General features: G+C 45.2%; 3 protein-coding genes and 3 pseudogenes across 4 annotated transcripts; all 6 read left to right on the top strand.

The window, feature by feature from the left end:
• The first annotated feature begins 5,300 nt into the window (after positions 1 to 5,300).
• LOC142256490 (C3a anaphylatoxin chemotactic receptor-like) lies at positions 5,301 to 6,217 on the top strand (annotated as a pseudogene).
• Positions 6,218 to 18,881: 12,664 nt separating this feature from the next.
• Positions 18,882 to 19,725, top strand: LOC142256789 (formyl peptide receptor 2-like; annotated as a pseudogene).
• A 16,227-nt stretch (positions 19,726 to 35,952) lies between these two features.
• Positions 35,953 to 66,299, top strand: LOC142256514 (chemerin-like receptor 1). Of its 2 annotated transcripts, none has more exons than XM_075328241.1 (3): positions 35,953 to 36,052; positions 56,013 to 56,107; positions 62,358 to 66,299. In XM_075328241.1, the coding sequence occupies exons 2-3, from the start codon at positions 56,064 to 56,066 to the stop codon at positions 63,310 to 63,312; spliced, it is 999 nt and encodes a 332-aa protein (XP_075184356.1). In that variant the 5' UTR covers positions 35,953 to 36,052; positions 56,013 to 56,063; the 3' UTR covers positions 63,313 to 66,299. The 2 variants fall into 2 exon arrangements, with proteins under 2 accessions (XP_075184356.1, XP_075184357.1); XM_075328242.1 differs by lacking the exon at positions 35,953 to 36,052 and adding an exon at positions 54,444 to 54,479.
• Positions 42,090 to 42,990, top strand: LOC142255734 (formyl peptide receptor 2-like; annotated as a pseudogene).
• A 9,159-nt stretch (positions 66,300 to 75,458) lies between the features above and the next one.
• LOC142256267 (formyl peptide receptor 2-like) lies at positions 75,459 to 89,438 on the top strand. Its single transcript, XM_075327852.1, has 3 exons — positions 75,459 to 75,528; positions 80,659 to 80,753; positions 82,905 to 89,438. The coding sequence occupies exons 2-3, from the start codon at positions 80,710 to 80,712 to the stop codon at positions 83,950 to 83,952; spliced, it is 1,092 nt and encodes a 363-aa protein (XP_075183967.1). The 5' UTR covers positions 75,459 to 75,528; positions 80,659 to 80,709; the 3' UTR covers positions 83,953 to 89,438.
• A 10,229-nt stretch (positions 89,439 to 99,667) lies between these two features.
• On the top strand, positions 99,668 to 124,385 carry LOC142256123 (chemerin-like receptor 1). Its single transcript, XM_075327663.1, has 2 exons — positions 99,668 to 99,888; positions 121,842 to 124,385. The coding sequence occupies exon 2, from the start codon at positions 121,855 to 121,857 to the stop codon at positions 122,920 to 122,922; it is 1,068 nt and encodes a 355-aa protein (XP_075183778.1). The 5' UTR covers positions 99,668 to 99,888; positions 121,842 to 121,854; the 3' UTR covers positions 122,923 to 124,385.
• The last annotated feature ends 19,794 nt before the right edge of the window (positions 124,386 to 144,179 follow it).

The following is a 144,179-nucleotide window of genomic DNA, read 5'->3' as shown; positions in this document are numbered from 1 at the left end:
CCTCGGCTGGTGGGAGGAGACTTGTGTTTTTGGCGATTGTTCCCCCTTTTCCCAGGACAAGGTGGTCCTATGGTGTCGTTTTATAGATGACGTGTTTGTTCTGTGGAAGGGTACCGAAGACGAAATTGTAAAAACTGTCGCTGCACTTAATGATAACCCTTTTGGCCTCTACTTTACTTGTGAATTTGACAAGTGGAGGCTGCCCTTTTTGGATGTCCTTGTGGAGAGGGATTCTATGGGTAATATTCATACCAGCACATATAGAAAACCAACTGCAACAAACTCACTCCTACGTTGGGAGAGCAGTCATCCGAATAGTTTGAAGAAGGGCATCCCAAAGGGGCAATTTTTCAGGCTTAAACGAAATTGCTCGGAAGAGCAAGTTTTTCGTGAACAGGCCCGTGACTTGAGCCTCAGATTTCATCATAGGGGCTATCCAGATCATGTCATAAACAAGGCTTTTCTAGAGACCCAAAAGAAGACGAGAAATGATCTTCTACACGGACCAGGGAGACCAACACTAAATGAGGATGTTATTCGTTTCATCACTACTTTCAATAACGGATCAGGGGAGGTGAGACGGATCCTCGAGAAGCACTGGTCCATTCTGAGAATGGATGAGGACATTGGAAAATGTCTTTCCAGCACTCCCTCGGTGACGTATAGGAAGGCCCGCTCTATTAAAGATAGACTTGTCCACAGTCATTTTTCCAGCCATACAAAAACATGGCTGGTCAACCCTGTTAAGGGATGCTATAAATGTAGTGGATGCATTGCATGCGGGTCGCTTAATCCAGGGAAATTCTTTTTCTCCTATGTCATGGGTAAACGTTACGAGATACGAAGTTTCATCAATTGTAGAACAAAGGGCGTTATTTATAAGGCCACGTGCGTTTGCCATAAGGAGTACATAGGTAAGACCAAAAGGGAATTTAGAAGGAGGATTGGGGAGCACATCCGGGACATCCGTTTGGGTAATGATACTCCTGTGGCTCGCCATGTTACGGAGTACCACGCAGGGGACCCCGGATCTATCAGCTTTCAGGGCATTGATGTTGTGGCCCCTCCCTCTAGAGGAGGCGATTGGGATAAGAAAATCCTCAGACAGGAAACCAAATGGATCTTTTGGCTGAAGACGTGCAAACCACTGGGCCTTAATGACACTCTTTCCTTCGCACCCTTTGTGGTGGATTAGTTTAGATTAGTGCCAGGAGGGACAGTCGTCGTCCGAGTGGGGGCACCATCCACCGTACTATCTTAGGGTGCCGACCTCCACAAATAGGTAGGACTAGCTTTGGTTAGAATGAGTAATAGTCGTAATGGTTGGTGGAGGTTTCTCCTTTTCCCCTTTTTTCCAATATAGACTATTTTGCATTGTCCCTACCTATTGTGCTTCTCGGATCCGATCTCTTCTCCTGCTTGCCTCTTTTTTATTTTTGGTTATTATTAATATTTTTTCATCTAATATGTTGTTCTCTCTGGGATTGGATCTCTTTTTCTTTATTCGGCCCCCCTTTTGTATGTGTATTTTTATGTCCTGTTGCTATATTTAGAGCCTGCATACCTTACCTGGGTCAACTATGACTTTTGTCTGGTTTTTTTTTGGTCACCCATTCCTTGTGCGAATGGGATTACTTTAACACTAATGGTTCGTTATATCGCTATGATAGCGATTTCACTAGTGGCCATTTTCCTGTAGCCTTTCATGTGTATAACGGCTGCCATAGTTACGCTTTCTTGGTGACGCGCACGGAGTGGTCCCGATCACGTGACCCGGAAGTGAGCACACCATCCTTTCTGCGGATGTGACGTCAGACGCCACTCCAAGCAACCGGCACTTTAAAACTCGGCGGCGCGGCTTGTGGGGCGCGCTCTGCCCAGGAATCTTTTGATCCTGATGGAAGTAAGTTACCCGCTGCGCGCTTGTGATGTGCCGGTGTGCCTTGATGGCGAGGACTCTTTTGTGACGGAGTTTTGTTTGTCATGTTTGTTCTGCAGTATTTCTGTGCTATATTGTGTGGGTCATATGTATGACCGGACATCTCCCCTGATGATATAATCTAAAGAAACGCGTTGGGAGAAGCTTTCACACCGCTGGATATGCGTTTGTTACCTGTGGGGATCCTAGGTCATAGGTCTGAAGACCGGGTATCCTGCTTTTTGGTAAATCAAAACCATCCAGCATCAGGTGTTTACAGTAACCAGGAAATGGGTATACGGCAGATGGGGTAAGACCGTTCCTTTTTCCTCTCGTTATTGCTACTGCTGCTATTAATGCGACTTACATGCAGCATCGTTTATTGACACAATACTCACATCCTCAAACCATAGGGTGTTTTATGTGTTAGCCAGTTGGTCCGTTTGGATCAGGATGAATGGTTCTGGCTATTTTTCTCTATTGTTTGTCTTTTTAAACCAGGTCCTTTTCTGACCTTTTTACTTATTTTGATAATATTAAAAGTTAATTTTTAGGCGTAATTAATTTATTCACTTTGCTAATACAGCAATCACCAGTATAAGGACACATTGTGTGATTCCAACCAATCACAGACGCTGTCTCAGAAGGTTGGGCCTGGTTTAATGGCAGCCAATCAGAGACGCTGGTGGAAGGGTAAAGCAAGTTCACAGAAAAAAAAAACAACTCACCAGAAATAAAGCCCCCAGCCAAAAAAATGGTCAAATAATGGCAAAAGCACATGCAAGATGTATATGGCACCCCATTATAAAGGTTGGAATTGCACAGGTGCAGAATACCTATAAAACAACCACCCACAGCCTAATATGTCAGGAGGGGGTGGTTGCAGGTATTAAAACTGCACACTAATAAGATCTAATATCAGTCACAGTGTCAGTCACACAGATATGTGCAATGCAGTGTCCAGGCAAAGCCTATTGATCACGCCCTTCTATTAGATCAGGCGGGCTGCCCAGCACCTAAAAGGTGCACTACCACAATAGACAGACTGTTACGAATTGGCTCTGCAAGCAGCCTGCTGCGGTTCCTGTTGCGCCCAGGTGCCGGCTGACGTTATTGGCCGTGCCTCGGGTCGTCTAGCTGGATGTTTCCTCCTCCACGTCTAAGTGTGGAGAGGCGGCTAGTGCGCATGCGCGCGCCGATTTACCCCAGCCAGAGCCGAAGTCCAGTATTTCGCCTAGTGAGCATGCTCAGCATGACTGTGCCATTCCTGAGGCTAAGTCCTCGGTTTAGGCTACTGAGCATGCTCCCACACTTAGTGCGAAAAGCCTCTTTGCACAGGTACTTGGACATCGTGCCTTGTCTAAGTCCTGTGTTGGGCCTACTGAGCATGCTCAGGCAGACAGTCTAATTTTTGAGACTGTTGTTCAGGCTACTGAGCATGCTCAGGCACTTAGTGCATCAGAGGCTAGGTCCGGTAAGGAACTCACTGGGCATGTCCGTGAGGTGGTAGGCTCTGATAGGCCGACACACATCAGGTGTCCTGATGATGTGGCCACTCCGGACTGGCTCACGGAGGCCCACCCCTCTGACATGGCACCTCACCATTGGTCGTCAGACGATGACTGGTGAGGTGTTTGGGGCGTAGCAGCCATGAGGTCATCAGTGACATGGCAGTTTCGGATAGGCCACTGGTGATGACATGGCACTCCGCTATTGGACCCTGGAGGTGCCTTTGTGGTCCACCCTGGGTTTGGGGCGGACCCAAGTTATAAAAGGGGCTGGAGACAACATGGAGGTGCGCAGTCTTCTCATTTGCTTGTACTGAATACACCACCATGTATAGTGGCTATTGTGCATAAGCCTTTGTTTGGAAGCGGTAGATAGGGTTAGGCGAACGGTGCCTGTCATGCCAAGATTCATGGCTCAGCACATCAGGGTCAGGCGCTGTGCTTCCCTCCTGCCATTCCAGTCTTGCTGCAGCAGCCCAGTGGCGTTAACTGGGCTGCGGCTGCTGTGCCACCTGTCCGGTTGTACCACTTACGTGCACGGACAGTGTACCCCAGGACCCCTGTGGTGTTAACAGGGAGTTCCTGGGTTGGGTTTGCGGACCCTGTTATCCTCTTCGGCTTCCCAGTCAATGCTACTGATGTGACCACCTGGCCTGACGTGTCCTTCACACACGTGGCCAGTCCAGAGGTGCCCAGAAACGCTAATCGGAGGACCGCTAAGCCTGACATGTCATACACCTGTGGCCGACAGGGTGCTATCGCGGCGGTCTTCTTTTCTACGCTGCCTGGTCACTACCCGGCCTGACGTGTTCCCTGCACAAGTGGTCGGTGTAGCGCCAGGTACACCAAAACGCTACCTGTGTTGTCATCCAGTCTGACGTTTCCCTACACACGTGACCAGTTCCCAGGTTTCCTGGCTTATCTCAGAGCTACCCAGGTCTGTATTCTCCACCTAACCTTCGGGTTGACAGCAGCTTCTTTGTCATTTAGAGCATGGTGGGCCCCGACTGGCGATTGGGATATTTACCACCTTATCCTGATCTGCCAGTCCTCCCGTAACACAGACATCCCAGGGGGATGGCGGCATCCTGATGAAATTGTGCGATATAAAAAGATAAAAATTATGATAATAAATGTGAGAAGGGTAAAGCAGTGAAAATTCACTACTGATAATTGTTGGACCCGGAAATAAAGCTGAATCCGCTGAGACGCGGCAAGTGTGTACTGGTTTAACCCTTTTTGTTTTCTTTCTTTTACAGCCCTCCCTCCTACACAATTTTACAACACATCACTTTTGCCTCCCATTGAATTTGAAGCGTTTGGCTAGAATTGTCGATCTGATCATGATTTCAGGTGGGATCAGCGATCCTTAACCAATCTGATCTTTGGCAGGCTCGCTCAACTCTAGTTTTGATCTGTTTTGCAGCCTTTCAGGGAATTGCTGGCCTGGTCCAATATTGTTTTCTCTTTTTATTGAGAAATCTTTAAATTTCATCTATAGGTATGAGCTCTTATATTTCACTCTGGTTTCACAGATGTACGGTCATAAATTAGTCTTATAACTCTTTCCATATTTTCACACTAGAATTTCAAAGGCTTCTTAGGGGTTTTCTGGGCAAAAAAATCAAAAGCAATAATGAGTCCTCCTGTTCTAGAGTGGGAGGATATGATGGTGTGACCTCTAGTTCCACAGTGGGATCCAACTTTGGTTTCAGAGCCCCCGTTCTCCATGTACCGCTTGTATACAAGGAAGAAATGTATCGAGCTACAAACTCTTCATTTGCTGAACATCAACTCTATCCTGTCTTCTCAGCTCATCTGATGAATATCACAAGATATATTATAATTATATTTATAATTCGATTATACAGAAGATGTCAATTACATTATTCAGCATTGTTTTCGCACTCGGAATAATCGGTAATGGATTAGTCATCTGAATTGCCGGATTCAGGATGAAGAACACAATCAATGCCATGTGGTTCCTCCACCTGGCCATCGCGGACTTCCTGTGCTGTGCTTCTCTTGTTTTGCGTATTGCTGAATGGGCTACACTTAAATCAAACCGCCTAGACATTAAATATTGCACATTGAACATGTTTCTGTTTAATATAAACATGACCACCAGTGTTCTCCTCCTGACGGCCATGAGTATTGACCGCTGGGTGTCCGTCATGTGGCCATTCTGGGCCAAAGTTCATAAAACATCTAAACTGGTGAGAATCTCTGCAGCGATTATTTGGGCGATGAGTTTACTTATAACTGGTTTAGTGTTTTACGTTTATAGATACTGTTTAGATGATCTAAATGAATGGTGTGTATCTCAACATTAAACATATCCTTATAACCAAGAGTTATATCAAATTACTGCACTTATCAGATTAGTTATAATGTTTGTGATCCCTTTTCTCATCATCGTCACCTCTTATGTAACTATTTTCTTGAAGCTAAGAAAAAGTAAGAGATCCCAGAGATCTCAGAGATCCTCCAGGATCATCACCGCTGTTATATTGTGTTTCTTCATCTGCTGGACCCCATATTACATCTGGCAACTAGTATTCTTTATGTTGAAAATGTCATTCTATACTTTATTGCAGAAACTGTTGTTACAATGCTGGTCTTTCTTAACAGTTGTATAAATCCAATCATTTATGTATTTATGGGACAGGATTTCCGACGAGGTTTCCTCAGATCCATCCCCGCCAGGGTAGAAAGGGCCTTAAGTGATCATCCTAATGACCTGTGCAGAGAAGGAGAAGATGCGGGAAATACTAGCTCTACTGATGTGTAATATATATTCCTAGTATCTCCTGTATGTGAAACAACGACACTGGTAGCCAGAATCTGTGCCATAACAGATTGGCAGTCCCCAGTGGAGTAGTTTATACAGTTACATTGTTTTCCATCTCCAGAGTCTCTCTCCTGTAGAGTGTAAGGTCTTATGGTTTGCAGGGTCCTCTCTCTCCTGTAGAGTGTAAGCTCTTAGGCGGGCTTTGCACGTTTTGACATCGCAAGCCGACGCTGCGATGTCGCTTGCGATAGTCCCCGCCCCCGTCGCAGGTACGATATCTTGTGATAGCTGGCGTAGTGAAAATTATCGCTATGCCAGCTTCACATGCACTCACCTGCCCTGCGACTGTCGCTCTGGCCGGCAACCCGCCTCCTTCCTAAGGGGGCGAGTCGTGCGGCGTCATAGCGACGTCACACGGCAGGCGGCCAATAGGAGCGGAGGGGCGGAGATGAGCGGGATGTAAACATCCCGCCCACCTCCTTCCTTCCGCATATCTTACGGAAGCCGCGGTGACGCCGGTAGGAGATGTTCATCGCTTTTGCGACTTCACACACAGCGATGTGTGCTGCCGCAGGAGCGAGGAACAACATCGGACCGTCGCGTCAGTGTAATTATGGATTACGCCGACGCTGCACCGCTGATACGATTACGACGCTTTTGCGCTCGTTAATCGTATCATCTAGGCTTTACACACTACGATGTCGCATGCGATGCCGGATGTGCGTCACTTTCAATTTGACCCCACCGACATCGCACCTGCGATGTCGTAGTATGCAAAGCCCACCTTACTGTCAGCTAGGTTCTCTCTCTCTCTCTCCCCCTCCCTATTTTTCTCTTTCCCTCTTCTGTAGACCGTAAGCTCTTATGGTCAGTGTGCTCCTCTCTCTCGCTCTCTCCTTTAGAGTTTAGACTTTTATGATCAGCAGGGTACTATTTCTTTCTTTTCTCTCTCTCTCTTGCTATCTCTCCTGTAGAGTGTAAGCTCTAATGGTAAGGAGAGCCTTGACTCTCTTGCTCCTGCAGAGTGTAAGCTCTTAAGGTCAGTCGGGTCCACTCTCTCCTGTAGAATGTAAGCTCTTAAGGTCAGCAGGTTCCTCTCTCTCTCTTTTCTCTCTTTCTCCTTTGTAGAGTGTAAGCTCTTATAGTCAGTGGGTTCCTCTTGCTCTCCTGTAGAGTGTAAGCTCTTACTGACAACAGGGTTTTTCTCTCTCGCTCGTTCTCCTGTAGTTTGGAAGCTCTTTTGGTCAGTGGAGTTCTCTCTCTCCCTCTCCTGTAGCATGTAAGTTCTTATGGTCAGTGTTGTCTCTCTCTCTCCTGTACAGTGTAAGTTCTTATGGTTAGTGGGGTCCTCTCTCTCTGCTGTAGAGTGTAAGCTCTTATGGTCAGTGGAGTCCTCCCTCTCTCCTGTAGAGTATAAGCTCTTATGGACATTCTCTCCTGTAGAGTGTAAGCTCTTATGGTCAGTGGGGTCCTCTCTCTCTCTTTTATATAGTGTAAGCTTTTGTGGTCAGTGGGGTCCCCTGGCTCCTATAAATTGTAAACTCTTATGGGCAACAGGGTTATCTCTCTCGCTTTCTCCCTCTCTTTCTCTTTCTATCTCTCCTGTAGAGTGTAAGCTCTTATGGTAAGCAGGGTCTTGACTCTCTTGCTTCTGCAGTGTAATCTCTTATGGTCAGTGTGGTCCACTCTCTCCCATTGAATGTTCGCTCTTATGGTTAGTTGGGTCTTCCCTCTCTCTAGTTTTCTATCTCTCCGGTAGAGTGTCAGCTCTTGTCAGTCAGCGGGGTCCTCTCTCTCTCCTGTAGAGTGGAAGGTGTTATGGTCATCAGGGTTCTCGCTCTCTCTCCAGGAGAGTGTAAGCTCTTGTGTTCAGCAGAGTCCACTCCATCTCTCCTGTAGTGTGTAAGCTCTTATGATCAGTGAGATCCCTTCTCTCTCTGCCTCTCTCTTCCATCACTTTATTTTCAATGTGACAGAACTATTGCTAAGGGATAGGTATATCAGTAAAGCTGCTCATCAGTATATAATATAAGCACATACAGTATCAAAAATGGAAAATATGGCTCCACTCAAACTGCATTGAAATCTCTAATAAATAAAAAGGGCAATTCCCTTGCAGACGACATCAGTGACACTTTTTCTCTTTCCAGTTGAGAATTGAACTATTTCAAAATGAAAGATTTCTCACCAGTTTGCTACGTGCCAAAATGTAATCTTGTTTTTATGCAATACATATATATATATATATATATATATATATATATATATATATGGGTTTTTTTTGTTTTTTTTGTTATTTCACTGTTTTAGTGGCTTAAAAAAATCTTAACTTTTTGTTAAAAAATTTGGATTGTGTTGTTAGTTTTCAAAACCCATAACTTTTATAGTTTTTGAATGGTAAGAGGAACTTATTTTTTACATTCTAAACTTTAATTTTGGGGCACACATGACTTTTTGTTCACTTTACCACATTATTTGTGGGGGGTATTGTGAATAAAATATTGTGATCTTGGTGTTTTGATTGCTTTTATTATGCTTGTTGTACAAGCTAAACCATTTTAGATATTCAGTAAATGGACTTTACCCCCTTTTCAACATTGGACATACTGTGGGTTGCAGATAGATTGTTATGATTGTTAGGATTGGGGACCCAAAATTATGACATTAAAATGAATGACATTTGTAAATTGTATCTTGAGCCATGAAAATAATACTTTAAGTATATTTGTTGTATCTTTGCAACATTGACGTTAAAATATACTACCTCGTATAATCTTAAATGTCTGTCGCCTGAGAAATATTTAGTAAGTGTTAAAACGTTGCATGAGAAAATGGAAGACTTATTTCAATCTTTTCGAAAATTAAAAATGTTATAACACAATAATAAACAAATAACATTTTTAAAAATCTGCTATCACATTGTGTGAATATCGGCTTTTTATCCCAAGAGTGTAAAAGTTTAGCCTTCTCTGTATTGTATCTGTTTATATAATATAATAATCTATTTTCTTTTCCAATTCCTAACAGAACCTAAAAATAACACGATACCTTAAGTTTCATTTTTATATTTTATAAAGTTACCAATATCTTATGTTTCATAGTTTTCTTTTCAAATAACATATTCCATAATATATGGCTAAGGCAAAGTTGCACCCTTGAGTTAGTCGCTCATTGAAATCCTTCAGAGTTTGTCTCTACAAATTTTGAAACATCCAATCCTAATGAGGTTGGCTACCAGTACCCTGGGGATTGTAAGGGCATTGATTACTTTCCATCTGCCCAATACATGTGGTATTTACACTATTATCAACACAGTATATTAAAGGGAATTTGTCACCAGATTTTGGCTTTCTAAACTAAAACTAGCACCTTAAGCAGCACCCTTGCTGCATTCCATGAAGGTACACGTTACCCCCTGACATCCTCTGTAGACCTCAAAAATACCTTTATAAAATCTCCCACTCTGTATGTAAATTGTCTGGTCCGGTCTGATGGGCGTTCTAATCTGCACCTCCTGTCCCTCCTTTCACATTCTTCGTGTGCTAATTGACGGCCTTTGCCTAGGTCGGAAAAATCTCCATCTTGCCAGCTTGCGCAGGCGCACTTCGCTCTGCCCTGTTGCGGGCAGAACCAAAAACATAGGTGCGCCTGTGCAAACTGGCAAGTTCTCTGGGCAGACACCAAATTTTGTCTGGCGATGTGGATGAAGCAGGTCATGTCATCCACATCGGCAGGCAAAATCTCGGGATTGTGCAGAGAACTCGCCAGTTGGTGCAGGTGCGCTTTTGTTTTTGCTCTGCCCGCAACAGGGCAGAGGGAAGTATGCCTCCACGAGTCGGTAGTATGGACATTTTAGATGCCTACGTGAATGGCATCCAAGGCATCATCCACGTCAATCAGCACTGGAAGAGGGCAAAAGGAGGGACAGGAGGTGCAGATTAGGAAACCCATCGGACCGGACTGGAGGAAAGGGCAGGAGATCTAATAAAGGTATTTTTCTGGTCTACAGGGGAGTCAGGGGGTAATGGGCACCGTTATAGCATGCAGCACCGGCGCTGTTTAAGGTGCTACTTTTAGTTTAGAAGGTCAAAATCTGGTGACAGATTCCTTTTAGCCACTGACTATAATTAATTTTTCCAAGTTTCTATTTACCTATTGGATTCTAAAAGACATAATCACCCTACACTACACACATAAAGGTGGGCATATTTGGCTTTTGGGTTATATTTCAGGATGATCCTAAAATGCCCTTTTACCTTTTCAGGTGCACTTAATATGACCTTCTCTAAACTTTTGAATGCACTTGTCCAACTGTTCAATGTTTCACTACTTTTTGCACATTTTGCTGTTCTTCAACAAAGGAGCTTAATTGTGAAGTTCACAAGTGTTTGATCCATGAATTCCCCAATAAATTTTGGGGTTCAGTTAGAATTGACATTAAACAGTCCTCCTCATCATGCTGTTCACATTTTGACATTATGAGACCAAGACAGCACCTAACAATAGATCAAGAGTACCACGTCATTGCAAGGCTTCAAGCAGGATGTTCTCTAACGTAAGTTGAAACTGAGGAAAGAGTGTCACAGACTGTCATCAGCAGATTGCAACAGAGACACAGAGAGACTGGAAGAGGCACAAAAAGACAGAGAAGTGAACGTCCGTTGGCCTCATCACACACTGATGACCGCTTAATTGTCAACAGTGCCCTCTGGAACCGGATGATGTATGCCACACAACTTCAGGCACATTAAGGAGATGTGAGGGGTACCCAAGTGCTCACATTTGAAAATTCAAAGCCATTTACATCCTTGTAGTCCGCAAGTAGATGACCTGCATGGAACATGACAACACTGCTAGGCACAGGCATCATCTATGCTGAACGAGGGACCAGTGGCCCTGAGTGATGTTTATTAATGAAAGTTGATGCATGTGAGCAGAAATGATGACTCATTATCTAAAGAAGAGGACTTGGACTCTAGTGTCACCAGTTGGCATTACCTCTTAGAGCCTAAGGAGAAATGAGCACCTGACTTAAGGCCACTTTACATGCAACGACATTGCTAACGAGATATTAGCGTTAGCGACATTGTTGTGTGATACCTACGAGCGACCGCTAACGATTCGAATACTTACCAAAATCATTGATTGTTGACACGTCGTTCCTTTCCCAAATATCGTTGCTCGTTTGGTATGCAGGTTGTTTGTCATTCCTGAGGCAGCACACATCCCTATGTGTGGCACCCCAGGAACGACGAACAACAGCATTCCTGCGTCCTCCGGCAACTAGGTGGGAGTGACGGTACTGCGGCTGCTCTCTGCCCCTCCACTTCTATTGGTGGGCCACTGTGTGACGTCGTTGTGATGCCGCACAAACCTCCCCCTTAACGAAGAGTTTGTTTGCAGGCCACAGCGACGTTGTTAGGAAGGTAAGTGAGTGTGATACGTACAAGTGAGATTGTTCGCCACGGGCAGTGATTTTCCCATGACGAACGAATGACAGGGGTGGGTGCGATCGTATGCGACATCATAGCTATGTCGTTGCCTGTAAAGCAGCCTTAAATGAAGTGTACAGATGCCCAAAAACCAATCATGAATCAATAATCACCCTTCTTGACTAAAAAGTAAATTTTTATTGGATGTTTAAATTAATGCAAAAAGGGATAAAAACTTTTTTTCATGCAAAGTTACAGTAATGTTATGTACAGATCAAAAATTACAATTGTGAGAACAATCAGAGAAGTAGTAGCCCATGAAACAACACCAACCGGCACACAGAACAAGGTGTGTCCCATATGTATAAACTCAATAGTGATTAGTCCTGAAGCCATGGATATATAGAACTAATACATGAGTAATGCTACCAGAAAGCCACAAGAAGGTGCTGATGAGCTAGAGCATGTCCGAGACTGCTGCAGTCTTAGTAAATTTGGAATAAAATCTGTGTATTCAAGCTGGGACTCAATTGAACACGTGGATTTAAGACTCAGTACAGGGACACTACAGGGAAGCCAATTTCTACCTACAAATTAGGTGGAATTGTGCATTTTGATGAGTTATTGGAGTGAAAAGGGCCCAAGTACTGTTCTTGAACAGGGTGCTCTTCCTTCTGTGTCTGCCCATGTTATAAATCCTTGCTAAGGTGCTTTAGATGTGCTTTGTTTGGAGGTTGTCTGATATGGCTACAAAAAGGGGAGAGACCTGTCAATCACTTTCAGTTGCGCTGGGAGAACTAAAGCTTGAATCCCCATCCCACATCTTTCTTGGCTGCTTTTCAGCCACTAAACATGCAGCGATTGCCTACCAATCATGGTAAAACTGTAACAATGTTGGCTACTGGCATTACTGTAATTGACTGACCGCATCGCGCAATGGAATCTATATAAGACCCATTGATGCTATGCTTGGCCCATTGTACCCCGCAAATAATATGGGTAGAGCTGCTGGAGAAAAGATAGTGATTTTAAGCTTACAGTCCTTAGTAGTGCAAAACAAAAAAATCTATTTTGTTATCTAATAATATCACTCTCATCTGCATTAAGTGTAGGGCAAGCTGCTGGAGAAGGGATAGTGTATTAAAAGCCTGTAGGCTGGGATGTTAGCCTTAGGCTATGTGCGCACGTTGCGTAACTACATGCAGTTACGCTGCGCTACAAAGCATGCGTCCTGCGTCCCCTGCACAATCTATGGAGATTGTGCATGAGCCGTGCGCACGTGGCATATTAGAGCGCAGCGCTTCGGCTGCTGCCCGAAGCGCGCGTTCTAAGAAGTGACATGTCACTTCTTTCGTGCGCTTTGCCTGCAGCCCCTGCTCTGTCTATGGCAGGAGCTGCAGTAAGAGCGCATGGAATCGGCTTTTTTTTTTTCACTACGGACATTTTCTGCAGCGATTTAAAGCGCACGTGTGCTCTTCAGATCGCTGCAGAAATTTCTTCAGGGCCAGTATGCAACGTGCGCACATAGCCTTACAGACTGTACTGAAGCTAAGCCAAAAAAATTATTATATTCTATAATAATACCACTCTTATCTGCATTAAGTGTAAGGCAAGCTGCTGGAGAAAATATAGTGTATTAAAAGCCTGTAGGCTGGGATTTTAGCCTTACAGACTGTACTGAAGCTAAGCCAAAAAATGAATTATATTCTATAATAATACCGCTCTTATCTGCATTACGGGTAGGGCAAGCTGCTGGAGAAGGGATAGTGTAATAGAAGCCTGTACGCTGGGATTTTATCCTTACAGACTGTACTGAAGCTAAGCCAAAAAATGAATTATATTCTATAATAATACCGCTGTTATCTGCATTAAGTGTAGGGCAAGCTGCTGAAGAAGGGATAGTGTATTAAAAGCCTGTAGGCTGGGATTTTAGCCTTACAGACTGTACTGACGCTAAGCCAAAAAATGAATTATATTCTATAATAATACTGCTCTTATCTGCATTAAGTGTAGGGCAAGCTGCTGAAGAAGGGATAGTGTATTAAAAGCCTGTAGGCTGGGATTTTAGCCTTACAGACTGTACTGAAGCTAAGCCAAAAAATTAATTCAATTCTATAATAATACTGCTATCTTCTGCATTAAGTATAGGGCAAGCTGCTGGAGAAGGGATAGTGTATTAGAAGCCTGTAGGTTGGGATTTTAGCCTTACAGACTGTACTGCTGCTAAGCCAAAAATTTAATATTCATTCTTTGTCTATAATAATAACGCTCTTATCTGCATTTAGTATACTGCAAGTTGCTCAAGAAGGGATTGTGTATTAGTGGCCTGCAGACAGGGACTCTAGCCTTAAAGAGCTTGCTGCTATGTAAAAAAACAACCCTATTCTATTCCTAACAATACTGGCTTTAATTCTGCTATAAATAGAGCCTAACAAGTTCATGTGGAGCTCAGATCCTAGAAAAGTCATAAACATCAAAAGGACAGAATACATTCATGACACCTTGCAAGTAACTGTGTGGGTGAGGGCAAGGACGATGTTATGAGACACGTGCTTGTGTAAGGCAGGGACAGACACAGGAAAAAATAGTGATGGCTGGGGACCAAATAACGAAGGCTGCGCTACAAAGCATGCGTCCTGCGTCCCCTGCACAATCTATGGAGATTGTGCATGAGCCGTGCGCACGTGGCGTATTAGAGCGCAGCCCTTCGGCTGCTGCCCGAAGCGCGCGTTCTAAGAAGTGACATGTCACTTCTTTCGTGCGCTTTGCCTGCAGCCCCTGCTCTGTCTATGGCAGGAGCTGCAGTAAGAGCGCATGGAATCGGCTTTTTTTTTTTCACTACGGACATTTTCTGCAGCGATTTAAAGCGCACGTGTGCTCTTCAGATCGCTGCAGAAATTTCTTCAGGGCCAGTACGCAACGTGCGCACATAGCCTTACAGACTGTACTGAAGCTAAGCCAAAAAATTAATTATATTCTATAATAATACCACTCTTATCTGCATTAAGTGTAAGGCAAGCTGCTGGAGAAAATATAGTGTATTAAAAGCCTGTAGGCTGGGATTTTAGCCTTACAGACTGTACTGAAGCTAAGCCAAAAAATGAATTATATTCTATAATAATACCGCTCTTATCTGCATTACGGGTAGGGCAAGCTGCTGGAGAAGGGATAGTGTAATAGAAGCCTGTACGCTGGGATTTTAGCCTTACAGACTGTACTGAAGCTAAGCCAAAAAATGAATTATATTCTATAATAATACCGCTCTTATCTGCATTACGTGTAGGGCAAGCTGCTGGAGAAGGGATAGTGTATTAAAAGCCTGTAGGCTGGGATTTTAGCCTCACAGACTGTTCTGAAGCTAAGCCAAAAAATGAATTATATTCTATAATAATACCGCTCTTATCTGCATTAAGTGTAGGGCAAGCTGCTGAAGAAGGGATAGTGTATTAAAAGCCTGTAGGCTGGGATTTTAGCCTTACAGACTGTACTGACGCTAAGCCAAAAAATGAATTATATTCTATAATAATACCGCTCTTATCTGCATTAAGTGTAGGGCAAGCTGCTGAAGAAGGGATAGTGTATTAAAAGCATGTAGGCTGGGATTTTAGCCTTACAGACTGTACTGAAGCTAAGCCAAAAAATTAATTCAATTCTATAATAATACTGCTATCTTCTGCATTAAGTATAGGGCAAGCTGCTGGAGAAGGGATAGTGTATTAGAAGCCTGTAGGTTGGGATTTTAGCCTTACAGACTGTACTGCTGCTAAGCCAAAAATTTAATATTCATTCTTTGTCTATAATAATAACGCTCTTATGTGCATTTAGTATACTGCAAGTTGCTCAAGAAGGGATTGTGTATTAGTGGCCTGCAGACAGGGACTCTAGCCTTAAAGAGCTTGCTGCTATGTAAAAAAACAACCCTATTCTATTCCTCTGCTATAAATAGAACCTAACAAGTTCATGTGGAGCTCAGATCCTAGAAAAGTCATAAACATCAAAAGGACAGAATACATTCATGACACCTTGCAAGTAACTGTGTGTGTGAGGGCATGGACGATGTTATGAGACACGTGCTTGTGTAAGGCAGGGACAGACACAGGAAAAAATAGTGATGGCTGGGACCAAATAATGAAGGTTTGCCAGCGATATCAGGTCGCGGAGAGACACAGTGTCCACAAGCCCAAAAGGCAACATGTCCAGGGCAAGCAGTCTAGAAATGTGCCTGTTTAGTGTTTGTACATATATGTGGGTGGCTGAGTATTTCTGCTTGCATTCTAGTACCTGGGGTAGAGACAGATGGATACTGCACTGGGACAAAGAAGTGGACCAGTTTGCTTTTGGTGTTTATGAATGTGCAAAGACAGTTTTAGGATCAAAAGCATCCAGACCTGGATACTGAACAGGGAATTGACCAGCACATAGCACACGGAAGGCGGCAGTGGGGTCACCCACAGACAATAATTGTGGATCAGGTGTTCTGCCAACCTAGTCGGGTGTTTGGATGACATGTGCCTGAGCATGTTGGTAGTGGTCAGGCTAGTAGTGGTCTGAATCCCCTACTGAGCTTGGTATGGCACAGGTTAAAAACAACCATTTTCTCATTTTCTGCACTCTCTGTAGAAAAGCACTAAACTGGGAAATACCTAACCCTTGGCCTGGGATCTTGCCATGTGTTGTTGCTCTGGAGTTGTCTGCCTTCTTCCTCTATCTAGCCCCCTCACATTCTCTTGCTGCCTTTTTCAGTGCTGAGGATATCTCCCCCTCTTAGCTGCTGTTCTCACTTTGCATGCTACCTCTCTATCTTGGGAGATTGACTTCATCATCCACCACCTCGTCTTCCACACTCTTTTCATCCTCATGACTTCTAAAGATCACTTAACTTTTTGCCAACTGTGTCGTATCATCAGCCACCTCTTGAGACAGAACTTGTTGTTCATCACATCATCTTCTTCTGACTGTAAGTGCTCAAATATTTGGGTATAACCTCACACATCTCTTTACATGCCTCTTGAAATGTGCACGTTGAGAGGCCATAAGACACCATAAATGGAAAGGTAATGAGCTATCTAGAGAGTCCAAGTGTGAGGTTACTTGTCTCCTTCAACTTACCATGGTGGGAGGAAGGAGGATCAGGCTGAGGATTATGTGGTCCACAGTGTTGACTAGTCAAACTGGATCATGTGGAACACAGGTTAGTGCTGGTAAACAGACTAGAAACATTATCTGGCATTCAGTACACAACCTGCTCGCACTGTTCTGGCTTCAACAGTGGTGTCCTGCAAAGAGAGGGTGGTATTATTAGATGATAGAGTAGATTTTATAGGTATCAACAACATGGTCTGTAAGGCTAGAAACCCTGCCTACAGTCCTGTAATACACTAAGGGGTACTTTGAACGTTGCGACATCGCTACTGCAATATCATCGGGGTCAAATCGAAAGTGACGCACATCCGGCGCCGATAACGACGTTGCAACGTGTAAAGCCTAGATGCACCGATAAACGATCGCAAAAGCGTCATAAATCGGTGATCTGTGTAGCGTCAGTCACTTTCATAATGTTGTTACGATAATGTTCCTCGCTCCTGCGGCAGCACACATCGCTGTGTTTGAAGCCGCAGGAGCGAGGAACATCTCCTTACTTGCCTCCATCGGCAATGCGGAACAAAGGAGGTGGGTGGGATGTTATGTCCCGCTCATCTCCGCCCCTCCACTTCTATTGGCCGCCTGCCAAGTGAAGTCGCTGTGATGCCGCACGACCCGCCCCCTTGGGAAGAAGGCGGGTCGCCGGCCAGAGCAACGTCGCATGGGCAGGTAAGTGTGTGTGAAGCTGCAGTAGCAATAATGAGCGCTACGGCAGCTATCACAAGATATCACATGTGCGATGGCGGCGGGTACTATCACGCTTGGCATTGCTAGCATCGGCTAGCAATGTCGTAGCGTGCAAAGTACCCCTAATTCTTCTCAAGAAGCTCACCCTACACTAAATGCAGAATAAGAGTGGTTTAAGTAGGAAATAGAATAGCTTTAAATTAGCCCTGAGAAGGACTGTTGATTTAGTGTTGACCAGCAGGTACTGTTACCCTATAACACACTGTCCCTTCCACAGTCGAATCTCTCCCTGCACTATCTCAGGGTACAGTGTAGCAACCATGTCATCTCTGGGTCTTAAGGGGGTGTTACACGCAGTAATATCGCTAGCAATATCGCTGGTGAAAGCACCTGCCCCCGTCGTTTGTGCGTTCCGTGGCGCACAATATCATTAGGAGCCGTCACACTATACTTACCTGCCTAGCGACGTCGCTGTTGCCGGCGAACTGCCTCGTTTCTAAGGGGGTGGTTCATGCGGCGTCACAGCGGTGTCACTAAGCGGCCACCCAATAGAAGCGGAGGGGCGAAGATGAGCGGCCGTAACATACCGCCCACCTCCTTGCTTCCGCATTGCCGGCGGCCACAGGTAAGCTGCAGTTCGTCATTCCCGAGGTGTCACACGTAGTGATGTGTGCTGCCTCGGAAATGACGAACAACCTGCATGCTCAACAATCAACGTTTTTTTTAAAAGGAACGACGTGTCAATGATGGACGATAAGGTGAGTATTTTCCATCGTATTTTCCATCGGTAACGGTCGTTCCTTGCTGTCACACGCAACGACGTCACTAACGATGCTGGATGTGTGTCATGGAATCCATGACCCCAGCGATATATCGTTAAATACGTCGTTGCGTGTAACAGGGCCTTTATAAAGACCCGATGATGCAGTGCGGCCAACCAGTCACAGTAATGCAAGTAGTCAAGATTGCTACGGCATTACCATTCCTGCATGTTTACTGGCTGATAAAAAGCCGGGAAACATGTTGGACAGGGACTGGAGCATGGTGTCTGGGCACCAAAATGCTCAGTTGAGTACCAAGCACGTACAGCCTTCACTACTTATAACCCTTCATACATTTTCTCACTAGAATTGTAAAAGGTTCCTAGGATTTTTTCGGCCAAATAAAATCAAAAGAAACAATGAGCCCTGTGACCTCCTGTTCTAGAATGGGAGATTATGATGGTGTAACCTCTAGCTCCACAGTTTGATCCCACTTTGTTGTCAGCCATCGTTTTCCATGTAGTCACCTGTATACAAGGCAGAAATTTATGTAACTATAAATTCTTCATTTCCCTAATGTCTACCTAATCCTGTCTTCTTAAGTCATCTGATGAATATGATAATGATTATAGTATACAGAAGATGTCAATGACACTATTCAGCATTGTTTTTGCTCTCGGGATTATCGGTAATGGATTGGTCATCTGGATTGCCGGATTCAGGATGAAGAAGACAGTCAGTGCCGTGTGGTTCCTCCACCTGGCCATCGCGGACTTTCTGTGCTGCGCGTCTCTGCCTCTGAGAATTGTTGAGTGGACAACATATGGGTCACACGTCCTGCATCCTGCATATTGCATATGGAAAATTTTTCTCTTTAATATAAACATGACCTCCAGTGTTCTCCTCCTGACGGCCATGAGTATTGACCGCTGGGTGTCCGTCATGTGGCCATTCTGGGCAAAAGTCCATAGAACCTGTAATGTGGTGAGAATCTCTGCAGCGATCATCTGGGGGCTGAGCCTCATTGTAACTGGTTTAGTGTTTTACTTATATAAATACCATATATATGAGCTAAATGAATGGTGTGTATCTCGTAACAGGAGAAATTTTGGGAAAAATTTAAAACAGATTCTTCAACTTTTCAGATTAGTGATAATGTGTGTGATCCCTTTCCTCATCCTCGTCACCTCTTATGTCACCATTTTCTACAAGATTAGAAAAAGTAAGAGATCCCAGAGATCTCAGAGATCCTCCAGGATCATCACCGCTGTTATATCGTGTTTCTTCATCTGCTGGTTTCCATATTACATCCTCCCACTGATACCCCAGTATTATGTAGATGACCTTACATTCTATCATTTCCACCCTGGCTTGTCTCAACAGCTGCATGAACCCAATCATTTATGTATTTATGGGACCGGGTTTCCGACAAGGTTTCCTCAGATCCGTCCCCGCCAGGGTAGAAAGAGCCTTAAGTGAACATTAGAGTTGAGCGCGGTTCGTGGTTCGTGGTTCTCCAGTTCTAGGCTCGAGTGATTTTGGGGCATGTTCTAGATCGAACTAGAACTCGAGCTTTTTGCAAAAGCTCGATAGTTCTAGAAACGTTCGAGAACGGTTCTAGCAGCCAAAAAACAGCTAAATCATAGCTGGCTTTCCGCTGTAATAGTGTAAGTCACTCTGTGAATCAAACTATTATCACATTTCAGTGTATAGTGTGCGTGAACAGCGCCTTCAGATCACTGCTGTTACTATAATGGCGATCGCCATTTTTTTTTTTTTTTTTCTTGTCTTCCTTCCCTAAGCGCGCGCGTCTTGTGGGGCGGGCCAGCATGTCAGCCAATCACAGACACACACACAGCTAAGTGGACTTTGAGCCAGAGAAGCAACGGCCTGTGTGATAGGATCTGCATGTCACATGTCCCTGCATTATAAAATAGGACATTTTCTTCACGGACGCCATTATCTGCCTTCTGCGTCTTGGGTGTCAGACATCACTGTCGCAGCTCCGTCATCCTGAGTCCTATAGCCGATACAGCTGTATGCGCTGCATACACAGCGTTAGACAGCATAGGGAGAGCACTTTATAGCAGTCCTTTTAAGGGCTCAAACCGGCAGGGTCAGAGTTAAGGTGACAGGTCCTGAAAACAGCGCCAGCGTCTGTGCAGCCAAGGTCAGGGATTTCCTCCCTGCATTTCACCATTAGGAGGGAATAGAAAGGCAGGCTTCCATTCCTCTACCCAGAGCACCACAATCCTGCCACTGTACCCTCTTGTCCTCTGCACACTCCAACTCATTCTAACTAAGCCATTATACTAGCAAACACTCAGTGTACCTAGTGGCATCCTATACGTGGCTATTGGACTTTGCTATAGTCCCACTAGTGCAAAGACATTAGCAGAGCACATCTGCCTGCATTGCACACTCCAACTAATTATAACGAAGCCATTATACTAGCAAACACTCAGTGTACCTAGTGGCATCCTATACGTGGCTATTGGACTTTGCTATAGTCCCACTAGTGCAAAGACATTAGCAGAGCACATCTGCCTGCATTGCACACTCCAACTAATTATAACGAAGCCATTATACTAGCAAACACTCAGTGTACCTAGTGGCATCCTATCTGTGGCTATTGGACTTTGCTATAGTCCCACTAGTGCCAAGACATTTGCAGAGCGCATCTGCCTGCGTTGCACACTCCAACTCATTATAACTAAGCCATTATACTAGCAAACACTCAGTGTACCTAGTGGCATCCTATACGTGGCTATTGGACTTTGCTTTAGTCCCACTAGTGCCAAGACATTTGCAGAACGCATCTGCCTGCGTTGCACACTCCAACTAATTATAACTAAGCCATTATACTAGCAAACACTTAGTGTACCTAGTGGCATCCTATACGTGGCTATTGGACTTTGCTTTAGTCCCACTAGTGCCAAGACATTTGCAGAACGCATCTGCCTGCGTTGCACACTCCAACTAATTATAACTAAGCCATTATACTAGCACACACTCAGTGTACCTAGTGGCATCCTATACGTGGCCATTGGACTTTGCTATAGTCCCACTAGTGCCAAGACATTTGCAGAGCGCATCTGCCTGCGTTGCACACTCCAACTAATTATAACTAAGCCATTATACTAGCACACACTCAGTGTACCTAGTGGCATCCTATACGTGGCTATTGGACTTTGCTATAGTCCCACTAGTGCCAAGACATTTGCAGAGCGCATCTGCCTGCGTTGCACACTCCAACTAATTATAACTAAGCCATTATACTAGCAAACACTTAGTGTACCTAGTGGCATCCTATACGTGGCTATTGGACTTTGCTATAGTCCCACTAGTGCCAAGACATTTGCAGAGCGAATCTGCCTGCGTTGCACACTCCAACTAATTATAACTAAGCCATTATACTAGCACACACTCAGTGTACCTAGTGGCATCCTATACGTGGCTATTGGACTTTGCTATAGTCCCACTAGTGCCAAGACATTTGCAGCACGTCTGCCTGCGTTGCACACTCCAACTAATTATAACTAAGCCATTATACTAGCACACACTCAGTGTACCTAGTGGCATCCTATACGTGGCTATTGGACTTTGCTATAGTCCCACTAGTGCCAAGACATTTGCAGAGCGCATCTGCCTGCGTTGCACACTCCAACTAATTATAACTAAGCCATTATACTAGCACACACTCAGTGTACCTAGTGGCATCCTATACGTGGCTATTGGACTTTGCTATAGTCCCACTAGTGCCAAGACATTTGCAGCACGTCTGCCTGCGTTGCACACTCCAACTAATTATAACTAAGCCATTATACTAGCACACACTCAGTGTACCTAGTGGCATCCTATACGTGGCTATTGGACTTTGCTATAGTCCCACTAGTGCCAAGACATTTGCAGCACGTCTGCCTGCGTTGCACACTCCAACTAATTATAACTAAGCCATTATACTAGCACACACTCAGTGTACCTAGTGGCATCCTATACGTGGCTATTGGACTTTGCTATAGTCCCATTAGTGCCAAGACATTTGCAGCACGTCTGCCTGCGTTGCACACTCCAACTAATTATAACTAAGCCATTATACTAGCACACACTCAGTGTACCTAGTGGCATCCTATACGTGGCTATTGGACTTTGCTATAGTCCCACTAGTGCCAAGACATTTGCAGCACGTCTGCCTGCGTTGCACACTCCAACTAATTATAACTAAGCCATTATACTAGCACACACTCAGTGAACCTAGTGGCATCCTATACGTGGCTATTGGACTTTGCTATAGTCCCACTAGTGCCAAGACATTTGCAGCACGTCTGCCTGCGTTGCACACTCCAACTAATTATAACTAAGCCATTATACTAGCACACACTCAGTGTACCTAGTGGCATCCTATACGTGGCTATTGGACTTTGCTATAGTCCTACTAGTGCCAAGACATTTGCAGAGCGCATCTGCCTGCGTTGCACACTCCAACTAATTATAACTAAGCCATTATACTAGCACACACTCAGTGAACCTAGTGGCATCCTATACGTGGCTATTGGACTTTGCTATAGTCCCACTAGTGCCAAGACATTTGCAGCACGTCTGCCTGCGTTGCACACTCCAACTAATTATAACTAAGCCATTATACTAGCACAAACTCAGTGTACCTAGTGGCATCCTATACGTGGCTATTGGACTTTGCTATAGTCCCACTAGTGCCAAGACATTTGCAGCACGTCTGCCTGCGTTGCACACTCCAACTAATTATAACTAAGCCATTATACTAGCACACACTCAGTGTACCTAGTGGCATCCTATACGTGGCTATTGGACTTTGCTATAGTCCCACTAGTGCCAAGACATTTGCAGCACGTCTGCCTGCGTTGCACACTCCAACTAATTATAACTAAGCCATTATACTAGCACACACTCAGTGTACCTAGTGGCATCCTATACGTGGCTATTGGACTTTGCTATAGTCCCACTAGTGCCAAGACATTTGCAGCACGTCTGCCTGCGTTGCACACTCCAACTAATTATAACTAAGCCATTATACTAGCACACACTCAGTGTACCTAGTGGCATCCTATACGTGGCTATTGGACTTTGCTATAGTCCCACTAGTGCCAAGACATTTGCAGCACGTCTGCCTGCGTTGCACACTCCAACTAATTATAACTAAGCCATTATACTAGCACACACTCAGTGTACCTAGTGGCATCCTATACGTGGCTATTGGACTTTGCTATAGTCCCACTAGTGCCAAGACATTTGCAGCACGTCTGCCTGCGTTGCACACTCCAACTAATTATAACTAAGCCATTATACTAGCACACACTCAGTGAACCTAGTGGCATCCTATACGTGGCTATTGGACTTTGCTATAGTCCCACTAGTGCCAAGACATTTGCAGCACGTCTGCCTGCGTTGCACACTCCAACTAATTATAACTAAGCCATTATACTAGCACACACTCAGTGTACCTAGTGGCATCCTATACGTGGCTATTGGACTTTGCTATAGTCCCACTAGTGCCAAGACATTTGCAGCACGTCTGCCTGCGTTGCACACTCCAACTAATTATAACTAAGCCATTATACTAGCACACACTCTGTGTACCTAGTGGCATCCTATACGTGGCTATTGGACTTTGCTATAGTCCCACTAGTGCCAAGACATTTGCAGCACGTCTGCCTGCGTTGCACACTCCAACTAATTATAACTAAGCCATTATACTAGCACACACTCAGTGTACCTAGTGGCATCCTATACGTGGCTATTGGACTTTGCTATAGTCCTACTAGTGCCAAGACATTTGCAGAGCGCATCTGCCTGCGTTGCACACTCCAACTAATTATAACTAAGCCATTATACTAGCACACACTCAGTGAACCTAGTGGCATCCTATACGTGGCTATTGGACTTTGCTATAGTCCCATTAGTGCCAAGACATTTGCAGCACGTCTGCCTGCGTTGCACACTCCAACTAATTATAACTAAGCCATTATACTACTAGCACACACTCAGTGTACCTAGTGGCATCCTATACGTGGCTATTGGACTTTGCTATAGTCCCACTAGTGCCCAAGACATTTGCAGCACGTCTGCCTGCGTTGCGCACACTCCAACTAATTATAACTAAGCCATTATACTAGCACACACTCAGTGAACTAGTGGCATCCTATACGTGGCTATTGGACTTTGCTATAGTCCCACTAGTGCCAAGACATTTGCAGCACGTCTGCCTGCGTTGCAACACTCCAACTAATTATAACTAAGCATTATACTAGCACACACTCAGTGTACCTAGTGGCATCCTATACGTGGCTATTGGACTTTGCTATAGTCCTACTAGTGCCAAGACATTTGCAGAGCGCATCTGCCTGCGTTGCACACTCCAACTAATTATAACTAAGCCATTATACTAGCACACACTCAGTGAACCTAGTGGCATCCTATACGTGGCTATTGGACTTTGCTATAGTCCCACTAGTGCCAAGACATTTGCAGCACGTCTGCCTGCGTTGCACACTCCAACTAATTATAACTAAGCCATTATACTAGCACACACTCAGTGTACCTAGTGGCATCCTATACGTGGCTATTGGACTTTGCTATAGTCCCACTAGTGCCAAGACATTTGCAGCACGTCTGCCTGCGTTGCACACTCCAACTAATTATAACTAAGCCATTATACTAGCACACACTCAGTGTACCTAGTGGCATCCTATACGTGGCTATTGGACTTTGCTATAGTCCCACTAGTGCCAAGACATCTTGCAGCACGTCTGCCTGCGTTGCACACTCCAACTAATTATAACTAAGCCCATTATACTAGCACACACTCAGTGTACCTAGTGGCATCCTATACGTGGCTATTGGACTTTGCTATAGTCCCACTAGTGCCAAGACATTTGCAGCACGTCTGCCTGCGTTGCACACTCCAACTAATTATAACTAAGCCATTATACTAGCACACACTCAGTGTACCTAGTGGCATCCTATACGTGGCTATTGGACTTTGCTATAGTCCCACTAGTGCCAAGACATTTGCAGCACGTCTGCCTGCGTTGCACACTCCAAGTAATTATAACTAAGCCATTATACTAGCACACACTCAGTGTACCTAGTGGCATCCTATACGTGGCTATTGGACTTTGCTATAGTCCCACTAGTGCCAAGACATTTGCAGCACGTCTGCCTGCGTTGCACACTCCAACTAATTATAACTAAGCCATTATACTAGCACACACTCAGTGTACCTAGTGGCATCCTATACGTGGCTATTGGACTTTGCTATAGTCCCACTAGTGCCAAGACATTTGCAGCACGTCTGCCTGCGTTGCACACTCCAACTAATTATAACTAAGCCATTATACTAGCACACACTCAGTGAACCTAGTGGCATCCTATACGTGGCTATTGGACTTTGCTATAGTCCCACTAGTGCCAAGACATTTGCAGCACGTCTGCCTGCGTTGCACACTCCAACTAATTATAACTAAGCCATTATACTAGCACACACTCAGTGTACCTAGTGGCATCCTATACGTGGCTATTGGACTTTGCTATAGTCCTACTAGTGCCAAGACATTTGCAGAGCGCATCTGCCTGCGTTGCACACTCCAACTAATTATAACTAAGCCATTATACTAGCACACACTCAGTGAACCTAGTGGCATCCTATACGTGGCTATTGGACTTTGCTATAGTCCCACTAGTGCCAAGACATTTGCAGCACGTCTGCCTGCGTTGCACACTCCAACTAATTATAACTAAGCCATTATACTAGCACACACTCAGTGTACCTAGTGGCATCCTATACGTGGCTATTGGACTTTGCTATAGTCCCACTAGTGCCAAGACATTTGCAGCACGTCTGCCTGCGTTGCACACTCCAACTAATTATAACTAAGCCATTATACTAGCACACACTCTGTGTACCTAGTGGCATCCTATACGTGGCTATTGGACTTTGCTATAGTCCCACTAGTGCCAAGACATTTGCAGCACGTCTGCCTGCGTTGCACACTCCAACTAATTATAACTAAGCCATTATACTAGCACACACTCAGTGAACCTAGTGGCATCCTATACGTGGCTATTGGACTTTGCTATAGTCCCACTAGTGCCAAGACATTTGCAGCACGTCTGCCTGCGTTGCACACTCCAACTAATTATAACTAAGCCATTATACTAGCACACACTCAGTGTACCTAAGTGGCATCCTATACGTGGCGAATGGACTTTGCTATAGTCCCACTAGTGCCAAGACATTTGCAGCACGTCTGCCTGCGTTGCACACTCCAACTAATTATAACTAAGCCATTATACTAGCACACACTCAGTGTACCTAGTGGCATCCTATACGTGGCTATTGGACTTTGCTATAGTCCCACTAGTGCCAAGACATTTGCAGCACGTCTGCCTGCGTTGCACACTCCAACTAATTATAACTAAGCCATTATACTAGCACACACTCAGTGTACCTAGTGGCATCCTATACGTGGCTATTGGACTTTGCTATAGTCCCACTAGTGCCAAGACATTTGCAGCACGTCTGCCTGCGTTGCACACTCCAACTAATTATAACTAAGCCATTATACTAGCACACACTCAGTGTACCTAGTGGCATCCTATACGTGGCTATTGGACTTTGCTATAGTCCTACTAGTGCCAAGACATTTGCAGAGCGCATCTGCCTGCGTTGCACACTCCAACTAATTATAACTAAGCCATTATACTAGCACACACTCAGTGAACCTAGTGGCATCCTATACGTGGCTATTGGACTTTGCTATAGTCCCACTAGTGCCAAGACATTTGCAGCACGTCTGCCTGCGTTGCACACGTCCAACTAATTATAACTAAGCCATTATACTAGCACACACTCAGTGTACCTAGTGGCATCCTATACGTGGCTATTGGACTTTGCTATAGTCCCACTAGTGCCAAGACATTTGCAGCACGTCTGCCTGCGTTGCACACTCCAACTAATTATAACTAAGCCATTATACTAGCACAACTCAGTGTACCTAGTGGCATCCTATACGTGGCTATTGGACTTTGCTATAGTCCTACTAGTGCCAAGACATTTGCAGAGCGCATCTGCCTGCGTTGCACACTCCAACTAATTATAACTAAGCCATTATACTAGCACACACTCAGTGAACCTAGTGGCATCCTATACGTGGCTATTGGACTTTGCTATAGTCCCACTAGTGCCAAGACATTTGCAGCACGTCTGCCTGCGTTGCACACTCCAACTAATTATAACTAAGCCATTATACTAGCACACACTCAGTGTACCTAGTGGCATCCTATACGTGGCTATTGGACTTTGCTATCCTACTAGTGCCAAGACATTTGCAGAGCGCATCTGCCTGCGTTGCACACTCCAACTAATTATAACTAAGCCATTATACTAGCACACACTCAGTGAACCTAGTGGCATCCTATACGTGGCTATTGGACTTTGCTATAGTCCCACTAGTGCCAAGACATTTGCAGCACGTCTGCCTGCGTTGCACACTCCAACGAATTATAACTAAGTTACATTGTCAGGGATATTTATTCTTTATTATTCTGCTGTTAATAAAGCTAGACCACCACTGCAATCTTCACCACCTCTCAATTTTTACTACCACATTTTCAGTCCACAATCTTGTCGCAATCACAACATGAGTGGCAAAATGACAGATGCTGGTGGAAAGGGGAAGAGGCGTGGTGGAAAAGGCAAAAAAAGGTTTTGTCAGTGGGGAAGGTGCCAAAGCTCCATTATCATCTGCTGAAGATAGACCATCTACTAGCAAAAGTAAGATGTCTACTACTTATTGTGGACAATCCGATGTGCTCCCTTTTTTACGGACACGAACAAGAGGAACAAAGGTAGATGATGGGCAAAAAAGGAAAATGCTTGAATAGATCTCAAGTGGTCCAACAAGTGCCCTCCCAGCCACTTCAAGTACCGCATCCAAAAAACACCATTCCTCTGAGTTGTCATCCCAATCACACTTGATTTCTCCCAGCTCTGAAGTCTCCATCAGCCCTGCACAGTATGGTGGAACTGAGATGGCTGAGTCTGCAGAGCTGTTCAGTCACACTATAGCCTGGGAATCAGAGGTCTGCTCCCAAGCTACAGTGAGTACAGAACAGGAAATGGTCTGCAGTGATGCCCAGAACCTTTGTGACTCAGATTCAGGCCGTGAGGACCAAGTTTCTGAGCATAATGTTGACCCTTTGTCACAAACTGTAACACCTGTGGTTATAGACAATGAGGAACATACTGATGAAGATGAGACGCAGATACCCGATTGGGATGACAACTTAAATATTCGGTCAGGGCAAGAAGAGGCTCGGTCTGAGGGGGAGGGGAGTGCGAACACAACAATTGATGATGACGTTCTAGATCCCACCTACTGTCAACCCCCAGTCAGGCACTCGAGGAGGTCAACAGAGGCGGTGGAGGAGGATGCAACCGACGACGAAGTTACCTTGCGCCTTCCTGGACAGAGTCGGAGCACTGGTAGCACGTCTACAACTGCATCCTCAGCCACCACTCTGCCTATGAGCATTATTCGGGGTGGATCAACAGGTCGCATGGCCTCTAAGCCTTGCCTAGCCTGGGCCTTTTTTCACATCGAAAAGATCGCCCAACTCATGTGATATGTAACATTTGTCATGATTCTGTTAGTAGAGGTCAAAACCTCAGCAGTTTGACAACTTCTTCCATGAATCGTCACATGAATAAATATCATAAGTCCCGGTGGGAAGCTCACCGTGCTGCAATGCCGGCTAGCGGAGCGAACCATCCACCGCCCGCCCCTTCCAGTGCATCCGCGCGCTCTTCATCTTCTAGGACTGTGGGGACAGCTGTCACACCTGTTTTTCCACGCAAAACTTCCACCACTGTAACCGCAACAGGCAGTTTGCTTGTAAGGTCGTCAGTTGGTTTGGAAGGGGAAACAAGTGAGTGTGTACAGCTCTCTCAGACATCGATAGCACCAACGTTGGATGAAGGCAACATCATGTCTCCGCCTGCACTTTCCTCACAAACCTGCATTTTTCCAGGGACACCCTACTCAACACCGTCTACACACAGCAGCCAGATCTCTGTCCCTCAGATGTGGTCAAATAAAAGGCCACTTCCTCCGACCCATGACAAAGCTAAGAGGTTGACTCTATCCCTCTGTAAGCTGTTGGCTACCGAAATGCTGCCTTTCCGCCTAGTGGACACACAGGATTTTAGAGACCTTATGTCTGTCGCTGTGCCCCAGTACCAGATGCCTAGTCGCCACTACTTCTCTAAGAAAGGTGTGCCCGCGCTACACCAGCATGTCGCACACAACATCACCGCTTCCTTGAGAAACTCTGTGTGTGAACGGGTGCATTTCACCACCGATACTTGGACCAGTAAGCATGGACAGGGACGTTACATGTCGCTCACTGGGCACTGGGGTAACTATGGTGATAGATGGTGAAGGGTCTGCTGCACAAGTCTTGCCGTCCCCACGACTTGTGTGTCAATCCTCTGTCTGTCCAAGTTCCGCCACAGCTTCTGCATCCTCCACCTCATCTGGGTCCTCCACCTCCGCCCCAAGCCTGCCTGGTCAGGCCACCAGCGTTCTCACTGCGCAGAAGGAATCACGCACGCCTCATTACTATGCTGGCAGCCGAGCGCAACGGCATCAGGCGGTCTTTAGCTTGACATGTCTTGGTAATAAGAGTCACACAGCTGAGGAGTTGTGGTCAGCTCTGCGGTCCGAGTTTAATAAATGGTTGTCTCCACTCAACCTGCAGCCTGGTAAGGCCGTGTGCGACAATGCTGCAAACCTGGGTGCGGCCCTTCGCCTGGGCAAGGTGACACACGTACCTTGTATGGCTCACGTGTTGAACCTTGTCGTGCAGCAATTTTTAACACACTATCCCGGCCTAGATGGCCTTCTGAACAGGGCACGAAAACTGTCTGCTCACTTCCGGCGTTCAAGCTCCGCAGCTGAGCGACTTGCATCGCTACAGAAGTCTTTCGGCCTGCGGTTCATCGCCTGAAATGCGATGTGGCGACACGCTGGAATTCAACTCTCCACATGTTACAGCGACTGTGGCAGCACCGCAGAGCCCTGGTGCAATACGTCATGACGTATAGCCTGGGCCAACGAGATGCAGAGGTAGGGCAGTTCACCCTGATGGAGTGGTCTCAGATCAAGGACCTATGCACCCTTCTGCACAGTTTCGACATGGCGACGAATATGTTTAGCTCTGACAATGCCATTATCAGCATGACGATTCCAGTCATTTACATGCTGGAGCACACGCTAAACACTATTCGGAGTCAGGGGTGGGACAACATGAAGGGGAGGAACTACAGGAGGATTCATATGCGCAAGGGACAACAACATCACAAGGTCCAGACGTTCATCATCACCAACGCAGCAGGCATGGGACCATGGGGAACAGGGATCGACAAGGGCGCATAGTAGCAGGCGAAATGTTGAGCAAGGTGCAGGAGAACATGAAGAAATGGAGGACGAACTGTCCATGGACATGGAAGACTCAGCGGATGAGGGAGACCTTGGTCAAATTTCAGTTGAAAGAGGTTGGGGGGAGATGTCAGAGGAAGAAAGAACGGGTAGCACCTCTATGCCACAAACACAGCGTGGACTTGGTCCGCATGGCTGCGCAAGACACATGAGTGCCTTTTTGTTGCACTACCTCCAACATGACAGTCGTATTGTCAAAATTAGAAGTGATGATGACTACTGGATTGCCACACTATTAGATCCCCGGTACAAGTCCAAATTTTGTGACATAATTCCAGCCATAGAAAGGGACGCACGTATGCAGGAGTATCAGCAGAAGCTGTTACTCGATCTTAGCTCGGCTTTTCCACCAAACAACCGTGCAGGTGCAGGGAGGGAATCTCCCAGTTGTAACTTGACAAACATGGGACGGTCTCGTCATCTTCACCAGTCTACCCGTACCAGTAGGACCGTATCTGGTGCCGGTAACAGCAATTTTATGGAATCTTTTCATAATTTTTTTAGACCCTCTTTTGCAAGGCCACCAGAGACAACAAGTCTGACACATACTCAACGGCTGGAGAGGATGATACAGGAGTATCTCCAAATGAACATCGATGCCATGACTGTGCAACTGGAGCCTTGCTCCTTTTGGGCTTCAAACATAGAAAAATGGCCAGAGCTCTCCAGTTACGCCTTGGAGATTTTGTCGTGTCCAGCTGCCAGCGTTGTCTCTGAACGTGTATTCAGTGCTGCTGGGTGTGTGCTGACAGATAAGCGCACGCGTCTGTCCAGTGACAATGTGGACAGACTGACGTTCATCAAAATGAACAAGTCATGGATCCAGAAGGAATTTACTACCCCTGTGTCATCCTGGGGAGAGTAAATGCTTGTGAATTTGGAATGTGCTTGATGCAAATCAAAACATCCTGTTTGCAACTAGGGCCCAAGTGCTGCCACTGATGGGGTGGGTGTCTGTGTGGCCCAATTTTTGGAAAAAAGGGAGACTCCGCTTGGAGTAACCCTTGCTTACATTGTTTTTAAAAGAAGCCAAGATGAACAAGTCATGGGTCAGCAAAGACTTTGCTACCTACCCCGGTGTCATCCTGGGGACGGTTAATTATGGGGTATTTTTGAATGTGATTGATGCAAATGTAGCTGTGAAGTGTACAACTAGGGCCCAAGTGCTGCCACTGATGGGGTGGGTGTCTGTGTGGCCCAATTTTTGGAAAAAAAGGGAGACTCCGCTTGGAGTAACCCTTGCTTGATGTGTTTTTAAAAGAAGCCAAGATGAACAGAGCTGGGATCAGCAAAGACTTTGCTACCTACCCCGGTGTCATCCTGGGGACGGATAAGAATGGCGTATTTTTGAATGTGCTTGATGCAAATCAAAACATCCTGTTTGCAACTAGGGCCCAAGTGCTGCCACTGATGGGGTGGGTGTCTGTGTGGCCCAATTTTTGGAAAAAAGGGAGACTCCGCTTGGAGTAACCCTTGCTTGATGGGTTTTTAAAAGAAGCCAAGATGAACAGAGCTGGGATCAGGAAAGACTTTGCTACCTACCCCGGTGTCATCCTGGGGACGGATAAGAATGGCGTATTTTTGAATGTGCTTGATGCAAATCAAAACATCCTGTTTGCAACTAGGGCCCAAGTGCTGCCACTGATGGGGTGGTTGTCTGTGTGGCCCAATTTTTGGAAAAAAGGGAGACTCCGCTTGGAGTAACCCTTGCTTGATGTGTTTTAAAAGAAGCCAAGATGAACAGAGCTGGGATCAGCAAAGACTTTGCTACCTACCCCGGTGTCATCCTGGGGACGGATAAGAATGGCGTATTTTTGAATGTGCTTGATGCAAATCAAAACATCCTGTTTGCAACTAGGGCCCAAGTGCTGCCACTGATGGGGTGGGTGTCTGTGTGGCCCAATTTTTGGAAAAAAGGGAGACTCCGCTTGGAGTAACCCTTGCTTGATGGGTTTTTAAAAGAAGCCAAGATGAACAGAGCTGGGATCAGGAAAGACTTTGCTACCTACCCCGGTGTCATCCTGGGGACGGATAAGAATGGCGTATTTTTGAATGTGCTTGATGCAAATCAAAACATCCTGTTTGCAACTAGGGCCCAAGTGCTGCCACTGATGGGGTGGGTGTCTGTGTGGCCCAATTTTTGGAAAAAAAGGGAGACTCCGCTTGGAGTAACCCTTGCTTGATGTGTTTTTAAAAGAAGCCAAGATGAACAGAGCTGGGATCAGGAAATACTTTGCTACCTACCCCGGTGTCATCCTGGGGACGGATAAGAATGGCGTATTTTTGAATGTGCTTGATGCAAATCAAAACATCCTGTTTGCAACTAGGGCCCAAGTGCTGCCACTGATGGGGTGGGTGTCTGTGTGGCCCAATTTTTGGAAAAAAAGGGAGACTCCGCTTGGAGTAACCCTTGCTTGATGTGTTTTTAAAAGAAGCCAAGATGAACAGAGCTGGGATCAGCAAAGACTTTGCTACCTACCCCGGTGTCATCCTGGGGACGGATAAGAATGGCGTATTTTTGAATGTGCTTGATGCAAATCAAAACATCCTGTTTGCAACTAGGGCCCATGTGCTGCCACTGATGGGGTGGGTGTCTGTGTGGCCCAATTTTTGGAAAAAAAGGGAGACTCCGCTTGGAGTAACCCTTGCTTGATGTGTTTTTAAAAGAAGCCAAGATGAACAGAGCTGGGATCAGCAAAGACTTTGCTACCTACCCCGGTGTCATCCTGGGGACGGATAAGAATGGCGTATTTTTGAATGTGCTTGATGCAAATCAAAACATCCTGTTTGCAACTAGGGCCCAAGTGCTGCCACTGATGGGGTGGGTGTCTGTGTGGCCCAATTTTTGGAAAAAAGGGAGAATCCGCTTGGAGTAACCCTTGCTTGATGTGTTTTTAAAAGAAGCCAAGATGAACAGAGCTGGGATCAGCAAAGACTTTGCTACCTACCCCGGTGTCATCCTGGGGACGGATAAGAATGGCGTATTTTTGAATGTGCTTGATGCAAATCAAAACATCCTGTTTGCAACTAGGGCCCAAGTGCTGCCACTGATGGGGTGGGTGTCTGTGTGGCCCAATTTTTGGAAAAAAGGGAGAATCCGCTTGGAGTAACCCTTGCTTGATGTGTTTTTAAAAGAAGCCAAGATGAACAGAGCTGGGATCAGCAAAGACTTTGCTACCTACCCCGGTGTCATCCTGGGGACGGATAAGAATGGCGTATTTTTGAATGTGCTTGATGCAAATCAAAACATCCTGTTTGCAACTAGGGCCCAAGTGCTGCCACTGATGGGGTGGGTGTCTGTGTGGCCCAATTTTTGGAAAAAAAGGGAGACTCCGCTTGGAGTAACCCTTGCTTGATGTGTTTTTAAAAGAAGCCAAGATGAACAGAGCTGGGATCAGGAAATACTTTGCTACCTACCCCGGTGTCATCCTGGGGACGGATAAGAATGGCGTATTTTTGAATGTGCTTGATGCAAATCAAAACATCCTGTTTGCAACTAGGGCCCAAGTGCTGCCACTGATGGGGTGGGTGTCTGTGTGGCCCAATTTTTGGAAAAAAGGGAGACTCCGCTTGGAGTAACCCTTGCTTGCTGTGTTTTTAAAAGAAGCCAAGATGAACAGAGCTGGGATCAGGAAAGACTTTGCTACCTACCCCGGTGTCATCCTGGGGACGGATAAGAATGGCGTATTTTTGAATGTGCTTGATGCATATGTAGCTGTGAAGTGTACAACTAGGGCACAACTGCTGCCACTGAAGGGGTGGGTGTGTGTGGGGCCCAATTTTTGGAAAAAAGGGAGACTCCGCTTGGAGTCACCTTGCGGTGTTTTACATGATTTTAGAAGGGCGTGCCATGCCTATATCTGTGTGTCCTCCTCTTTTTCCTTGTCCAGCTGTTTTGTTTTCACATGAGTATATGTCCTTGTCACTTTCCCATGTGTTTGTGTTGTGTTTGAGTTGTTTGTCACCTTTAGGACACCTTTGAGGGTGTTTTCTAGGTGTTTTTCTGTGTTTGTGATTGCCTGCCATTGTTTCCTATGCAGTTCGAGTTCGGTTCGTCGAACGTTCGACGAACCGAACTCGAACGGGAGGTCCGTTCGGCGAACCAACCTCGAGCCGAACCGCGACCGGTTCGCTCATCTCTAGTCATCAGCACATGATATTCAATACGGCTCCAAATGGCTGAGTTTCCGGCTCTGGGCTATCTTTCCATACATGTTCTTCAGTCACTGTGACCCCTTGGCTCTGACAGAGCTTTGGGATAGCTTGATGTGGTCCTTCATGGCCATATATATGACAGTGGTTTTTTTTTTTGGTTTTTTTTTCTACATGGGCTCTGGTATCATGTCCCCTTCCACCCCACACCCCCCCTCCCCACACGTGTGTGTGTGTGTATATATAAATATATATGTATATATATATATATGCCAGCCTACATTTACCATGCTTTATGGGCCCTTATTTAGGTGGGACCCCGCAATTGTGGGCATGTATACGTATATACATATTTATTTATATACATGACATGCGGTTATCACACGCATGTTACTTTCTATGGTCAAACCCCCCCCCCCTTCCCCCTCCTCCCCCTCTCCCTCCCCCCCCCCCACGCCAGTGTTTAGCCTGTGCGCACTCCATGGTATATGTGGGGTTATATATTTCAGATATGTGCACAGGTGGCCTTTGATACTCCAGGTCCGTACAAATATGTAATATTAAAATTCATGCATTATATTTCTGTGCTCTGTATTTCATTTTTTTTTCATGCTGGGCTTTTGGATTTATTACTCTGCCCTTCTTTCCTTACTCTCCATTTCTTACACAAGCATTGCAGTTGTTTCTAATTACAGCTGGAGCCCTGTCATCTTCTAGCTTTAATCACTGCCACCACTTATATGTTTATAGGTTTATATCGCTGCTTGTGCAGGTTGCTCTGTGCCCTGATATCGCCCCTGCAATGCCTTGCTATTTTTTCAGTTGTTTCTAATTACAGCTGGAGTCCTGTTATCTTCTGGCTCTAATCACTGCCACTACTTATATGTATATATGTTTATATCGCCGTTTGTGCAGGCGGCACTGTGCTCTGACATGGCCCCTGCAATGCTTGATTATTTTGAGCTCTCCGCCCTCCCGTACTTGCTCTGGTGCCTGCGTCTTTGATGTTTTGGATGTTGCTATGACTCCCACTTCCGGTTTTGACACACTGCGCCTGCGTACATGCCTGCGTCCTCTCTCACACACATGGTCCGGACCGCGCGCTAGCAACAAACACAGCTGATCGTGAGTAACCCTCACTTTTCTTCTTATATATACACCTGTGCTGCAGTGCACTTCACTTTCCCTGACGAAGCCGCAGCGGCGGCGATACGCGTGTTAGTGCACTGCTAATAAAGGTTGTTTTCACATTGTATTATGGGTTGTGCGTTATATGCAATGTCTTTTTTTCTTTTTTAATTCTTCATGTACTCCATTGCATTATCAGCACCCCTTTGTTTTGATTATTTGGCTATTGTGGTGCATCCTCCTCTCCTTGCTGCAGATTGCAACAGAGACACAGAGAGACAGGAAGAGGCACAAAAATACAGAGATGTGAACGTCCGTTGGCCACATCACACACTGATGACCGCTTAATTGTCAACAGTGCCCTCTGGAACCGAATGATGTATGCCACACAACTTCAGGCAAATTAAGGGGATGTGAGGGGTACCCAAGTGCTCACGTTAGATCATTCAAAGCCATTTACATCCTTGTAGTCTGCAAGTAGATGGCATGCATGGGAACCTGACAACACTGCTAGGCACAGGCATCATCTATGCTGAACGAAGGACCAGTGGACCTGAGTGATGTTCATTAATGAAAGTTGATTCATGCTGAGCAGAAATAATGGCTCATCATCATCTCTAAAGAAGAGGACTTGGACTTTCGTGCCACCAGTTGGCATTACCTCTTAGACCCTAAGGAGAAAAAAGTACCTGACTTAAGGCCACTTTACATGCAACGACATCGTTAACGAGATATCGCTGGGATCATGGAATTCGTGGCGCACATCCGGCCTCGTTAGAAACGTCATTGCGTGTAATACCTACGAGCGACCGCTAATGATTCGAATACTTACCAAAATCGTTGATTGTTGACACGTCGTTCCTTTCCCAAATATCGTTGCTCGTTTGGTATGCAGGTTGGTCGTCATTCCTGAGGCAGCACACATCGCTACGTGTGACACCCCAGGAACGACGAACAACAGCATTCCTGCCCCTCCGCCTCTATTGGTGGGCCACTGTGTGATGTCGCTGTGACGCCGCACAAACCTCCCCCTTAAAGAAGAGTTTATTTGCTGGTCACAGCGATGTCGTTAGGAAGGTAAGAGCGTGTGACGCATATGAGTGAGATTGTTCGCCACGGGCAGCGATTTGCCCGTGACGCACGAACGACGGAGGCGGGTGCGATTGCTAGCGATGTCACTGCGTGTAAAGCAGCCTTAAATGAAGTGTACAGATGCCCAAAAACCAATCAAGAATCAATAGTCACTCTTTTTGACTAAAAAGTAAATTTTTATTGGATGTTTAAATTAATGCAAAAAGGGATAAAAAAAAATTTCATGCAAAGTTAAAGTAATGTTATGTACAGATCAAAAATTAAAATTGTGAGAACAATCACAGAAGTAGTAGCCCATGGAACAACACCAACCGGCACACAGAACAAGGTGTGTCCCATATGTATAAACTCAATAGTGATTAGTCCTGAAGCCATGGATATATAGAACTAATACATGAGTAATGCTACCAGAAAGCCACAAGAAGGTGCTGATGAGCTAGATCATGTCCGAGACTTCTGCAGTATTAGTAAATTTGGAATAAAATCTGTGTAAGAATATTCCAGTCTTTAACAATGGGACTCAATTGAACACGTGGGTTTATGACTCAGTACAGGGACACTACAGGGAAGCCAATTTCTACCTACAAATTAGGTGGAATTGTGCATTTTGATGTGTTATTGGAGTGAAAAGGGCCCAGGTACTGTTCTTGCACAGGGCCCTCTTTTTTCTGTGTCTGCCCTTGTAATAAATCCTTGCTAAGGTGCTTTAGATGTGCTTTGTTTGGAGGTTGTCTGATATGGCTACAAAAAGGGGAGAGACCTGTCAATCACCTTCAGCTTAGCTGGGAGAACTAAAGCTTGAGTCTCCATCCCACATCTTTCTTGGCTGCTTTTCAGCCACTAAACATGCAGCGATTGCCTACCAATCATGGTAATACTGTAACCATGTTGGCTACTGGCATTACTGTAATTGACTGATCGCATCGCGGAATGGAATCTATATAAGACCCATTGATGCTATGCTTTGCCCATTGTACCCCGCAAATAATATGGGTAAAGCTGCTGGGGGAAAGATAGTGATTCTAAGATTACAGTCCTTAGTAGTGCAAAACCAAAACTCTATTTTGTTATCTAATAATATCACTCTCATCTGCATTAAGTGTAGGGCAAGCTGCTGGAGAAGGGATAGTGTATTAGAAACCTGTAGGCTGGAATTTTAGCCTTACAGACTGTACTAAAGCTAAGCCAAAAATTAATTATATTCTATAACAATACTGCTCTTATCTGCATTAAGTGTAGGGCAAGCTGCTGGAGAAGGGATAGTGTATTAGAAACCTGTAGGCTGGAATTTTAGCCTTACAGACTGTACTGAAGCTAAGCCAAAAATTAATTATATTCAATAATAATACTGCTCTTATCTGCATTAAGTGTAGGGCAAGCTGCTGGAGAAGGGATAGTGTATTAGAAGCCTGTAGGCTGGGATTTTAGCCTTACAGACTGTACTGCTGCTAACCCAAAAAAATAATTATTTTCTATAAAAATACCGCTCTTATCTGCATTTAGTATACGGCAAGTTTCTGGAGAAGGCATAGTGTATTAGTGGCCTGCAGGCAGGGACTCTAACCTTACAGAGCTTGCTGCTACGTAAAAAATAACCCTTTCTATTCCTAACAATACTGGCTTTAAGTCTGCTATAAATAGAGCCTCACAAGTTCATGTAGAGCTCAGATCCTAGAAAAGTCCCAAATATCAAAAGGACAGAATACATTTGTGACACCTTGCCAGTAACTCTGTGGGTGAGGGCATGGATGACGTTACGGGACATTTGCTTGTGTAATGCGGGGACAGACACAGGAAAAAATAGGGATGGCTGGGGACCAAATACCGAAGGTTTGCCAACGGCATCAGGTTGCAGAGAGACTCAGTGTCCACAAGCCCAAAAGGCAACATGTCCAGGGCAAGCAGTCTAGAAATGTGCCTGTTTAGTGTTTGTACATATATGTGGGTGGCTGAGTATTTCTGCTTGCATTCTAGTGCCTGGGGTAGAGACAGATGAATACTGCACTGGGACAAAGAAGTGGACCAGTTTGCTTTTGGTGTTTATGAATGTGCAAAGACAGTTTTAGGATCAAAAGCATCCAGACCTGCATACTGAACAGGGAATTGACCAGCACATAGCACACGGAAGGCGGCAGTGGGGTCACCCACAGACAATAATTGTGGATCAGGTGTTCTGCCAACCTAGTCGGGTGTTTGGATGACATGTGCCTGAGCATGTTGGTAGTGGTCAGGCTAGTAGTGGTCTGAATCCCCTACTGAGCTTGGTATGGCACAGGTTAAAAACAACCATTTTCTCATTTTCTGCACTCTCTGTAGAAAAGCACTAAACTGGGAAATACCTAACCCTTGGCCTGGGATCTTGCCATGTGTTGTTGCTCTGGAGTTGTCTGCCTTCTTCCTCTATCTAGCCCCCTCACATTCTCTTGCTGCCTTTTTCAGTGCTGAGGATATCTCCCCCTCTTAGCTGCTGTTCTCACTTTGCATGCTACCTCTCTATCTTGGGAGATTGACTTCATCATCCACCACCTCGTCTTCCACACTCTTTTCATCCTCATGACTTCTAAAGATCACTTAACTTTTTGCCAACTGTGTCGTATCATCAGCCACCTCTTGAGACAGAACTTGTTGTTCATCACATCATCTTCTTCTGACTGTAAGTGCTCAAATATTTGGGTATAACCTCACACATCTCTTTACATGCCTCTTGAAATGTGCACGTTGAGAGGCCATAAGACACCATAAATGGAAAGGTAATGAGCTATCTAGAGAGTCCAAGTGTGAGGTTACTTGTCTCCTTCAACTTACCATGGTGGGAGGAAGGAGGATCAGGCTGAGGATTATGTGGTCCACAGTGTTGACTAGTCAAACTGGATCATGTGGAACACAGGTTAGTGCTGGTAAACAGACTAGAAACATTATCTGGCATTCAGTCCACAACCTGCTCGCACTGTTCTGGCTTCAACAGTGGTGTCCTGCAAAGAGAGGGTGGTATTATTAGATGATAGCGTAGATTTTATAGGTATCAACAACATGGTCTGTAAGGCTAGAAACCCTGCCTACAGTCCTGTAATACACTAAGGGGTACTTTGAACGTTGCAACATCGCTACTGCAATATCATCGGGGTCAAATCGAAAGTGACGCACATCCGGCGCCGATAACGACGTTGCAACGTGTAAAGCCTAGATGCACCGATAAACGATCGCAAAAGCGTCATAAATCGGTGATCTGTGTAGCGTCAGTCACTTTCATAATGTTGTTACGATGTTGTTCCTCGCTCCTGCGGCAGTACACATCGCTGTGTTTGAAGCCGCAGGAGCGAGGAACATCTCCTTACTTGCCTCCACCGGCAATGCGGAACGAAGGAGGTGGGTGGGAAGTTATGTCCCGCTCATCTCCGTCCCTCCACTTCTATTGGCCGCCTGCCAAGTGAAGTCGCTGCGACGCCGCACGACCCACCCCCTTGGGAAGAAGGCAGGTCGCCGGCCAGAGCAACGTCGCAGGGCAGGTAAGTGTGTGTGAAGCTGCCGTAGCAATAATGTGCGCTACGGCAGCTATCACAAGATATCACATGTGCGATGGGGGCGGGTACTATCACGCTCGGCATTGCTAGCATCGGCTAGCGATGTCGTAGGGCGCAAAGTACCCCTAATTCTTCTCAAGAAGCTCATCCTACACTAAATGCAGAATAAGAGTGGTTTAATTAGGAAATAGAATAGCTTTAAATTAGCCCTGAGAAGGACTGTTGATTTAGTGTTGACCAGCAGGTACTGTTACCCTATAACACACTGTCCCTTCCACAGTCGAATCTCTCCCTGCACTATCTCAGGGTACAGTGTAGCAACCATGTCATCTCTGGGTCTTAAGGGGGTGTTACACGCAGTAATATCGCTAGCGATATCGCTGGTGAAGGCACCCGCCCCCGTCGTTTGTGCGTTACGGGCAAATCGCTGCCCGTGGCGCACAATATCATTAGGAGCCGTTACATAGACTTACCTGCCTAGCGACGTCGCTGTTGCCGGCGAACTGCCTCATTTCTAAGGGGGTGGTTCATGCGGCGTCACAGCGGTGTCACTAAGCGGCCACCCAATAGAAGCGGAGGGGCGAAGATGAGCAGCCGTAACATACCGCCCACCTCCTTGCTTCCGCATTGCCGGCGGCCACAGGTAAGCTGCAGTTCGTCATTCCCGAGGTGTCACACGTAGTGATGTGTGCTGCCTCGGAAATGACGAACAACCTGCATGCTCAACAATCAACGTTTTTTTTAAAAGGAACGACGTGTCAATGATGGACGATAAGGTGAGTATTTTCCATCGTATTTTCCATCGGTAACGGTCGTTCCTTGCTGTCACACGCAACGACGTCACTAACGATGCTGGATGTGTGTCATGGAATCCATGACCCCAGCGATATATCGTTAAATACGTCGTTGCGTGTAACAGGGCCTTTATAAAGACCCGATGATGCAGTGCGGCCAACCAGTCACAGTAATGCAAGTAGTCAAGATTGCTACGGCATTACCATTCCTGCATGTTTACTGGCTGATAAAAAGCCGGGAAACATGTAGGACAGGGACTGGAGCATGGTGTCTGGGCACCAAAATGTTCAGTTGAGTACCAAGCACGTACAGCCTTCACTACTTATAACCCTTCATACATTTTCTCACTAGAATTGTAAAAGGTTCCTAGGATTTTTTCGGCCAAATAAAATCAAAAGAAACAATGAGCCCTGTGACCTCCTGTTCTAGAATGGGAGATTATGATGGTGTAACCTCTAGCTCCACAGTTTGATCCCACTTTGTTGTCAGCCATCGTTTTCCATGTAGTCACCTGTATACAAGGCAGAAATTTATGTAACTATAAATTCTTCATTTCCCTAATGTCTACCTAATCCTGTCTTCTCAAGTCATCTGATGAATATGATAATGATTATAGTATACAGAAGATGTCAATGACACTATTCAGCATTGTTTTTGCTCTCGGGATTATCGGTAATGGATTGGTCATCTGGATTGCCGGATTCAGGATGAAGAAGACAGTCAGTGCCGTGTGGTTCCTCCACCTGGCCATCGCGGACTTTCTGTGCTGCGCGTCTCTGCCTCTGAGAATTGTTGAGTGGACAACATATGGGTCACACGTCCTGCATCCTGCATATTGCATATGGAAAATTTTTCTCTTTAATATAAACATGACCTCCAGTGTTCTCCTCCTGACGGCCATGAGTATTGACCGCTGGGTGTCCGTCATGTGGCCATTCTGGGCAAAAGTCCATAGAACCTGTAATGTGGTGAGAATCTCTGCAGCGATCATCTGGGGGCTGAGCCTCATTGTAACTGGTTTAGTGTTTTACTTATATAAATACCATATATATGAGCTAAATGAATGGTGTGTATCTCGTAACAGGAGAAATTTTGGGAAAAATTTAAAACAGATTCTTCAACTTTTCAGATTAGTGATAATGTGTGTGATCCCTTTCCTCATCCTCGTCACCTCTTATGTCACCATTTTCTACAAGATTAGAAAAAGTAAGAGATCCCAGAGATCTCAGAGATCCTCCAGGATCATCACCGCTGTTATATCGTGTTTCTTCATCTGCTGGTTTCCATATTACATCCTCCCACTGATACCCCAGTATTATGTAGATGACCTTACATTCTATCATTTCCACCCTGGCTTGTCTCAACAGCTGCATGAACCCAATCATTTATGTGTTTATGGGACCGGATTTCCGACAAGGTTTCTTCAGATCCGTCCCCGCCAGGGTAGAAAGAGCCTTAAGTGAACATCCTAATGACCTGTGCAGAGAAGGAGAAAATGCAGGAAATACTCGCTCTACTGATGTGTAATATTCAAGTGCATGTCAATATATTAGAATGTCATCAAAAAGTTCATTTATTTCAGTAATTCAATACAAAAAGGGAAACACATATATTATATAGAGTCATTACACACAGAGGGATCTATTTCATGTGTTTATTATATATTATATAGAGTCATTACATACAGAGGGATCTATGTCATGTGTTTATTATATATTATATAGAGTCATTACACACAGAGGGATCTATGTCATGTGTTTATTATATATTATATAGAGTCATTACACACAGAGGGATCTATTTCATGTGTTTATTATATATTGTATAGAGTCATTACACACAGAGGGATCTATTTCACATGTTTATTATATACTATATATTATATAGAGTCATTACACACAGAGGGATCTATTCCTACATATTATATAGAGTCATTACACACAGAGGGATCTATTTCACATGTTTATTATTTTTTATAAAGAGTCATTACACACAGAGGGATCTATTTCATGTGTTTATTATATATTATATAGAGTCATTACATACAGAGGGATCTATTCCTAAATATTATATAGAGTCATTACACACAGAGGGATCTATTTCATGTGTTTATTATATATCATATAGAGTCATTACATACAGAGGGATCTATGTCATGTGTTTATTATATATTATATAGAGTCATTACACACAGAGGGATCTATTTCATGTGTTTATTATATATTATATAGTCATTACACACAGAGGGATCTATTTCACATGTTTATTATATACTATATATTATATAGAGTCATTACACACAGAGGGATCTATTCCTACATATTATATAGAGTCATTACCCACAGAGGGATCTATTTCACGTGTTTATTATTTTTTATAAAGAGTCATTACACACAGAGGGATCTATTTCATGTGTTTATTATATATTATATAGAGTCATTACGTACAGAGGGATCTATTCCTAAATATTATATAGAGTCATTACACACAGAGGGATCTATTTCATGTGTTTATTATATATTATATAGAGTCATTACGTACAGAGGGATCTATTCCTAAATATTATATAGAGTCATTACACACAGAGGGATCTATTTCATGTGTTTATTATATATTATATAGAGTCATTACACACAGAGGGATCTATGTCATGTGTTTATTATATATTATATAGAGTCATTACACACAGAGGGATCTATTTCATGTGTTTATTATATATTATATAGAGTCATTACACACAGAGGGATCTATTTCACATGTTTATTATATACTATATATTATATAGAGTCATTACACACAGAGGGATCTATTCCTACATATTATATAGAGTCATTACACACAGAAGGATCTATTTCACATGTTTATTTTTTTTTATAAAGAGTCATTACACACAGAGGGATCTATTTCATGTGTTTATTATATATTATATAGAGTCATTACGTACAGAGGGATCTATTCCTAAATATTATATAGAGTCATTACACACAGAGGGATCTATTTCATGTGTTTATTATATATTATATAGAGTCATTACGTACAGAGGGATCTATTCCTAAATATTATATAGAGTCATTACACACAGAGGGATCTATGTCATGTGTTTATTATATATTATATAGAGTCATTACACACAGAGGGATCTATTTCATGTGTTTATTATATATTAAATAGAGTAATTACACACAGAGGGATCTATTTCACATGTTTATTATATACTATATATTATGTAGAGTCATTACACACAGAGGGATCTATTCCTACATATTATATAGAGTCATTACACACAGAGGGATCTATTTTACGTGTTTATTATTTTTTATAAAGAGTCATTACACACAGAGGGATCTATGTCATGTGTTTATTATATATTATATAGAGTCATTACATACAGAGGGATCTATTCCTAAATATTATATAGAGTCATTACACACAGAGGGATCTATTTCATGTGTTTATTCTATATTATATAGAGTCATTACACACAGAGGGATCTATTTCACATGTTTATTATATATTATATAGAGTCATTACACACAGAGGGATCTATTCCTATATATTATATAGACTCATTACACACAGAGGGATCTATTTCACGTGTTTATTATTTTTTATATAGAGTCATTACACACAGAGGGATCCATTTCACATGTTTATTATATATTATATAGTCATTACACACAGGGGGATCTATTTCATGTTTTTATTATATATTATATAGAGTCATTACACACAGAGGGATCTATTCTTATATATTATATAGAGTAATTACACACAGAGGGATCTTTTTCACGTGTTTATTTATGTTAATGTGGATGATTATGGCTTACAGCCCATGAAAACCTAAAAGTTATTAGGTTGGGCTACTGAAAAGTCTGTACAGTAAATGCCTCAATACTTGGTCGCGGCCCCTTTTGCATGAATTCCTACATCAATGCGGCAATGTGGCATGGAGGCGATCAGCCTGTGGCACTGCTGAGGTGTTATGGAAGCCCAGGTTGCTTTGATTGCAGCCTTCAGCTCGTCTTCATTATTGGCTCTGGTGTCTCTCATAGAATTCTCTATGGGGTTTAGGTCAGGTGAGTTTGCTGGTCAATCAAGCCCAGTGATACTGTGGTTAGTAAACCAGGTATTGGTGCTTTTGGAAGTGTGGACAGGGGCCAAGTCCTGCTGGCAAATTAAATTTCAATCTACAAAAAGCTTGTGGGCAGAGGGAAGCATGACGTGCTGTAAAATGTCCTGGTAGACGGCTGTGCTGACTTTGGTCTTGATAACACACAGTGGAGCTACACCAGCAGATGACATGACTCCCCAAACCATCACTGATTGTGGACATTTCACACTAGACCTCAGCAGCTTGGATTGTGGTCTCCACTCTTCCTCCAGACTCTGGGACCGCGATTTCCAAATGAAATGCAAAATTTACTTTCATCTGAAAACAACACCTTGGACACTGAGAACAGTCCTGATCTTTTTCTCCTCGGCCCAGGTAAGACGCTTCTGGCGTTGTCTATTGGTCATGAGTGCCTTGACAGAAGGAATGTGACACTTGTAGCCCATGTCCTGGATACGTTTGTGTGTGGTGGCTCTTGAAGCACTGACTCCAGCAGCGTCCACTCCTTGTGAATTTCCCCCAAATTTTTGAATGGCCTTTTCTTAACAATCCTATAAAGACTGTGGTTATTTCGGTTGCTTGTGCACCTTTTTCTACCACCCTTTTTCCTTCCACTCAACTTTCCATTAATATGCGTGGATACAGCATTCTGTTCTGTGAACAGCCAGCCTCTTTAGCAATGACCTTTTGTGGCTTACCCTCCTTGTGGAGTGTGTCAGTGACTGCCTTCTGGACATCTGTCAAGTCTTCCCCATGATTGTGAAGCCTACTGAACAAAATAAGGGACCATTTTAAATGCTTAGGAAGCCTTTACAGGTGATTTGTGGCAATTATTCTAATTTTCTGAGATAATAACTTTTCAGTTTTCATTGGCTGTAAGCCATAATCTTCAACATTAACTAAAATAAACATTTGAAATAGATTCCTTTGTGTGTAATGACTCTATACAATATATAGGAATAGATCCCTCTGTGTGTAATGACTCTATATAATATATAGGAATAGATCCCTCTGTGTGTAATGACTCTATATAATATATAGGAATAGATCCCTCTGTGTGTAATGACTCTATATAATATATAGGAATAGATCCCTCTGTGTGTAATGACTATATAATATATAATAAACACGTGAAATAGATCCCTCTGTGTGTAATGACTCTATATAATATATAATAAACACGGGAAATAGATCACTATATGTGTAATGACTCTATATAATATAAAATATACAAGTGAAATAGATCCCTCTGTGCGTACTGACTTTATTTAGTATATAATAAACATGTGAAATAGATCCCTCTTTGTGTAATGACTATAATATATAATAAACATGTGAAATAGATCCCTCTGTGTGTAATGACTCTATATAATATATAATAAACACGTGAAATAGATCCCTCTGTGTGTAATGACTCTATATAATATATAATAAACACGTGAAATAGATCCCTCTGTGTGTAATGACTCCATATAATATATAATAAACACGTGAAATAGATCCCTCTGTATGTAATGACTCTATGTAATATATAATAAACACTTGAAATGGATCCCTCTGTGTGTAATGACTCCATATAATATATAATAAACACGTGAAATAGATCCCTCTATGTTTAATGACTCTATATAATATATAATAATCACGTGAAGTAGATCCCTCTGTGTGTAATGACTCTATATAATATATAACATACATGTGAAATGGATCCCTCTTTGTGTAATGACTCTTTATAATATATAATATTCACGTGAAATAGATCCCTCTGTGTGTAATGACTCTATATAATATATAATAAACACGTGAAATAGATCCCTCTGTGTGTAATTACTCTACAGTATATAATAAACATGTGAAATAGATCCCTCTGTGTGTAAGGACTCTATATAATATATAATATACACGTGAAATGGATCCCTCTGTGTGTAATGACTTTATATAATATATAATAAACATGTGAAAAAAGATAACTGTGTATAATTAATCTATAAAATAAACACGTGAAATAGATCCCTCTGTGTGTAGTGACTCTATATAATATAAGGGTCTCCCTTTTTTGTATTGAATTACTGAAATAAATTAACTTTTTGATGATATTCCAGTTTATTGAGATGCACTTGTAGTTAATATACGGTAAACTGTTACATCCTGACAATATATAAAATATATTGAATAATAAAATAAATATAAATATGTTCTTCATCTTTAATAGATATGATCAATACATTCATTTAACCCATAGGGTACCAAGTTTGTTAATTTAAATATCCAAAAAGGCTCCCTATTAATCAGTCTCTAGAATCTAGCCTTTCTAGGAATTCATTTTTAAATACATGGGAAGGATCCCAAAAATTTGGAAATGACTATAATTAAACACATTCTTCCCAATTGTACAATATAATCAGTATTTAGTGAAGACAGATTATCCTATTATTATCCTATTCTAGAGGATGACAGTTGGTGCCCATGAAATTCGATGCAGAGGGGAGGAACTAGAGGCAGGCACAGACATTGCACTGAAATGACAGTTACAGGTCTCCATTCAACTTTATGAGCACCGACTGTCATCTTCTGTCTAAGTAATGGGAATTTTTGTGTTCACTGAAGAAGCATCTTAAAGAGGTTGTCCACTACTAGGACAACCCCTTTTAATTCCACATGTTTACCACAGGTAAAAAAAAAAATTAGCTTATACTCACCTCCTGTACCGGCGATGTTCCAGTAGGGCTGTGGCTCATAGTGCCTGGTCTCACGTGGGGTTATGATGTCACGTGAACCCCTCATCCAATCAGCACCAGCTTCATTCTCCCCGCCTTCGGACCAAACAAATTATCAACAGGAAGTGAGCTTAGCTACTGAACTCACTTCCTGTTGATGAACTTGTTTGGTCCGAAAGGGGAAGAAGGAAGCTGGCGCTGATTGGACGTGGGGATCACATGAAATCATAACCCTACATGAGCCGCGGTTCCCTTGAGGTAATTATAGGTTTTATTATTTTTTCTGGGGTTACCGTGGAATAAAAAGAGGTTGTCCTGGTGGTGAAAATACCCTTTAACTAAGAACTGAGAATAAATGATCCCTCCTGGAAGGTTCCTCTCTTCCTGATTTCGGACCAAAAGAGCAATCAACAGGAAATGAGCTTAGCTACTGCACTCACTTCCTGTTGATTAACTTGTTTGGTCCAAAGGTTAAGAGAAGGAAACCAGCACTGATTGGACACTGGGCTCGTGTGGCATCACAATCCCACTTGAGCCCAGCCACTTCGGAGGTGATTATAGACTTTGTTTTTCCTAAGGGAAAACAAGTGCAATCAGAAGGGGTTGTCCTAGTAGTGGACATCCCCTTTAACTAAGAATTGAGAATAAATGATCAGTTCCAGTGGTGAAAAAAGAAAATGTATCTGATATCACATATTATAAATTTTCGTAATTTACTTATACTATCGATTTATGAAAAAAATGAATAAATAAGTGACTTTTAATCTTTAACAGTTAACCATTGCAATTGATGGAGAAGAGGACAATTTACCAAGGGATAGGGGCACATTTCTGTACATTTAGGGCTTTAATTGTTTTAGTATCTGATCATCTAATCACACAATAAGTCACGCTGACTCGGATACCGATGTACCGCCATATCATACACTCCCATCACAGACTGATAACCCAGCAAACAATATTATCCTGCAGTATTGTCAGTAACACTGTGACAGCTTCAGCCATGGAGGAGACAAGGACGTTCTACAAAACCATCTCTGCAAAAGCAGCCGGTAAGAGATCACTGTACATCTAACCTGGACAATTAAAGGGGATGTCCAGAAGCATGACTGATTCCTTCCAGATACAGCTCATCTGTCCATGGGTTGTGTCTGGCAGTGTAGCACAAAATTATCAATGTAGAGGTGCAATACCACAAACAACCTGTGGACGGATGGGGCGCTGTTTTGGGAAGAGAGTAGATTTTGGTTATGTACAAACTTTTAAAAGATTAGAAATTTGGGTTAAGCTAAATCTGTGGAGCTACTGTCAATGTAATTCTTGGAAATATCATCGTGATATGGAACATTATTTTCTATGTATTTCTTTGTGCATTCAACCACATAAAAGTCCTTACTTACATGCACAATATCCTGAAACATGAAGACTAAAGGCCGCTTTACACGCTGCGATATCGTGACCGATATCGCTAGCGTGGGTTCCCGCCCCCATCGGTTGTGCGACACGGAAAAATCGCTGCCCGTGGCGCACAACATCGCACGGACCCGTCAAACTACTTACCTGCCCTGCAACGTCGCTGTGACCGGTGAACCGCCTCCTTTCTAAGGGGGCGGTTCGTTAAGCGTCACAGCGATGTCACAGCAGCGTCATTGAACCGCCACCCAATAGAAGCGGAGGAGCGGAGATGAGCGGGACGAACATCCCGCCCATTTCCTTCCTTCCGCATTGCGGGAGGGATGCAGGTAAGGAGAGGTTCCTCGTTCCTGCGGAGTCACACGGAGCGATGTGTGCTGCCGCAGGAACGAGGAACTACATCGTTACTGCAGCAGCAACGATATTCGAGAATGGACCCCCATGTCACCGATGAGCGATTTTGCACGTTTTTGCGACGATGCAAAATCGCTCATAGATGTCACACGCAACGGCATCGCTAAAGTGACCGGATGTGCATCACAAATTCTGTGACCCCAACGAGATCGCTTAAGCGATGTCGCAGCATGTAAAGCGGCCTTTAAAGCCCCTTGGCTAAATATATGTAAATCAATTCTAAACTAATTGATTTCACACAATTTTCCCTAAAAATTCAGATAATACTGACTCCAAATTTTGATTCTTGATTGATTTGATACTTGATTCCTTTGGATGTCTTGATGAAGGAGATGGATATTTCTCTGAAACGCGTAGACCTGTGAACAAATAAAAAACAATTTATTAACCCTTGGGTCATGTGGTTCCAGCGTGGCTTAACCCATACTTTCCCTTCCTATATTGAATCCAAATTTTGGGAGATTTGATACGCATTGATCCAGTAAAAATTATGTGGAATTCTGAGGGCCAAGAAGGAATTTAAAAAAAAAAATTAAATAAATTTGTATTCTTGTATACTCACCTTTGTCCTGTCAAAACCTGTTAAGCTGCCACTGCTCCCCAACTGTCTTCCAATAAGCTCCTCTTCAATCCTCTCCTCTTTGCAGAATTTCTGGAGAGCGCTGCAGCTGATTAAGCCCCACATGGTCATGTGGAGCACAACACACATCTCGTGTGACCATGTATCATGGTGCCTATTATTAATGTCAAAGATGTGTATCTTGCTTCACGTAGCTACATGGAGAGAAGAGAAAAGAATAGTGGAGACCAGGCAACGAGTGGCAGTAGCAGGACAGGTGTGAGGAGGGTCTAGTGTAAGAGGGAGCCAGGTGATGTCCGACAGTGCTCCTGTGGCGCCCCTGAGGCTTCCGTCGCCACATGAACATTGCACCCCATCCAGCGGTGTGATGTCCCATCCTGGGTAAGGAAAGGAGTGAACGCCGGTCCACAGGCAAATCTGCACTACACCCATTGTTAGGTACACACAGGGACCAGCGACAGTGGCAGCTACCCCCCCAAGCTGCATGCTGGGAGGGGCCGTAAGACCCATCCCTGCTCCCATAGGGTAGGGCTTAGCAACTGGGTGGGTGGGATGAGCCAGCCGAGTGTAGAGTAGACAAGGAAGGTCAAGTTTAGTCAGTCTGCCAGGAGGAGCAGAGGAGTGAGGAGTTAGAGGAGTAGTGAGAAGCAGTTGAAGTTAGAGAGAGACGAAGTGGAAGTGAAGGAGAAGGAAGGAGTTCTGTGGGAGGCAGAAGAGAGAGAAGAGTAGTGCTCTAGTCAGTCAGGAGCAAGAGAAGAAATTGACGCTTCCTGGTGAAGACCCTGGGACTCAGAGGGTCCAGGTGACACCAAGTAGAGAAAAGAAGGGATTCCAGGGCCACAGATAGCTTCCAGGCTCGTGGCCTGTTCCACAATAAGAAGATTCGATGGAGGGATCAAGCTGCACACAGGGGACGATCCCTAGAAACTGGAGGAGGAAAAGTCATCTCCAAAAGTAAAAACCGAGGCCTAGGGAAAGCTGCAAGCTCTCCGGGCCACAGCCCACTGCAGAACCTCTAGAAAGGGGGTAAATTACCGACAGGCAAGCCCCTGGCCCGGAGGCTGTAGTGGAGGCCGAGCCAGGTTCAGCCAACAAGGGCTAGGCTTAAGGAGACAGCTGAAGAAAGGAACACATAGAGGGGTATACCGGCTTTTACCCCCAGATCTACCCAGGATCGGTGGAGGTCCCTGACAGTGGGTCCCAGCAGTCCAGAGGCACCAGTGTGCACCTACCAGGAACTGTGAGTAAACCCCTTGAAATTGCACCCTCTGGAGTGGCCTCAGTTATTCCGCCGGAACTACATCGACACTTACAAGCACCAATTGTGCCCCGGGGCACCGCTCCACCTGTGGGGAGCAGGACCATCCAAGCTGCCATTCCACCAGCCCCGGAGGCCCCATACAGCAGCGGCGGCTTAATAGCCGCAAACCACAGGTGGCGGCATAACAAATACAAACTTTAATCACCCCAAAGTCACCAGCCATATTAATTGACCCCACCAGGGTACGGAGTTGGGCCCAGCCACCACTGACGTCCCCCGGACTAGTCCGGCCCGGCATCGAGTGTCCCATAGCCCTGGGGTGGGTGAGTCAACTTTGGCGTCATGAACAGGATTTCGTGCTCGGACCCACCGGGTACTGTGCGCCTGAAAGAACTGTGTATGTGAATTGTGCCAAACAGACTGTTTTACTGTGAGAACCGCCGCCATTACAGCTTGCAAAGCGCGGGAAGAAGGGGGGCGTGCCAGAAGAAAGGGCGCGAAGAGAAGCCCCACTCCCTTGGTCTTGCAAAAGAGCGTGAAGCAGTGCCCGCTATGGAGAGCGGAAGAAGAAGACATGGCGCCTAGAAAAGCAGGCTGGCTGGCAGAAAGAGTCTAAATGCCAGACCAGCAGATAAAGAAAATGTACCTGATCGCAAGCGGAGCGGTGCCGGTTGTGATGGGCTGGGCGCCAGTCTGGTGCCAGGCGCTGGTGCAGCCTCCGGCCCCGCCTCCAGGAAAAAGGGTGCAGTCGAGTGGCATGGTCGAGCACCCGAGCAGAGCAGCAGTGAGCGTTCCCCAGGCCAGTAGCATGGCAGAGAAGCCGCAGAAGAGTGCACCGGGAACCAGAGAAATGGACCCTGAGCTGAACTTGATCCGGGAGGAGATGAGAATCCTTGCCCGGAGGCTGAACAGACTGCAGGTGGAGGTGGACCGGCAGAGTGAAAACCGGACGGCACCCGAGGACGTGGGCCACAGGATGGAGGCCGCCGAGCAGCACCCGGGTGAGCAATATACATCCCCGACCGGACCCACGGCCCTACCAAGTGCCACCGCCCAGTCCCTCCGCAGTCCCGCCAGACTCCCCCGCCAGCCCCGCTGACGCTCTGTGGAGCACTGGAGGCCTGCCGGAAGCCCCCGAAGATGACGCCTGGTGCGGTATGGACCCCGAACAGTTAGTGGGCCCTCTCCCGAGTCCCTCTGTCAGTCTCCTGGGAGCCACATCACCGGGAGTGAACTGGGACGCCGTGCCCATCAACAGTGGGAAACTGCAGCAGCTGCTGCGCCCCAAAGAGACCCCGATGGCTACCGAACTGGCCTGCCAGAAAATGCTGGAAGAGTACCAGCAGGAGCGGGAGAGTCGGGAGGAGTGGCGCCGTGCCAAGGAGGCGTCCAACTTAGCTGCTAAGGCCCGGATCCGGAGAAGCCGAAAGGGGTGCCAGGGCCCAGTGATGAGGGGCCAAGTGATTGAGTTCAAGTTGGAGGAAGGATGGGGCTTCATCCGGGAGCCCGGCCTCGGCAAGGACGTCTTTGTCACACGCCGCGATATAGAGGAGCACCTCACCAGGGGCCACCCAGGGCGTGATGTGAAGCTGGGTGATGTGGTGGAGTACACGCGGCTGATGGGAAGCCGAGGATGGTATGCTTTGAGCGTGCACATCGTGCGGGAGGAAGCAGCCCTAGAGGAACCGGAGTGGCGCCGCACTATGCCAGCGAGCAGTACCGCCCCCGGCAGCAGCACAGCACAAGCAAGCAGCCCAGTCCCAACCCAGGCCGCAGCCCCTTGCAGCAAGTCAACCACCAGCACCCAGGAGACCCAAACCCGGATCTCCATGGCCTACCTGCTACCCAGGGCCCTGCCGAAGCAGGACCCCAGCCACTGAAGTAAGAATGAAAAGAAAGAAAAGAAGGTGAACTGTAAATAGCCCCTGTCTGCCCCTCATCCTTTGTGAAGATGTCCCCTTTGTTTTGCCCTCACGTTCTTTTTGAAGATGACACCTTTTCCTGCCTTACTGCCTCTTGTGCTTTTTGAAGAAGTCACCCTCCCCCTTTGTTTGTATGCTACCAGACCACTGGACTGGAATGTGGCCCCCTGTTTATTATGTGTTATGTGTCCTGTTTTACCAGGCCACTGGACTTAGTGGCTGGTATGTTGCCCTGTCTAGTTTAAAAAAGTTGAACAGACTACCAGGCTACTAAACTTGTTGTAGCCAAAAATGTACATAGTTGCACCTGTTGTGCCCCCTACCAGAATTCTGGTGAGAAGGCACCAAAGACTCTAAAGTTTTATTATTTTATGTTTTGCAACGTTCAAGAAAAATGTGCGTCCCATAAAAGGAAGAAAAGTTTTATTGTTTATGCATGCATAACAAAAATTTTCCAATTTCTTTCCACTGTTCTTGTTGTTTTCTTTTCCAGCCCGAGGACGTGCTGGGATTCGCTGTGGGGGAGTGTGGTGCCCCTGAGGCTTCCGTCGCCACATGAACATTGCACCCTATCCAACGGTGTGATGTCCCAACCTGGGTAAGGAAAGGAGTGAACGCCGGTCCACAGGCAAATCTGCACTACACCCATTGTTAGGTACACACAGGGACCAGCGACAGTGGCAGCAACCCTCCCATGCTGCATGCTGGGAGGGGCCGTAAGACCCATCCCTGCTCCCATAGGGTAGGGCTTAGCAACTGGGTGGGTGGGAGGAGCCAGCCGAGTGTAGAGGAGACAAGGAAGGTCAAGTTTAGTCAGTCTGCCAGGAGGAGCAGAGGAGTGAGGAGTTAGAGGAGTAGTGAGAAGCAGTTGAAGTTAGAGAGAGAGAGACAAAGTGGAAGTGAAGGAGAAGGAAGGGGTTCTGCGGGAGGCAGAAGAGAGAGAAGAGTAGTGCTCTAGTCAGTCAGGAGCAAGAGAAGAAAGTGACGCTTCCTGGTGAAGACCCTGGGACTCAGAGGGTCCAGGTGACACCAAGTAGAGAAAAGAAGGGATTCCAGGGCCACAGATAGCTTCCAGGCTCGTGGCCTGTTCCACAATAAGAAGATTCGGTGGAGGGATCAAGCTGCACACAGGGGACGGTCCCTAGAAACTGGAGGAGGAAAGGTCATCTCCAAAAGTAAAAACCGAGGCCCAGGGAAAGCTGCAAGCTCCCCGGGCCACAGCCCACTGCAGAACCTCTAGAAAGGGGGTAAATTACCGACAGGCAAGCCCCTGGCCCGGAGGCTGTAGTGGAGGCCGAGCCAGGTTCAGCCAACAAGGGCTAGGCTTAAGGAGACAGCTGAAGAAAGGAACACATAGAGGGGTATACCGGCTTTTACCCCCAGATCTACCCAGGATCGGCGGAGGTCCCTGACAGTGGGTCCCAGCAGTCCAGAGGCACCAGTGTGCACCTACCAGGAACTGTGAGTAAACCCCTTGAAATTGCACCCTCTGGAGTGGCCTCAGTTATTCCGCCGGCACTACATCGACACTTACAAGCACCAACTGTGCCCCGGGGCACCACTCCACCTGTGGGGAGCAGGACCATCCAAGCTGCCATTCCACCAGCCCGGAGGCCCCATACAGCTGCGGCAGCTTAATAGCCGCAAACCACAGGTGGCGTCATGACAAATACAAACTTTAATCACCCCCAAGTCACCAGCCATATTAATTGACCCCACCAGGGTACGGAGTCGGGCCCAGCCACCACTGACATCCCCCGGACTAGTCCGGCCCGGCATCGGGTGTCCTATAGCTCTGGGGTGGGCTAGTCACTCCTCTCCCATATATTAGTTTGAACTGATGCATGTGTTCCGCCCCGGCTGGGGGTTGTGACACTTGCTTGAGTCTTCAGGGGTACGTCCGCCAGCCGAGTACTAGTCACCGTCAAAGACGTAGCAAGAGTATACATCCCACCAAGAGATTCCTTGCAACACAACAAACACTTTATTTTACGTGCAATCCTCTGTAAAAATAAAAATTACCCGATCTTGTTCACTGACTGTTCTGGCTCATATAAATTATCTGCAAAATCCATAAAATAAATATGTACTTGCCAGAAATCACTTAACACATTTCAATCTTTATTTTTAGGTTTCCCTGCAAGTAAAGTCATTTACTTTAGAAAGACGGAGACAAGATAACATGGAGCCACAAAGCAACACAGAATATGATGATTACGTCTACAAGTAATAACTTTATTATTTTAATGTAACATCCATCAGATTATCAATTAGCCCTGAAAAGGACTTTCAAAAGCTTTAACTTAGCATGAATAGAACTGTTGGTTACTGTTGAACCAGCAGGTACTGTCTCTCTATAACACACTGTCCCTTCTACAGCCGAATCTCTCCCTACACTATTTCAGGGGACAGTGTTGCAAGCATGGCGTCTCTGAGTCTTAGGGCCGTTTTACACTTGCGTTGTTTTGACGGAAACAGAATCCGTCACATATGCCGTACAGTTCATTTATTTCCAGTTGAAGCGCGACACCATGCGGGTTGTGTGTTTCATGCAGTACCCGCATGTGTCCACATGATGTCGCGCTTCCACTGTAAATAAATGAACTGTACTGTATGTGTGACGGAACCCGTTTCCGTCAAAACAACGCAAGTGTGAAACGGCCCTTATATAGACCCGATGACGCCATGCAGCCAACCAATCACGGTAATACTGTAATACACAGTAATATGCCCCTGAGGCTTCAGTCACCACAGAGGTACTGCACCTCAGCCAGAGGTGTGGTATTCTATTCTGGGTAGAGAGGAGGTCACAACCAGTTCACACAAAGCTCAACACTGTCACTCAGCAACACCTCATCAGACATGGGCATGATTATACGAGAAGCCAGGCTGGGGGGGTGGCGTCTTCAGGGTGGGAACATTCAGACAGAGGGGAGAGTGGAGAAAGTCAGTTAGGGAGTTGGAAGGAGCAGTGGTTTGGAGCTGGCGCTGCCAGACCCAGGCACAAGCAGAAGGAGTCATAGAGACCACGGGAGGTGCAACATCCTCCCGTGGCCTTGTCCCACTACAATCCTCGGGTGGAAGTACTAGGTTGCAACACAGAGACTGGTCCCTAGGCAAGAGGAAAAGAACATACGGGCTCCGCTGGCAAACCCAGTGGCTGAGGTGAGTCCAAGCACTGCAGTCACACACTGAACATGAATTTGCTGGAAGGTGACCCAAAAGGACCAAGGGATAGAGCTTCACATCACCCAACAGGGTCCACAGACACTGGCACAGGGTTCAGTGAGCAAGGGCGCAAGGCAGGAGGGCAAAGCAAGCGCAGAGACGACCAGGAAAGGGACACTTTGGAAATATGCACCGGACTCGACCTCTGAACTACCCGGGATTGGCTGGAACCCATCACAGTAAAGCCCTAGCACTCCGGAGGCAGTCACTGGCATATCGTGTTACCTGGGAACCTGCCACGTTGAGTAAAAACCTTGATACTGCATCCCTGTGTTGCACCGTTATTCGCCTGCACCCACCATCACAATACTATAATAATAATAATAATAATAATAAATAATAATAATAATAATAATAAAATACTACCAACCCCATCTGCCCCGGGGGCCTAGCTCTATCAGTGGAGAGCTGCAACATCTAAGCTGTGTCACCTTCTGCCCCAGGGAGCCCCATCCTGCAGCGGCTGTCCCCAAACTTGACGCATACCACAGGTGGCATCACAAACTACCATCCCCATCATTTATACTTTAATTGACACCGCTGGGGTTATAGAACTGGGCCCCACCACCGCGGCGCCCCAAGAGCAGAACAGCTGCCCAGTAACAAGTCACTCCAGGCCCCGGTGCGGTTGTGTCCGTACAAGTAGACAAGATTGCTATGGCATTACCATGCCTGTTAGGCAATCCCTGCATGTTTACTGGCTTATGAAAAGCTGGGAAACATCTAGGGCAGGGACTGGAGCAGCAAAGTGCTCGATTGAGTACCATGCATGCTAATGCTCCATCAACTGAGCACGTTGGCCCATCATTATATATAACACTTCATACACTTTCTCAATGAAATTATAAAAGGTTCCAAGGGTTTTCCAGGCAAATAGAGTCAAAAGAAATAATGAGCACTGTCAACTCCTGTTCTTGAATGGGAGAATATAATGGTGTGACCTCTAGCTCCACAGTGTGATCCTACTTTGTTGCTCTCCATGTAGACACCTGTGGGTGCTGGGTCTCTGGGTACCTCTGCCTCTCTGAGGGGAGCTCGTACGGGTCTCGTCCCTTGCAGCACTGCCTGGTGATCCGTGACCTGCCTCCTGGCACCAATTGTAGATTCTCCGTAGTGGCTCGGTAGTTTTTAAACTTGCCGGGTCCCACTCCCCAGTGTGGCTAAGTGAGCGAGCCTGCTCTCAGAGCTCACGCTTGGGATTTCAGTGGGCTGATGGAAAGCCCTATTCCCCTCATTGTGCTAGTGCCCCGATTCTAGAGCTGGTGGGAACAGTCCATAAAGGCCCTATTCTCCACAGGTTAATTGTCGGGTTGCCTGAAGCTTCTCGCTGACCTAGGATCCGTGTACCCCGCCGTGCCTTCGGTCCCGGACCGGTGAGTGGACCAGGTTGCCGACCATTCTCCTTGAAAGGTACCAGGCACCTAGCCTCAATCCCCTGCGACCGGGGGTCCGACTCCTCTAGGTCCAGACCATTGTCTGCAACTTAGTCAGCTTCCCCTGGGGGCCACTGCTCCCAGCTTCCTCAGAGCTCTTCACTGCTCGAGGGTCACTTTTTGACTTTCTCTACTTGACTCCTCTAACACCTTCCATCTCCCCTGCCTGACCCCTAGGTGGGCAGCCCTATTCCACTTAAGCCGTCCACTGGTGTGGTGTGGTGTGTGGTGTGGTGCCTGCTGGGTGTGGTGCAGTGTGTATCAATTATTTGATTTGCTGATGGAGGCAGTACTGCAAGATGGGGACCCAGAACCATGAGGAATTTGAAAACTGCATGGAGAGGGCAGTTTGTGCAGTACCCTGTGACGACCTGAATAGTCCAGGGGCATCACATTCCCCTTTGGTTAAACGTAGCTCGTCCACGAGCTACAGGACATCCAGACATTTATTTATTTTTTTTAACTGAAAAGCAAAAAGAAAATAACATTTTTATTATAGGTTCACATCCCTCACAGGGGAGGCACATCACTTAAACGTTGCATTAACTTTAGAGTTCATCTTTAAAAAACAACGATGGAACGCGACCGGTTGCAATGGTAGCGGAGGCTCAACCTTATCTGTTGCAGCCTCTTCCTGCGACAGTCCAGTCCCAACGTCCCGGATCCCATTAACCCACCACCCAAACCTACTTGGTTCTGTGACAAGTTAAAGTCCCAGATTTAAAAAGGACGACTCTGGTAACAGTACTGAGCAACCTGGTAGCCGTTGCCCTTTTGTGCCAATCCCCACCGGGGTCTCCTGGTGCTGTCTACCAGCACCGCACCATCTAAATCTCTGATGGTCTTTTCCCTACAACAAAGGGTGGAAAAAGGTTCAACAAGGATGGCACAGTCTATTTGTAGCGTAACGTTCCTGTCACCTTTCATCAGGGACCCTTCAGCCGATCCCCAACAGCCTCCTCCATTTGAAACACTGGAGAATGTTCAACAATGGTGACAGTCCACACAAAACTTTTTAGAAACTTGCAGGTTTCCGGTCTCTTTAACGTCGGGCACCTCCTAGACACACTCTAGCAAAGTGCCCTGGTAGACCACAGTGACGGCATACAGGCACCACCACATGCATGGTAGTAACCGAGGTTTCATCATCTGAGGTGGACTCCTCTATCACTTCCAGTATCTCTAACTCCTGAATAGCCCGTGACGATAGGGACATCCGATAGCCATTTCCTCCAAAGCGTGGCACCCAGGCAGCCTCCGGAGTGCTGGAACCTGGATCTCCTTCTTCCATTTCTGAGTCTATGATCACCGGGACAATCTGATCAGGAGTTGCGGTCTCATCGTCGTCAGCGAGAGTTGAGGAATCCACTGCTGGTGTTGCGGGCAGCATCTCGGGGTCAGCTGTGGCTGGGGGCGAAGGTGACAGGGCGATCGCGGTGGCCGGGGGCAGACCGGACTCCGTTTCCGGGTTGGCTGGCTCAACCGGAGCTGGGATTCTGCTTACCCGCTCAATGCGCATGGGTTCCCCCTCATGGGACCGCACCGCCACTGCCGCACTCCGCATCTCGTTCCAGGCAGCTGTATCGGGAGCAGTATCCTCAGCTGAACAGTCACGCTTCTCTGACACCTTGCCTCTGCGGTGCCCAGGAACATTATGGCAGAGTCCTGGCGTCCCTGCTTCTCTTCCATTGTTACATGTCGTCAAGCCCCCTCGGTTTTCACCAGCCCCTCACTGCTGCACTGGGGCCCTCTGGGCACTTCCAGTTCCAGGCAAACTCTCAGGACGAAGGGCGAGGCTTCTGCTTCACGCGCTTTTGGTCTGGAAGATGGCGTTTTGGCGCCAAAGATGGCGGAAAATGGCAGGAACAGCGGGATATGGCGGGAACGGGACCTTGACACGCAGTGTTCGAATTCTAAGGCGCACGTCACCTAGATGAGTGGGTCCTGTCCATATCCTGTTCGGGAACGCTAAAGTTTTGGGGATGTACCGCCCCACCAGTGGTTGAACCGTTCGGATCCGGACATCACTGCTCGTGGCTCGAGGGTCTCCGGACCCGGGGGCTAAAGATCACAGCCAAAATGAAGAAGGGGCTATTTACAGGGGAGTTATAGTTCGTGATGCCACCCGTAGTGTATGGTAATGTAGGGGATACAGCCACTGTTGTTGTGAGTACCTGGGGTGATGGAGAGGGGCAGCAAGGTGTTGTTGCCTTCAACAGGTAGGAGAAGGCCACGGGACTCTGAATAGAGTGAGGAGGGGGTGCCATGCAGGGGTGACTCAGGTACTCACTCAACCAATAATCAGACGCTGACAACCGGTTAAACCAAGTCTCTGGGTTCCTAAGCCTCTCTGAGGGGAGCTCCTCTGGGTCCCGTATCCTGCAGCACTGCCTGGTGATCCGTGACCTGTCTCCTGGCACCAATTGTAGATTCTCCGTAGTGGCCCAGTAGTTTGAAACTTGCCGGTCCCCGCTCTCCACTGTGGCTAAGTGAGGGAGCCTGCTCTCAGAGCTCACGCTTGGGATTTCAGTGTGCCGCTTGTGGAAAGCTCTATCCCCCTTATTGCACTAGTGCCCCGATTATAGAGCTGGTGGGAACAGTCCATAAAGGCCCTATTCTCCGCAGGTTAATTGCCGGGTTTCCTGAAGCTTCTCCCCGACCTAGGGTCCGTGTACCCCGCCGTGCCTTCGGTGCCGGACCGGTGAGTGGACAAGGTTGCCGACTGTCCTCCTTGACAGGTCCCAGGCACCTAGCCTCAATCCCCTGCGACCGGGGCTCCGACACCTCTAGGCCCAGACCACCGTCTGCAACCTAGTCAACTTCCCCTGGGAGCCACTACTCCCAGATTCCTCAGAGCTCCTCACTACTCAAGGGTCACTACTCGACTCTCTCTACTCGACTCCTCTAACACCTTCCACCTTCCCTGCCTGATCCTAGGTGGGTGGCCCTATTCCACTTAAGCCATGTGCCTGTTGGGTGTGGTGCAGGGTGTATCTAGGATTTGATTTGCTGTTGGAGGCAGTACTGCAAAATGGGGAGCCAGAACCATGAGGGATTTGAATACTGCACGGGGAAGGCAGTTTGTGCAGTACTCTGTGACGACCTGGATAGTACAGGGGTCTCACATATACACTAGCATGGATAAAGAGATCTTTAGTAAAAGTGTTTTTAAAGATCTTTTACTGTATGCTAAATGAGCGAGGGCCTAGTCCCAAGGGTGTTTGTTCCCTGGCCAGTCGAGCCTCATTAGCATGTAAGTACATCCCTGTGGGCGTGCTATCATGCTAATGAATACGCAGCGTCACAGGATGATCTCACTCACCTCTCCACCGCCAGCACTGGATTTCGGCTCAGTGCGCATGAACCCGGAGTTTGAGTCACGCGCACTACTTCAGTTTGAAGCCAGGACACGTACACCTGGCTTCATAGTGCGCATGACTCAAACTCCGGGGTCATGCACACTGAGCCGAAATCCCCCGTCAGACGTGATGGCGGCGGAGAGGTGAGAGATCATCCTGTGACGCTGCATATTCATTAGCATGTTCGCACACCCACAAGGACGTACTAATATGCTAATGGCGGCGACTGGCCGGGGAAATAACTCCCAGGGGCTAGTGCCCTCACTCATTAGCATACGGTAAAAGATCCTTAGAAATACTTTTTCTAAAGATCTCTTTATCTATGCTAGTGTATACAGGGACGGTTAGGCAGGGATTAGCAATATGTACCCAGAACTGCTCATGGTTCTGGGCACATATGGGACCTGACAGGTTCCCTTTAATTTCCCTAATGTCTACCTAATCCTGTCTTCTCAGGTCATCTCATCAATATGATCATTACATTGCACAGAAGATGTTAATTACAATATACAGCATTGTTTTTGCTCTCGGGATTATCGGTAATGGATTAGTCATCTTGATTGCCGGATTCAGGATGAAGAACACAATCAATGCCGTGTGGTTCCTCCACCTGGCCATCGCGGACTTCCTGTGCTGTGCGTCTCTGCCTCTGAGAATACATGAGTGGACTACATATGGGTCACACATCCAAGATTTTGCATATTGCATAGTGAACATTTTTCTCTTTAATCTAAACATGACCACCAGTGTTCTCCTTCTGACGGCCATGAGTATTGACCGCTGGGTGTCCGTCATGTGGCCATTCTGGGCCAAAGTCCATAGAACCTGTAATGTGGTGAGAATCTCTGCAGCGATCATCTGGGGGCTGAGCCTCACTGTAACTGGTTTAGTGCTTTACTTATATATATACCATATATATGAGCTAAATGAATGGTGTGTATCTCGTAACGTGATTGCTTTAAGCTCAAATTTGAAACAGACTGTTCAACTTTTCAGATTACTTGTAATGTGTGTGATCCCTTTTCTCATCATCGTCACCTCTTATGTCACCATTTTTTTCAAGCTTAGAAAATATAAGAAATCTCAGAGATCTCAGAGATCCTCCAGGATCATCACCGCTGTTATATCGTGTTTCTTCATCTGCTGGTTTCCATATTACATCTGGCTAATAATAGATGGGTATTATTATGTACCTTTCCCTCTATACTTTATTCTACACTTGATTGTTACCAGCCTGGCTTGTCTTAACAGCTGCATGAATCCAATCATTTATGTATTTATGGGACCGGGTTTCCGACAAGGTTTCTTCAGATCCATCCCCACCAGGGTAGAAAGAGCCTTAAGAGAACATCCTAATGACCTGTGCAGAGAAGGAGAAGATGCGGGAAATACTGACTCTACTGATGTGTAATATATATTCCTGTTATCTCCTGTAGGGGACACCTCTCGGAGATTTTTCCACTTTTCATTTTTAACTTGTCTTCTCTCATTCCAAGAACAAAAACATTTTATTTTCCCATCAACACAACCTAATGAGGGATTGCTTTTACAGGATGAGTTTTGGTTTTGAAAGACGCCCTTCGTTTTATCACATAATGTGTTCAAAAATGGGTGAAAAAGAAATCCCAAGTGAAGTGAAATGTTTCCAAAAGAATTGTAATTCCGGCACATTTTTTTACACTTTCCTTTTACTATTATTATTATTATTATTATCATTATTATTATTATTATTATTATTATTATTATAGCACCATTTATTCCATGGTGCTTTAAAAAATGAACATGATATACATAAAAATTAGTACAACAATCATTAACAGTACAAAACAGACTGGTACAGGAGGAGAGAGGACCCTGCCTGTGAGGGATCACAGTCTACAGCAGCAGGAGAGAGGATCCTGCCCGTGAGGGCTCATAGGCTACAGGAGGAGAGAGGACCCTGCCCATGAGGGATCACAGTCTACAGCAGCAGGAGAGAGGATCCTGCCCGTGAGGGATCACAGTCTACAGCAGCAGGAGAGAGGACCCTGCCCGTGAGGGATCACAGTCTACAGCAGCAGGAGAGAGGACCCTGTCCGTGAGGGCTCATAGGCTACAGGAGGAGAGAGGACCCTGCCCTTGAGGGATCACAGTCTACAGCAGGAGGAGAGAGAACCCTGCCCACGAGGGCTCACAGCCTACAGGAGGAGAGAAGACCCTGCCTGTGAGGGCTCACAATCTACAGGAGGAGAGAGGACCCTGCCTGTGAGGGATCACAGTCTACATCATGAGGAGAGAGAACCCTGCCCGCGAGGGCTCACAGCCTACAGGAGGAGAGAGGACCCTGCCAACGAGGGCTCACAGTCTACAGTAGGAGAGGGGACGCTGCCCACAAGGGCTCACAGTCTACAGCAAGAGGAGAGAGGACCCTGCCCACGAGGACTCACAGTCTACAGCAGGAGGATAGAGGACCCTGCCCACGAGGACTCACAGTCTACAGCAGGAGGAGAGAGGACTCTGCCCGTGAGGGCTCACAGTCTACAGCAGGAGGAGAGAGGACCCTGCATGCGAGGGCTCACAGTCTACAGGAGGAGAGAGGACCCTGCCCATGAGGGCTCACAGTCTACAGCAGGAGGAGAGGACCCTGCCCGTGAGGGCTCACAGTTTACAGGGGATGGGTGAGGTTACAGTAGGTGAGGGTAGAGCTGGTTGCGCAGTGGTGTACTGGACTGAGGGTTATTGTAGATTGTGGGCTTGTCGTAACAGGTGGGTCTTCAGGTTCCTCTTGAAGCTTTCCATGGTAGCTGAGAGTCTGATATGTTGGGGTAGAGCATTCCAGAGTATGGGGGAGGCACGAGAGAAATCTTGTATGCGATTGTGGGAAGAGGAGATAAGTGGAGTAGAGAAGGAGATCTTGTGAGGATCTGAGGTTGCGTTCAGGTAGGTACCACGAGACTAGGTCACAGATGTATGGAGGAGATAGGTTGTGGATGGCTTTGTATGTTATGGTTACTGTTTTGAACAGGAGTCTTTGGGCGATAGGAAGACAGTGAAGGGATTCGCAGGGTGGCGAGGCCAGGGAATAGCAAGGAGATAGGTGGATTAAGCGGACTATAGATTTTAGGATAGATTGGAGGGGTGCAAGAGTGTTGGAAGGCAGGCCAGAGAGAAGGAGGTTGCAGTAGTTGAGGCGGGAGATGATGAGGGCATGTACTAATGTTTTTGCTGATTCATTACGACATTTATTGAAGAATAATTTTGACTCAGCAGCATGATTCCCCAGGTCAGTATAATTTTGTTGATTAGAGATTACGTGATTGCATTGGGGTGGATCGAGTTCAAGTCAAATTTCCTGCGTTACTGCTGCCAAATTCTAAAGGGTGCTTTACAAGCTGCAACATCGCTAGCGATTGCTAGCGATATCGAGCATGATAGCACCCGCCCCCGTCGTTCCTACGACATTTGGTGCTCACTGCCTTAGCGAACATTATCACTATGGCAGCGTCACACAAACATACCTTGTCAGCGATGTCGCTGTGAATGCCGAACAATCCCTCCCTCAAGGGGGAGGTGCGTTCGGCATCATAGCGACGTCACTGTGGCATCACTAAGCGGCCGCCCAATAGAAGCGGAGGGGCGGAGATGAGCAGGACGTAACATCCCGCCCACCTACTTTCTTCCGCAGGTGGACGCAGGTGAGGAGATGTTCCTCATTCCTGCGGTGTCACACATAGCGATGTGTGCTGCCGCAGGAACAGCGAACAATATCGTACCTGTGGCAGCAGTGATATTAAGGAAAGGAGCAACGTGTCAACGATCACCGGTTTTGAACGATTTTGTGATCATTGATCGTCGCTCCTTGGTGTCACACACTGCGATGTCGCTACCGGCGCCGGATGTGCATCACTAACGACGTTACCCCGATGATATATCGGTAGCGATGTCACAGCGTGTAAAGCACCCTTAAGACCTGAACTCCCTGAAGGAGTGCAACAATGCGAAACACTTCCTGATCTCATATCATTCCACCCAGTTCTAATTGGCAACCATTAATAATAATACTGACCTGTCAAAATTGTGATGTAATGCCTCCCAGGTCCCAACGCACGTTTCACCTCTTCATCAGAGGACATATGTGGATATTGGTACCGCTTATGCACATGAGTTGGTTGAGGGATACTTAACACTGGGTATTTAAGTTACCCTCTATGTAATGTGCACTATATCTTAAAAAAATTAGTTATTTTATTGTTACCATATCCTCCCTTTCACCCTTATGTTACCTTGTCAATAATTTGGCATCATTATATATATGAATATCATTATACTATAATTACATTGTGGTGAAGTCATCCTTATATATGGACTTCTTGCTTTTTTAATAATTTTAATATTGTTATTATATATTCTAAATAAAATTTGCACTTAATTAATTGGGTTTCAGCACCGTTCTTCTCTGGCTGAGATGTTGCAATGTTTTGATTGCCTGTTATTGCATTTTATTGCAATATTATGGCAACCAAAAAAACGTAACTGTGGCGTTTTTATTTTGTACTCCTTACGCTCTTTACGGATCAAACTAATTTATTTTATATTTTGATCGATCGGGTGTTTCTAATACAAAATATGTGTTTTGTTTTTAATTGTTATTTTCAATGGGGCAAAAGGGGGTGATTTGAACTTTTCTGTTGTTTTTTCATTTTTTCATATTTCGGAAAATGTTTTTTACTCTTTTTCATTGTTTTTATTTGTCTCCTTAGGGGACTTGAAGCTGATACACTCCAATCACTTTTGCTATTGAGAACGAAGCTTCAGCCTCAGCGCCAGCACGGCTCTATACCACAGAAATACTGACTTCCTAAGGATGGCGGCACTCTGGTGGCATTGACAGGAACTACATCATGACAGCAGCAGAGGTCATCAGCTGACTCCTGGCTGTCAAGACCACATATTAGCACTCCATGATCACATCCCTGGGATGCTTATGGGGAAGGGACTGGTCACCTTCTTACCGGCACGTGTTAAATCCCATTGTCAAATATTGACAGGGGGATTTAACTGGTTATCAGGCGCGGGTGGATCTGAGATCCACCTGTGCCTGTTAGCTGTGTATGTCAGCTGATCACATCAGCTGACATGTGCAAGGAAAGATGCAGGCTCGCTGTGAGAGCCCGCATTAAAAAGGACAAACACAACCTTGGACATACCGATACGTCCAATGTTGTGAAGGGATTAAATTAAAAAATAATGAGCAAGTTTAAGATACAGATAACATGAGGAGCTGTAAACAATAAATCTGAATAAATCATACTCTGACTCCTGGCAGGGGTGAGCACAAGGACCTGGGAGTTCTTATTTCAACAATATTAAGGGATAACCACGGGGGTTTAACACCAGAAGTCCCAGAAATGTCGAGCTCCCCCCTGAAGTCCCGAAAGAGGGTCAAATGATCCTTAGTCCAAACTGACCTAAATAACAAGAAACTAAATGGCTAAACTGAATGGAAAACAACAACCTCCTGTGGTGCGACAGTAATGGCCTTAATTACAGAACAAAAGACGGTGATTATAGGATGTTAGCTAAAATCCTTCCGGTCATTCGACCCGTCTCTGGATTCTAAAGGTAGAAATACTAAATGACCCCTCATTGGGACTTCTAGTGTTAAAGGGATCCTGTCACCAGATTTTCCGAAAATAAACCAAAGCCACTATGTTTACCTGATTTTTTTACCGTATTCCATCAACTTGTATATAAGTCGCCAACTTCTGCCTTCAAATCCTAAAAATTGGCTTTTTTAAGTCCTGTGCGCCTTATGCTAACCTGTATGGTCTGGTCCGGTGGGCATCAAGGGTCCGGTGTCTGTGCCTCCTCTTTAACAACAATTACCAACCTCCTGCCTTAATTAGTGTGTCTGACAAGTCGTACATCATCCATAGATCCTTCCAAATCTTCTGCCTGGTAGATGAAGCACTTGCATGCGCAGGCACCGAGTGTATAGCAAAGTCGTATAATGCACTGGTGCCTATTAACTGGAGGTGCCTGGGTCCCTGTTTGCCCAATCTCATTGTTCATCATGTATCTTAAGAAATTTTTACGGAATAATCATCATCTTATGTTCATTTATTGTTCAAATAGATATTTTTTCTATAATATATGGCTGTGTTGCGCCCTTGACACAGTCCCTGATATTTTAGCTATTCTGAATCCTTCTGATTTTGCTTTTCTACAACTTTTGGCACATCCAATCACCGGTACGGTTGGCTACCAGTATCTTGTGTATCAAGCTGTTGTCCATCTGCCCAATACTTGTAGTATTTGCACCTGATTACCCCGGGGAGCGGGGGTAGTAGTGGTGCCCGTTGGCACCGCAGCGCTGGACGATGGTGATGGTTAAAGGAAAGGCAGAGACAAGGGCTGCGGTTCCAGGTGTTTTTACTAACAAGTCTTTCAGATGCTGTCCGAGGTACCGTTCTCTGCCACGATGGGCTCCAGCCGATCCCAGATCCGTGAAATGTCAAGTCCGCTGTGGTTGTCAGCCTATGAGCTCTCTCCTTCTTTTGCACACCAAGTATCGGACCCCTGGGGCGTGAAGTACTTGAGGGTCCCGTTGTCAGTAAAGTGTGTCCCGTTCTGTATGCTGATAGCGTGGTCCTCAACCCTAGATCCTATGTGCTATTTGCTGCAGACTCATGGGACAGGTCCGGTGACTTTATGTAGCCATTATGGTTCACTACTCTCACTAGGTCAACCTGCTCTTCCCACTGTGTGCTCCTGACTTCCCCTGGTGGTTGCTTCTCCCTGACCCTGAATCCTCAGTCCAGTGGAACTGGGGAGCCCCTGGTGAGGTGGCGTCCTGTAAACCCACGGCTGTAGTAACCCCCTACTATGACCCGACCCTAGCCCAGTCCTCATTGGGGAGGGCAACCCTGTGATTTTACGTTTGTGTATATGTAAACCGGCCTCGATCTTCCTTTTACCCAGGATGAGTACTACACCCTAATGAGGGTGCAGTACCCTGTGGCGCCTTGTCTCCGGTACATGTGAAAACGGACGTTACACGTAGCGGAAACATGGATGTGTGAAGGGGGCTCAGGTCCCTTTTTCTAATTTTCTATTACACGTTTGAATTTTAAAAATTGTAATCAACAAATGTGGGGTTTTTGTCAAATTTTCTTCTGGGTCCATGTTGATACCAGCGACGGTTGTGAGGGTTACACAATCATGTAACTTGTCTGCACCTTCATAGAACGTATTTGTGTGATGCCGGTTTCACAAGTCCAGCTCTCACAACTACGATGTCTATACCGGCATCAGGTCTCGTGACTCGAAATTTACATATGTTAATTATACACACGGAAAAAGGATAACAACTTGGCGCTGTCTCAAGTAAAACAACATTTTTTGTAACGCGTTTCTAGAGGGGACCGCTCTCTTCATCAGGCATAAAAAACCCAAGCACGATGAGTAACATGCTTATCATTGATCAAACAGGTGTACAAGTAAATTAGTGTTAACCCCTTAGGGGCCACACCCCACATCTCCGTGAAACCATAGACTATACAGTCAATATAAACTGTTACATCCTGACTATGTATATATATATATACTAGAAGGTGGCCCGATTCTACGCATCGGGTATTCTAGAATTTACGTATTGTGTAGTTCATGTATGATTTTTGTTATAAAGATATATATATATAGATGTTGTTGTGTGTAGTTGCCAAGTGTTTGTGTAGGGCGCTGTACATGTTCTGGGTGTTGTCTGGGTGTGGCAGGGGGTGAGAGCGGTGTTGTTTGTGTGTTGCATTGTGCGTGTTGCGTTGTTTGTGGAGTGCTGTGTGTCTGCAGTGTTGTCTGTGTGTGGTGCTGTGTGTGTTGCGCGGTTTGTGTGGGTGTGGGGTGCGTGTGTGTGTTTTGGGGGGAGGTATGTTTTGTGCAATGTGTGTGTGTTGCGCGGTATGTGCGTTTATTTGTGTATGCCCCGGTGTTTGTGTGTTGGGTGTTGTGTTTGTGCGGCGTTGTCTGTGTGTGTGGGTGTCTGTGTAGGGCGGTGTTTGTGTTTCCCAGTGTGTGTGTGGTGTGTTGTGCGGTGCGCGTGTGGCGGTGTGTGTGTGTTTTGGGGGGAGGTGTACACCCCCATCGTGCTCCATCCCCCATGCTGCGCACCCCCCATCGTGCTCCATCCCCCATGCTGCGCACCCCCCATCGTGCTCCATCCCCCATGCTGCGCACCCCCATCGTACTCCATCCCCCATGCCGCGCACCCCCCATCGTGCTCCATCCCCCATGCTGCGCACTCCCCATCGTGCTCCATCCCCCATGCTGTGCACTCCCCATCGTGCTCCATCCCCCATGCTGCGCACCCCCCATCGTGCTCCATCCCCCATGCTGTGCACTCCCCATCGTGCTCCACAGTCACACATCAGACAGTATACACGCACACATCTGATCGCATACACTCACACCCCACTTCTCCCTGTGCCCTCCGGTGGGCGGTCCCAGCAGCTGTTCCGCACGCCATGCTCCTCTGCCTTCTGCCGACACGCACACATCCGATCGCATACACGCACACATCCGATCGCATACACGCACACATCCGATCGCATACACGCATACACACACACACTGACGATATCGCACATACGCGCTCACACACTCACAACATCCGGAGATACCACATGCTTCCGGCCATGTGATCCTCCGGCAGGTCCTGGAAGGTCACTGCACGCACAGTATCGCCGCCGAGAAGTAAGCGATATCACTGGATGTTGTGAGTGTGTGGATGCGATCTGATGTGTGTGTGAGGTGTGTGTGAGAGTGAGTGAGTGTGATCTGATGTATGTGTGTCTGTTCTTATGTGTGTGCGTGTGCGTGTGTTCCGCCGCTGCAGGACCTTGATGCGCTCACCTGCTCCCGGTCGGCGTCTGGTGAGTATGACTGCGGGGTCTTCTTTCCTCTGTCTTCTCTCTTCTGGGGGTGCCCGCTGCCTATAATGAAGTGTCTTGCAGTGTCTTTCACTCTTTCACCGCTGCATGACACTTCATTATTGACCGCACCGGTGTACGCTGGTAACCATGATACGAAGCGCTTCCTATAGTTACCCGATGTTTATCATGGTTACCAGCGTACACCGGCTCCATCACGATCCCAGCATCGCAAGGTTATGTCTGGGCTGGGGGAGTCGGGGCTTCGTTTGAATTCGGGGGAAGGGGCGTGGCCGAGCGGTCGATGCGTGCGGAGGGTCGGGGCGAGCGGCCAATTCATGCGGGGGGCAGGGCCAGGCCAAGGCGAGCGGCCAATCCGTGGGGGTGGGCGGGGCAAGGCCGAGCCTGGCGGCCAATCCGAAAGTTGTCACTGTAACGACACAATTTTGGAGCAAGACAGACAGACAGAATAAGGCAATTATATATATACTAGAAGGTGGCCCGATTCTACGCATCGGGTATTCTAGAATTTACGTATCGTGTAGTTCATGTATGATTTTTGTTATATATATAGATGTTGTTGTGTGTACTTACCAAGTGTTTGTGTAGGGCGCTGTACATGTTCTGGGTGTTGTCTGGGTGTGGCGGGGGGTGAGAGCGGTGTTGTATGTGTGTTGCGTGTGTTGCGTTGTTTGTGGAGCGCTGTGTGTCTGTAGCGTTGTGTGTGTGTGTTGCGTGGTTTGTGTGTGTGTGGTGTGTTTTGGGGGGAGGTATGTCTTGTGCAATGTGTGTGTTGTGCGGTATGTGCGTATATTTATGTATGCCGCGGTGTTTGTGTTTGGGTGTTGTGTGTGTGCAGCGTTGTCTGTGTGTGTGGGTGTCTGTGTAGGGCGGTGTTTGTGGTTCCCAGTGTGTGTGTGTGTTGTGCAGTGCGCATGTGTGTGTGTGTGTGTGTGTGTGTGTTGGGGGGAGGTGTGCATCTCCCATCGTGCTCCATCCCCCATGCTGCGCACTCCCCATCGTGCTCCATCCGCCATGCTGCGCACTCCCAAACGTGCTCCATCCGCCATGCTACGCACTTCCAAACGTGGTCCATCCACCATGCTGCGCACTCCCAAACGTGCTCCATCCGCCATACTGCGCACTCCCCATCGTGCTGCATCCCCCATGCTGCGCACTCCCAAACGTGCTCCATCCGCCATGCTGCGCACTCCCAAACGTGCTCCATCCGCCAAGCTGCGCACTCCCCATCGTGCTCCATCCGCCATGCTGTGCACTCCCAAACATGCTCCATCCGCCATGCTGCGCACTCCCAAACGTGCTCCATCTACCATGCTGCGCACCCCCCATCGTGCTCCATCCGCCATGCTGCGCACTCCCAAACGTGTTCCATCCGCCATGCTGCGCACTCCCAAACGTGCTCCATCCGCCATGCTGCGCACTCCCAAACGTGCTCCATCTGCCATGCTGCGCACTCCCAAACGTGCTCCATCCGCCATGCTGCGCACTCCCAAACGTGCTCCATCCGCCATGCTGCACACTCCCAAACGTGGTTCATCCGCCATGCTGTGCACTCTTAAACGTGCTCCATCCACCATGCTGCGCACTCCCCAACGTGCTCCATCCGCCATACTGCGCACTCCCAAACGTGCTCCATCCCCCATGCTGCGCACTCCCCATCGTGCTCCATCCGCCATGCTGCGCACTCCCAAACATGCTCCATCCGCCATGCTGCGCACTCCCAATTGTGCTTCATCTGCCATGCTGCGCACCCCCCATCGTGCTCCATCCGCCATGCTGCGCACTCCCAAACGTGTTCCATCCGCCATGCTGCGCACTCCCAAACGTGCTCTATCCGCCATGCTGCGCACTCCCAAACGTGCTCCATCTGCCATGCTGCGCACTCCCAAACATGCTCCATCCGCCATGCAGCACCAGCATCAGCCTCTCTGCCCTCAGCATCAGCCTCTCTGCCCGCATCAGCCTCTCTCCCCGCAGCATCAGCCTCTCTCCCCGCAGCATCAGCCTCTCTCCTCCCAGCATCAGCCTCTCTCCTCCCAGCATCAGCCTTTTCTGTCCCTAGCATCAGCCTCTCTCCTCCCAGCCTACCCCAGCCTCAGCCTCCCCCAGCATCAGCCTCTCTTCTCTCAGCCTCCCCCTCCCAGCCTTCCCCAGGATCAGCCTCTCTCCTCCCAGCATCAGCCTCTCTCGTCCCAGCATCAGCCTCTCTCCTCCCAGCATCAGCCTCTCTCCTCCCAGCATCAGCCTTTTCTGTCCCTAGCATCAGCCTCTCTCCTCCCAGCCTACCCCAGCATCAGCCTCCCCCAGCATCAGCCTCTCTTCTCTCAGCCTACCCCAGCCTCAGCCTTCCCCAGGATCAGCCTCTCTCCTCCCAGCCTCCTCCAGCACGCCGTGCTCCTCTGCCGACACAGATCCGATCGCATACACACACACCCGATCGCATACACTCACACACACCCGATCGCATACACTCACACACACCCGATCGCATACACTCACACACACCCGATCGCATACACTCACACACACCCGATCGCATACACTCACACACATCCGATCGCATACACTCACGCACACACACATTGACGGTATTACACATACGCGCTCACACTCACAACATCCGGAGATACCACATGCTTCTGGCCATGTGATCCTCCAGCAGGTCCTGGAAGTTCACTGCACAGTATCGCCGCCAAGAAGCAAGCGATATCCCAGGATGTTGTGAGTGTGTGGATGCGATGTGATGTGTGTGTGAGGTGTGTGTGAGAGTGAGTGTGATCTGATGTGTGTGTGCGTGCGTGTGTGTATGTTCCGCCGCTGCAGGACCTTGATGCGCTGGTAACTATGCTACCATGGTTACCAGCGTATCCCGTCCCCCGCTCGCACGGGAGCCCACACCAGCATGCGGCGGCAACCCCAGGAATGCAAGGGTATGTGTCGGCTGGGTTGGCGGCGTACGCTGATGTGGGCTCCCGGGGGTACAGTACTCACCTGGGAGTCGTGGCTCCGTGTCGGCCGATTCGGGGAATGCGTGCGGGGGGGGCCAGAGTGAGCGTGCATTGCGTGAGGGGGGCGAGGCGTGGGCGAGTTGCCTGGGCGAGCGGCCAATCCGTGCGGGGGACGGGGCCATGGCGAGCCCAGCGGCCAATCAGCTTTGTGTCACCGTAAGGACACAAATAAAAAAATCAAATAGATAAATAATAAAGAGATATAAATATGTCCTTCATCTTTAACAGATATGATCAATATATTTATTTAACCCATAGAGTACTAAGGTTACTAATTTAGATATCCAAAAAGACTCCCTAATAACCAGTCTCTGGAATCTAGCCTTTCTCTGCCTTTTTTTTCAAGGATCCCAAAAATTTGGAATTTACTATAATTGAACAAATCACTCCAAGTTGTAAAATATAATTTCTATTTAGTGAAGGCAGATTACCAAGTTACTGTGATAGAGGATGACAGTTGGTGCTCATAAAATTCCATGGAAAAGGGAGGAGCTAGAGGCCGACACAGACATTGTACTGAAATGATAGCTACAGGTCTTTATAGAACTTCATGCGCATCGACTGTCATCTCTTGTCTTGGTAATAGGAATATCTGTGTTCACTAAAGATGCATCTTAAAGAGATTGTCCGCTACTAGGACAACCCCTTCTGATTTCAAGTAACATAATTAAGCCTATACTCACCTCTGTAGTGCTGGGGCTTAGGTGGCGTTGTGATGTCACACGAGCCCTGTGTCCAATCAGTGCTGGCTTCCTTCTCCCCGCCTTTGGACCAAACGAACAATAAACAGGAAGTGAGCTCAGCCGCTGCACTCACTTCCTGTTGATTAACTCGTTTAGTCTGAAGGCGGGCAGAAGGAAGTCGGCACTGAGTTGATGTGGGGCTGCGGCATGTTGGAGGTGAGTATAGGTTTTATTATTTTACCTGGGGGGAACATGTGGAATCAGAAATCCCCTTTAACTAAGAATTGAGAATAAATGATCCGTCCTGGAAGGTTTCTCTCTTCCCGCTTTCGGACCAAAAGAGCAATCAACAGGAAGTGAGCTTAGCTACTGCACTCACTTCCTGTTGATTAACTTGTTTGGTCCAAAGGCTAGGAGAAGGAAACCAGCACTGATTGGACACTGGGCTCGCGTGACATTACAATCCGACTTGAGCCCCGCCACTTCGGAGTTGAGTATAGGCTTTATTGTTTTTCCTAAGGGAAACAAGTGCAATCAGAAGGGGTTGTCCTAGTAGTGGACAACCTCTTTAACTAAGAATTAAGAATAAATGATCAGTCCTGGTGGTAAAAGAAGCAAATTTATCTGATATGACATATTATAAAGTTTCTTATTTTTACATATACTATTAATAAAACAATAAATTAATAAACAAACGACTTTTAGTCTTTAACTTTTATTCCTGCCACTGCAGTTAACCCTTGCAATTGACAGAAAAGAGGCCAATTTACCAAAGGACAGGAGCACATTTCAGTACATTTAGGGTTTCAACTGTTTCAGTATCTGACCATCTAATTACACAATAAGTCACGCTAACTCAGATACCGATGTACCGCCATATCATACACTCCCATCACACACTGATAACCCAGCAAACAATATTACCCTGCAGTATTGTCAGTGACACTGTGACAGCTTCAGCCGTGGAGGAGACGGAGGACGTTCTACAAAACCATCCCTGCAAAAGCAGCCGGTAAGAGATCACTGTACTTCTAACCTAGACAATTAAAGGGGATGTCCAGAAACATGGCTGATTCCTTCCAGATACAGCTCATCTGTCCATGGGTTGTGTCTGGCAGTGTAGCACAGAATTATCAATGTAGAGGTGCAATACCACAAACAACCTGTGAACAAATGGGGCACTGTTTTGAGAAGTAAATGTATTTTGGTTTGCTTATGTATAAACTTTTAAAACTGAAGTCTGGGAAGTTACTGTCAATATAAACTTGGAATTGCCATATATGCAATATTTTTTATACATTTCTGTGTGCACTCCACCACATAATTGTCCTTACATACATGAACAATATCCTGAAGTATGAAGACTTAAAGCCCCTTGGCTAAAGATATGTAAACCAATTCTAAATTAATTTCATGCACATTTTCCCGGAAATTCAGATTATACTTAATCCAAATTTTGGGAGATTTGATTTTCCTTCATCCACCAAGAATTATGTGGAATTCCGAGGGTCAAGAAGATTTTTTTTTAAAAAATTAAATAAATAAGTTTAAGTGTTGTATACTTACCTTGACCCTGTGAAAACCTGTTTCCCAACTGTCTTCCAATCACCTTAATCCTGTCAAAACCTGTTTTTCCCCACTGCTCCCCAACTGTCTTCCAATCATCTTGGCCCCGTCAAAACCTGTTCCACCGCCACTGATCCCCAACTGTCTTCCAATGACCTTGACCCTGTCAAAACCTGTTCCACTGTCACTGCTCCCCAACTGTCTTCCAATCACCTTGGTCCTGTCAAAACTTGTTCCATCACCACTGCTCCCCAACTGTCTTCTAATCACCTTGGCCCTGTAAAAACCTGTTCTGCCACCACTGCTCCCTAAATGTCTTCCAATCACCTTGGCCCTGTCAAAAACTGTTCTGCCGCCACTGCTCCCCAACTGTCTTCCAATTACCTTGGCCCTCTCAAAACCTGTTCCGCTGCCACTGCTCCCCAACTGTCTTCCAATCACTTTGGCTCTGTCAAAACCTGTTCCGCCACCACTGCTCCCTAACTGTCGTCCAATCATCTTGGCCCTGTCAAAAACTGTTCCGCCACCACTGGTCCCCAACTATCTTCCAATCACATTGGTCCTCTAAAAACCCGTTCCGCCGCCACTGCTCCTCAACTGTCTTCCAATTAGCTACTCTTCACTCTTTTCTTCTTTCGTTGCCGCTGATTAATTCCCACATGGTCATGTGGAGCACAACACATATCCCACGTTACTGCATCGTGTGGTGTATATCATTAATGTCAAAGATGTGTATTGTGCTCTACAAGCTGCGTGGATGGAAGAGAAGAATATAATGTAGAATGGACAGCATAAGACATTAATAATGCTACAATAGTGTGTTCTTGAGCTTTTGAGCTCCGAAAACCACCAGAACTTGGGTGTGATTACCACTTCTATGCGACCCTTGATTTTATTCACAGGAATATCCACTAGAATGGTACTTTTAAATCTAAGCCCCCATCTTATACTCACCCTCTGTCAACTTCACCTTTCTTCGGCGTCACTCTGGTCATGCAGTGCTATCTTGTGACTGTAACTTCTGACTGTCCGGAAGTCAGAAGTTACATCACAAGCGCTCAATGCAAGTCTATGAGAGCCAGAACGAGGCCAGAATGAGGCTCTCATAAGCTTGTATTGAGTTGTGACCTCCGGCAAGCTCCATGAAATACTGAAACTACCGGCAGGTCACAAATTGACAGAGACCAATCGGAATGCCGCTGGAAAAAGATGAAGACACTAACACTAGGGGCATTAATGTTAGATTGAAAGCAAAACTCCAGCTGTGAAATAAAAAAAATGCTGGAGTGATACTTTAATATTTTTTACAGATAAAAAGGCTTTCTGCAGGGTGACAAGATTTATTTTCTTCTTTTTTTTCTAGAATATAATCCCTAAATGTAAATGTAAAATGTATATATTTGTAGATTAAAAAAAACAAAACAACATGTACCAATCAATTCTTGCTGGTTTTTGGAAAATAAAATTGCTCTAGACTTGTTCAAATTGCTGCATGAGACCACATTGCACTCAGGCCTGAACTTGGTCTCGGAGCCCAAACCCTATTGACTTATATACTGTAGATAAAGCAAGATTAAAAAGAGAAAAAAAATGCCTCCTTGACCCCTTAAGGCTACTTTACACACTGCGATATCGGTTCCGATATCGCTAGTGTGGGTACCCGCCCCCATCTGTTGCGCGACATGGGCAAATCGCTGGCCGTGCCACACAACATCGCCCAGACCCGTAACACATACTTACCTGCCCGGCGACGTTGCTGTGACCGGCGAACCGCCTCCTTTCTAAGGAGGCGGTCCGTGCGGCGTCACAGCGACGTCACTGAGCGGCCGCCCAATAGCAGCGGAGGGGCGGAGATGAGCGAGACGTAACATCCCGCCCACCTCCTTCCTTCCTCATAGCGGCCGGGAGGCAGGTAAGGAGAGGTTCCTCGTTCCTGCGGCGTCACACATAGCGATGTGTGCTGCCGCAGGAGCGACGAACTACATCGTTACTGCTGCAGTAACGATAATCGAGAATGGACCCCCATGTCACCGATGAGCGATTTTGCACGTTTTTGCAATGATGCAAAATCGCTCATCGGTGTCACACGCAGCAACATCGCTAATGCGGCCGGATGTGCGTCACAAATTCCGTCACCCCAACGACTCCGCATTAGCGATGTCGCAGCGTGTAAAGCTCCCTTTAGGCTATGTTTGCACAACGTTTTTGCTGTGTTTTTGCACTTGCTCTTTGGTTTCAATGTCAAAAAAATGCTGCAAAAGATTTTCAAGAACAATGACATGCTGGATCTTTCAAAAACGTAGCAGTTTTCCATTTCAATCAGACATTTTTTTTCCATTATTAAAAGAGTGGAACTCCTAGACTATGTGCAAAGGCTACCAAAAATCTAAATGAGAGACTCCAATACTCTCTGGAAGACACATAAATGAGAGAGTGGGACTCATATACTGGTAAAGTCTATGCACTATTTGCAAGGGCTGCCAAGAATTAGAAGTAGGTATTTCAATACACCCTGGAAGACACATAGAGGAAGGCCTGGGCATACTGGTTTTAGACAACCTGGTAGTGGTCAGGTCTCTTGGTGATCTTGATATGGCAAAGGTTGTTAATAACTATTTTTTTTTAACCTCTGCACTTTCTTGAAAAAGCGCCGAACTGCGGAACACCAAACCCTTGGCCTGGGAACTTGCTGCTTGTGGGTGCTTTGGGAAACAGTTGCCCACCTTTTTTTTCTGGGCACCCCACTTCCTCTTCCTGCCTGTTGAAGTTCTACGGATCCCTCCCCATCTAAACTTCTGTTCTTGCTCTGCATGGAACCTATCACGCTGTACAAAGGCTAGTAAGACGCAGTACAGTGTAATCCCCACTAGGTGGCAGCAGAGTAGTGAAGGAGAGACAAAGAAACACTGTAACAGAATGGCAGCTGAAATACAGCAGAGTAACTTCAGCAATGTTAACAGGCGAATCACCAGGGGGAAATAGAGTAGTCAAACAGTCAGGGTCTAGCCAGGAATGTCGAGTCAGAAAGTTAGAAAGCAGAACGGAGTCGGAATCCGCGAGTCAGGTATGCAGAGGGAAACACAAACAACAGACTGGAGAGGGAAGTCAGGGGCTGGAACAGACAGTCAGACGGGGAGGGTCAAAGTCAGGACACGGGAGCAGGAAGGCATGACAGATCGGGAACACTCACCAGAGCCAGTATACACGCTGCAAGGCAGAAATATCACTGGCACTGAGCCATAGGTAGAGAGGCAATATATAGCGTCCTGGGATCCAGAACGAGGCAAGGGAAATTAACCCCTGACATGACCAGACCAGAGCTGGGTGTAACCAGCAGCAGGGAAAAGCCGGCCTGGATCATGACATAACCTTCCCACGTTCGGTCAATGACTTCACTGTCCACCACCTCGTCTTCCACTTCTGCACTCTTGTCCTCCTCATGACTGCTTGACAACTACACTTCATGTTTGCCCATGTTTATGTGTGTTCATGGAGGGCATACAACTGCTTGATATAAAATCTGCATTAGACATCCTTTATCATGCAGAAATTAGAATAACTTCTACTAAAGTATACAGTTGTCTAAATTGTATATAAGGAGTTTAAGTGGCATAAGTGAAAGACATTACAAATGTAAGACACCAGGCATGTAGGTGGTTCCATAAAAATTGACTTGTGCTCTGTATGAACTTTGGTACCAAACAACTAAAGTAAATTGTATTGGAACCTTGTTATGCGACTGTTGAGGACAGTATATAAAGCCCTTTAATTTTAGTATTATTATTATTTATTATTATACTGCCATTTATTACATGGCATTTTACAAGAGAAAAGGAAATACATAAAAACAAGTACAACAATCATTAACAATACAAAACAAACTGGTATAGGAGGAGAGAGGACCCTGCCCGCGAGGGCTCACAGTCTATAGGGGATGGGTGAGGATACAGTAGGTGAGGACAGAGCTGTTTGCGCAGTGGTGTACTGGACAGAGGGTTATTGTAGATTGTAGGCTTGTTGGAAGAGATGGATCTTCAGGTTCCTCTTGACGCTTTCCATGGTAGGTGAGAGTCTGATATGCTGGGGTATAGCATTCCAGAGTATGGGGGAGGCACGGGAGAAATCTTGTATGCGATTGTGGGAAGAGGAGATATCAGAGGAGTAGAACTCTACTAACATACTTCTACCACTTTCTAATGAAATCATTACCCCCTCTTCTGCCCTAGAGCCCCAAGAAACGAGCACAACTGTCGACCACCAACGTTAGTGACATCATCCCCTCATTTTTATATCCCCAGGGTAGTTTTATTTTTTTTCCTATTTTCTGCTGTCCAAACCTGGGTGCGTCTTATAGTCAGGTGCGTCTTATAGTCTGAAAAATACAATAACGATTTAAGAAGTTGAGAAGTCTTTTTCACTTTAATCCTGTAAACACAAAAAATACCCCATATTCTTCACTAAATCTGTTCTGGCTCATAGGTATGGCGTCATTGTAATATCAAAATAAATTATCTAGAAAACCCATAAAATAAATACTTGCCAGGGATTACTAAACACATTTCAATCTTTTTTTTAGGTTTCCGTGCAAGTATAGTCATTTACTTTAGAAAAACGGAAAGAAGATAACATGGAGCCACAAAACAGCTCAGATTATGAGGATTACGACTACAAGTAATAACTTTATTCTTTTTATGTAACATCCAACAATCAGATTATCTTGAATTAATCTTCGTACTAGGAAATTTATTTTGCAGTAATCAAGAAGTGGCGCATTTCTTAGTTTTTTTTACCGACTTGAAGACTTATTAAATGTTAAAGTGAACTTGACATCTGATATATGCCTGATACATGCTGCCCATGGATAGACAGGACTAGTCCGGTATAGTTCTCAGTTGGCTTCTTACTCCACCCGTCAGTTGAAAAACAGTTCTTTCCTATGTGTGTATATAGGGAGGTACATGTCAATCAATTGGAGTAGGACGGGGAAAATCCAGCCGAGGAGAAGCCTCAAACTAGCCCAGCTTTTCTAAATACGGCACTTCACAGAAAAAGCAAAGAATTTCAGAGGAAAACATGCCTGATTGCAATTGTACAGCTAGACTCAGATTAATGGAGCTCACTGTTCAGACAGTCTGAATCTGATGACAGGTTCCTTGGAAAGACTAAAATTGTTAGTAGGTGAAGAAGGCAGAACTTAAAAGGTTTGCTCTATGAATGTTAGACGAACTAGGAGTCACAGGCTTTTCACATATTTTTCAGTGGGCAGAGGAGCATCACATGCAAGGATTCTGTACGAATGGGCTTAAGGATCAGGGCTCAGAAGCCTCCTCTATGAATGGTGGGGGTACAAAACTCAAACATTTCCTCTATGGTTGGGTAGGGGAACAGAACTCTGAAGTTTCCTTTCTGGGTGGGCAGGAGAACAGGGCTCAGAAACTTCTTCTATGATTGGGTAGCAAAACAGAAATTTGAAGCTTCCTTTCTGGTTGGGCAGGAGAACATGGCTCAGAAGCTTCCTCTATGGTTGAGTAATGGAACAGGACTCACAAGATTCCTCTATGGTGGGGCAGGGAAACAGGAGTCAAAAGCTTCCCCTTTGGATGGACATGGGAAAAGAACTTTGAAGTATCCTTTCTGGTTGGGCAAGGAAACAGTAGTCAGAAGCTTACTCTGTGGTTGGGCAGGAGAAAAGACTAAAGGCCGCTTTGCACGCTATGACATCGCTAATGCAATGTCGTTGGGGTCACGGAATTTGTGACGCACATCCGGCCGCGTTAGCGATGTTGTTGCGTGTGACACCTATGAGCGATTTTGAATTGTCGCAAAAACGTTCAAAATCGCTAATCGGGGACATCCCCCCCTATTCCCAATTATCATTGCCACTGAAGGTACGATGTAGTTTGTCGTTCTTGCGGCAGCACACATCGCTATGTGTGACATCGCTGGAACGAGGAACCTCTCCTTACCTGCGTTCCGCCCACAATGAGGAAGGAGGTGGGCGGGATGTTTGTCCTGCTCATCTCCGCCCCTCCGCTTTGATTGGGCAGACGCTTAGTGACGTCGCTGTGACGCCGAATGAACCGCACCCTTAGAAAGGAAGCAGTTCGCCTGTCACAGCGACGTCGCTAGGCAGGTAAGTACATGTGACAGTTCCGTGCGATGTTGTGCGCCACGGGCAGCGATTTGCCCGTGACTCACAACCGATGGGGGCTGGTACGCACGCTAGCGATCTCGCTGGCGAGATTGCAGCCTGTAATGCGGCCTTTAGAAGCTTCCTCTATGATTCAGGAAGGAGAACAAGACTCAGAAGCTTCCTCTATGATTGGGCAGGAGAACAGAACTTTGAAGCTTCCTCTCTGGTTGGGTAGGAGAACAGGATTCAGAAGCTTCCTCTGTACTTGGGCAGGAGAACAGGACTCAGAAGCTTCCTCTATGATTCAGCAGGAGAACAGGACTCAGACACTTCTTCTATGGTTGGGCAGGGGAAGAGAACTCAGAAGCTTCTTCTATGGTTGGGCGGGGGAATAAGGCTGAGAACCTACTCTATGGTGGGGCAAAGGAACAGGACTGAACCTTTTTCTACAATTGGGCATAAGGACAGAACTTTTAAGCTGCCTTCTGATAGATTCTATGCAACTTGAATTGATCGATAGTGCCTGGCTGAACTTTATGAAATGTCTGTTTAAAAAATACCTTAAAATATACAGTGATATCTCACATTTTAGATTTCAAACATGGATGTATGTTTGAAAGTTAGGATTTAGTTGCTGGATTATAATCATATTATTTACTTACTTTTTTATTTTACAAATTATATTGCAGGATTTTCATTTATGTTTTCGAGGGGAATAAGTCAATCTCTAAGCCCAAGAATCATGAATACAACGAATACAACAATGATGAATCTTCGGACTATATTACCGAGTACTTCATACCCAAAATGTGCATCATTTGGTACAGCCTTACTTTAATTTTAGGGCTCATAGGAAATGGTTTGGTCATCTGGATCACTGGATTTAGAATGAAGACTGTCAATGCTGTGTGGTTCCTCAACCTGGCCATCGCCGATTTCATCACATGTATCTCTCTACCTTTGCGTATTTCAGAGTGGGTTTTGTACAATGAAATTTACTATGATCATTTCTTGTGTAAAGTTGGTATCACCATTTTATTCATAAATATGATATGTAGCGTGTACTTTATGACAATCATCAGCATTGACCGATGTGTTTCCATTTTTTGCCCAATATGGACCAAACTTCATAGGACCACTCGGCTGGCCAACATTATTTCTCTGCTGATTTGGATGTGGAGTCTTCTGATGAGTATCCCTTACATAGTGTTTAATCATGCCTTTGATTTAGTCTCGGAGTGTTTTCCGAAATATCTTGAAGTGCGTGGATGGAAGACACAAGAGAAAAGAGATGCCATGTTCCTCGTCAAAAATATCTGCATGTTCGCTTTCCCTTTCGCCATTATTCTCCTTTCATATATGATGATTTTTCTCAAGCTGAGAAAACTAAAACGACCTTGTAAGTCTCGACGGCCTTTTCAAGTCATCACGACTGTCATCGTATGTTTCTTCATATGCTGGTTTCCATATAACACCTGGCCATTAATAAGGATTAGTAAAGAATACCATAAACTAGACATGTTCCTCGCAGAAATATTTTCCTGCCTGGCTTACTTCAGTAGTTGTTTGAACCCCATTCTTTACATTTTCTTTTTTCAAGATTTTCCAAAAAACTTTTTGAAGTCCTTACCGATCATGTTGGAGAAAGTTATTAATGAAAAGTCAGACACTGACTGTGACACCAGTACCACTGCCACCAGGAATAACACTGTGGACCAGGGTTCTTCACTCTTGTAAAGAGTATCTTTTTGGGGCAAATTTTTGGAATTTTGATAAAAAAAAAATAAACTTAGGGCATCATGTTTGAAGTCAGATTATTATTTTTTTCTTTAGATTGGCAAAGCCAAAAATGCTGGGAACTAGATGAGAGTGCATAACGCGTTTCGAAGTGAAACTCCTGTTCTTCAACAGAAAATGCACCGAATTCACCAAATTCACTTTGAATCGCGTTAAGCACCCTTATATACTACCCAGTGATTTTGGTACTTCTTTTCAACTACAGAAGCACAATTTTAATACACATTTCTCCTGGTTCCTAAACACTGCTCCATGCTGTGGACTTGTGGATCTTGCGGCCACTGTTTTTACCTGAACTAGTAATTGTGGGTGACACAACCACATAAAGTGAACACATAGCATTTCCTTTTATCTTTTGGATAGGACCCTATTGTCCTTGTTTGTCCACAGCATTTCCATTGTTGTGCATGGCCACTAAAGGAAAGAAAATAGTGGAAAAACAGTAATGAGTTTCAGCACGGGATTATGCCATTTTTAGGTAGTATGAGCTGATGACCCTTCTCCCTTCAACTCACTCTACTATTGTAGGAATCATAGAATGGTAGAGTTGTAAGGGACCTCAAGGGCCATTGGGTCCAACCATCTGCGAGTGCAGGCTTTCCATAAATCATCCCAGCTATATGTTGATCCAGTTTCCACTTGAAGATTTCCATTGATGGAGACCTCACCACCTCCCGTGGTCTCCTGTTCCACTCCCTGACTGCCCTCACTGTCAGAAAGTTTTTCCTAATGTCTAATCTGAATCTCCTTCCTTTAAGTTTCATCCCATTGCTTCTTGCACTTCCTTGTGCTAATGAGAATAGGGTAGTTCCCTCTGTGCTGTGACTACCTTTCAGATATTTGTAGCCCGCTATTAAGTCTCCTCTCAGCCTTTTCTTTTTCAAACTAAACATCCCTAGTTCTTTTAGGATATCTGACAGAGACTGTAGTATATGAACAAAGAAAGCAGGTGCGGGACCGCACCACCGTATTACCTGCTCCTGTGCCACAGCTGTCTGGAACGAAGTGTAGGCTTCCATGTGGACCTTGTCCAGTGGGGCTCACTGCGTTGAGTATACAAGTCCAGGTTAAGTTCAGGTGAAAGGATGACAAAACAAGTACTCACTGAGACATAAAAATCTGTTTTTTATTGAAAAAGGTGCATAAAAAGTGGGTCTAAGACTGGGTATTGGCACTCAGGAGGATGGCGGTCAATTTACGCAGCTGCGCTTCAATGGGTCCATAACATGGTATGTCTCAGAGAGTACCGCTTTTTTCATCCTTTCACCTGGACTTCATGAAGACTTTAGTATATATTCTTCTAACCTTGTATCAAGTTCTCATTGATGTTTTAGGAGTTGAGTGGTGCCAGTGATGCCACATCTGTAGATATCCTTCAGGACACCTGCAAGATTGTCTAAGTTGTCATATTTTAACATATAGGGCAGATGCATTAAACCAACAGCTTTGTAATCTCCCTTTATGAAAGAGAGCATGACAGGAAAAGCCTTTAAACTCTTCCCGACATTGAAACCAATAGTATACATTATGTTAATGCCCAATGTATGAAGTGGGCTATGTAGTTGAGCCAGCACTTTACCCAACAGATGCTGGCTATATCAGCAGCAACTAGAGCTTGCTCTGATTGCTTCTGTTTTACTATTTAAGTAAAACAGCTCTTGGACAACTCTTCTGATAATTCTATATACTCACCTGTCTGAAATCTTGTGGGGAGCACCTGGTACGTGGCTGGTTTATGGTGCGATGATGTTTTTTCCACTTCTGGTTTGTGGCTATAATTTTTCTCACTAGAAACTTCATTGGTTTAAAATATCTTCTGTAACCAATGCATCAGTAGGTTAGGAAACAATAAGCTGTGAAGGACTTGATTCAACTCACTGGTTTTATCCATCATGAGATGTTTCTTTTGTGGCACCTTGGTAATAAGACACCTTTTTATAGGTCATCAGTTGAAGCAGCTGATATTATTTTTCACTAAGTGGCAGGATTACTTTCTAATTACTGATATATTTCAGCTGATATCATGACATTCCATGGCTTTTTGCAATTTTTTTTCTTCATTTCTTCAATATTTTTCCCTGTGTCATTTCTTAATATCTTTTTTAATCAATGCCATCAGTAGGATTTGAAGCAATGAGTTGTGAATGTCTCACTACAGCTCACTTGTTTTATCCATCATGAGATGTTTCTTGTGTGCCACCTTGGTAATGAGACACCTTTTTATAGGTCACCAGTTGAAGCAGCTGATATTATTTTTCACTAATTGGCAGGATTGCGTTCTAATTTCTGATAGATTTCAGCTGGTATCATGACTTTTCATGGCATTTTCTCACTTTTTTTTCTTCCTTTGTTCAATATTTTTCCCTGTGCCATTTCTTAACATCTTCTGTAAGCCATGCCGTCTGTAGGTTTTGAAACAATAAGTTGTGAATGTCTCGATATAGCTCACTGGTTTTATTCATCATGGGATGTTTCTTGTGTGTCACCTTGGTAATGAGACACCTTCTTCTTGGCCATCAGTTGAAGCAGCTGATATTATTTTTTACTAAGTGGCAGGATTGCTCTCTAATTACTGATAGATTTCAGCTGGTAGCATGACTTTTTGCACTTTTTTTACTCTCATTTGTTCAATATTTTTCCCTGTGCCATTTCTTAATATCTTCTGTAACCAATGGCATCAGTAGGTTTTGAAACAATAAGTTGTGAATGTCTCGATACAGCTCACTGGTTTTATCCATTATGAGATGTTTCTTGTGTGCTACCTTGGTAATGAGGCACCTTCTTATCGGCCATCAATTGAAGCAGCTGATATTATTTTTTACTAAGTGGCAGGATTGCTTTCTAATTACTGATAGATTTCAGCTGGTATCACAACTTTCTATGGCTTGTTGCACCTTTCTTTCTTAATATTGTGGTGCGGTCCTAGATGGTAGGTATATTTCTCCTGGCCAAATGCGGTTTTGCTGGAGCTCTGGCTGGAGAAAGCAGAACTCTGGCCTTGAAGCCTATTGATTATCCGCCCGAAAACACAGCTGCAGCAATTGGGGAAGCCTAAGGTGCTCTGTGTTCAGTGGATAGTGTGTAGAGACCTGGGGTGCAAAAACAGCTCAGTAGATCACCAGGATTTCAAGGAGGAACTACTATCTCACACTGCCAGGCAGTGTCTGTATGTGATTACTGCGGTGTGACTGGCAACCTACCCGGGAAAGGGCATGCTCCAGTCCTGTGGAACAAACAGGACTGAGGGAATGGACTTTCTTGTTGTTTTTTTTTCCTTTGGAACTGCTGCCTATCCCCGTAAGTGTAAATAAAACCCTTACGTTTTTGCACTATACGCCTGTGTGAACCTCTTTACTGCATCCCGACCTGAGCAAACCTCGACAATATGCTCAATACTTATTTCCCTATTTAATTTCTCACAGAACAAATTATGGACATCTATAGTTTTATTTCTTTGCCTGTGTGGATTGGATGGGTTGTTACTGACATCTGGTAAGAAATTCATGTCAATAGCACCTTAAGAAATACATTTACTTGCAAAATTGGTGACGTGTTCAATACTTATTTTACCCGGTGTATGTAACACAAAATGTTTGATGTATTGTTAATAGGATTGTGGGATTTCTGCTGTAAAACTGCTTGAAATTTTTCAAAATTTTGCCACAACTCGAAATAGTCAAAAATGTCACGTTTGGTGTTTTTACACCAGAGCTCAGGTGGGATGGGGCATAGCCAAACATGCCTGACAAATTCATCAAAATCTAAGCCTCAAAAATTGTATAATTGATAACAGAAATGTACGACCGCACCTGACGCATGTAAATTGAAACATGCGTCAAATTCATTAATTAGCACGCGACTCTTAATGAATTCAGCGCATCTTACACCAACGCTCCTTTTAAGACTAGCATAAAAATGTGAAATCTTAATGAATCAAACCCAAGTTTCACGCCAAATTTTGTTGTCGGCAAGATGATGCCGTTCAATCCAAACCCAGCAATCATCAGTCCAGATATCGGGTTGTATTTTTTGCTTGTTGTGTATGAGTTGTGTAAATTACATTTTAAAATATTAGTAAATGTAAATTTTATTATCAAATCAATACTATTCAGTGTAATGACATAAAATGCTTTGAAATCATGTGAATGACGACATGCATTGTTTAAATAATAAACTGGTTGAATTATTTTTTCTTGATTCAAACTGCCCTAATACAAGTTTATATGCTGTATCTTTCAGTATATAAGACTCACCAGACTATAAGACGCACCCCAAATTTAGAGAAAAAAAAAGGTAAACAAAATCAGTGGTCTCTTACTGAGGGGGGGTGGCAGCGGTGGTGGAATGGGGACACAGGAGGCAGGGGCATGGTGTGGAGCAGGGAGATGCTGTGGGCATAGCGGGTGGTGGGTGTCCCAGCTGCTGTGAGAAAGGCAACTTCCAGAAACTGTCGGCGGTGAGGGCTTCAAAGAAATGGCACCCGGAGTCAGAGCGTGTGCAGATTGAGCTATTGGCTCAATGACAAGCCAAGATCTCATCTGCGTACGGGCCACCTCGCGGCACCATTTTTCTTAAGTTCGCTGCTTAGAGATCATGGGGACGGAGGTGGTGCATGTGCAGATAAGATCTTCAGCCGAGTGCACGCGCTGCCTCTGGGTGCCACTATTTGAACCCCACAATGCTAATATTTTCAGGATACCCCTTCCTCACAGCCCACTGCCACATTGGCCCCAGCACAGCCCGCTGCCGCACAGACCTTCGCACAACCTGCCGCCACAGCGGTCCCAGTACAGCCCGCTGCTGCACAGGATCCAAGACAGCCCGCTGCCGCATAGGCCCTAGCACAGCCTGCCACTGCACAGGCCGTGCACAGGCCCTAGCACAACCCGCCTTCACACAGGCCCCAGCACAGCACACCTCTGCACAGGCCCCAGCACAGTCCGCTGCCGCACAGGCCCCAGCACAGCCTGCCACTGCACAGGCCACACAGGCCCCAACACAGCACACCATCGCACAGGCCCCAGCACAGTCCGCCACCACACTGGCCCCAGCACAGCCCGCCACAACAGTGGCCCCAGCACAGCCCACCACCGCACAAGCCAGAGCACAGCCCGCCGCCACACAGGCCCCAGTATAGCACGCCACTGCACAGGCCCCAGCACAGTGCCTGCCTCTTGAGACCCCTCTCCTCCATATCCCGGAAAGGTGCATTCAGATTTTAAGACGTACCCCTCATTTTCCTCCCAATTTTTTGGGAGGAAAAATGTGTTGTATAATCCAAAAATATGGTATCTACAGTATGCCTATGTACAGGTTATGTGCATTTATTGTTATATTGTCCTGTTTTCCACAAAAAAAATGTTGATATCTACTCTTGCCTCTTGGATATATTAAAATGTTTGTCTGATAAATAAATACATTTATTTCATGCATGAAACACTCTTTGTGTTCCTTGTTTGTAAATTATCTTTTCTCATTGCTTCTCATCTTCCAATTTGAAGGGCATATTGGAGGGACAACGATCCGACTCCTCCTTCTGAGCAAGAAAATATACACCGTGCACAGAATTATTAGGCAAGTTGTATTTTAGGGGCTTTTTTATTATTGATCAACAGCTATGTTCTCAATCAACCCAAAAGACTCATAAATATCAAAGCTTAATATTTTTGGAAGTTGGAGTGGGTTTTTTTTAGATTTGGCTATCTTAGGAGGATTCTGTTTGTGCAGGTAACTATTACTGTGCAGAATTATTAAGCATCTTAATAAAAACCAAATATATTCCCATCTCACTTGTTTATTTTCTCCAGGTAAACCAATATAACTGCACAAAATTTAGAAATAAACATTTCTGACATGCAAAAACAAAGCCCAAAAAATGAGTGCCCAATATCGCCCCCTTTCTTTCTGATGACACTCAGCAGCCAACCATCCATAGATTCTGTCATTGCTTGATCTGTTTACAATCAACATTGCGTGCAGCAGCCACCACAGCCTCCAGACACTGCTCCCAGAGGTAGACTGTTTTCCCTCCCTGTAGATCTCATATTTTATGAGGGACCACAGGTTCTATATGGGGTTCAGATCAGGTGAACAAGGGGGTCATGTCATTATTTTTTCATCTTCTAGACCTTTACTGGCCAGCCACGCTGTGGAGTAGTTGGATGCATATGATGGAGCATTGTCCTGCATGAAAATCATGTTTTTCTTGAACGATACCGACTTCTCCCTGTACCACTGCTTGAAGAAGTTGTCTTCCAGAAACTGGCAGTAGGTCTGGGAGTTGAGCTTCACTCCATCCTCAACCTGAAAAGGTCCCACAAGTTGATCTTTGATGATACCAGCCCATACCAGTACCCACCTCCACCTTGCTGGCGTCTAAGTCGGAGTGGAGCTCTCTGCCCTTTACTGGTCAGCCTCTGGCCCATCCATCTGGCCCATCAAGAGTCACTCTCATTTCATCAGTCCATAAAACCTTTGAAAAATCAGTCTTAAGATATTTCTTGGCCCAGTCTTGACGTTTTATCTTATGTTTCTTGTTCAGAGGTGGTGGTTTTTCAGCCTTCCATACCTTGGCCATGTCCCTGAGTATGGCACACCTTGTGCTTTTTGATACTCCAGTAACGTTGCAGATCTGAAATATGGCCAAACTGGTGGCAAATGGCATCTTGGCAGCTTCATGCTTGATTTTCCTCAATTCATGGGCAGTTATTTTGCGCCTTTTTTGCCCAACACGCTTCTTGCGACCCTGTCGCCTATTTGCCATGAAACGCTTGATTGTTCGGTGATCACGCTTCAAAATTTTGGCAATTTCAAGACTGCTGCATCCCTCTGCAAGACAGCGCATAATTTTGGACCTTTCAGAGCCTGTCACATCTCTCTTCTGACCCATTTTGGCAAAGGAAAGGAAGTTGCCTAATAATTAAGCCCCCCTTATATAGGGTGTGGATGTCATTACACCGCACCCCTCCTCATTACAGAGATGCACATCACCTGATTTACTTAATTGGTAGTTGGCTCTCAGCCTATACAGCTTGGAGTAGGACGACGCGTATAAAAAGTGTCATGTGAGCAAAATACTCATTTGCCTAATAACTCTGCACTCAGTATAGTTCCCTCTGACTTGATAAGACATTCTCTATAAAATGTCGACATATTTTTACCCAATCATTTCCGGACTGTTAACATCTCCTTTATCTTGAGTTTTTTTGTGGTGCAACATGACCGCTCCATCATAGAAACAAAACAATGAAAATATCAGATGTAATAAATATAGCAGGAAGGTAAAGCAAAAATATTTTGGGTTGTATATATATATTGGTGCTTTTGGAGGTCTGGCGTTATGTCAGCTTAAAAAAAAAAAAAATAGATTTGCACAATAAAAAATGAGTAAAAATTCCCAAATATTGGGACTGATTTATTAATAATGACAAATTTTTAAACAGTGTAAATAAAATCTAATAATCTAAAATGTAACAGATTTATCAAAGTGGTTCATACTGTTTGCTAAGTTTGTATAATTTTAGGAATGTCCAATCCAAGGGGTACTTTACACGTTGCGACATCGCACCTGCGATATCGTCGGGGTCAAATCGAAAGTGACGCACATCCGGCGCCGGTAACGTTGTCGCAACGTGTAAAGCCTAGGAGAGAAGATGAACGGGCGTGAAACAGTCAAAAATCGGTGATGTGTGCCACATCGTTCATTTTCATAATGTCGGTGCGTCCGCAGGTACGATGTTGTTTGTCGTTCCTGCAGCTCCACACATCGCTGTGTGTGAAGCCGCAGGAGCGACAAACATCTCCTTACCTGCGCCCGGCGTCCACCGGCAATGCGGAAGGGAGAAGGTGGGCGGGATGTTTACATCCCGCTCATCTCCGCCGCTCTGCTGCTATTGGCCGGCCGCTTAGTGACATTGCGGTGATGTCGCTGTGACACCGAACGCACTTCCCCCTTGAAGGAGGGATTCTTCGGCAGTGACCGCGACGTCACCGACCAGGTAAGTGCGTGTGAAGCTGCCGTAGCGATAATGTTTGCTATGGCAGCTCGCACTACATATCGCATGTGCAACGGGGGTGGGGACTAGCGTTGTCGCAGTGTGCAAAATACCCCTAAGATGACACACTTATCAAGTAACTTACTTTGTGGCACAAATTTGTGCCACATTTTTGCTGCCTTTTCTGGCTCACAATATCATGTTAGGTCATGCCTAATAATTCTGCAATAAGTGTCACGCCTGGGTTACCGGATGAGGAGAAAGTGGGTCCACTGGACCAAGGTACTGTGCACTGACCCAGAGGAGCGGACCTGGACGGCCACTGAGTCTTCACTACTACTGCTGGAGGTGGCAGCAGGTACACACGCTGGTAAGTGTCCACCCGGTGGCAGCCCTGGGGGATCCAGTCACCTCATTAGCTGGTGCCACAGGACAAAGATCAGGAACTAGGAAAGATGAGACAAAGGCTGATGTGGTCCACAGCTAGCTTGTACTAGAGGCAACAGGCAGGAGGCAGATGCTTGCAGGAACTGGAGGAAGCCAGATAGACACAGGCGGGAACACGGGCACTCTTAGACGGAAGCAAAGTCAAAGTCACAGAGTTATGTAGAGTGCAGAATAGAACGGGGCACCTGACAACTATCATGAGCAGACTGGCTACAGGGACACATTGTACAGGCACTTCCCAATGGAGGAGGGTGCCTTAAATACCCAGTACCTGAAGGGGTAATTGCTGGAACATTCAAGTCAGGTGGTGCTGGCCCTTTAAGAATAGAGGAGAGATTGTGCCCGCACCTTAGTGTGCATGGGTGGGCGTTGTGAAAGAAACATCAGATCAAGAAGCACAGAGGAGGAGGTGGCCAGAGCAGGCCGTCAACACTTAAGTGCAGTGGACAGCGGGGATGCCGACAGGAGTGTGGGGGAGACTTGGGAGCCGCGAGACTGGGAAGGAGGCACAAGGACTGGACTGTTGATTGGGAGGTGATAATGGTGTGATAATAACTTTATGAATTATGTATAACCATATTAAGTAATACAATCAAGAGAACACATGTAAAGAAGAAACACATATATTAAGAATGCTCACCAAAGACCTGGAAGCCATAAGACATGTGGTCTAGGCGTTTGTTAACTCCTTAAGGACCGGGCGAGTTTTTTTATTTTGGTACTTTTGTTTTTTCCATCCCTGATTCCAAAAGCCATAACCTTTTTTTATTTTTCCGCCACCACAGCCATTTGAGGGCTTGTTTATTTGTGTTATGGGTAGAGATGTGCGATACCAAACTGTAAAGATTGGGTATCGTACCGATCACATAGTGATCGTATACACAATCCCGAACATGACCTTTCCTGGGAAGCTCGTGTTACAGTTTGGGTCCAGTTTGGTCCAGGGGCTGTAAAAAAAGCACATTATTAAAAAACAATATGGTCATACTTACAGGTCTTGCAACACGTCTTGAAGACTCTGTTTCCCAGCCACTTCTGCTTCCACGTCCGATCTTTGCTGTGCCCCCCGGTAAGCACCACTGCCTAAAGGACCTTCCATGATATCATAGCCATGTGACCAGTCTGGTGTGAATGTTCTATAGACATTGGCTTACAGATTGGTCACAAGGCTATGATGTCATCGAAGATCCTGTTAACTTAACTTTGACTGTCACTGTGCGAGTGTCGCATCGGCATCAACCGCTACGGCCGCAAACTCTCCTGACAGGAGCTGTCGGCTGCATGTATTTCCATGCAGCTGAGGTGCTCATGTCCAGAGATTGTCAGTCTGTATGAGGTGATTCCGATGCGAGACAGCAAAAGTCATACGCAAGTGGAACTCCGGCCTCAGTGTCAGCCTGATTCTCGATCTGTATAGACGCTGTTTGTACAGAGTGAAGAAGCAGAGCTGACATTGCTCTTCCTGTGGATTACGTCGGACTGATTTTTTTTTATAATAAAGATGGAGTCTCTAAATTTTTTTTGTTTTATATAATAAAATAAAAATGTCGTTGTGTTTTTTTTATCTGGTTTACTAGAAATTCATGGTGGCCATGTCTAATTTGGCATGACACCATGAATTTCAGGCTTAGTACCATCTGAAAATACAAAGCTGGTATTAACCCCTTTATTACCCAGCGTGCCACCGCCACCAGGGCTGCTGAGTGAGCCAGGTACAGCGCCTGGAAATGGTGCTAAGAAACAATGCTCCATTTCCAGGGGCGGTTGCTGGCTGCCAAGAATCCCAGCCTCCAGCTGCTTGGTTTTAACTTAATGGCTTCCCTGTAATATGATTCACCTGACCAGTACGATTACATAGATACCAAACATATAGTTTGGGGGGGGGTAAAAGTGGTGAAAGAAAATTCTTCAATTTTGAAAAAAAAACTGCAATTCTGATTTTTTTTCTCAGCATGCTGTTTACCGATTGGATCAGTTTGTTTCATATTTTGACATATTGGGATTTTATTAATTGAACGATACCAAATATGTGCATTTTACTTTTTTTATTTCTTCATTTTTAATGTGGTAAAGGCGAGGTGATCTGACCTTTTATGTATATTTTTTTACTGCATTTAATAGTCCCTTTTGAACCTGCAAATGTCTGATCATGAGTTCTATACACAGCAGTGCATCTGCATTGCTGTGTATAGAAGAAATCACAGTCTCCTAAGAATGCCAGCCATGGGCTGGCTTTCACAGGAGTACTGTAATGATAGACACAGGGATCATCAGCTGACCCCTGGCTGTCGTGACATCTAATTGGTGTACTGTGATCGTGCCGATGAGGGGTCAGAAGAGCATCCCCCCTCCTAAGGCATCGCCACAGATTGGGTGCAGCCACACATTCCTCTTTTCTGTTTCTCATTTGTGTGAGTGTTATAAGTTCATTGCACCAAGTAGGGGAAATTACAAAACTAAAGTGCATTTTTGCTTCAATAATATTGCTTTCAACTTTTATTATAAAAGCATAAGTGATAAATAATTTAATAGTGAAATCGGTATAATTTGTACATAAATAATTTGATCTTATTGGATACATAATGTGATAGATAGGCATATTTGCTAATTGCTTTATTTAAAGCGGGCTTTACACGCTACGATATATCTAACAATATGTCGTCGGGGTCACGTTGATAGTGACACACATCCGGCATCGTTTGATATATTGTAGCATGTGACAGCTTCGAGCGACTGTGAACGAGCAAAAATACTCACCTTATCGTTGCTCGTTGACACGTCGCTCATGTTCTAAAAATCGAACGTCCGGTTGTTCAATGTTCCCGAGGCAGCACACATGCTCCGTGTGACACCCCGGGAACGATGAACACAGCTTACCTGCTGCCAGCGGCAATGCAGAAGGAAGGAGGTGGGCGGGATGTTTACGTCCCGCTCATCTCCGCCCCTCCGCTTCGATTGGCCGGCCGCTGTGTGCCGTCGCAGCTACGCCAATCGTCCCTCCCCCTTCAGGAAGTGGATGTTCGCCGCCCACAGCGAGGTCGTGTTCGCCGCCCACAGCGAGGTCGTGCGGGAGGTAAGTCCGTGTGACGGGGTGTTACAACATTGTGTCGACACGGGCAACAAATTGCCCATGTCGCACAAACAATGGGGGCGGGTGCAATCGCTCATGAAATCGACACGTGTAAAGCAGCCATAACAATTCTTTTCTCCAACCCATTAAAACTAAATCCAAGTGCTAATCGCTAAGTGTCATCCTCCTATGTAACTTTCTGTTTGCTGCTTGTTGTCAACTGCAATCCATCTCTGGAAACACCAAGACAGATTAAAGAAATTGAGTGGGTGTTTGTCTCCTTACAAGATACTGAGGCTGGTCATTGCCTATCTAGAGGAAGTGAGGACAGGTCTTTTTTTCAGTATAAGAAATGGGGCAAGTCTTTGATTACAGGTTCAAGTCCCATAAAAGGTTGACGTCACAGATGGCTGGAGCTGCACTCACTCACCTCAGCGTCCTTTGTCCCATGTGGAACAGGACATCACAAAGGTTAGCACTGCAGTTACTCACAAGTCTCTTGCATCACCTTCCCATCTGTAGTCATGTTGGATCCTGAGAGATGAATGCTGTGGGAGAAGTGAGTGCAGCACCGGCACTCTGCTTCTATTTCTGCCAATGTCATATTTTCTGTGATAGAGATAAAGGTGATGACGCACCCACCAGGGCCATGGGGGCTACTCGGAAATGGGCCGGTTCTGTTGGAGGAGGATGTCACGGCGGCAGGGCCTGACTCTGTGACCGTGGCGGTGACGTTTAAATAGGATGATGGCAACTGGCGGAATAATTAATTCCACCTGACCGGTGTCCCTTTCTGTGTCCCTTTCCTGTTGTCTTCCTACGCTGGCTTCACCCTCCTGCCCTGCGTTTCACACACAGTGCCCTGAGCCAGTGTCTGCGGGTCCTATTTGGGAGGCTCTTCTGCCTAATTCCCTGGCCCTCTGTGGTCACCTTTTCAGTGGATTTGCGTGTGGTTGTGGCTTCTGCACATGAAGTTACCGCAGCCTCCGGTTTGCTACCTGAACCTTGTAGTTCTCCACTAGTCCAGGGGCCGGTCCCCTTTGTGGCCTAGTCCCTCCATGCCGGTGAGTCAGATGTGGATGCGAGCCCAGGGGTGGATCTCTCACTTCCCGTGGTTCTAGGACTCCTTCTTTCTTTCATCCTCCTGGTCCTACGTAGGACAAGCTCACAGACTCCAGCCTTAAGGACCTCTCTCCTCGACATCCTCTTCCTTCTTCACTCTATTCTATCTGAGTGTATGTTCCACCCACCAACTAACTCCAACCCCAGACTGGCTCCAGGACTGTGCTCTCCATCAGGAGCAATCTCGCCCTAACCATGGCCTGAAGTGGTGTAGCTATACTAAGAGTGTGTGTGTACTATATTCTGTGTGCTCCTTCTTACTAGGGATGGGATTCTACACCTCTGGCTAAGGTGCAGTACCTCTGTGGGGACTGGAGCCTCAGGGGTGCCACAATGCCACTAGCACACACACACCCCCCCATAGCTTCTAATGAGAAATGGGAAAATCTGAATTCACTGCAGACATATTTTACCAGTGAATTGAGAATTATATGAATTACATCAGTTCAGGAAGCGAACCAAGGAAATTGTTTCTTTTATACAGTTGTACTATTAATTGATGTAAAAAAAAAAAATGACAACGCCACCTTAAAAGGGAATATGTCACCAGGCTCTTGCTGAGAAGTGAGAAAAAGGAAATTTCAGCAGTAATAGAGCTGGCAGAATACTGATGAAAAGGAGTCACCTACTCAAAAAGAGTTGATAGCAAGTTACTGTTACGCACTCGGATCTGGTCTTTTCTCCCCTCATCTTGGTCCGCTGAACTGTGTTGTGCTCCACATCAGACTTTGCAGATGGTCCAGCATAATCCCATGTGATCACTTGCCTGCCCTTACATAAGACCTACCAAAACACGCATTTCTGTCTTAGTATTAAGATTTTCTACATGTCTACTTGTGGCACGGCTTCCAAGACATCTCCTTTCCACTTGTGGTTTCCAGAACCTCTGCTTCCTGTCTGTAGTCTTCCAGGACCTCTGGTACCTGTTTCCAGTCTTCCAGGATGTCTTTTACGTGTCTATCTGCAGTTCCGGTATGTTTCCTATCCACATGTGGCTTGCAGGACCTCTGCTACCGGTCTGCAGTCTTCCAGGACCTCTAGTACTTGTTTTCGAAAACTTCTGCTACATGTACACTTGAGATTTCCATTCAAGTTGTTTCCTATCTTCTAGTAGCTTCCAGTACTGGTGCTACCTGTTTTCTGTCCTCGAAGACCTCTGCTACATATCTGTCAGCTGCTTCCAGGACATGTCCTATCAACTTGTAGCTTCCCGTATGTTACTTGTTCCTGGTCTTCCAGTAGTTCTGGTAAATCTCCACCTGGGGCTTCAAGGATGTCCCCTATGCTACTAGTTCTTGGCCGTCCAGGATTTCTGCTACCTGTTGGCAGGTTTCCAGCAGAGTCCTTGCTGTTCCAATCTGCCACAAAAAGTAAACACTTCTTTTTGTGCACCTGCCAGACTAATTTGTCCAGGAGCAGTACTAATTTCTTTGCTCTGTAACTGTTAGGCTCACTGGCTGAGATGGATCCTCAAAGCCCAAGGTTTGGGTGGGCACATGGACATCAGTGCAGCAGGCAGTTGAGGCATGCAGTAAACAGTTGTCAGAGGTACGGGAGATGGTAGACAGACAGGAGTCTCGACACAAGTAGCAGAGGTCATGAAAGCCACAGATAAGAAGCAGAGGTTTTAGAGGCCGCAGACACGTTACAGAGGTTCAGTAAGCCACAGAGATGTAGCAAGGGTTCTGGAAACTCGCACATTAATCTTCTTCACTCTGGTGTAGAACAAAACACTCTACACAGTTTCTTCAGTGTTTTGTCTCCTATCTACGTGAATAAGCTGTGAGCTCTGATATACCACTGTAATCCTTACCTTGGCTTTTATATTGACTATGACATTCCCTCACGATTGTATGTGCTATACAATGTGACATGAAAACTGTAAGACCTTACAGAGGAACCACCTAGGCCATGCCTGAATGATGCATGTAGCGTTGGCATTCCCTGCATTGCTCTCCCCAGCAGTGTGTGTGGTGCTCCTTAGGCGCATTCCTGGGAGACCTGTACGGCATGCCCAAGCCCCATAAAGAGAAAGCAGAGAACATACGCAGGGGACAGCGGAGAAGGAAGGCAGCATGGCACAGGCAGGCTGCAGCAATGAGTAAGAAGGCGTCTGCCGCTCTCTTACAGGATCAGCGCACCACTTCCTGAAAATTCTTCTCAGCCTATTACTCAGAGGCACTGGGTACTTAAGGCACTCTCCTATTAGGGGACATGCCTGAGCAATGTGGTAAGTTAGTGGTCTTCTCCCTAGCTGGCTAGTTATCAGGTCTCCTTGTCCACTGCCTGTGTCCGTGTCAGTGTAAATTTTCCTATTCCTGTTTCCTGATCCCATTGATAACTCCGGTTCCTGTGCGTTCATTATCTGCTTCAGCCGTTCAGATGGTCCCTGTTTACACTAGCGACTCTGCCATGCTATCTACCTCAGCCATCTTGGCAGTCCCTGTCTATGCTAGACTTTGCCAGTGCGCTCTTGTGTCTGCCCCTGCCATGGGGGTCAGCTGCCATAGTCCTGGTCACTGCCATGGGAATGGCACTTGGTGTCTGCCTCATGCTGGATGATTAGTCAAGCCCCTGACACTAAAAGAGTAAGCCTGGGACCCCCCCATGGTCCAGTGAGTCCTCTTCTTTTTGCCGCCTTACAATTGTCAGCGGTGAGCGTTACAATGCAATCTTATAAGATATGTCAAATTTGCATTTTTTAAACTTTTCGAAGCCCAAAAATATTTTGAATATAGTATCTGAATATAAAATTGATTTTCTCTGCACAATGTTCTGCTTCTGGTCCAAAGGCGTTCTACATTGCAGTCCTGTAATTGAAACTTTTGCCACATGATGAGACTTTTCGGACTATCAGAGATAGGAGATAAGCAAATGAATTGTGTAAAACTAATTACCAAATTACAAAGTAACTCAGTTGAGGGTTAAGCAATGATCAAACACTGACTTGTCCGACTTGTCCAAAAATAAAAAAAAAATGATCTTAGCTTCATTCACTTGACTTGCTGTCACCGAATCTCCTCGAGAGAGTTGAGTCAGTGACTTAAATTGTAAAAAGAAGATATCTTCGAAGATCGTTGTGTGATTTCTTATCATTTCCTTACTTGGGGACAGCCGTTTTGAATCTACTTTTGTGCCAATGACAGATGGTAAAGGAAACAAAAGAAGAAAACATCGCTCTACCGGAGACATTGACCGTCAAGAGGTGAAGGACAAAATTGAAGATTGCACCATATCGTTTAGGTAAGGATCAAACAATTTCCATTAAAATATAGTTATTTGGTTTCTAAGACTTGGATATTTGTAGAGTTCTCCAGCTCTAGAGAAATGAGAATCGTAGTATAGTAGCCCCTGGAGACCTGCAAATTTAAGAGGACTGTTGAAAAGAATCTTCATGCTTGAAGGCAACGAAATTCACAATATGGTCTACGCCAGGGATTCTCAACTCCAGTCCTCAAGACCCACCAACAGATCATGTTTTTAGGTTTCCCCTCAATATTAGACAGGGAATAATTCCACAACCTGTGCAACATTAAGGAAATCCTGAAAACCTGATTGAGGAAAACTTGAAAACATGATCTGTTGGTGGGTCTTGAGGACTGGAGTTGAGAAACACTGGTCTATGTGTTGATTTTAGTCTTTGCTTTTGGAGTTCTGTGGACCATAAATGACACATACTATAGATTATGCCAAATCTGATAAATAACAAAGATTTCCCCTCTTTTCTAACCTAAAACAAATATTTTTGTGGTGGGCATGTGGACAGGTTTTCCATTCTATGCCAAGGCTTAGCTTTGTATGTAGACTTTCCAGATGAAGGAAATTCAACACAATATCATTTATATATGAAAGAAATGCACACTCATTACACATATAGGGGGTTTTACATAAATGCAAAGCCTTTTTTTAAACTATCACGCAATACAGATATCACGAGGCAGATTATCATCTCCTAACACAACGGACATTGAGTCTGTATAGTTAGATTTCGAGGGACATGTTTTTGCATTGAGATAGCTCTCCGAATTGAGATGTGTTTGTCATTTTAAGAAGGCTACATATATATATATACAGTACAGACCAAAAGTTTGGACACACCTTCTCATTCAAAGACTTTTCTTTATTTTCAGGACTCTGAAATTGTAGATTCACATTGAAGGTATCAAAACCATGAATTAAAACATGTGGAATGAAATACTTAAAAAAGTGTGAAACAACTGAAAATATGTCTTATATTCTAGGTTTTTCAAAGTAGCCACCTTTTGCTTTGATGACTGCTTTGCAGACTCTTGGCATTCTCTTGATGAGCTTCAAGAGGTAGTCACCGGAAATGGTCTTCCAACAGTCTTGAAGGAGTTCCCAGAGATGCTTAGCACTTGTTGGCCCTTTTGCCTTCACTTTGCGGTCCAGCTCACCCCAAACCATCTCGATTGGGTTCAGGTCTGGTGACTGTGGAGACCAGGTTATCTGGCGTACCACCCCATCACTCTCCTTCTTAGTCAAATAGCCCTTACACAGCCTGGAGGTGTGTTTAGGGTCATTTTCCTGTTGAAAAATGAATGATGGTCCAACTAAACGCAAACCGGATGGAATAGCACGCCGCTGCAAGATGCTGTTGTAGCCATGCTGGTTCAGTATGCCTTCAATTTTGAATAATCCCCAACAGTGTTAGCAGCAAAGCACCCCCCACACCATCACACCTCCTCCTCCATGCTTCACGGTGGGAACCAGCCATGTAGAGTCCATCTGTTCACCTTTTCTACAAAGACACAGTGGTTGGCTCCAAAGATCTCAAATTTGGACTCATCAGATCAAACCACATATTTCCACTGGTCTAATGTCCATTCCTTGTGTTCTTTAGCCCAAACAAGTCTCTTCTGCTTGTTGCCTGTCCTTAGCAGTGGTTTCCTAGCAGTTATTTTACCATGAAGGCCTGCTGCACAAAGTCTCCTCTTAACAGTTGTTCTAGAGATGGTGTGTCCAAGGTGTGTCCAAACTTTTGGTCTATACTGTATAGACCATATATATATATATATATATATATATATATATATATATATAGATATATATATATATACCAAATAATTCACAGCTTTTGTGGACTGCTACCCTATAACCCAATATTCAATTTTATGATATCAGCCAATCCAGAAAATGATGGTTTGTTTGGGTACATTGCTTATGTTGCACAGCTTGTTAATGGATCCGGCATTGACTCATAAGGTGGCTAACGCCAATATATTTCATCACGTGACCCCCAGGCTCCGTGGCCTCTTAGATCCAGTAATATCACATCAACTTCCAGTTGACCCGACATTATCGAGGCAGGCCTCAGTCTTCCTGAGTGACTGGGCTGTGGATGGAGTTTCATCACCCAGGACAGGCAAGCTTTGCTTATACTTGTGGTGCTCTGCATCGAAGGAGAGAGCACGTGGGATGCTTGTCTGTGATGAGCAGCGAAACGCCTCCCCTGACCCAGTCACTCAGGGAGACAGAGGCCCACCTCGGTGATGTTGGGTCAACTTCCAGCTACGTGACATTACCAGGTCTCAGAGGTCACGATGCTCGGGGTCACGTGATTTGGATGAGTGGACCGCAATAGCACCACTCAGAGGCACAATTGACTACAAAAGGTATTTGAGAAAAGATGAGTAGTGGACCACCCCTTTAAGTTGCACATTATTTTCTATGCAAAATTGTCATCACTGTGATTAAGCAGAAAGCATGGGACAGGATTTCTACACTTGCCCTCAGACTAGGGGACCCAAGTTATCCCTGATTTCAGAGTTACCTCTGACGGTGTGGATGTCTGAGCCACCTTACTGGACCTGTTCCATCCTGACCAGCCCTGATCTTATATCCCTTCCCTTTAACCTCAGGGGAGTGCCCGGCAGGAGTAATTAAGCCAACAGAAATGGATTAACAGGGTAAACCAAAACTCTATATGTATAAGAAAATAAGAACTTAGGAGGAAAAAAAGAGTAGGGTGGAAACAAGACAATGGGAGAACTCCACAACAACATGAAGCACAAAGCAATACAATAACAGCAGAACTGGCACATAGACCAACACAGCAATAAACTATAGTCCGCATACGAGGACAGATTCCACCATCTTGAATAGGAAGGAAGCCAATGTGATAAGCTTCCAACAATATGTTATCCCAGAAGTAACAAGCAGGTTAGCAGAGGTTAATTCTTACTAGCCTGATCATGAATGAGCCCACAGCTGGTAGACACCCAAGCCTGCCTGTGTTGGTCAGAAGCACCAGAGAAACCATAGGGTGAAGTGTCAGGATCTGTAATGTGAACAGCGTCTGAAGCTGCCATGACAATCAGTGAGTTTTTATGGGGAGATAAGGTATGCACACCAGTGACTATGTAAGGGGAATACATGAAATAGCAGAAACTGCTGTGTGAATACTGACTTGAAAAATCCAATAGCTATATGCAAGAGTGAAAATGTGAAAAATGGAATCTGCATTACTGCCATGAACATATGAATCAAGAGAAATTTAGCTACTGAATTGATCAATGCAATAGAGCCCCAACACTACGCCAAAGTATTTCTCTACGTTGGGGTCCCTAGCTTGTGTGTGTCCTCTCATGCAGTTAAAAAACTTACCGTGTATGGGAAGCTGAGACCCAGGCTATTTATGCGTATGATATGGATTGGCAATAGGTGTGGTTGGGGAGGGTTCACAAACGAAAAACTACTAACATTAAGGAATAACGTTTGGAACTCCATTCTATGTCTGAACTGGGTGCAAAAACCTAAAAAACCATCACTATGGGGAGATAAGGTATGCACACCAGTGACTATGTAAGGGGAATACATGAAATAGCAGAAACTGCTGTGTGAATACTGACTTGAAAAATCCAATAGCTATATGTAAGAGTGAAAATGTGAAAAATGGAATCTGCATTACTGCCATGATCATATGAATCAAGAAAAATTCCAAACGTTATTCCTTATTTGTTAGTAGTTTTTCGTTTGTGAACCCTCCCCAACCACACCTATTGCCAATCCATATCATACGCATAAATAGCCTGGGTCTCAGCTTCCCATACACGGTAAGTTTTTTAACTGCATGAGAGGACACACACAAGCTAGGGACCCCAACGTAGAGAAATACTTTGGCGTAGTGTTGGGGCTCTATTGCATTGATCAATTTAGTAGCTAAATTTCTCTTGATTCATATGTTCATGGCAGTAATGCAGATTCCATTTTTCACATTTTCACTCTTGCATATAGCTATTGGATTTTTCAAGTCAGTATTCACACAGCAGTTTCTGCTATTTCATGTATTCCCCTTACATAGTCACTGGTGTGCATACCTTATCTCCCCATAGTGATGTTTTTTTAGGTTTTTGCACCCAGTTCGGACTTAGAATGGTGTTCCAAACGTTATTCCTTATTTATTAATCAGTGAGCTTTGTGACAATTGTCTGTTACTGTTAGAGATGAGCGAACCGGTCCCGGTTCGGCTCGAGGTCGGTTCGCCGAACGGAGGTCCCGTTCGAGTTCGGCTCGTCGAACGTTCGACGAACCGAACTCGAGCCAATAGGAAACAATGGCAGGCAATCACAAACACAGTAAAACACCTAGAAAACACCCTCAAAGGTGTCCAAAAGGTGACAAACAACTCAAACACATTGGAAAGTGACAAGGACATATACTCATGCGAAAACAAAACAGCTGGACAAGGAAAAAGAGGAGGACACACAGATATAGGCATGGCACGCCATTCTAAAATCATGTAAAACACCGCAAGGTGACTCCAAGCGTAGTCTCCCTTTTTTTCCAAAAATTGAGCCCCACACACACCCACCCCTTCAGTAGCAGCAGTTGGGCCCTAGTTGTACAATTCACAGCTACATTTGCATCAAGCACATTCAAAAATACGCCATTCTTATCCGTCCCCAGGATGACACCGGGGTAGGTAGCAAAGTCTTTCCTGATCCCAGCTCTGTTCATCTTGGCTTCTTTTAAAAACACAGCAAGCAAGGCTTACTCCAAGCGGAGCCTCCCTTTTTTCCAAAAATTGGGCCACACAGACACCCACCCCATCAGTGGCAGCACTTGGGCCCTAGTTGCAAACAGGATGTTTTGATTTGCATCAAGCACATTCAAAAATACGCCATTCTTATCCGTCCCCAGGATGACACCGGGGTAGGTAGATAAAGTCTTTGCTGACCCATGACTTGTTCATCTTGGCTTCTTTTAAAAACAATGTAAGCAAGGGTTACTCCAAGCGGAGTCTCCCTTTTTTCCAAAAATTGGGCCACACAGACACCCACCCCATCAGTGGCAGCACTTGGGCCCTAGTTGCAAACAGGATGTTTTGATTTGCATCAAGCACATTCAAAATCAACAAGCATTTACTCTCCCCAGGATGACACAGGGGTAGTAAATTCCTTCTGGATCCATGACTTGTTCATTTTGATGAACGTCAGTCTGTCCACATTGTCACTGGACAGACGCGTGCGCTTATCTGTCAGCACACACCCAGCAGCACTGAATACACGTTCAGAGACAACGCTGGCAGCTGGACACGACAAAATCTCCAAGGCGTAAGTTGCGAGCTCTGGCCATTTTTCTAGGTTTGAAGCCCAAAAGGAGCAAGGCTCCAGTTGCACAGTCATGGCATCTATGTTCATTTGGAGATACTCCTGTATCATCCTCTCCAGCCATTGACTGTGTCAGACTTGTTGTCTCTGGTGGCCTTGCAAAAGAGGGTCTAAAAAAATTATGAAAAGATTCCATAAAATTGCTGTTACCGGCACCAGATACGGTCCTACTGGTACGGGTAGACTGTTGAAGATGACGAGACCGTCCCATGTTTGTCAAGTTACAACTGGGAGATTCCCTCCCTGCACCTGCACGGCTGTTTGGTGGAAAAGCCGAGCTAAGATCGAGTAACAGCTTCTGCTGATACTCCTGCATACGTGCGTCCCTTTCTATGGCTGGAATTATGTCACAAAATTTGGACTTGTACCGGGGATCTAATAGTGTGGCAATCCAGTAGTCATCATCACTTCTAATTTTGACAATACGACTGTCATGTTGGAGGTAGTGCAACAAAAAGGCACTCATGTGTCTTGCGCAGCCATGCGGACCAAGTCCACGCTGTGTTTGTGGCATAGAGGTGCTACCCGTTCTTTCTTCCTCTGACATCTCCCCCCAACCTCTTTCAACTGAAATTTGACCAAGGTCTCCCTCATCCGCTGAGTCTTCCATGTCCATGGACAGTTCGTCCTCCATTTCTTCATGTTCTCCTGCACCTTGCTCAACATTTCGCCTGCTACTATGCGCCCTTGTCGATCCCTGTCCCCCATGGTCCCATGCCTGCTGCGTTGGTGATGATGAACGTCTGGACCTTGGTGATGTTGTTGTCCCTTGCGCATATGAATCCTCCTGTAGTTCCTCCCCTTCATGTTGTCCCACCCCCTGACTCCGAATAGTGTTTAGCGTGTGCTCCAGCATGTAAATGACTTGAATCGTCATGCTGATAATGGCATTGTCAGCGCTAAACATATTCGTCGCCATGTCGAAACTGTGCAGAAGGGTGCATAGGTCCTTGATCTGAGACCACTCCATCAGGGTGATCTGCCCCACCTCTGCATCTCGTTGGCCCAGGCTATACGTCATGACGTATTGCACCAGGGCTCTGCGGTGCTGCCACAGTCGCTGTAACATGTGGAGAGTTGAATTCCAGCGTGTCGCCACATCGCATTTCAGGCGATGAACCGGCAGGCCGAAAGACTTCTGGAGCGATGCAAGTCGCTCTGCTGCGGCGCTTGAACGGCGGAAGTGAGCTGACAGTTTTCGTGCCCTGTTCAGAAGGCCATCTAGGCCGGGATAGTGTGTTAAAAATTGCTGGACGACAAGGTTCAACACGTGAGCCATACAAGGTACGTGTGTCACCTTGCCCAGGCGAAGTGCCGCACCCAGGTTTGCAGCATTGTCGCACACGGCCTTACCAGGCTGCAGGTTGAGTGGAGACAACCATTTATTAAACTCGGACCGCAGAGCTGACCACAACTCCTCAGCTGTGTGACTCTTATTCCCAAGACATGTCAAGCTAAAGACCGCCTGATGCCGTTGCGCTTTACTGCCAGCATAGTAATGAGGGGTGCGTGATTCCTTCTGCGCAGTGAGAACGCTGGTGGCCTGACCAGGCAGGCTTGGGGCGGAGGTGGAGGACCCAGATGAGGTGGAGGATGCAGAAGCTGTGGCGGAACTTGGACAGACAGAGGATTGACACACAAGTCGTGGGGACGGCAAGACTTGTGCAGCAGACCCTTCACCATCTATCACCATAGTTACCCAGTGCCCAGTGAGCGACATGTAACGTCCCTGTCCATGCTTACTGGTCCAAGTATCGGTGGTGAAATGCACCCGTTCACACACAGAGTTTCTCAAGGAAGCGGTGATGTTGTGTGCGACATGCTGGTGTAGCGCGGGCACACCTTTCTTAGAGAAGTAGTGGCGACTAGGCATCTGGTACTGGGGCACAGCGACAGACATAAGGTCTCTAAAATCCTGTGTGTCCACTAGGCGGAAAGGCAGCATTTCGGTAGCCAACAGCTTACAGAGGGATAGAGTCAACCTCTTAGCTTTGTCATGGGTCGGAGGAAGTGGCCTTTTATTTGACCACATCTGAGGGACAGAGATCTGGCTGCTGTGTGTAGACGGTGTTGAGTAGGGTGTCCCTGGAAAAATGCAGGTTTGTGAGGAAAGTGCAGGCGGAGACATGATGTTGCCTTCATCCAACGTTGGTGCTATCGATGTCTGAGAGAGCTGTACACACTCACTTGTTTCCCCTTCCAAACCAACTGACGACCTTACAAGCAAACTGCCTGTTGCGGTTACAGTGGTGGAAGTTTTGCGTGGAAAAACAGGTGTGACAGCTGTCCCCACAGTCCTAGAAGATGAAGAGCGCGCGGATGCACTGGAAGGGGCGGGCGGTGGATGGTTCGCTCCGCTAGGCCGCATTGCAGCACGGTGAGCTTCCCACCGGGACCTATGATATTTATTCATGTGACGATTCATGGAAGAAGTTGTCAAACTGCTGAGGTTTTGACCTCTACTAAGAGAATCATGACAAATGTTACATATCACATGATTTGGGCGATCTTTTTCTATGTCAAAAAAGGACCAGGCTAGGCAAGGCTTAGAGGCCATGCGACCTGTTGATCCACCCCGAATAATGCTCATAGGCAGAGTGGTGGCTGAGGATGCAGTTGTAGACGTGCTACCAGTGCTCCGACTCTGTCCAGGAAGGCGCAAGGTAACTTCGTCGTTGGTTGCATCCTCCTCCACCGCCTCTGTTGACCTCCTCGAGTGCCTGACTGGGGCTTGACAGTAGGTGGGATCTAGAACGTCATCATCAATTGTTGTGTTTGCACTCCCCTCCCCCTCAGACCGAGCCTCTTCTTGCCCTGACCGAATATTTAAGTTGTCATCCCAATTTGGTATCTGCGTCTCATCTTCATCAGTATGTTCCTCATTGTCTATAACCACAGGTGTTACAGTTTGTGACAAAGGGTCAACATTATGCTCTGAAACTTGGTCCTCACGGCCTGAATCAGAGTCACAAAGGTTCTGGGCATCACTGCAGACCATTTCCTGTTCTGTACTCACTGTAGCTTGGGAGCAGACCTCTGATTCCCAGGCTATAGTGTGACTGAACAGCTCTGCAGACTCAGCCATCTCAGTTCCACCATACTGTGCAGGGCTGATGGAGACTTCAGAGCTGGGAGAAATCAAGTGTGATTGGGATGACAACTCAGAGGACTGGTGTTTTTTGGATGCGGTACTTGAAGTGGCTGAGAGGGCACTAGTTGGACCACTTGAGATCCATTCAAGCATTTTCCTTTTTTGCCCATCATCTACCTTTCTTCCTGTTGTTCGTGTCCGTAAAAAAGGGAGCACATCGGATTGTCCACGGTAAGTAGTAGACATCTTACTTTTGCTGGTAGATGGTCTATCTTCAGCAGATGATAATGGAGCTTTGCCACCTTCCCCACGGACAAAACCTTTTTTGCCTTTTCCACCACGCCTCTTCCCCTTTCCACCAGCATCTGTCATTTTGCCACTCATGTTGATTGCGACAAGATTGTGGACTGAAAATGTGGTAGTAAAAATTGAGAGGTGGTGAAGATTGCAGCGGTGGTCTAGCTTTATTAACAGCAGAATAATAAAGAATAAATATCCCTGACAATGCAACTTAGTTATAATGAGTTGGAGTGTGCAACGCAGGCAGATGCGCTCTGCAAATGTCTTGGCACTAGTGAGACTATAGCAAAGTCCAATAGCCACGTATAGGATGCCACTAGGTACACTGAGTGTTTGCTAGTATAATGGCTTAGTTATAATTAGTTGGAGTGTGCAACGCAGGCAGATGCGCTCTGCAAATGTCTTGGCACTAGTGGGACTATAGCAAAGTCCAATAGCCACGTATAGGATGCCACTAGGTACACTGAGTGTTTGCTAGTATAATGGCTTAGTTATAATGAGTTGGAGTGTGCAACGCAGGCAGATGCGCTCTGCAAATGTCTTGGCACTAGTGGGACTATAGCAAAGTCCAATAGCCACGTATAGGATGCCAATAGGTACACTGAGTGTTTGCTAGTATAATGGCTTAGTTATAATGAGTTGGAGTGTGCAACGCAGGCAGATGCGCTCTGCAAATGTCTTGGCACTAGTGGGACTATAGCAAAGTCCAATAGCCACGTATAGGATGCCACTAGGTACACTGAGTGTTTGCTAGTATAATGGCTTAGTTATAATGAGTTGGAGTGTGCAACGCAGGCAGATGCGCTCTGCAAATGTCTTGGCACTAGTGGGACTATAGCAAAGTCCAATAGCCACGTATAGGATGCCACTAGGTACACTGAGTGTTTGCTAGTATAATGGCTTAGTTATAATTAGTTGGAGTGTGCAACGCAGGCAGATGCGCTCTGCAAATGTCTTGGCACTAGTGGGACTATAGCAAAGTCCAATAGCCACGTATAGGATGCCACTAGGTACACTGAGTGTTTGCTAGTATAATGGCTTAGTTATAATGAGTTGGAGTGTGCAACGCAGGCAGATGCGCTCTGCAAATGTCTTGGCACTAGTGGGACTATAGCAAAGTCCAATAGCCACGTATAGGATGCCACTAGGTACACTGAGTGTTTGCTAGTATAATGGCTTAGTTATAATTAGTTGGAGTGTGCAACGCAGGCAGATGCGCTCTGCAAATGTCTTGGCACTAGTGGGACTATAGCAAAGTCCAATAGCCACGTATAGGATGCCACTAGGTACACTGAGTGTTTGCTAGTATAATGGCTTAGTTATAATGAGTTGGAGTGTGCAACGCAGGCAGATGCGCTCTGCAAATGTCTTGGCACTAGTGGGACTATAGCAAAGTCCAATAGCCACGTATAGGATGCCACTAGGTACACTGAGTGTTTGCTAGTATAATGGCTTAGTTATAATGAGTTGGAGTGTGCAACGCAGGCAGATGCGCTCTGCAAATGTCTTGGCACTAGTGGGACTATAGCAAAGTCCAATAGCCACGTATAGGATGCCACTAGGTACACTGAGTGTTTGCTAGTATAATGGCTTAGTTATAATGAGTTGGAGTGTGCAACGCAGGCAGATGCGCTCTGCAAATGTCTTGGCACTAGTGGGACTATAGCAAAGTCCAATAGCCACGTATAGGATGCCACTAGGTACACTGAGTGTTTGCTAGTATAATGGCTTAGTTATAATGAGTTGGAGTGTGCAACGCAGGCAGATGCGCTCTGCAAATGTCTTGGCACTAGTGGGACTATAGCAAAGTCCAATAGCCACGTATAGGATGCCACTAGGTACACTGAGTGTTTGCTAGTATAATGGCTTAGTTATAATTAGTTGGAGTGTGCAACGCAGGCAGATGCGCTCTGCAAATGTCTTGGCACTAGTGGGACTATAGCAAAGTCCAATAGCCACGTATAGGATGCCACTAGGTACACTGAGTGTTTGCTAGTATAATGGCTTAGTTATAATGAGTTGGAGTGTGCAACGCAGGCAGATGCGCTCTGCAAATGTCTTGGCACTAGTGGGACTATAGCAAAGTCCAATAGCCACGTATAGGATGCCACTAGGTACACTGAGTGTTTGCTAGTATAATGGCTTAGTTATAATTAGTTGGAGTGTGCAGAGGACAAGAGGGTACAGTGCCAGGATTGTGGTGCTCTGGGTAGAGGAATGGAAGCCTGCCTTTCTATTCCCTCCTAATGGTGAAATGCAGGGAGGAAATCCCTGACCTGGGCTACACAGACGCTGGCGCTGTTTTCAGGACCTGTCACCTTAACTCTGACCCTGCCGGTTTGAGCCCTTAAAAGGACTGCTATAAAGTGCTCTCCCTAAGCTGTCTAACGCTGTGTATGCAGCGCATACAGCTGTATCGGCTATAGGACTCAGGAGGACGGAGCTGCGACACTGATGTCTGACACCAAAGACGCAGAAGGCAGATAATGGCGTCCTGGAAGAAAATGTCCGGTTTTATAATGCAGGGATATGTGACATGGACATCCTATCACACATGCCGTTGCTTCTCTGGCTCAAAGTCCACTTAGCTGTGTGTGTGTCTGGGATTGGCTGACATGCTGGCCCGCCCCACAAGACGCGCGCGCTTAGGGAAGGAAGACAAGAAAAAAAAAAAAAATGGCGATCGCCATTATACAAACAGCAGTGATCTGAAGGCGCTGTTCACGCACACTATACACTGAAATGTCATAATAGTGTGATTCACAGAGTGACTTACACTATTACAGCAGAAACCAAGCTATGATTTAGCTGTTTTTTTGCTGCTAGAAACGTTCTCGAACGTTTCTAGAACTATCGAGCTTTTGCAAAAAGCTCGAGTTCTAGTTCGATCTAGAACATGCCCCAAAATCACTCGAGCCTAGAACTGGAGAACCACGAACCACGAACCGCGCTCAACTCTAGTTACTGTCCAAATTTCAGTTGGATCTTCTTGATGAGAAGCAATCACTCCACCAGGAAGAGTTTGCTTACGTCAAAGAGGAATCCGGGAACTTACCCAACTGATGATTTCAATTGCATTGACCATTGGATTACCTAACCATATGGTTGTTTTACAGAAGTGTATTGTACTGATGGGCAGTCTGGGATTTTAGCTTGCTTGAAATGGAAAAATTAATCTGGAAAGTCTAGGTACAGAGTTAAGATACAGGGACTTGGCATAGAATGGAAAACCTGTCCACATACAACCCATAAAATATGTGTCTTAAGGCCGCTTTACACACTGCGATATTGGTACCGATATCGCCAGCGTGGGTACCCGCCCCCATCGGTTTTGCGACACGGGCAAATCTCTGCCCGTGTCGCACAACATCGCCCGGACCCGTCACACGGACTTACCTTCCCTGCGACGTTGCTGTGACCGGCAAACCGCCTCCTTTCTAAGGGGGCGGTTCGTTCAGCGTCACAGCGACATCACAGCAGCGTCACTGAAGCGCCGCCCAATAGAAGCGGAGGGACGGAGTAGAGCAGGACGAACATTCCGTCCACCTCCTTCCTTCCGCATTGCGGGCGGGAGGCAGGGAAGGAGAGCTTCCTCGTTCCTGCGGTGTCACACGGAGCGATGTGTGCTGCCGCAGGAACGAGGAACAACTTCGTTACTGCTGCAGTAACGATATTTGAGAATGGACCCCCATGTCACCGATGAGCGTTTTTGCACGTTTTTGCGACTATGCAAAATCGCTCATAGGTGTCACACGCAACGGCATCGCTAAAGCGACCGGATGTGCGTCAGAAAATCCGTGACCCCCAACGAGATCACTTGAGCGATGTCGTAGCGTGTAAAGCCCGCTTTAGGTTAAAAAAGTTGGGAACGTTTAGTTCTTTATGACTCTTTTCTCCTTAGAAAGTGTTTGGAACAATGGAATTTTTTATTTTTATTTATCAAATGAAAAATATAGGGCTACGTTTTTAGAATAATTGATTCCGTTTTGTCACAATTGAATTAAATTCTAATCTGTGAGAGGCTAAAAGACAGCGAGGGTCTTCTCATCTCTTAAGGTTGTTCCATAATGAGCTCCAAGTGGTCCACAAGAGCGTGAGCTCAGTCGTCGGGTTTCATGATTTTGTCTTTTTGATGTCTGTATGACCAGTCAATTCGATGATGGTGGAAAGCTATATGGAGGCCCGGTTGATGGTACCTGGCTGAGGACAGATTGTTTGGTGGTGTCTAGTGTTCCTCCACAAGACCAAAAAAATTCTACCATAAAGGGGGCTTTTTATAAAGTCATTTTTTATTCTTCATTGCTACTGGTTCAGTGAAATAAGTTTGACCAGTCAAAACAAAAAATCTGCAAAGAAAAAATAGAAATATGCAAACATTAGCCATAACCGAATTTGGTAAGGAAATATAATTTGCATCAAAGTTATAATGCAAATCAAATGAACCCAGAACATCATCAATTTTTGGGTATAGAGATGAGCGAACCCATGAAAGTTTGGTTTGGTGGCCTCAGCTGAACCACACGTCTACTGGTTCAGACTTGGCCCAAATCCCAATGGACGTCAATGATTGGCAGTTTGATTTTTAGCCCACATACAGCCAGCCATGAGCAGAACACTTCCGGGTTCGGATGAGTGAGGTTTTTCCAATTTTTTAGGTACACACTACTGTTAGGGTCAGATGGACGGGTAGACCCTGGAGGTGGATCCACTGGGCCGAACTCCCGGATGAGGGAAAGGAGTCCGGTAGCCGGAGCACTGTAGGTAGCAGGACAGTCCGTGCACTGAGAGCAAATGGAGAAGTCCCTGGGACCACGAGGTCACGGATGGTGGTCCGGGTGACGGAGCTCAGGTTCGGAAGCCGTGATGGTGTCAGGCAGGGTCCGGAACTGTTGGAGCGAGATGACGGGTCACCGCAGGGATCCGAGATGGTACGGACTGTCAGGATGGCAGATGGGCAGCGTTCGGGGTTCGAGGTACCGCAGGACCGGATGGCGATGCAGGATCGGCTCTAGAAGACAGAGAGGTAAGTATCTCATAGAACACAAGGAGACCTGACTCCTAGCTTGGGAAAACACGAAGAACAGGCCCCGCTCCCTTGGACATTAACCCCCTATATACCCTGTACCTGAGTGCATCATTTCCTGTTAATTGACACTGGCCCTTTAAGAAAGGTTCAGTGACCGCGCGCGCGCCCTAATGCGCATGCGCGCGGCCCGGGTGCCAGAAGCCAGGGCAGGAAGCTGAAGGGAGGACGCAGGGGAGCCGGCCAGGAACTGGGAAGCCGTCGGGCGCCGGGAGCGGAGACCAGGGGGCCTGGGAAGTGCGGGCACCGGAGGCTGGAGAGCGGGGAGCGTGGCAGGTGAGCCGGGGAGCAGAGCAGGGGACCCGGGGAGCGTGACAGTACCCCCCCCACGCCCCCCTCCCCGCAACCGGGACAGGAAGGCACGGATCAGAGGAGTGCCCACGTTCTCCCTGGGCTCCCAGGATCTATCCTCAGGACCATACCCTTCCCAGTCCACCAGGAAGAACTGTCGACCACGTACGGTCTTCATGGCCACGATATCTCTTACCGCATAGATGTCGTCCTCAGCAATAGGAGGAGGGGCCGGACTGGCGGCAGCGGAGAAGGGACCAAGGACAACCGGCTTGAGCAGAGAGACGTGAAAGGAGTTGGGTATTCTCATCGTGGCCGGGAGCTGCAGTTTGTAGGAGACCTCATTGATCTTGCCGAGGACTTTAAACGGTCCGATGTAGCGAGGTCCCAGCTTGTAGGATGGTATCTTCAGTCGGATGTATTTGGAAGCAAGCCAGACGAGATCTCCCGGAGAGAAACACGGAGGATCCAGACGTCTCTTGTCCGCATGTCTCTTCATCCGCAGGGAGGCACATGCAAGGGAGGCCTTAACAGAGTCCCAAATGGATGTAAAGTCACGGAGTACGGCATCAGCAGCAGGGATGTCCGAGGAAGAGGATACAGGCAATGGGACAGACGGCTGAATTCCGTAGACGACATGGAAGGGAGAACTGGAGGAGGACTCACTGACGTGGTGATTATGGGAGAATTCAGCCCAAGGAAGAAGCGTGGACCAATCGTCATGATGGGCGTTCACGTAGTGACGCAAGAAAGAGGTCAATATCTGATTGATCCGTTCCACTTGGCCATTCGACTGAGGATGGTAGGCTGAGGAGAAGTCCAGAGTCACTCCCAGATGTTTGCAGAGAGCCCTCCAGAAGCGGGAGGTGAACTGGGTTCCTCTGTCGGACACTATGTGTGATGGAAAGCCATGCAAGCGGAAGATGTGCTGTATATAGGCGTCCGCGAGTTCCTGAGCAGAGGGCAGTCCAGCCATAGGAACGAAATGGGCCATTTTAGAGAACCGATCCACCACGACCCATATGACTGTGTGTCCGGAGGATAATGGCAAGTCCGTAATAAAGTCCATCGCTATGTGTTGCCAGGGAACTGAGGGTATGGGCAGAGGCAGAAGACGGCCGTATGGCAGGTGTTTGGGTGTCTTGTTCCTGGCACAGGAGGAGCAGGCAGAGACAAAAGAGGCGACGTCCGTGTGCAGGGATGGCCACCAGTAATGACGTACAATAGCGCTCCATGTTTTCTTCTGACCTGCATGACCGGCTGTTTTCGAGGCATGGCCCCAGTGTAACACTTTTTGCCTGTCAGCCTCAGAGACATAAGTCTTCCCAGGTGGTATCTGGGCCAGGGTGACAGGAGCCACCGGAATAATCTTACTTGGACAGATGATGGGTTGAGATGTCTCTTCCTCCTGTTCCAGGGGCACGAAAGACCTAGACAAGGCATCAGCGCGTACATTCTTGTTCGCGGGTCGGAAATGAAGCTGGAAGTCGAACCGGGCAAAGAACAAGGACCACCTGGCTTGCCGTGGGTTCAGTCGCTGAGCAGTCCGCAGGTATTCCAGGTTTTTGTGGTCCGTGTAAACAATGACAGGGTACACTGCTCCTTCCAGAAGATAGCGCCATTCCTCCAGAGCCAGTTTGACCGCTAATAGCTCTCGGTCACCGATGGTGTAATTGCGTTCAGGCGCGGAGAAGCTCTTGGAGAAGAAACCGCACGTCACCATCTTCCCGGAGGAGGACTTCTGCATGAGCACTGCTCCGGCTCCCGAGGAGGAGGCATCCACCTCCAAGGTGAACTGGCGGTTTAACTCTGGACGGTGGAGTACAGGAGAGGAGGCAAAGGCTCGCTTTAGAGCGCCAAACGCGGCGTTGGCCGCAGGTGACCAGTCCTTTGGATTAGCCCCCTTCTTGGTCAAGGCGGAGAGAGGAGCAGTCAGAGCCGAGAAGTGAGGAATGAACTGGCGGTAATAGTTAGCGAATCCCAGAAAACGTTGGATTGCCTTCAGTCCAGAAGGAGGAGGCCAGTTGAGAATGGAGGAGACCTTCTTGGGATCCATCTACAGTCCGGTATCGGTGATGAGGTACCCCAGGAAGGGGAGAGAAGACTGTTCGAAGATACACTTCTCGTACTTGGCGTACAGACGATTCTCTCTCAGTCTTTGTAGAACCAGTTGCATGTTCTCTCGGTGGGTCTGGAGGTCCGGAGAGAAGACAAGGATGTCATCCAGATATACCACCACACAGACGTAGATAAGGTCCCGAAACACATCGTTCACTAATTCTTGGAAGACTGCTGGTGTGTTGCACAGGCCGAAGGGCATCACGCAGTATTCATAGTGCCCATCGCGAGTGTTGAACGCGGTCTTCCATTCATCCCCTGAGCGGATACGGACCAGGTTGTAGGCACCCCGAAGATCCAACTTGGTGAACACACGAGCTCCTCTGAGCCGATCAAACAATTCGGGGATGAGCGGCAGGGGGTACTTGTTTTTCACGGTGATTAGGTTCAATCCCCGGTAGTCTATACATGGGCGTAGGTCGCCCTCTTTCTTCTTTACGAAGAAGAAGCCTGCTCCAGCAGGAGAGGAGGATCTCCGGATGAATCCCTTAGCCAGGCTCTCTGTGATGTACGTAGACATAGCCCTTGTTTCGGCTGGAGATAGTGGATATATCCGTCCTCGAGGTGGTGTAGTTCCCGGGAGCAGGTCAATGGCACAATCGTAAGGACGATGTGGCGGGAGTACTTCGGACTCCTTCTTATCAAAGACGTCCACGAAGGACCAATAGGCTGAGGGCAGTCCCGGTAGGGACTCGGGAACCGGAGGTCGCCGGATGGGTTGTATGGTCTTCAGACATCTCTCATGGCAAGAAGACCCCCATCGAGTGATATCGCCAGTGCCCCAGCTGACTGAAGGCTCGTGTGTCCGCAACCAGGGAAGTCCCAGCAGGATTTGATGTGACATGTGTGGGAGGACGTAGAGAGCGATGCTCTCGGTGTGCAGAGCACCGATACGCAGTTCAAGCGGCTTGGTGATCCAGGAGATGGTGTCAGAGAGGGGTCTCCCATCCACAGAGGCAATCACTAGGGGCTTGTCGAGTGGAGTAACAGGCACCTGGTACTTGTCCACCGTGGCCTGCTGGATGAAATTGCCTGCTGCCCCAGAATCGAGGTACGCCTCAGCCGTAAACCGCGTCTCTCCCGTTGTCACTTGCACAGTCCATGTAACTGGGTCTGAGAGAGTCCCAGCACCTAGGGTGGCCTCTCCTACCAACCCTAGGCTTTGGAGTTTCCCGGCCTCTCTGGACAGGCGCGTAGCAGGTGTGTGCCCTCTCCGCAGTAAAAGCAGAGACCCTTGGCGAGCCGCTCTGCTCGACGTTGTTCCGACTGTCGCACACGGTCGATCTGCATGGGCTCATGGACGGAGACACCAGAGGCCGTTGACTGGAGTACGGTGGGCTTCGGTGGAGGAGAGGAATGCCTTACCGGACGTCTCTCACGGGACAGCTCTTTGGACCGCTCCTGAAAGCGTATGTCCACTCGAGTCGCTAGTGTAATCAGGGCGTCCAGAGTGGACGGTACATCACGTCCAGCCAGCTCATCTTTGATTCGACCCGATAGTCCTTCCCAGAAGGCGGCAGTTAGGGCCTCGTTATTCCACCCGAGTTCTGAAGCCAAGGTGCGGAAATGGATGGCGTATTGGCCCACCGTCAGTGTTCCCTGACGTAACCGGAGAAGTGATGACGCAGACGCGGAGGCGCGTCCGGGTTCGTCAAAAGTGCTGCGAAAGGCCTGCAGGAACTCCTGGAGGTTCTTGGTCATAGGTTCCTCCTTCTCCCACAAGGGGTTCATCCACGCCAGTGCCTCGCCCTCTAGGTGAGACATGATGAAGGCGACCTTGGCTTGGTCGGAGGCAAACAGATGTGGCAGCTGCGTGAAATGGAGGGAGCATTGGTTTATAAACCCCCTGCAGGTCTTGGGATCTCCGGCGTACCGGGGTGGTGAGGCCAAACGCAGTCTGGAAGCATCCGAAGAGGCGGCCACGGGAGCGGGGGTCGTGGCTTGACTAGTGGAGGCTCGGGATGTCGAAGACGTGACTGCCGCTTGTAGCGTGGTCAGGCGGGTGTCCACGGAAGTCATAAAGTTCAGCATGCGGGTCTGGACTTCACGCTGGCGTTGGAATTCCTCATGCAAGGCCGCTAGTGCTTCGGCGGGATCCGGGGCCTGTTCTTACTGTTAGGGCCAGATGGACGGGTAGACCCTGGAGGTGGATCCACTGGGCCGAACTCCCGGATGAGGGAAAGGAGTCCGGTAGCCGGAGCACTGTAGGTAGCAGGACAGTCCGTGCACTGAGAGCAAATGGAGAAGTCCCTGGGACCACGAGGTCACGGATGGTGGTCCGGGTGACGGAGCTCAGGTTCGGAAGCCGTGATGGTGTCAGGCAGGGTCCGGAACTGTTGGAGCGAGATGACGGGTCACCGCAGGGATCCGAGATGGTACGGACTGTCAGGATGGCAGATGGGCAGCGTTCGGGGTTCGAGGTACCGCAGGACCGGATGGCGATGCAGGATCGGCTCTAGAAGACAGAGAGGTAAGTATCTCATAGAACACAAGGAGACCTGACTCCTAGCTTGGGAAAACACGAAGAACAGGCCCCGCTCCCTTGGACATTAACCCCCTATATACCCTGTACCTGAGTGCATCATTTCCTGTTAATTGACACTGGCTCTTTAAGAAAGGTTCAGTGACCGCGCGCGCGCCCTAATGCGCATGCGCGCGGCCCGGGTGCCAGAAGCCAGGGCAGGAAGCTGAAGGGAGGACGCAAGGGAGCCGGCCAGGAACTGGGAAGCCGTCGGGCGCCGGGAGCGGAGACCAGGGGGCCTGGGAAGTGCGGGCACCGGAGGCTGGAGAGCGGGGAGCGTGGCAGGTGAGCCGGGGAGCAGAGCAGGGGACCCGGGGAGCGTGACAACTACATACGATCAGGCAGGTGGTACCCCCAGTGTGAGCCTTTCAAACTTTGCTAGTGGCTCTCACTGGGCCAAGCATTGAGCATACCTGACCACAGGGAAGCTCGTTTGAGTGGTCGGCATACGTAAAGGACTTGAACTCCAAACCCTAACTCTGTTTTTTTATTTTTAAAGTCGGCGTTCGACCCGAAAGCCAAACATTGGGTTCACTCATTTCTAGTTATGAGTAAAAAATAAATAAATTAATTAATTAATTAATGATTCTCAACTTAAGCTGGTGTCACACTAAACGACAGCGACAACGACGTCGCTGTTACGTCACCATTTTCGGTGACGTAACAGCGACCTTGTAAGTCGCTGTATGATCGCTGCTTAGCTGTCAAACACAGCAGAAGCAGCGATCATAACGTCGCTGTGCTACATGTGCAGAGAGCAGGGAGCCGTGCTTAGCGCTGGCTCCTTGCTCTCCTGCAGCACACATCGGGTTAATTAACCCGATGTGTGCTGCAGCTACATGTCACAGTTCAGAGAGCAGGGAGCCGCGCTTAGCGCTGGCTCCTTGCTCTCCTGCAGCACACATCAGGTTAATTAACCCGATGTGTGCTGCAGCTACATGTCACAGTGCAGAGAGCAAGGAGCCGCGCGCACTGCTTAGCGCTGGCTCCTTGCTCTCCTTGCTACAGTATACATCGGGTTAATTACCCGATGCATACTGCAGCCACATGTCACAGTGCAGGAGCCGGCACTGGCAGCAAGAGCGGAGCCTGGTAACCAGCGTAAACATCGGGTAACCAGGGAAAGGTCTTCCCTTGGTTACCCGATGTTTACGCTGGTTACAGCTTACCGCAGCTGCCAGTGCCGGCTCCTGATCGCTTCATTTCGTCGCTCTCTCGCTGTCACACACAGCGATGTGTGTGTCACAGCGTGAGAGTGACGACCAAAAAATGAAGCTGGACATTCAGCAACGACCGGCGACCTCACAGCAGGGGCCAGGTCGTTGCTGGATGTCACACACAGCGACAGCGACGGGACGTCGCTGCAACGTCACAGAAAATGGTGACGTAGCAGCGACGTCGTTGTCGTCGTCGTTATGTGTGACACCAGCTTTACTGCTCACCTGTCTCGCCATTGCCGAAAGCTGTCCACCCTCAGCCCATCTGTTCTCTCCAGCCTCTTCATTTTTCTGGTGTGAAACATCCTCTTTGGGTATTACAACTCAGTGTCACAGCTCTGAAGTGTTGCCATATGGTCACCCAAACCACTGACTGAGACATAGGCGGCACACTTTGGAAATCAAGGCTTGCGTTGGCTTCCAGTGCAGAGTGAAGATGCGCGAAGAGGATGTCATACACAGGAGGAAAGAAAGGGCTGGATGGATCAAAGGAAGAGACTGTAGGTGGTTGTTACTCTATGGAATTGGTGATCGTAACTTTTTCTAACCAGTTTCCCAGCAGATTGAAAAAAATTCAATTTTATTAAAATGCAATTTTTGGTTAAATTTAATGGTAGATTCGCACTTCTCTAATACACAGCAGAAAACTCCAACATTAATGAGTTTGTATGAGTTTCTAAGACAAGATCTTCATTTTTTGTTTTTATAATTGGTACCTCTCTTGCCAGTGGCTGTGCCTTGTATTGCAGCATACCGGAAAAGTACTTAATGGGAACCTGTCACCAGATGTGGGCCTTGTAAACTTATACTAGTACCCTAAGCAGCTTCTACGCTGCATTTCATGAAAGTACACGTTACCCCTTGGACCCCTTCCTGTAGCCCCCAAAAATACTTTTATAAAATCTCCCACCCCTTATGTAAATTGTCTAGTCTGGTCCAATGGGCATTCCATTCTGTGCCTCCTATTCCTCCTTTCACCGTCCTGCTGTGCTGATTGATGTGGATTACACCTCAGATACCATCAACATAGGTGGGCAAAATCTCCATATTCCCGGCTCGCGCAGGCACACTTCGCTCTGCCCTGTTGGGGGAAGAGCCGAAAACATACTTGCGCCTGCGTGAACTGGCAAGTCTCCTGTGCAGCCGCAAGATTTTGCCTGGCAATGTGAATGAAGTAGGTGACGTCATACACATCACTGGGCAAAATCTCACGCCTGTGCAGAGAACTCGCCAATTCGTGCAGGCGCACCTATGTTTTTGGCTCTACCCACAATAGGGCAGAGCAAAGTGCGCTTGCACGAGCAGAGAAGATGTCTGTACGGGCGAGAGATTTTGCCCACCGAGGCGGCATCCACATCAATCAGCACAGGAGGACGGCGAAAGGAGGAACAGGAGGTGCAGACTAGGACGCCCATCGGACCAGATTGGACAATTTATATACATGGCGGGAGATTTTATCGAGGTATTTTTGGGGGCTACAGGTAGGGTCAGGGGGTAACATGCACCTTCATGGAATGCAGCACAGGAGCTGCTTAAGGTGCTAGTTTTAGTTTACAAGGACCAAATCTGGTGACAGGTTCCCTTCAAACATATACATAAGGAAGCAGCCTCCAAGAATTAATACAAAAAATCTGAATATGTAAAAATAATGATAAGAAGTAGGGAGGATCGAATACCTCAAACATTCAGCTTCGCAAATATCTGACGAATAGGTCGCCGCTATGCGAATATTCGATGCATAATGTAAGTCTATGGGAAGCCCGAATAGTTCCAAATAGTTGTTATTTGGGTTTCCCATAAACTTACATTGCGCATTGAATATTCGCGAATAGTCGAATAGCGCCGACCTATTTGGCAAATATTCGCTAAGCCGAATCTTTGAGGTATTCGATCATCCCTAATAAGAAGTAAAAATGTTTCTTATGTTTCTGTTATTTGGTTACAGGACACCATAAAATATGGAGGCTACTTCTTTTCCTCTTTTCGAACCTTATTACACAACGTATGCCTTCGAAGAAGATACAGAAGAAATTAACGAAGCCATTATCCGCCTGATCCACATTTGTAACGCCATTTTTTACAGCATAACCTTCATTCTGGGGGTGACCGGGAATGGCCTGGTCATCTGGATTGCTGGATTCAAGATGAAGAAGACAGTCAGCATTTTATGGTTCCTCAACCTGGCTATAGCTGACTTTATATTTAATATTATCTTCCCTCTGCAGATAACCGAGTCAATCATGGAAGGACATTGGCCTTTCGGTGTAACCATGTGTAAGGTCGTTTTCACTGTTCTCTTCCTTAACATGTCCGTCAGCACGTCTTTCTTAATGATTATCAGTGTTGACCGTTGCACATCCATCATGTGTCCCGTGTGGTCAAAGAACCACAAGTCTCCCCGTTTGGCCATGATTATCTCAGGGATAGTATGGTCGACCTGCTTCATGCTCAGCTCTCCGTATCTTGCCTTCTTCGACATTGTTCAGGATTACGAAAACAACACATCATATTGTATCCCCATGTTTGCGGATGATGATGATACCGACAAGATGATGGATCAAACTATGGTAATCATCAGATTTGTCTCCATGTTCCTCATCCCATTTTCGATCATAATAATTTGCTACAGTCTTATTGCATGTCGCCTGAGTAAAAGCAGAAGTCTGTCCAAATCGAACAGGCCTCTAAAGGTCATTATCACTATTGTGCTTTGCTTTTTCTGCTTTTGGTTCCCGTTTCATATATGGCCCCTCCTAGAAGTCATGAAGGTTGAATTGGAACCTAATCTGGACGCGGTCATGAGCAATCTTGTATATAGCATCGGCTTCTTTAACAGTTGCGTTAATCCCATGGTCTACGTCTTTGTTGGAAGAGACTTCAAGAAAAGTTTATTGAAGTCAATTCCATTTCTTCTGGAGAACACGTTCAAGGAGAAAGATGGGTCTGAAACAGAGCTCCGAACTAATCTGACCATGATGGAGACTGAAATGGAAGTTGTCACCAGTGAAGTCAGAAAAAATTCTTAAAGTAGTTCTCCTATGAGGATATCCTTGGCAATATGCCATACAAGGATGGATAGGCATTCTATCTGGTGGTTTGACCTCACCATGGGACATTCTTCTATCATCAATGTGCAGGTGTCCATAGCTTCTCCAGTCATGGCAGCCAGGAAAGCTTGATCCTAAGTGGTAGTTCTCTAGATGATGAAGAACATGGTGTTGTTGGAAAAATATTAGATGCCCGCTTCTGTGCTTATACAAGGACTTTATCTAAATGAAATAAGACTCATTGATTTAACCGATGATTGTTGGATCCACTCCAAGCGTTGCCTATACAACAACTTTCATTTTTCAAGGTCATGTTCCACTGAAAAGTCTCATATGAAGAAATGGACAATACATATTAGTCAGACATTGGGAGAACATGGATTAGTAAGGTTTTATTTTCCAACATTGAATGATATTGTTGTTTTTACTATCCCATGGCCTTTTAGAATTATTATAATGATTTGGCAAAGAACATCTTCGGCATTGAGAGCACCCGTCAAGTGAAAAACCATAACTTATCATCTATACTATTGGCTGCTTATAAGAATTGCATGTACAAAACATTGAAGAGATTGGCCACTACATATTTTTTGATGGATAGTCAATCAATATCTGATCGGTGGGAGTGCAAAAAACGGCACTCTCGCCGATTAGCTAAAACCGGCATTGACCAGAAGTTATCAAATGCTGCCGGAACGTGGAAGCTTCAACATCTCTTTAGTGTCCATGGCTGGATACTGCAGATCCACTCCCTTAAGTCAGATCAATAGAGGGTGGCCACTATACTCAGATGAATAGGCAGTGGCGCTGCAGTACCTGGTGCTCAACCACTATACTTTGACAAAGCTGGTAACATCTGAGAACTTTCCGCCATAACAACTGATCGGCGCGGGTGCTTGGTGTCCCCCAATGAGTATAGGGCATCAATGAAAAAGTGTTGGTCAACCTCTTTACTATAAAATCCGGTTGACATGGAATCATTCGGACAGTGATTGTGTTGAGCAACTCTGGGAATTCTTTGAACTTTTTGCTCCATAAAAAAGAAGCTTGACTTAAAATTGGATCATACAGACATTATTATGCAATATTTTGGATTTTTATTAGGACTTTTTATTCAATTTTTTGTAACATTTTTAGCAATTCTTTTTTTATTGTACGTTGAGTATTTTATAGCCTAAATATTATGTAATCAGCTTTCTGGTATCATTAACCGCAGCAGAGTTTTACGCAACTTACAAAATTCCTAATGGCTTCCGCACATGACCATACGATGGCTCCACACAAGCTTTGATATTTTTATAGTGGACAAATAATGCAGGCTTCACACGGTATGATCTATCGTGCGATTGCACGAGCGATCGTACCCGCCCGCGTCGTTTGTGCGTCACGGGCAATTAGTTGCCCGTGGCACACACAGTCGTTAAACCCCCGTCACACGTACTTACCTGCTGAGTGACCTCGCTGTGGGCGGTGAACATCCACTTCCTCAAGGGGGAGGGATGTTCGGCGTCACAGCGACGTCACACAGCGGCCGGCCAATAGAAGCGGAGGGGCGGAGATGAGCGGGACGTAAACATCCCACCCACCTCCTTCATTACGCATTGCCGGCGGGAGCCGTGGGACGCAGGTAAGCTGTGTTCATCTTTCCCGGGGTGTAACACGGAGCGATGTGTGCTGCCCCGTGTACGATGAACAACTAGCGCCATTAAAAATAAACCATTTTTTAAAAATAAGCGACGAGTACACGACTCACGATTTGTGAACGATACTGCGTCGCTCGGAGGTGTCACACGAAACGACGTTGCAAGCGATGCCGGATGTGCGTCACGAAAACTGTGACCCCGACGATGCATCGCGCGATAGCTCGTCTCGTGTGACGCCCACATAATAGAGGCCTGTTCACACAGTGTTAAGGCTGCTTTACACCAGACAATCTATCATGCGATAGATCGTCGGGGTCACGGTTTTTGTGACGCACATCCGGCACTGCTGGCGATGCCGGCCTGTGTGACACCTCCTAGCGACGCAGTATCGCTCACAAATCATGAGTCGTGTACTGCTCATTAGGTTCCATAATATCATTTAATTTAGTTGTTCATCGTTTCCGGGGTAGCACACGTCGCTCCGTGTGACACCCCGGGAACGATGAACAGCAGCTCACCTGCGTCACGCGGCCGCCGCCGGCTATGTGAAGGAAGGAGGTGGGTGGGATGTTTACGTCCCGCTCATCTCCGTCCCTCCACTTCCATTGGCCGGCGGCCGTGTGATGTCGCTGTGACACCGAACGTCCCTCCCACTCCAGGAAGTGGACGTTCGCCGCCCACAGCGAGGCCGCAAGAGAGGTAAGTATGTGTGACAGGGGTTACTGACTTTGTGTGACACGGGCAACGATTTTCCCGTGACGCAAAAAGGACGGGGGCGGGTACGATCGATTGTGAAATTGCACAATCGGTCGTACCATGTAAAGCAGCCTTAAGGCTCCGGTTTATCCAAAGTTAAAATATATCTTACGTCAGATGTGATGCTGTTTAGAGCACCGATATGGTAACAATCGGAGTTCCCAGGCTCCGATACTGATCAATATAATCTCCCTGCATGGCTGGACAAGGTCCATGGACACTGCTTTGCCATGTGCATGAGTTCTTGAGATTAAAGTGGTAGTTCACTACTCTGTAATAGTGGTCACATCTCTGTAAAACTGATAGGGAAGGCTTTTACAAAATACTTTGCTGAGCCAATTCAGCCTCTGAACGGCGCTATTGCGGTCCGCTCATCCCCATGAAGTGAGCCCTGGGGCTCCATGACCTCCGGGATCTGGTGATGTCAGGTCAACTTCCAGTTGACCTGACATTACCGAGGCCAGCCCTAGTCATACTGAGTGACTGGGCTGTGGACGGCGTTTCACGTCTCATCACAGCCCAGCGTCACAGCACAACATGTCATGAGCACTCTCCTACACTGCAGAGCACCACAAGCAGGAGCGGTGCTGGGCTGTGACAAGCGGTAAAATACTGCCCACAGCCCAGTGACTCAGGAAGACTGAGGTCGGACGCGATGATGTCAGGTCAACTCGAAGTTGACTTGACATCACCGGATCCCGGAGGTCACAGAGCCTTAGGGGTCACTTCATGGGGATGAGTGGACCACAATAGCGCTGCTGACAGGTAGGATTGGCTGATCAAGGTATTTAGAAAAAGCTTTCCCTATGAGTTTTACAGAGATGTGGTCACTACTGCAGAGTAGTGAACCACCCCTTTAAAGATGAAGAAAATGTTGATTTCTGCAACACGGGGGTTTTGCAAAAACTAAAACTCATCACCTAAAAGAGGGGTCCTAGATCTCATGTTTTAATAGAGTGCTCTTGCGCATGCGCCAACACTCAATTCATTCTCTATTGGACTGATAGAAACAGGTGAGTACGGTATTCTGCTATCTACATCAGCTCAATGAGCTCGGACTGACGAATGTAGCAAGCACTATAGTAGGTCTATCAGTCCCAAGGAGAATGAAGAAAGTAGTTGAAGCGCATGCGCCAACACTCAATTAATTCTCTATGGGACTGATAGAAATAGGTGAGTGCGGTATTCTACTATCTGCATCAGCTCAGTGAGCCCGGACTGACATACATAGCAAGCACTATAGTAGGTTTATCAGTCTCAAGGAGATTGAACAAAGTAGTTGAAGCGCATGTGCCAAAACCCAATTCACTCCCTATGGGACTGATCGAAAGAGGTAAGTGCTGTACTTTGCTATCTACATCAGTTCAGCAGAGAAGGCAAGTCTGGACTGACATGCATAGCAAGCACTTCACTATATTTATCAGTCTCAAGGAGAATGAAGAAAATAGTTGAAGCGCATGCGCCAAAACCAAATTTATTCTCTATGGGACTGATAGAAACAGGTAAGTGCGGTATTCTGCTATCTACATTAGCTCAGTGAGCCTGGACTGATGTACATAACAATCACTGCACTATGTCTGTCAGTCTCAAGGAAAGTGCGTAAGGTAATGAAAGCGCATGCGCAACTTGAGCTTCAGTCACACAATGGAGTCAGGATTCCTGTTGTCAGTAAGTGATGACATTTTGCACACAGGCTGTCATTGATCTTGGCAGCACAGTTGCTGATGATGTGCTGCCGAGATCAATGATTTTTAAGCAGGCTGACGAATGAGCGACTTGCTTATTTACACGGTGATCAGCAACATTCCTGGGTAGATATTCCTGTATATATTGGGTAAAATACCATCACAAATAATGCTACAAGTACTAACAAAAAAGCCCGATGACTAACCCTTCTCAGCCTTATATATCTGTCTATATCATATTTATGGGCTTCTGTAACTTGTATATGCAAATAAACCTTTCTGGTCACACATCCCCTACTACATCTGTTAATTAAGGACTTTAAGTTGTATTCTTCTTTTATTCTTTTCCATTGTAGTTACTGATTTGTATGAAAATTCAATTAGGAAAAAAAGTTAGCTACTTCCTCCCTTCCACCTAGACTAGTTGGTCTGCAGTTGAACCTGTCAAGAATGGGACATCAGCTGCAGGCCCCTCGGCACAGCGCCCTCTATGAGAGAAATATTGTATTTTTTTTTACTTGCTACTAGATGCTAAGTATTATAGGGATATTCTCTTCTTACTATATGACAGCATTAATCACTTAATGATTAACAATAAGAGTTTACGTCACACTAGTATTTTCTCTGCATTGTGCTACTCCTCGCTAGGTGCCATGCAAAAAAAAGGTAACCCTATTTAAAGAATGACGGTGTCCATTTTTTGCTGTTATTATTATGCTTTGCCTATATACACTTTACAGACATCATCACTGCGCCCATTGGGGTTCACATTCTAAATTACCTATCAGTATGTCTTTGGAGTGTGGGAGTAAACCGGAGAACCTGGAGGAAACCCACACAAACTCCTGCAGATGTTGTCCTTGGTGGGATTTGAACCCAGGACCCCAGCGCTGCAAGAGTGCAGTGCTAACCACTGAGCCACCGTGCTGTTTCCTAAGTATTGTGATTCTTAGTTTTTCTATAATCTGTCATATAGTTCCAGATATATGATCTTTTGTAAGGGGGTGTGGCATAGAGGTTAATTATGCAGAGCAGCCTAAAGACACACCCCCGAGGATCCTGTGAGAGGCTCCTTTTTTATTAAGACCATAAAAATCTGCAAATAAAAAAGTTCATATATCTTGAACTGTATGGGAAATTAACATAAATAAATGTAATATATAAAGCTGAGTGTATGTGTATGTATGTGTGTTTGTATGTATGTATGTATGTGTGTGTGTGTGTGTTTGTTTGTATGTGTATGTATGTATGTGTGTGTATGTATGTATGTATGTGTATGTGTGTATATGTACAGTCCCTGACAAAAGTTCTGTCGCTTATCCATGTTATGTAAATAAAAGCTTATTATAACCTGACTTTAAATTCATCCATCAGTTTCGTAAATTACTCTTTTGAAAGCTGGAAACCCTCCCATATTTGGTTTAGGTTATGAAAATAAAGTTGCTGCAAAGCTGAAATATTGATCATTTAATGAACACAGAAAGGTCCGATTTTGGCAAGACAAAAGTTTTGTCGCCCACCGAAAGTAATGTGAAATTCCAACAAATAATTAACTTCTAATCCAAAGATATGGTGCATAGCATTGGTGAATGCAGTTGTGGCGCTATTAGAGCCATATTTAATATTTTGTGTGACTTCCATGAGCTTGAAGGACTGCATCCATGCGGTTCAACAATGATTCATACAATTCATTGATGGAGTCATCAGGAATAGCAGAAAATGCATCTTACATGCCTCCCAGAGTTCATCTAGATTCTTTGGTTTTGTCTTCCAAGCTTCCTCTTTCATCCTACCCCAAACATGCTCAATGATGTTCATGTCTGGTGACTGGGCTGGCCAGTCATTGAGCACCTTGATCTTCTTTGCCAGGAGGAACTTTGTTGTAGAGATGGAGGTATGAGATGGAGCACCATCCTGCTGCAGAATTTCACTTTTTTTATGATTGGGAATGTAAGAGGTAGCTAATACTTCTTGTTATTTTAGGCTATTGATATTGCCTTCCACCTTGCAAATCTTTCGCACACCTCATACTGAATGTAACCCCAGACCATGATCTTTCCACCACCAAACTTAACTGTTTTCATGAATCCATACGGGCTCCAGTAGGTCTCCTGCAGTATTTGTGGTGGCTGTGGTGTAATTCAACTGAAGATTCATCAGAGAAATCCACCTTCTGCCGCTTTTCCAGCGTCCATCTGTTTAGCAGGCTGTGGAACTTGGCAAATGCCACTCGTTTTTTTTAATTGCCTTTTGTTTAGTGCTGGCTTCTGGGCACTGATTCGACCATGGAGGCCATTTCGAGACAGAATCCTACAAACTGTTCTAGTTGACACAGGGACTTGAGGTGACCAGGCCTGTTGGAGCTCTGCTGCAGTGGAAGAAGGGATGGCTTTGGATTTTCTAACCAACAAACAATCCTCCTGAGCAGTTGTCTTGCAGGATCTGCCGGACCTGGGCTTGTCAAAAACATCTCCAGTCTCTTCAAATCTTTGTTTAATTCTTTGTACTTGACGCTGAAACACAATAAAGGTGCCAGCCACCTCTGCAGTAGATCTGGTCTTCAGCCTATTGATAATCAAGGCTTTGGTCGCAGGGTGGATTTTTGACATGCTGTCAGAGGTCAAGTTGCAGTTCAACTGAAGGTCTGGGGTGCTGGGTTTCTTTTTATACACACCCATTAATTAACTGATCATTTAGTGAGCACAGGTGAGGATGTAAACTAGGATTGGGTGCATTATATGTCAAGGCGACAAAACTTTTGTCTTGTCAAACTCTGACCTTTCCGTGTTCATTAAATGATCAATATTTCAGCTTTGCAGCAACTTTATTTTCATAATCTAAACTAATTTTGGGAGGGTTTCAGCTTTCAAAAGAGTAATTTATAAAACCAATGGATGAATTTAAAGTCAGGTTAAAAGCTATTATTTACATAACATGGATAAGCGACAGAACTTCTGTCAGTGACTATGTACGTGTGTATGTATGTATGTATGTGTGTGTGTTTGTGTATGTGTGTATGTATGTGTGTGTGTATGTGTGTGTGTGTGTTTGTGTATGTGTGTATGTGTGTATGTATGTGTATGTGTGTGTATGTGTATGTATGTCCGCTATAGGAATGCTCATTATCCCATTTACAGTCACAAAATTTTGCACAGCTGCCTGTTTTGACTCAGGGACCATCATAGAGTATGTTGTGAGTAGAAAATTTAACTTTACAGTTATTCAGCAAGAAAACCTGCTTATATTAAAGTCAATAGAGCTGGGAGCTACAGGGAATTAAAAGGAGCTGTGACTAATTGCTATGGGCAACAAAGGACATTCTCTGTATAAGAAGCTTATGTGTGAGGTAATAAGATGTCAGTGGAGATAGAGAAACAGAAAGAAACAGACAGAGAGCCAGAGACCGAGCGACAAAGAGAGAGAGACAGAGAGACATAAAGAGAGAGAGAAAGAGAGTGACATACAGAGAGAGACAGACAGACAGGGAGAAAGGCAGACAGAGACAGAAAGAGTGACAAACCGATAGACAGACAGAGACAGAGACAAAGAGACAGAAAGACAGAGAGAAAAAGAGATAGACAGAGACAGAGAGATAGAAAAACAGAGATCAACGATTTTTAAGCAAGACAGGCAGACAGGGAAAGAGACAGACAGAAAGACAGAGAGAGACAGAGATATATAGAGAGACAGAGAGGCAGACAGGGAGAGAGACAGTCAGAGAAAGAGAGAGACAGACAGAAACTGGCAGAGACAGACAGAGAGAGAGAAAGACAGAGAGACAGAGATATAGAGAGAAACAGAGAGGCAGACAGGGAGAGAGACAGTCAGAGAAAGAGAGAAAGACAAACAGAAATTGGTAGAGACAGAGAGAGAGAGAAAGACAGGGAGAGAGAAACCAGGAGAGAGACAGACAGGGAGAGAGACAGTCAGAGAAAGAGAGAGACAGACAGAAACTGGCAGATACAGACAGAAAGAGAGAAAGACAGAGAGATATAAAGAGAGACAGAGAGGCAGACGGGGAGAGAGACAGTCAGAGAAAGAGAGAGACAGACAGAAACTGGCAGATACAGACAGAAAGAGAGAAAGACAGAGAGATATAAAGAGAGACAGAGAGGCAGACGGGGAGAGAGACAGTCAGAGAAAGAGAGACAGACAGAAATTGGTAGAGACAGAGAGAGAGAAAGACAGAGAGACAGAAAGTGAGAGAGAGATAGACAGAGAGTGGGAGAAAGGGATAATGGAAAAGACAGAGGGACACAGTTCCTATCCCAGGCAATGCCGGATACTACAGCAAGTTAATAAATAAAATGGAACAGTATACTCAGGGGAGCAGGATTAAAGTAACAGCAAACACTGGTGACTTTTCACCTGCTGACAGGTCCATTTTAGGGTTCACTGAGCTACTATACACACACAGCACCCCAATTTCCTTTTTTTAGTGATGAGTAGATCTGGTGTCACCAATCAATTATAAACTACATAGTCTAGAGAAATTCTCACAGCAATCACTGGAAAGCCCCTTGAAGAAGGTGAAGCATCACCCTTGTGTGTAGCGCTATCATTATTACACTCTGATGGGTGATAACAATGAACATATCCAAATAGTATAAGCTGTACAAATAAGTATCTGACCATCTCATGACATATAACCGCTCCTTCTCATGACTGATAAGCCCGAACATATCTGTAACTGAAACTCAAAAAGTTTCTCATTGATAAGAACTAAGACAGCCCGGCCTCGGAACACAATATTGCCACCCTATAAATGCCACATGCAATACTTTTCCTTTTCCTTTTTGGTTATTGGTTACCCAATGAACCTGACTTTTTTTTTAGTTCTTCAAATAATACTCTTTATGTACCACCAGGTGGCGACATCATAGATTAAATCTCTTTCTAAAAAATAAATAAAACTTCTTGCAATGTGGATGCAGCCCCTAATATTGTCCTACGCCCTATTCAGAGATTACAAAGTCCACTCTTCTGTTGGTTAATTTTCAGGAGTTACATTTTACAGAAAAAAGAAAGCAAAACAATTAAAATGAAAAAAAAAAAATCTGTGAGTGTGTTTGTGTGAGTATGTATATATACATATATATATATATATATATATATATATATATATATATATATATATACACACATATATATATATATATATATACCTCAATATATCAATCTCTGCTTATGTAAAAACACTGGTTAGAAAAAATCTACTTTTTCTATTTTTTCTTCCATTTGATTTTTTTATGTAAAATCTATTTTATATATATATATATATATATATATATATATATATATATATATATATATATATATATAAATATATATATATAATATTTTACAGAAAAAAAATCAAATGGAAAAAATAAATAAATATAAATATTCGAATTTGGAACGTTATAGAATTTTAAAATGCAATACCCAATGTGACCGCTAGATGGCAGTGTATCCAATTAAACTATCTATAAGAGCAATATTCACAAGTGCATTGTGTGTGTGTGTATATATATATATATATATATATATATATATATATATATACATATATATATATATATATATATATATATATATATATATATATATATATATATATATATATATATATATACATATATATATATATATATATATAATGAATTTAATATTTAATATTGGTATTTAATATTACTATTTTTACAAATTAAAAAATAATGCTATTAAATATATATAAAATATATTATATAATATATATAATAAATATATATTATAGATAAATTATGTATTATTGTAATGTAATATATATATTTATATATCATATATTTATTTGTTTATTATTTATTTAATTAACCTTTTCCTATCCAATGATATTTCCTGTTCTGCCCATTGAAATCCTATTATAATTGGGGAAAAAAGTCAAAACAGAATTTTGCAATATGAATGAATTTTGTAAAATAAATCAACAGGAAATCAATTTATTCACATGTTAATGATAAACCAGGTAGTGGCCCGACAAAGGAAAAAGGGGTGTAACGGAATATTTGAATTGTCCCCTCTGGGGGACTCAGGATAGGAAAAGGCTAAATATAAAACATATATATATATATATATATATATATATTTCCTGATTATTTTTTTCCAAATGTATATTGCATAAATATATGTATTCGAATTTAGAACGTTATAGAATTTTAAAATGCAATACCCAATGTGACCGTTAGATGGCAGTGTATCCTATTAAACTACCTATAAGAGCTATATTCACAAGTGCATTGTTTATAGGAAAAGCTATATTATTATTATTATTATTATTATTATTATTATTATTATTATCAAGGCACCAGTTATGGAATGCAGGATTTTGGGGGTCTTTCACTATGCTTTGGGAGCTTTGATTATCAGAAGCACTCTTAGGGGGGCTAAGCATTTTAGGGAGTCTGTTCTAAGAGCAGTGAACATGTTTTTTTTATTAATATTGGGGCACTTATTGAACCTTTATCATGATCATTATCCACATAACAGGCCACGAGAATCCGTCTATTGGGGTTTTGCAAAAAAAAAAAAAACTCAAAATGCGAAATTCTGGATGTGTTCAGTGTTTTCCTTTTCTTCTGTAATCACATTTTCAATTGCATTTTCCTTCACAGCAAAAAGAAAAACAGAATAAACCCTTCAGATTTTGCCATTTGGAATATCAGCCCAAAATAAGTCTGTAAATTTGCCTCCGGTCACCACTGAGCAGATGGCTGAGCTTGTGATCCCCGAGCCGGAGAAGTTTATTTTATTTATTTATTTTATTTTTTTAGTTAACACCATTTATTTCCACAATGATTTTCAGACATCCTTCATTTTCACCCAAATGAAATCTTACATTTTATATATCTTTGTTATATATACAGTGTGTATATATATATATATATATAATATATATATATATATATATATATACACACACACATACAGAGAGAGAGATACTGTATGTGACAATGAAGACAGTGTTGTGTAGATTAAGGCACTGTCTAGATTGTGCCCATATCCACAACATAGCACCGTATATATACAGCACTTTATCCAGGGGCGGACATACCATCAGAGCAACCTATACAGCCGCATGGGGGCCCAGAAGATCAGGGGGGCACGTCACCCCCAAAAATGGTGGGATTGGGCATTATGATGAGTTATTACACTGCAAAGGGTCCATTACTGTTCTTGCACTGGGTCCTCTCTATACATGTCCACCTCTGACTTCACTGGCTATATCCTAGCACTATGTATCTATATATATATATCATGGCACTATCCACAGTAGTCAACACCATCAGAACTTATGGAGCCCCAACAGCAGCACCACTCATGCAGCCTCACCACAAGCTGCTCTTGTGGAGCCCCTGAAACTCGTGGAACCAGCAACACCAGCAACGTTCTCGGAGCCAGCGACGCCAGCAGCACTCATGAAGCCCCCAACATCAGCAGCGCTTATGGAGCCAGTGACACCAGCAGTGCTCATGAAGCCCCCAACATCAGCAGCGCTTATGGAGCCAGCGGCACCAGCAGCACTCATGAAGCCCCCAACATCAGCAGCGCTTATGGAGCCAGCGGCACCAGCAGCACTCATGAAGCCCCCAACATCAGCAGCGCTTATGGAGCCAGCGGCACCAGCAGCACTCATGAAGCCCCCAACATCAGCAGCGCTTATGGAGACAGCAACACCAGCAGGGCTCATGAAGCCCCCCACATCAGCAGCGCTTATGGAGCCCCTGACAGCAGAAGTGCTCATTTAGCCCCCAACATCAACAGTGCTTATGAAGCCAGCGACACCAGCAGAACTCATGGAGCCCCCAACATCAGCAGCATTTATAGAGCCTTGGACACCAGAAGCTCTCATGAAGCCTCCAAAACCAACGGCGTTCATGGAAGTGACACCAGCAGAGCTCATGGAACCAACAACCCCAGCGACACTCATGGAGCCCCTAACACCAGCAACGCTCATGGAGCCCCCAACACCAGCGACACTCATGGAGCCCCTAACACCAGCGACACTCATGGAGCTCCCAACACCAGCGACACTCATGGAGCCTCTAACACCAGCAACACTCATGGAGCCCCCAACACCAGCAACGCTCAAGGAGCCCCCAACACCAGCAACGCTCATGGAGCCTCGACACCAGCTGCTGTTATGGATCTCCGACACCAGCAGCACTCATTGAGCCTCCGACACCAGCAGCACTCATTGAGCCTCCGACACCAGCAGCACTCATTGAGCTTCCGACACCAGCAGCACTCATTGTGTCTCCACTCCGACACCAACAGCACTCATTGAGCCTCCGACACCAGCAGCACTCATTGAGCTTCCGACACCAGCAGCACTCATTGTGTCTCCACTCCGACACCAACAGCACTCATTGAGCCTCCGACACCAACATCGTTCATCCAGCCCCCAACATCAATAGTGCTCATGGAGCCGCTAACACCAGCAGCTCTCATGGATCCCGACACCAGCAGTACTCATGGATTCCCAACACCAGCAGTACTCATTGAGCCCCCAACACCAGCAGCGTTCATCCAGCCCCCAACATCAGCAGCACTCATGGAGCCCCCAACACCAGCAGCACTTACAGTATGTAGTTGCCAACAGCAGCAGCATTCATGGAGCCCCCATCATCAGCAATGCTTATGGAGTCCCCAACACCAGTAGCGCTCATGGAGCCATCGGCAACAGGTCCAGACACCAGCAGCACTCGTGGAGCCCGCAATACTAGCTGCACTCATGGAGCCACAAATAAGGTCATGGCCACCACCAGGTCTCACTGTAGGCACTAGGGATTTTTCTAAATTAATTTTTTAAATACATGGTGGCTGCAGTGACACCTGGTGACGGCAATGTCCTTGTGATAGCAGACGAGGCTGTAAATTCCGGGATTTCTGCATGCAGCGCTCATACTCCAGGCTGAAGAAATCGAGAATGTTGTTTTTGTTTTCATGTTTCCACCATTTACAGATCAGTAACATGTTTATCTAACCTGTGATTGCCATTATTCCATAACTTTTCCTTCTTGGTGTTGCAGTTTGAACATCAATGAGTGTGTATGCTGATCTCACATAATCCCGTCTGCCTGGGATCACATAAAGAGACAGAGTCTAAGCGGAAAATCCACTATAACTTCTCATACAGCCAGATCAGATCTCATACTTTGCACTGACGAGGGGCAATCACCCTGAAACACCGTGTCTGCAAATTGAGGTTGTGACCTGGTATAAATCCGAAGTCATATGAAAATGCTCATTGTAAGGTCACTTTTACTTTTAGGATTGCTACTTCCAATAGGTGGCGCTAGTGTTCGTCTCCTTCATCCCTGAAGTGACAATTTGAATATTTCCCAGAGGAGCATTGCAGCTATAAGACTCATCACTGGCAGCCAGAATTGTTTTTTAAGGTCTCCACAAGGAGAAAAGCTTTCACCTTAGACCCCACTATAGCTTCTCATACAGCGAGAGCAGATCTCATACTTTGCACTGACGAGGGACAATCACCCCTGCTACTTATAATAGGTGGCGCTAGAGTTCATCTCCTTCATCCCTGAAGAGACAATTTGAATAAAGAGACAGATGGATCCACAAAAGCCTCATAGGCAAAAGATCTGGGGTCAATTGTCCAAGATGTTTGGAACAACCTCCTGCCAAGGTACCTGTGTACAAATAACTTAGTAGTGATGCTTTGTTGCAGTTTTTAAGGCAAAAGTTTTGTTTTATTTCAAAGTGACTTTGATTTTCCTTGAATCACTCTCATCTCCAGAAATGGTAACTTTGTAACTTGCCTCATATGACAAACTCTTGTTTCTTAATTACATATGCTGAAAGACAAAGGAACATCAAGTTCCTTCTTTATAGTTAGCACTCTACATTCTCTTTCAACACGTTATTTCTTCAGAACTTTTATTTTTCCAATTCCATAATCCAGAATTTACATTTCTTCATGAGTCTTTTACTGACTTTAATTACGAATAATAATAATCTTTCGAAATAAATACACAAACAGACGAAGAGAAGAATTATCTCTTTATGTTCCACAAACAAGGAGCATCCTGTGAGCCGTGTTCTCTAAATCTGAGCCATGAGCACAATGTACTGTCCCCGTCCCTGTCCCCGCGGTGTGGGGGGGGCGGCTCCTGGCACCTGTCCCCTTCTCACATATTAGATCTTACAGGTGATTTTGTTACCCGCCGTATAACTAATAAAAGTCCATCTACCTGATCTGCGTCCTAATACCAGGGATTAAGAAAAGAAGGGAACAAGGACTTTTAGATTGAACCTTAAGCTCCAGGGGAGATCCGTCCAATTGGAGAAAATGAGCCTCAGCGCTCTATGCCCTGCTAATCATGGATCCGGTTACCCGTCTCCTATATATTGAGACCGCGCTCCGCTAAGGATGTCTTCACTGCCAGATCCTTACGCAAATATATATATTATCAGTAAAATGCCACATTACCAAAAGAAATCAATATATAAATAGTAAATAGAGTACCAAATTAATAAATATGTAAATAAATAATAGTGAAATAATTCGGTACCAAATCATACATACGCATATATACATACTTTTTTTTTCTTATTTATTTTTATTTTACTTTTCCTTACATATATATATATATATATATATATATATATATATATATATATAGATATATATACACATATATATACATACATACATACATATATATATATATATATATATATATATATATATGTATCACTTGTAAAGCGCTATGGAATAAATGGCGCTATAATAAATAATAATATATATATATATATATATAGTACAGGCCAAAAGTTTGGGCACACCTTCTCATTCAGTTTTCTTTATTTTCACGACTCTGAAAATTGTAGATTCACATTGAAGGCATCAAAACTATGAATTAACACCTGTGGAATGAAATACTTAAAAAAGTGTGAAACAACTGAAAATATGTCTTATATTCTAGGTTCTTCAAAGTAGCCACCTTTTGCTTTGATTATTGCTTTGCACACTCTTGGCATTCTCTTGATGAGCTTCTAGAGATAGTCACCGGAAATGGTTTTCCAACAGTCTTGAAGGAGTTCCCAGAGATGCTTAGCACTTGTTGGCCCTTTTGCCTTCACTCTGCGGTCCAGCTCACCCCCAAACCATCTCGATTGGATTCAGGTCTGGTGACTGTGGAGGCCAGGTCATCTGGCGTAGCACCCCATCACTCTCCTTCTTAGTCAAATAGCCCTTACACAGCCTGGAGGTGTGTTTGGGGTCATTGTCCTGTTGAAAAATAAATAATGGTCCAACTAAACGCAAACCGGATGGAATAGCATGCAAGATGCTGTGGTAGCCATGCTGGTTAAATAAAATAAAATAAAGATAAATAATAAATAAATATATAAAGAAATAGTAAAATAATAGTAACAAAATATTATTATTATTATTATTATTAATAATAATAATAATAATAATAATATAATAATATAAATAAATTATAAATTCCTATATAAGTATATAGTGAAACGACACATTACCAATAAAATAAATAAAGATGTATAATAAATAAATATATAAGTAATTAAATTGTAAAATATCACAGTACCCACAAAAAATTATAAGTAAATGGTAAAATAATAGTACTAAATAATAGTAATAATAATAATAATAATAATAATAAATTATAAATACATATATAAGTAAATAGTGAAATGACACATTACCAATAAAAGAAATAAAGATTTATAATAAACAAATATATAAGTAATTAAATAGTAAAATATCACAGTACCCACAAAAAATTATAAGTAAATGGTAAAATAATAGTACCAAATAATAATAATAATAATAATAGTAAAAATGTATAATACATAAATTATAAATACCTATATAATTAAATAGTGAAATAATGCAATGCCAATAAAATAAAGATAAATAATAAATAAATATATTAAGAAATAGTAAAATAATAGTACCAAATAACTAAATATAAGTATATATATACATAAGTACCAAAATAAATTAATGTAAGTAATTAAGTAGTAAAATATAATAGTATCCCCCAAAAATTATAAATAAATGGTAAAATAATAGTACTAAAAAACTAAAATATAAATAACTATACAAGTAAATAGTGAAATAACACATTGCCAATATAATAAATAATTAGTAAAATAAATAGTAAAATAAAACAATACTACAAGTGAATATATAATGCTTTGTAATATAGTTTATTAGGTGAATATTAAATATTCAGGGGGAGAGGAGGGGGATGCAGCTGCAGTATCTTCTCTTCATGGTTTATACAATATTGTATGCTGTGAGGGGGAGAGGCAGCTGAAGAAGACATCTGATTGGCTCAGGACACATATTACAAATTTGATATTATACTAGGAGCCCTAAAGTTCTGAAATAGGGAGACAGAAAATGTATGTTTATATGTGTATTCCTACAGATGTCCTTAGTAGGGTGCCAAAACTATTGGAATGGCTGGATCCTATGTTTCTTGTAGCCCCTTGGGCACCTGGGTCTAATTGGAGCTGTTCCTGAGACTCTACTTGAAGACACTCTTGATTCTCAAAACAGGTTTTCTTCTTTTCTGAGACTTTTTGAATCCTGTCCAGCAGGTGGCGCCGTTGTATGGTACAGAGTTATGGTAACTTTTTCTACTGAAAGGCTCAGGAATGTCGTCCTCCGCTTGGTTCCCTGGGAGCAGCAGTGTGATCGGTCATGGTTGGTGCAGCCATGTGATTATAATCAATCTTACTGTGGTTTTCTCTACAAATAGATCTCTTCCCTCTGCTCCAAAGTGGTCACTTCCTTAGGTCATCAATTGTCACTAATTCAGCTTTGCTGCATCTGCCACTCTATAGAGACACTGTCCCTGGTGTGTCTCAGTGGTGATATATATGAATGGGCCCATCCTGTTAGTATAGAGAAGCTGACCGACCCTGGTGTTTCTCAGTGGTGATCTATTTGAATGTGCTGAATTGTCCATCCTGTTAGTATAGAGAAAGTGACCGTGGTGTTACTCAGTGGTGATATATATGTGCGGCCATCCTGAAAGTATAGAGAAGCTGACCCTTGTGTTTCTCAGTGGGGATATATATAAAAGATGGCCATCCTGTAAGCATTGAGAAACTGACCCTTGTGCTACTCAGTGGTGGTATCTTTGAATGTGACCATCCCGTTATTATAGAGAAGCTGACCCTGATGTTACTCACTGGTGATATATATGTGTGGCCATCCTGAAAGTATAGAGACGCTGACCATGGTGTTACTCAGTGGTGATATATATGAATGTGGATATCCTGTTAGTATAAAAAAAAACTGGCCATATATTACTCAGTGGTGATACAGTATATATGAATGTCGACATCCTGTAAGTAAAAAGAAGCTGACCATGGTGTTTCTCATTGGTGATATAAATGTGGCTATGCTGGTAGTATTGAGAAGCTGACCCTGCATTTTTTTAGTGGCGATATATATATGAATGTGGCATCTTGTTAGTCCAGAGGAGTTGATCCTGGCGTTCCTCAGTGGTGATATATATGAATAAGGCCATCCCATTAGTATAAAGAAGTTGACCATCGTGTTTCCCAGTGGTGATATATATGAATGTGGCCATCCTGTTAGTATTAAGAAGCTGACCCTGGTGTTTCTCAGTGGTGATAAAAATGAATATAGCTATCCTGTAGAACATGGGCAGCAGGCAGCAGTGATTGTATACAGCCACGATACACTGCTGCCTCCAGCCCATATTATATCATCTGATTTCTTTCTGCCAGGACATCCCGGCTGCCGTACACAATATTCCTATTTACAGAAGACTATAATAGTCACTCTCACCATACCTAACTCTCAGAGTTAACCCTGTACTGTCCCTTCAAAGGTCACTTTTCTATCAATTGTGATACTTTGTAGATTTCTTTAGTCACTGTTAATTTGCTCATTTAAATTTATATTTGAATATATTAATAATAATGTATGGTTGATTATTATTATTATTATTATTATTATTATTATTATTATTATTATTATTATTATTATTATTATCATCATCAGTAGTAGTAGTAGTATTTATAACAGCAATATATTATAATAGCATATTACACTATAATATATAATAGTATAATAATAATAATAATAATAATGATCATACCATATTAAAAAATGTTAACATGCAATATTATATTATTCATAATTATATTATTGTTATTATTATTATTATTATTATTATTATTATTATTATTATTATTAATCATTTATTACAATATATTATAATTGTATATTTCATTATTATACATAATAGCATATTATATTATAATAGTATAATAATAATAATAATAATAATAATAATAATAATAATAATAATAATAATAGAAATAGAAATAATAATAATAACAAATTAAAAATAATGTTAATATGCACTATTATTATAAATAATAGTATTATTATTATTATTATTATTATTATTATTATTATTATTATTATTATTATTATAATTATTATTATTATCAATTTATTACAATATATTATAATAGTATATTGCATTACCATATATAGTAACATATTATATTATAATAGTGTATTAATAATACTAATAATTATTATTTATTATTATTATTCATCATAATAATAATAATAACAAATTTAAAATACTTTTAATATGCAATATTATATTAGTGATAATGGTATTATTATTACTATTATTATTAATTTATTACAATATATCATAATTGTATATTACATTATTATATATAATAGCTTATTATATTTTTATAATAGTATATTGTTTTATTAATTATAATAATTACTGTTATTATTATTATTATTATTATTATTATTATTATTATTATTATTATTATTAATAGTAATAATAATCATAATATAATTAAGAATAGTATTAATAATATTTATTAATATCATTATTATTATTATCATTATTAATAATACTCTCTGAAATCAGGCTCTCTGCCCCCACCTCATGTTGCTCTCAGATCAAATACCATGTTTCCCTGTTCCCCCGAAAATAAGACATTTTTAATATTTTATATATATATATATATATATATATATATATATATATATATATATATATATATATATATTTCAAAAAAAATTTCCCTAGGGCTTATGTTTAGGATAGGTCTTCTTTTTGGGGAACCCTGCTGACAGATTCCCATTAAGGAGAGCAATAGATGTCTAAATGCTGTGAGCTCCCCCTAGTGGTGGCCATGTGAATCAAAAATGTCATAATTCAACATCAGAAAAATAATTCCATAGCTAAAAGGAGTTTTGTACTGAATTGAAAAATGTATCTGCTTTACACAAAACATCTGCCATATGAAAACTTTTGTACTGTTTGAGACTTGAAATCTTTCCATGCTCCCCTGTCTCTTTGGAAAGCTTGCGTCCCTCCGGTAGCATGTGCCTGTTTTTCCTTCTGTAATTTCGCGTTGCTCGGATGCTTCCATCTTGTAGCTGAAGGTCTTTCTTTGTCTCCTTCGCGGCAGGAGTTCTAGCACCACAAGCGCCAAACAAAAGCGGAATTTCCAGAAATCTAATGCAGACGTGTTCCCATCCTGCTCTATCCAAATATCACATTTTGCTGTTTACACCTCTTGCATGACTTCATAGAGATGGTGCAGAATTGATTTTGACACTTAGTTGTTTTGTTTTGATACAAAACCACATATGATACATTTTGCCAAACATGTGCAGGTTACACACTGAACCCTGCACATTCCTGTATTTTCTCTGCTTCCTTCCACCATTAATTTAGTGACACGTTTGTATGAATTGCTTACATTAATATCCAGCTAAGCTAATATATGCAAATATAAGGATCAGATGGCAGATCATTAAGGCTAATAGGACGCGTTGCATGACTTGTTTGTTTATCTGCAGGTTATCTGCTGCGTAAACAAACAAAACTTCATGTAACAACTAATAAAAAACATAAAGCATAAATCTGATCTAAATTAAATCTGTCAACATATATTCTACATAATGACACCATTATAGAACATAGGAGGGAAAAGAATTCATTAATGCTGAACAATACAGAGTCATAAAATGAGACATCGCCGTGCGGCCAATGTTGTGTAATGTCTGCGGAGCTCCTGGCGTCAGGCGGGAAAGTTATTGGCAAAGCTAATGGAACCGAGAAGAAACTACAAGAAGATATTAATTAATTTTTGAAATATAAGTTCTATGACACTGACCTCTTTAGTTACAGATGACACATTTCCTTTGTATTTTAGGCAAATATATATATATATATATACTAGATGTAGTACCGGGATATAAACAGTCTCTCTGTCTCCCAGTCTCGGTCTGTCTGTCTATCTGTCTGTCTGTCTATCTGTCTGTCATTCTCTTTCCCTGTCTCTCTCTGTGTATCTGTCTCTGTCTGTCCCTTTTCCTGTCTGTCTCTGTCTGTCTATGTGTCTGTCTCTATCCATGTCTGTCTGTATCTGTCTTTCTATATCTCTGTCTGTCTGTCTCTTTCCCCGTCTGTCTCTTTCCCCGTCTGTCTCTTTCCCCATCTGTCTCTTTCCTTGTCTGTCTCTTTCCTCGTCTGTCTCTTTCCTCATCTGTCTTTCTTCTTCTGTCTCTTTCCTCGTCTGTCTCTTTCCTTGTCTGTCTCTTTCTGTTACGAACCGGCGGCGCCATAGCCGCATGCAGCCTGCTGCAGTTCCTGTTGCGCCCAGGCGCCGGCTGCCGTTCTTGGCCGTGCCTCGGGTCGTCCAGTTGGCTGCTCCTTCCACCACGTCTAAGTGTGGAGAGGCGGCTAGTGCGCATGCGTGCGCCGATTTACCCCAGTCAGAGTCTAAGCCCGGTGTTTTGCCTACTGAGCATGCTCAGCCTGATTGTGTTATTTCTGAGACTAAGTCCTCAGTTCAGGCTACTGAGCATGCTCCCACAATTAACCCTAACAGCCTCTTTGCACAGGTACTTGGACTTTGTGCTGTGTCTAAGTCCTGTGTTGTGCCTACTGAGCATGCTCAGGCAGATAGTCTGATTTCTGAGTCTGTTGTTCAGGCTACTGAGCTTGCTCAGGCACTTAGTGCATCAGAGGCTAGGTCCGGTAAGGACCTCACTGAGCATGTCCGTGAGGTGGCAGGCCCTGATAGGGCAGAGGGTGTCAGGTGTCATGATGAC

This window comes from Anomaloglossus baeobatrachus, chromosome 11, assembly GCF_048569485.1.
Source record: "Anomaloglossus baeobatrachus isolate aAnoBae1 chromosome 11, aAnoBae1.hap1, whole genome shotgun sequence".
Taxonomy (NCBI): domain Eukaryota; kingdom Metazoa; phylum Chordata; class Amphibia; order Anura; family Aromobatidae; genus Anomaloglossus; species Anomaloglossus baeobatrachus.
Note: the sequence above shows the minus strand (reverse complement) of the source record. Positions and strands in the feature narration are given on the sequence as shown.

Bases quoted from the DNA above. Each gene is read 5' to 3' on its own strand.
- LOC142256267 (XM_075327852.1), top strand. From the start codon at position 80,710: ATGGAGCCACAAAACAGCTCAGATTATGAGGATTACGACTACAA. The intron at 80,754-82,904 runs GTAATAACTTTA...ATTATATTGCAG, and splicing joins TATGAGGATTACGACTACAA to GATTTTCATTTATGTTTTCG.
- LOC142256514 (XM_075328241.1), top strand. From the start codon at position 56,064: ATGGAGCCACAAAGCAACACAGAATATGATGATTACGTCTACAA. The intron at 56,108-62,357 runs GTAATAACTTTA...CTGTCTTCTCAG, and splicing joins TATGATGATTACGTCTACAA to GTCATCTCATCAATATGATC.
- LOC142256123 (XM_075327663.1), top strand. From the start codon at position 121,855: ATGGAGGCTACTTCTTTTCCTCTTTTCGAACCTTATTACACAACGTAT.